The sequence below is a fragment of the Callorhinchus milii genome, unplaced genomic scaffold (assembly GCF_018977255.1).
Source record: "Callorhinchus milii isolate IMCB2004 unplaced genomic scaffold, IMCB_Cmil_1.0 Scaffold2, whole genome shotgun sequence".
Taxonomy (NCBI): Eukaryota; Metazoa; Chordata; class Chondrichthyes; order Chimaeriformes; family Callorhinchidae; genus Callorhinchus; species Callorhinchus milii.
In genome coordinates, this window is record NW_024704743.1 from 57,281,272 (window position 1) to 57,421,620 (window position 140,349).

A 140,349-nucleotide genomic window follows, 5' to 3' on the forward strand; every position below is an offset into this window, starting at 1 on the left:
TTCAGAACAGGAGGTTGAGATGAAAGGTGCCATTTTAAAAAAAATTGGAATCATGTCAACTATAGCAAAAGCTAAACTTTCATCTCATGTGGAAAACATCTTCACAGAATACACAGTCGTTTTTTCTCATTTTAAATGAATTCTGAATCACTAATCTGCAGAATCATGGCATTTGCTCACTGCTGTTATTTGCAAACAGTGATCACCAGCAGAATTTACAGGTGTAACTTTACAGTTTAATGGCTTGCTCTGCACGATCATCCATCATTGTTGATTACTCAGCTGATCATTCAGTTTAAATGACCGAGGCAGAGAACAATAATCAGGTTGCAATGCTCCATGTGGAGGGTAATACATTCAGAATGTGAACTCTGATCCACAAGTGATGGCGCTAGCTTTAGAGATGGCATGTTATGAAGGAATATCACAAGATAGTAAAGATGACACATTTAGTGCTCCCCTAAGTATAGTTTATCTTCAAGCAATTTGGTTTGCTAAATAGCTTTTCTAGTGATTGACAAGAACCAAGATGAAAATGATTACCCCAGGCACAATAGAGCTTGTCACAAGCAAGTTATCAGCTCACTTTCTGTCCAACTTCAAATTAAAATAAAATTCTACGTCCAAAGGTTATTTGGGGAAAATATTTCCAAGAGAGGGAGTTTTACCTGATGTCCTGGGCAACAATCCCTCAGATAAAATTCATTCACTTCATGGCTGTTTGTGAAACATTGCTTTGTGAAAATTGGCTGCCACATTCACCTATAAAATACAGTCGGTACACTTTGCAGTGAATCGTGCGAATCCTTTGAGACGCCCTCCTGATGTGAAAGGTGCTACATCAAATGCAAGGATTATTATTTATTCCTATGATTATGGTGGTTTTAATGTTGAATCGTGAGTTTGACATTTGCGAAGACGGCATTCAAATCATGATACTTTATTTAAAAATACAATGTTAATGACAAGTGAAAGATGCTTTGAATTGCACATAAAAATCATAAAAACAAAACGAAGGAATACAGAGGCATTCTCTTGTAGGTACAGAGAGGATTTCTTCACTCACCTTTCACTCCGCCCCCCACCACCTAGAAGAAAGGAAATAATTACTCTCTATAGAAATTGCATTTTTGACAATTTTGCCTTTTCCCCTGCTGCTATAGCAACTAATAATAAAACGACTAGGAATAAATTAGCATTCTATTTTTAAATGGATTAACATGTAAATCGAATGTTTGATTAAAATACAATCAGATTTGAGTAAAACTTTCAACCTGCACATCTTTCATTTACTAGGTTGTAATGGGAAATTGTGAAGCATTGATAAGTTTCACGTTACTTCTCTAGCTCGGGCCAGCTTGCCCATCAGCACTTTAGCTCACAAGATTGAGAATATATCTCACTCCAAGTTTCATTGGTAATTGAGACAGGCTGTCCAACCATCAACAGTCTGCCTTTGCGAGACATCACTTCAGAGCCACTCCTCGATGTGGAGCTTGAGCCCACAACCTTCTGACCCAAAGAAAAGACAGCTATTAATAGAGCCAAGCTGACAATGAGCTCAGAGCTTTTGGGGTCGAAGACATTGAATAACACAGGAATTTAATGGTTAAATTGCACTCTTCTCATCGCAATACAAGGTATGTTTAATTAAAAAATGGTAACACACTTGTTGATGGTTATTTTTCCTCTTGATATGAGAATTGTATAAAAGAGTTGAAAAATTATTTGAATTGAGGCAAATTCTCAAGATGAATACACACAAAATAATACAAGATACAGCACTGCCTTCGGTAAGCCTCATGTGTAGATGGCATATGCCTACTCTCAGTCTGAGAGCGAAACTCTCAGTCTGGTTCAGATACTTAAACATTGTGGTAGTTTTCCACATATCACACACCAGCTGACTAACAAAATTATCAAATCCCCGAATCTCTTGATGTTTGCTCAGTTGGATTCGGATGTAGGATCACTCATCCTTAAAATATTTTAATTGCAGCCAATTATCAATTGAGACGAAACAAACACTTTTTTATTGAAGTGTGAAAAAATAGAAAATTGAAGAGTGTCTCTCTTGGATAAACTGCAGCTCCAATAATGATTTTGAGAGTATATTTATCTGGTGAAATTTATACAAGTTAAATTCTTCACAGCAATTTGATCCCACAGTGGCTTCATTTTTCGTATTATCAGGAAATCAGATGTTAGCAGAGGCTGGACTATAATGAGTAGTCAGATTACATTGAGCAATAGAACAAAAGATATTTTATTAAAGACCTGGAGGACAAATTTGCAGGGCCATGGGGAGAGAGCGGGGGAGTGGGATTCATTTGGACAGCTCTTTTAAAGAACCGGCACAGACACAATGGGCTGAATGGCCTCCTTCTGTGCTATATGATTCTATGATTCTATGACTTGTTTTGAAATTTTGAAATCATAAATCACAGAACAGAAGTTTCAATTAATGCATCAAATTTGGCTTGCGATTGCTGTACAATAGATTGCCCCCCCCAATACCATCCCCATCACCCATACATTTAACATAGTCACACTTGCTATGAAGACAGTATAGACAAAGGAAGGTGAACAGATAATCTAGAGTTAGTTTCTTTACACAGTGGGTAATGAATATGGAACAGAATCCCTGAGAGCCCACAGAAACTTAAGCAGTCTTGCATATAAATTAGGCATGTTTTATGATATATCAACACAAACATTCTCCAAAAAAAGCTGAGCTTCAGAATACTTCATTGATTATTCTGCTCAACACCCTAATGATTTCCTTTGTTACTTTTATTCCCCATTGTTTTGCAATCCACTGCATAAATTGTGTTTTACTGCTTTGTGTGTTGATTTAGAAAATGAGAAGACACAGTTAATTTCCACTGTAAGGATTCTGACTTTAAATAACCTTTTACTGAATCCCTTTCACTAAGTCTTACTTAAACACAGACTTGTACTCCTCGATGGGTCAGTTGATGAAATCTATGCACAACTGCTCTGTAAGGACCTAGGTTCAATCTGCACGGTCCATGATGGGTTAGCTGATCTCAATTTGGACAGTAGTAGGGACATTACACAATAGCTGGATAAAGCATCCTAGTTCAAGTGAGAGGAAACATGATAAACCAGACTATCTATCCTGTGAACACTGCTTAAAATACCCTCAAGCATGGTGATGGGTTTCTGCACGTGTCAGACACCCAGCTGACCAAAATAAAGGTGTGCATGTGAAGGTTGGGTAATGACAGGATCTGGCTTGACAGTGACTCCCACTCTCCTGCTTAGATACCCTTTGACAGACAGCTCAAACATAAAGAATGATTGTGTGGGTGAGACACCAAATGGTGACAGGCGCCTATGAAACCAACCCCCCGCCTGAGTCAACACCTTCAGTAAAACGGGGGAGGGAGAGGGGAGATAAACTATCTGCATTGGTGCATTAGCATATAGCAGCATTAAACTTTTTTAAAGGGGTGGGTCTTCACAAGTTTTCAAGGCAAATCATTTTAAGGAGTGATACACTTAATTGGAGTCATTTCAAGAGAATATTTAACATCAATTAACCTTAGGGAGCTTACTATTTGGAAGTATAAATGATACTTCAGAATAAGGGTGAAAACACATACGGAAAGCATCAATTATGAACCCTAAATATTTATTCATAAAATTGATAATTGTTGCATCCGCAACAGATAGGATAGCATGAGATTTTGATTGTCGCAGGCGTCTGCCTTTCATTAGCTAAAATAAACAGGGTGCGATGGGTCTTGCTTGACCTATGCTGGAGAAGAAATACTGTGCGTCTCTAATGTCACTTTCACAAAGTGGTGGTTGAGTGCTCTGACTGCCTGAGGCTAACGCTGAATTAGAAAAACATGCTTATGATACACTGTTGAACTGCCTGCTAGAGAGGAGAGACAAGGAAATGTCTGTCCCTGATGAATGATGCCTCTTGAGGTGTTTGATCTTCACAGGCTTCAAGAACCTGGTTTCTGGTCTTTCTAATAGCAGCTGTTCATAATACTATTAGTCCCGTCACAGGAGGAAAAATGGAAGTGATCGTCTTGCCTACGTGACATCCATCTGCCTGTCTGGATACAAACACGAAACTTAACTTAAAAATGTCCCAAGCTGTGACTATTAGCAGTCACAACAACAACAACTTGCATTTATATAACACCCTTCATGATGGACGGCGTCGTGGAGCACTTTACGAGCTCGCTAGCATGCAACAATAATATTTTGTTTTGTCTTCCGTTTAAATGTTACATAGGGAGACTCCTAATGAAATGTTGCAGGCCAGCACTCTTTTTATCTAAAGTTTTAATTTTCCGCAAAAAATTCTCTACAAGTTCTACCCATCACTGAAAACCTACCCACATAATAACCTACAAATGCCTAATGTGATATTAAATAAACATTATAAGAGATCTCTTCTCATCCACTCTGAATCTGTCCCAAACAGAGTTTGATGGACTCTGTGTGTAAGAATCCATAAATAGGGATTCACCAAGTCAAAACATGCTTCATTAAACTTCAACCCGAATTTAGTGACTCCATTCCCATGCTTAGAGTTATTTTCATGGATAGGTATGTTGTGAACTACAGGTGCATAAAATCTACAAACTGTAACTCACCAGCTGGATAATCTTCAAAATGTTTTTCATTCACAAGTGACTGTTCTGGGACTATCTGTGCTTCTAGTTCTAAAATTTGACCTGGGTAACTATATTTATTAAATTAAAATTGCTGTTTTAAGAAATTGATCTGAAATAAGAATGTGATCTTCTTCTAACCTTCAAAACAGAACAGATGGAACTTCTCTTCATAAAGTTATACAGAAATGCTTTCTTTACAATAATGGTTATTAAATGTGTTGATGTGTTCAAGATGAAAGAGGAGCTTCTTAGCACCGTTATCAACCACAAAAAATTAAATGTGTCTGTACTGGTAACCAAATGCATACAATAACGACCTTGGCAACCTCACTGATACAATGGCCAACAGGATTTTTAAAAAATATTGTGACCATTTGTGGAGTCCTGAAGTCTTTCTAAGCTCTCTGAGACGCTACCCTATGTGGAGGGTACTATATAAGTGCAAGTTGTTGTTGTTTCCTCGCAAGGGTTCAAGAGGACGAGAGGACCCGGGTTCGAATCCTGCGGTGGGGCGGGGGGTGGGGGGCGGGTGCAAAACCTTAGGCAAGATTATTCTACAAGCCTCTATTTACCTATCGATCCACTTTACAGTATATTCTGTGAAGCGCTTTGAGACGTCTTGAAGACTTGATAAGGTGCTATATCAAATGCAAGGATTATTATTAAGTAGGAACCCGGTTGATAATCAGTTGGTGGATCACTTTCGGAGGGTAATGATCCCTTCAAAGAAAATAAAAAATTCACTCAATCCATAACTGTTTGCGGGACACTGCTGTTTGCAATTGGCTGTCGCATTTCGGCCACAAAATCTACAGTCAATTCACTATACAGTATATTCTGTGGTGCTCTTTGAAATGTCTCGACACTGTGATAAGGTGCTATTTAAAACGCAAGTATTATTATTATTATTATTTTTCTAATTTTCACCCACTTGCATAAGCCTTTCTCTTCCTGGTCTGGATCCCCCTTTCTGGGGGTGTGGTTGCACAGATGCTGCTTGCTCTCTGGTATCTATTGTTACTGTGTGAGGCTTGGCTCTAGAGAGCAACACAGCCAAGGATGACTTCTCCTCATACAGCTTCACCGCCGCACCCCCCCCCACCTCCCCCCCCCCCCCCCCCCCACACACACACACAGTAAAGCGATCAGGAGCAGAAACCCTATCTAGTCTTCCAAGCCAAATCTCCCCATGCAACCTTGGCTGAGCCCTACAAACTCAGCACGGATTTGAATCAACGAACAACTGGTCTATAAGCTGCAGCTCTATCAAATGCAAGTTGTTTCTGTTGTTATATTTGTTGTTGTGGAATCCTGTAGCTCTGTGGTTAGAGCACTCGCTTTGCAAGCGAGAGACCTGAGTTCAATTCCAGGCAGGGCGAAACCTTGGGCAAGTTTCCTTACTCCACACACCTAATAATAATCCCTCCAAAACAAAACAATAATAAATTGGTCATTTTCAATCTACGACTGTTTGTGGGACATTGCTGTGCGCAATTGGCTGCCGCGTTCGCCCACAAATATACAGTCAATTCACTTTACAGTGTATTCTGTGAAGCGCTTTGGGACGTCCTCCCGACATGTAAAGCGCTATATCAAATGCAAGGATTATTATTGTTATTATTATTATTATTGTTGCACCATCAAGTCTGTCCACTGTTGGAAATTTTTACAGGATACCTTTCGAAGATTTAGATTCTGTAAATTGAATAATATTAAAGTAGTTTGTACTAATAGAGGAAAATAAATAACTACACAGCACTGAAATGGCACTATAAAGCTGTTGGTTTTCCAAAATCCCTGAATCTCATCAATAGCAGTCACAATACAAATTTCACATTAATAGTTTTTTTTAACCAACACACAAGCATAGCTTAACCAGAACTAGAATTTAAACTACCAGAGCTGTTTAAAAAAATTCTTTACTCCCTGATTGATTAACAGAGACCGTCCAATGATTTAAATTCAGGAACACGAGGATAAATAAATAAAGAGCTTGTCACACAGCATACAAGGTGACCTGCTAGTAAATGAACAGATCAGGGTGCAACTGTGCTCTTTAAGTACTAATGTCCACCTTCTTGCAATCCTCATCATTTAAACCTGTCGCTGGGGAATGTGGAAACCAAATATCTCACATATTTTATTCTGTTATGGGCTCCTGTTAAATGCATTGTCAGATCTTCCTGAAGCACACAAAACGTAAGTCTGAAAAATAAAAAGACTGACAAAAACAGATGATCCGGGGCATTATGGTTTTCTGTTTTTATTAATTGGTGCCATTCTTTGCCATAATTCTTTAACTAAACCATAATTGTCCCATTTAATCACTTTCCAGAGGTTGATGCAGTTTTCACCGGGAGCAACTCTTTCAAACAGACAATTATATTGGGGGTGGAATTTCAGGGCCTGTTCTCTTTCACCACTGTTACTTTCCGTAATGATGAATGAGCCTGAGATTACTTGTTTGTTAGCTTTGAAGTGAATATGAAACCTATAAGTGGATGGAAACCCAATCATGGTTTATGTATAGGATTCTAATGCTGATGTAAGGGAAATGGAACAATTGATTACTGACCATTGTAACAATTGTGTTAGCACTCTCGCCTCTACGTCAGACGGTTGGGGGCTTGAAACCTCATGATGGGACTTTAAACTCACATGTCTAGGCTGATACTCCAATGTGTTGCTGGGGTGTGCTGCATTGTTGGAGGTGCTCTCCTTTGGATGAGACATTAAACTGTTGTGCAGTGGACATTGACGATCCCATAGCACTATACAAACAGAGAGGGGAGTTTCTCCTGGTGTCTTGACCACCAAACCCCCAGATAAAATTCATCATTCTACTTCAAGGCTCTCTGTGGGACATTCCTGTGTGCAAAATTACCTGTCATTCAGAACTCTGCAGCTCGTGTAATGTCCCGCACCAGGCTTCGGGACCACATCACTCCCACCCTCGCTCGCCTCCACTGGCTCCCCATCCCCCAGAGGATTGATTTCAAGATCCTCATCCTCACCTACAAGGCCATTCACGGCCTTGCTCCCTCCTACCTCTCTGACCTACTATCCCCCTACCTACCTGCCCGTACCCTCCGTTCCTCTGGCTCCGGTCTGCTCCACGTCCCCCGCCCCAATCGCCCTACCATCGGTGGTCGGGCTTTCAGCCTCTCAGCCCCTAGGCTCTGGAACTCTATCCCCCAGTGGCTTCGCCTTGCCTCCTCCCTTTCCTCCTTCAAGGCCGGTCTCAAAACCTTTCTCTTTGACCGAGCCTTCAGCTCCCCTCTCGACTCTCTTCCCCCTCCTCGCTCCCTCTCTTCCCTCCCCTCACCCTGACCATTTCCCTCCTCCTCGCTCCCTCCCTCCCTTCCCTCCCTTCACCCTGACCATTTCCCCCCCTGCTCGTTCATGACCCAACTGTGCAGCGCCTTGGGACGTCCTCCTGAGGTGAAAGGCGCTTTATAAATGGAATCTTGTTGTTGTTGTTGTTGTTGTCGTGTATGCCTACAAAATATGCAGTCACTATATTTTACAATAAATCCTGTGAAGTGCTGTGAGATGTTCTCCTGACATGAAAAACACTACATCAAATGCAAGGAACATTATTATTATTACTAAGCATTGGAACAATTATAAAGACATGAAAGTGACATTGTTCAGCCTTTGTGAGTTTCGACATTTGTTCAGTGTGAAAATGCGAAAGTACTAAGTAGCACAGTCCAGAATGTGATGAAAAACTTCAAATATGACTTGATGTTCCCTCCCCTAAAATTATAGCTTAAGTTGCGTCTGTCAAATTTCATGCTAAAAATGTAGAATGCGGGGTGAAAAATGTCACTAGTGAAGTAATAATAATAATAATAATCCTTGCATTTGATATAGCGCTTTTCACGTCGGGAGGATGTCCCAAAGTGCTTCACAGAACACACTGTAAAGTGAATTGACTGTATATATTTGTGGGCGAACGCGGCAGCCAATTGCACACAGCAATGTCCCACAAACAGTCGTAGATTGAAAATGACCAATTTATTATTGTTTTGGTTTTGGAGGGATTATTATTAGGAGTGTGGAGTAAGGAAACTTGCCCAAGTTTTCGCCCTCTGCCTGGAATTGAACTTAGGTCTCTCGCTTGCAAAGCGAGTGCTCTAACCACTGAGCTACAGGACTCCGTATATTATCATATTATTGAAAATTGTGGCCATAGTAGTCCAAAGACTGTCTGTGGTTCTGAGCTCTGCTTGATGTCGACACAGTTGTTTCCCTGAAGCAGATTTGAAGCCATTGAGCACCAGTGTTTTTGTTGCCTGGATTTTAGTGCCACTTCACAGGATACTAACTTAGTTATAGGGGACATAGTGTTTTGTTCTCTGGTCTTTTTATTCCACACAAAGCGTTTTTTGCAAATATAACATATCACTGCGAATCACAATGAGCTGCTCCTGTCCCTTTGTGAATATCACAAATTAGACCTGATATTCGCTGTAGTTTGTGCCAGAATTAAAGCAACTCGATGAGACAAAAGGTCTCTGGTGTGCTTAGCATTGACTATCATCCTAAATTGCAAAAAGTGAAAAATCTTACCTGGATCTACAGTTCCGAGAGTGTATGTACCTTACAACCAGTAAATAGCATTAGTCGTTATGTGGAATCAATTGCTACTGGATCACAAAAACTGGTTCCAAGTGTGGAGGCCAATTGTTCCACAACAGAGTCTGAGTTTTCAATTTGAAACACTTCATCTATTTGTAGACATATTGCATTACATTGAAAATGTGCAAAGAAAAGCTTAGATGTATTAGATTAGATGTAGCTTATAGAATTGATTTATTCCTTATAGAGTACCAAATGAATCAGCCAGATGTCTGGCACACACATTATATCACCTACACCTTGGAAAAATTTGCTGCATCTGGAATGGAATGCGTATGCTCTCCCCCTGGAGGGGCGCACTTTGGTTACCTAATTCTTGAGAGTATCTGGTGTGGATTGGCAAGAGCCAAGACTTGGGGACCCCAAAATGTATGTTGGGGGTATTGCTAGATTTATAGAATCACATAGCTCATCAATGAGAGCACTGTCTTGGACTACGCTATCTATTAGAACTTTGGCTTTCAAGGTTAACAGAAACCAAAGGACCCTTGCCCCAATGACTAGTCTATCCCTCCAAGTCCTCCTGGTTGGTATGTCATCAGAATTGCCTGTAGCACTGCAGACCTGCCTGTCTCAGGAACTGGATTACCGAGACCGCCACAGAGGGTTGACTCAATCTTGACATTATGTTGCTAAACATGTCACCTTGGAGGCAGTTCAGCTCCAAGCTGACCCCACAGACTCCATTTTCCCCCTTTCCCCCAAGGAGACTAGTTACTAGTTGACATTGTTAAAAGAGAAGGAAACAATCTAGCGGTTAGAGCACTCGCCTTGCAGGCAAGAGATCTGGGTTCCATTCTCAGCACGGCGAAATGTTGGCATGCTTCCTTATTCCACATGCCTCTGTTTACCTAGGAGTAAGTAGGAACCCAGTTGTTAGTCGATGGGCGGATCACTTTTTCAACAGTAATAATTCCTTCAAAAATATAATAATAATAAAAATTGGTCACTCAATCTACAACTATTTGTGAGACGCTGCTGTGCACAATGGCTGCCGTGTTTCGCCCACAATATAGCCAATTTACCTTACAGTATATTCTGTGAAGCGCTTTGAGAAGTTTAGAAAACGTGATATCAAATGCAAGGATTATTATTATTAAACTCAGGTGGGATAGCAGGAGTAATGCTACAACTGGATTTAGTGCCACAACACTAAGATGGGGAAATATCAGACAACTTCCCCTTTGGATTCCTATTCATTGGCTCTTAACATACACAGTGTGTATGTTAAGAGCCAGTGAATAGTGTGTTGTTGTTGATGCCACAGGTCCAAAATGTATCATGGTTATAGTAATAAGAACATACAATACAATATAAAATTACATTTGTAACGTGCCTTTCACGTTGGGAGGACGTCCCTAGGCATTGGACAGTCAGGGATTTGGCCCCAAAAATGCCTTATGATTTAATATAATGCAAAATTTGGATTTTTTAAATGAATTCCTGGTTTGGAAGCTGAATTTCCAAAGTTCTTTTTAACCTGGTTGACTTTTAAGAATTTTCTGCAGAATGTTATCACTAAGATTATGAGAAAGTTGGAGTCTCACTAGTGGGATTAGATGGTTCAAGTGGATAAACACACTAGTGCAGAGGTCTTGGCTATTGAACATAATACAAAACAGGAGAACATAATAGTAAATATTTTTTTTTGTGTGGTTATCACAGCAATTTTCAATAAATAGTTAGGGTTCAAGTAATAATAATTCTTGCATTTGATATGGTGCCTTATCACATCATCAAAACATTTCAAAGTACCCCAAAGTATTTACTGTAAAGTGTAGTGACTATATTTGGAGGTAAAGACAACTGCCAATTTTAATTATGTAACATAGATATATAAATAGATGCTTCATCCAATCTGCTACTAAACCATGCATATCTGCAGGAAGGTCCCAGTTTCAATCTGTCAGTGTTGTTTTCCCTTCACGCTGTAGCACCTTCCCATCTCTGTGATCTTCTCTTGCCAACTCTTCTGTTTGCACCTCCCCCTTGACAAACTAAATTCTGCTGCATGTTCCCTGTCCTCTATTCTCCAACATTAGCAGCTAAATCTCACCTAAAAAACTACCTCTATCAGCACGCTGATAGACACCTTCCATTCCATTGTTTGGCATCTGACACCATCGCTGTGAAGTCCGGCTCTGAGACATCCTACATGAAGGGTGCTATATAAATGCAATAATAATAATAATAATAATAATCCTTGCATTTGATATAGCGCTTTTCACGTCGGGAGGACGTCCCAAAGCGCTTCACAGAACACACTGTAAAGTGAATTGACTGTATATTTGTGGGCGAACGCGGCAGCCAATTGCGCACAGCAATGTCCCACAAACAGTCGTAGATTGAAAATGACCAATTTAATTATTGTTTTTGGTTTTTTGGAGGGATTATTTTTAGGCGTGTGGAGTAAGGAAACTTGCCCAAGGTTTCTCCCTGCCTGGAATTGAACTCAGGTCTCTCACTTGCAAAGCGAGTGCTCTAACCACTGAGCTACAGGACTCCAAATGCAAGTTCTTGTGGTTGAACCATAGGAGTGTAGGATGTACGGAGGCGAATAAGGCAGGAAGAGACCGAATAAATCGGATAGATGGGGCCTGACCCCAACCGGAGCCGCTCCTATGCTAGCTGCGCTGACATCAGCGCTAAATCCAACAAGCTAGAGTCCCACCCTCCACAGAGGCTGACATCAGTAGTGCTCACCATGTAGAAGAGCGTCCCCGCAAAAAATGCAACGTGTAAGAATAAAATGTCTGTATTGGGATACAGCAAACAGAATGTAACTGAAGATGTTAGTGCAGTTGTGTTTTGTTGGGATTTTTGTTGTACCAAATATTACATTTTCAAATAAGTATATATTTTCAAAATAAGGGGATAAATAGGGAGGGACATGACTATGAAGAGATTTTGAATGTAGTTGTTTTGCTGGGAGCTTATGGAGCTTGGAAGAAGAGCATAACAACAACAACTTGCATTTATATTGCACCCTCCATGCCAGCAGTGTCTCAGAGCATTTGACAATGGTGGAGCTCGAGTCCGAGCCAGGGGGAGGTTGGAAGCTGACTGGAAGCGCAGTCGAAGAGGAAGGTCTTCAGGCGGAACCTGAAAAGGGGAAGGAGTGCGCGAGGCAAAGGGGTTGAGGGAGGAAGTTCCAAGAAGGTATGGCTGCCGATGGTGGAGCGGAGGATTCGGGGGACACGGAGATGGCTGGATCCAGTAGAGCGGAGGCAACGGGTACTGCTGCGTGGTGAGAGGAGGTTAGACAGATAGGGGGGTGTCAAGGAATGGAGGCATTTAAACGCTGAAAGAGAAATGGATGTGTAAAGCCTATTGTGGGAGAGAACATAAGTTGCAGAGTTTTGAATCAATTCACGTGTATGAAGAGTGGATCTAGGGCTGCCAGCAAGAATTGTTGGCAATGGTTATCCTTGAGATGATAAAAGCATGAATGACTTTGCAGGAAACTGGGCACTTTGAGCAACATCATGCTGTCACTAACATTTTTAAAAATTGTAAGGAAAGTGGTGGTAATTATCTTATCACTGGTAGGTCTACCAACCTCTCTGGGAAGAGTACAATGCAGCCTGTTCTTGTTTTGTTACTCGGTCTTCACTTTGTGAGCTTGTCAAGCTCAATAAACATACTGACACTCACCTGCATCATCATCAAAAGAAGACATTATAATAATCCTTAAATTTGATAAAACATTTTTCACATCTGGAGGACATCTTAAAGCACTTCACAGGATTCACTATAATGTGGAGTGATTCTGAATTGTGTAGGCAAAGGGGGCAGTCAATTTGCACACAGCAATGTCCCACAAATAGCCACGAAGTGAATAACAAATTTTATCTGGGGGATTGATATATATTAAAAAAATGCATTTGTAAGTCCGGTTATCAGTCTTAACTCACAAAATACAGTCAATCTATTTTACAACAACAACAAAATTACATTTATCTAGCTCCTTTCACGTCGGGAGGACGTCCCAAGTTATCGACTTTACAGTGTATTGTGTATCTGTCAAATGTTATGAAATTACCGTATATCCTGTGAAATTTTTTTCTTTTGCTACCTCATCTGAACAAAGGTTTCTGCATTAACTGTGTATCAATTAATGCAGTATATCTTAAAAGCTCCGAGACACTGTCCTGCGTGAAGGGCGCTATATAAATGCAAGTGCTTTGAGAGGTCTCGACGAGTGATAAGGTGCTATATCACATGCAAGGATTATTATATTATCCTGATTATTCCTACAAATGAACCACGGCGCTGGGAAAAAAAGATTTCGAGGCGATGCATTTGTGCACTGTTCCCAATCCCCAAGCTGGGGCACTGAGTACTTCATCTCATCTAAAGACATGGGTAAAGTCATCAGAGAAATTCAGGTTTAAACTTGATATGAAAAAAAAATGATCACAGTACCCAAAGCCCACTAGAATTACAAAGCACACAGGAGGCTGGGGGAAAAGCAGTAAGTTTAAAGGGAATAATGGGAGTGGGTGGTGGGGGATTTGCATCACTGATTAAATAGCCAGGCAACCACTGAAGGGCGCCCCCCTCCTGCTACCTTGATACTGTGCTCAGAGCAGCAGCATCAGCCCTCCACAAAGCTGCACTGTCCGCCAGCTCAGCTCACAACACAACACAACACAACCCAGCAGCTCACCCACCCACCCACCCACCCACTCACTCACTCACTCACTCAGCCAGAGTCCTGCAGGAGCCACAGGCACAGCCACAGCACAGCACAGGGGACACTGCGCTGCACACCCAACCAGCTGCCTTCATCCACTGCATTGCTTCCCTGAAGCTAATGCAAGACAAGTCAAACTTTTTGTTTTATTTCTCTCTCTCTCCCTGTGTGTGTGTGTGTGTGTGTGTTTCTGTGTGGGGGTGAGATTGCCCTCTGGACTTGAACAACATAACCTGATCTCAATGGCAATGGCACAGAGAGCACTCAGGGGATGGTACATGTTGTGGACTGTGATGCTGTGTCTCCACGATGCTCCCTGTCAGTTGGGTAAGTTTGTGTTGTTTTTTTTGTGTGTGGGGGGGTCCCTGCCGCATATTACAAGCTACAAATGCAGATGATATGAACCTGTAATGCAGTGCTAGGTTTGGTAATGTTCAGCTGTTTTGTTGCAATTATTGTTCAATTTCTTTTAAGTAAATATTCTTTTAACCAATTGTGTTGCAATGATGGTTAGCTGGACTCTGGGACTTGTTTTATTAGGCAAATAATTTCTAATTTGAGGAAGCTGCCTGTGTTTTAAGAGAGTTCAACACATCGTCATGTCAAGTTTTGCATCAAGTGCAAAGAGTTGTTTGTAGGATGTGTATTTTTTCTGAAACAAATAACCATTTCCTTTCCTTGAACGTGTGAAGGTTTTCTTGAGTTAAACACAAGTCACAGATTGACTGACATGCTTGCTGTTCACTAGCAGGTTCTATTTCAGTCGTGTTCTTTCAAATCGATGCACCATGATAACCACCAGTCTCTGAAATTCATTCAAATTGTGCACAAAGACTGAGATCATCAATTCACTGCTGTGTCACATGAAAGAATGAATATAAAACATCATATTAGAAGCAACGTTTCAGTATTTGTATGCATGCCACTGCTCATTCTGTAGTTTTCTCTCCCTCTGTGGGACACTGTGATTGATCTTGGCGACATCTCCCAATTTCCTGATCTGTTTCACTGTAAGCCCTTAATCAATGAGTGAAAGCCTTTCACTGGGTCCTAGAGCCAGTGTGATCTTCACACACGTTTCCTTCACATAATAATAATAATCCTTGCATTTGATACAGCGCTTTTCACGCCTTCTCGACGTCTCAAAGCGCTTCACAGAATAGACTGTAAAGTGAATTGCCCGTACATTTGTGGGCAAAACGTGGCAGCCAATTGCGCACAGCTGTGTCCCACAAACAGTTGTGGATTGAAAATGACCAATTTATTATTGTTTTGTTTTTTGGAGGGATTATGGAGGGACATGCAGTACTAACCATCGTATTCTCTATGCACAGAACATCTGGATTCATCTGAGGGTGGGAATTGCATTCAAATGGTGGAACTACAGAAAGATGCAGTGTTGAATGCAGCGGATAAAACTGAAGCAAAGGGAATTTGCTTGCCAGTGTTGTATAGTATAATTTGAGGGTAAATTCAGAAAGAAAACAGCAACCTTACTCCCAACAGTTGTAAAGTTGCCTTGCACACCATCAGAGACACTTTAAAGGCAATCTCACACAATTAGTCAGGAGGTGCAGTAGCATTTAATGCTCAAAATTAACAAACAAAACTGCAACTTATATGAGAGGGCTTCTGCTGATAGTTCAAGATTTATAAGTATTTATTGATAAGTGAGCTAAAAACCCAATTTACGGTAGCAAAGAAAACTGGAACATAAGAGATTCAAATGAATTTAAATGTTTGCGGAAAGTATTGCACTTTGGTTCTGTGCACCCAAATTCGCTTTTAATAAACCTGCAGGACATGTTAGGATTTTGGAGCCTCTCCTTTTATGGTGTGACTGATGAGATAATAGTGTAATTGATGTGCCTGCTGCAGTTTTTTTCTTGAAGTCTTACAAAGCACACAATTTTTATGCCTTTTAAGCATTAGCAGCAGTTTTATACAATGTGAGATTTACTACTGGACAGTTGTAGTGCATGTTACATGTCAACAGTTTTCTTCCCAGATGTTACATCTTTGCAAAAACCATTGAAGTTGTTAAAAGACTCAACTTCTGGTTCATGAAACTGACAAGCCTCGAGTAGCCAAGGCAAATCTGTGAGTTTTGGGACTGAGAATTTCTAGGACTTCTGTGGTCATTTATCATCACCCCATCTGGTTTATGTGTAAGCATTCCAATGCTAAACAGAATTTCCCGGCTTTGACTGAAAACAGCCCAATAAAGTTAATTTGCTGTGGGAATCCACAATAGATGGTGCAGGCATTATGTCATTAAAAAAATCATATCAGTGCATTGATCACATTACTTTTGCTTCATAGATAGTCAATATAGTAAACAAAATCTCCCACAAAGAGCATTAAATACAATGTCTTAAGGTGTTGTTTGCAGAGCAAATCTATGTAATGACTTAGGGATACATAACAGTAGTGTAAATGTAAACTGTAAAAATTCGATTAAAGCCAATTATATTATACTCTGCACCTTTAATACTTTCTAATTTCATGTTACTTCTTGAAATGTCTTTGCCAGTTGAAAGATATTGCTGAGATCAACATGCTTTGCGCGCTAAGTGTCTCTTGTTTTCTCATGGGTAAAAGGATCACAAGGCAAAACCAGTAGCACATCTGGCATACTTCTGGATTTATCCTGACTGTTTTACAGGAAAACATATTTATTTTGTCTCATTTCAGTCCACTTTTTCCTTCCTATGACCAGCTTGTTAATTGAGACGTCTCGACCATATGATAAGGTGATTAGTATTATCGTTATAAATCGTGAAAGATTAGAATTCGACAAAACACTTATTGATGAAATATATTAACCTTAGCAACTCCTCAGAAGAACAGAATGGTTGAAAGCAGTTTTTAAAAAAATATCAATTCAAATCATGGCCCAGGGTAAAACCTGGAAGCTTTTGGGCGATGGGGAAGAAAAGTCAATATATTCTAACAACAATAAGTTGCATTTATATAGTGCACTTTACGCAAATAATGTTATGGAGCACTTAACAGCAGCACGGCTTAATGCCCAGCTGGAATGGGGTTGGGTGGGAGGTGGTCCAAAGGCACGATCGAAGAGCAAAGTCTCTTGCTCTTCGATTGGCAAAGAGGGGCAAGACAGACGGATTCAGGCAAGGAGCTCCAGAGATTCTGAACGCACGGTCACCAATTGTGGAGCGGAGAGGATGAGGGAAGTACAGCAGACTTTTGTAGTTGAGCAAAAGCAGTGGGTAAAGGATTGGGGTGTGAGCAGCTTGGAGAGTTAGGGAGGTGCCAGGGCATGAAGAGATTTGAAGGTGAAAGTGAGGATCTTGAAATCAATCCGATCTGCGTCAGGGAGCCAGTGGAGCCTGGCAAGAACTGGGATGATGGGGTGCAGAGCCGTGAAGACACGGAAGGCAGAGTTTTGAATAATTGGAACCATGATAATGGAGCTGGGGGAACTGGCAAGGAGTGTATTAGACGAATTGAGATGGGAGGTGACAATAATTATAATAATAATCATAATCCTTGCATTTGATATAGCACCTTATCACATCTTTGAGACAACAACAATAAAATGACATTTGTATAGCGCCTTTCACATCGGGAGGACGTACCAAGGCGCTGGACAGTCAGTGTTTTGGACCAGAGCTGGGGATTGAGATTGGGGAGGGTTGAGGGCAGGTAGGGGGGATGGAGCGTGATTGAAAGCATGGTCAAAGAGATGTCTCAAAGTGCTTCACAAAATATACTGTAAAGTGAATTGACTGTTTTGTGGGCGAAACGCGGCAAAAGCATTAATCAGAATTTCAGCAGCATTTGAAGTTAGAGTAACAGCAAGACGGTCTCCTACTTATTGCATAATTGACCAAAATCCAAAAAGTACAGTAGAAAGTCTTATAAAAGCCAAGAAGTTGTCTGACTCCCATCAGGAAGGAGATATGTTCGGTCTCCCACTGGGAAAAAGGTGCCCTTTTATAGACTTGCCAGCTCTTCTACAAGTCCTGTGTCAAAGGTGGCTTCCTGCAGAGGGAGGGGAAAGGTAATTCAGAGTTTTCAATGAAAAAAAAGGTAACACTTAGATAACATAGGAAACGAGACCATCTATGAGTAACACAGAAATGTCAGAAAGATGGTGGACCAGAAGGGTACCACGGTATTTGAATGCTAACTTTCAGAACAATCAGTTTACAAATGTAATACTGTAATAATAATCCTTGCATATGGTATAGCAAAGTTCACATTGGGAGGATATCTCAAAGCGCTTCATAGCATTCACTGTGAAGTGGAGTGCCCAACTGTGCACAGCAATGTCCCACAAACAGTGATGAAACACATGACTATTTTTGTATTTGAGGGCATGTTGGCCTCGACACATATTTTCGAGTAGTGCTATGGGATCTTTAATGCCTCGCTTAACATCTCATCAGAAGAAATTAGGTATAAGCTTGCCAAATGATAAACCTATATGTTTCAACCAGAATAAGTTATTTTTAATGAAGAAAGCTATAGCACGTCACATTTGTTGCTGCGTGACATGACCGACAGAATACCTCTATAGCAATGGGAGTTTTATGATTTAATCGCTTTTCAATTTGAACAGATTAAGATTAGACCTGAGGGTTTGCAACCCTGGTCAGAATCATTTGAGTCTTAAGCTTCCTTGTGACTTGTATCTTTATTTCATCCACAATATGATGCAGGAATTAATTTTAATTAATTTTAATGGGGACGGGATTGAGGAGAAGTTAAATCCTGTTTCCAGAACCAAAGTGTCATCCAAAAAAAGTGAGAATTTGGATATATTTGTTCAGATTTTTAATGTAGCATATGTGCTGTGTGAAAAATGTTGTCTATATTTCAATTGATGTACATGCTGAATTATGGGCTCATTAAGGTTACGGATGTTGTTGGGAATAGAACACTTTCCTGTTTTGGCACTTGGTGTTGCCATCGAGCACTTCTATGTCAGGAACAGCACAGTTAGCTTCAGAATAAAGCTCCCTTCACTTTAATAATAAAAGTATTAAAAATCCTTACATTGATACAGCACCTTTCACGTCAGGAGGATGCCTCAAAGCGCTTCATAGTATAAACTGTAGTATTGTGAACGTATTATGTAGGCAAACAATTTGTACACAGCGATGTCCCACAAACAGCCATGAAGTGAATGACCAGTTTTATTTAGGGGATTGGTGGCCAGGACACCGGGAAAAACTCCCTTCTCTTTTTGAATAGTGCCATGAAATTTTTAATGTCCACCTGAACAGGCAGATGGGCACCTAAGTTTAACAGCTCATCTGATCTGCAGTATTCTGCCAGCATTGCACTGGACTGTTCATCTTAGGCTACATGAGCTCAAAATCCTGACGTGGACTTGAGCCCACAACTTTCTCACTCAGAGGCGAGAGTTCTATCAACGGAGCCAGGCTGACTCAGTTTGACCTGAACTTTAACATCCTATCCGTCACTAATTCATAAATGGTCATGACCTCGATGATGCAAATTTACATAAGGATTTTCCTATTAGAATTTGACAATGCCATGTTCAGTAAATATACTGATCTTGAGAGGATCACCCCTATGTCCTTTAGTTCCAGGTTCAGAAGAGCACCTTAAATCAAGCACTGTGATATTTCTATTTTCACACCAGCGCTTTCTGAGTTAAATTATTGGCAGATTAGGAGCAGGCTTGTGCTGCAACTAGGTGGGTAACTAGGTATTCATTTCTTACAGAAACATTGCAGCCACCAGAGAGCAGATCCTGATCCAAGCAACCTGGATTGAATTTGAACCAGTCTCTCGGAAGATCAATAGACAGAGTGCTAACTTGCTTTGTAATCCAGTTGCATTCTCCAATAACATGTACAACAGTATTCAGATCACGCATTTTAGAGGGAGCGATGCTTTACTTTCAGTTTATTTTATTATCAAATCAGTTGAGTATAATAAGTGAGTATAATTGGTTACAAATCAATTGAGTATAATAATATTAGTGATTACATTTGTGGATGAACGCAGCAGCCAATTTGCACACAGCAAAGACCCATTAACAGCCATGATGTAAATAATAATAATAATCCTTGCATTATCGCATCTTCACAATGTCTCAAGGCACTTCACAGAAAATATTGTAAAATTAATTGACAGTGTATTTTGTGGGCGAAATGCTGCAGCCAACAGCGCAGTGACCCACAAACAATCGTGACCAAATTTGTTTTGAAGGATTATTGCCCCTAGAAAGCGATCTGGCAATTGACTAACAACAGGGTTCCTATTTACTACTAGGTAAACAGAGACGTGTGGAGTAAGGAAACTTGCCTAAGCTTTTGTCCCGCACTGGAATCGAACCCGAGTCCTCTTGTTCTCAGCCGAGCGTGCTGATCACGATGCTATGGGACTCCAAATTGAGTCAAGTATTGACTTTGCCAACAGTAGCAACAATTTACTAAAAGAAGACTAACGATGGAATGAGTTTGTTGCAAACATTTGTTTCTCCATCCAAATTGAATGAATATATAAAACAACCAAACATCTGATTCACATTTCATACACACTAGCACTATCTTATTCCATCACCTTCTGAATTATACAATACAACAAGATTGTCCGTACTCCTAAATATGGTGAAGCTTTTTTAATTTACTGAGTGTCAAGAGTTTGCACTGCCTGTTTCTAAACTGTTGGTATCTCAAAGGCCATTGCTCTTGTTCAGTTAATCATGTTGCTTGATTGCATTTCATGTAATCGTTATGTCTTTGATGCCAATCTGGTCAGATTATTTATTTGTTTGCCTCAGAAGTCAGAATGCTCTGATAATTCCAGTTACTTAGAGTGACTAATGCGGAAGTTTGCCACATTTCATCTGTATTCTATCAGCAGATGACATGTTTCATCTGTTCATTTGATCAACAGAGCATTCTAGTTGCTAGTTGTGATTCTTTAACAAGCTTCATTGAACCAACTATTCACACATTGGATTTTATACTGATTGCTAAAAGGAGTGATCTTTTCAAATTGTCTTCAATTCATATTTGCCATTATTACATTGCCAATGTAAAGATTGCTTTACTTAGTGACCAGCTATACTTAGTGATAACTGCCTCCTGCTCACTCACTCCACTCAACCCAGATACTTGTGCATTTGTGCACATCTGCAAACAAGGAGAACTGTGCCATATTTATCCTGCAGTGTACAAGCAGCTCTGCAGTCTCCTGAGATTGCCAATATAATGGATTCTGTTCTGTTTACGCTGCTGTCGTAATCTATAACAATAGCAGCAACATGGAATTAATTCTGTATATGTTGCTCCACTGAAACCCTGTTATTTCCAAAGTCACAAGTTCTGGCTTTATTTTCTGGTTGCTGACCTTGTCTGTTGTGCGGGGACAATGATACATTGCTGGCCTGGCTAAGCTGTTAAGACTGTCTGTGGCTGGAAGATAATGGTAGGTGAGCAAAAGTGAAGGTAACAGCTTTGATGCATTCAGTAAAGCTGCCGCCAGAGGAAGAATAGAAACTCACCTCTGGACACAGTGGGTGTTGCCTCTGGAGGGTAGTTCCGCCTCATTAACATCACAGTACAGCCGCCAAAACCAGAGCTATGTGGGTTGGAAATTAAGTAATGCTTGAGTTCAGAAGAAGTCGAATACCATGAGCAATATTTAGTGAAGAACTATTGAATTGACATGTGAGATACACCAGCAGGAGTGCCAGCATCAGCATGGATACAAATGCTAGTTGGAGTGTTATGGTGCTGGCCACTGGCATCACAATAAAAATGCAAACGTGCTGAGGCTCAGTGGTGATGTTTGTTACTCATGATTCCTGTTACTCATGCTCTTTGTTTCTCATTCGCCTTGTTACTCGTGCTCTTTGTTACTCCTTGTTATTCATGGACTTTGTTCCTCATGCTCATTGTTACTTAAGCTCCTGATACTTTTGCTCTTTATCACTTGTGCTCTTGGTTACTCATGCTCTTTGTTACACGTTATGCCCGCTTTTTGGTACGCATGCTCCTTGTTATTTGTGCTGTTTGTTATTCCTGCTACATGTTACTCCAGTGTTTGGCCTGCTACCATTAAAACCATCAATGAATTCACATAGAGCTTTACACTATCCTATGAAGTACATGTGATCGAGGTCACAATACCACAATGGTTTATCCGTGTTAACCAGGATAGATCAAAACATTCCCTGTGTCTTCTAGTACCTTTTTATCTAGGTCTAGGAGAGCACAGTTAAAAACGACATTAGATCTGATATCTTTATTTACAGAGGTGAAAGTTCAAAGCAAGCCAAATAATTGACACCTAAAATAAAAGAGATAAGTTGGAGAAAGGATGACAGAGGAAATATTTGTGGGCACTTTTTCCTGAATTTTTCAAAGTACTGAGACCTGTTGCCAAGGTAACCTTTAGCTTGATGCTATTATATCTTCACCAGTATGTAAGGTCAGAGTGGCTCACAGTGACTGACAATGAAGAGATGTGAAAATGGGCAGCGAAATTTGCTTCTTTCACAGTTAAAGGTTAAAGTTAATTTAAAAAAAAGGTATTGGAGGATAAGCGGTATTGATGTGATAATTATCACATTACTGCATTTTCACACTTTATGGTAAAACATACCTGCTTCAAAATGAGCAAAACAATATCTCAGTGCTCTAAGTCACTATGAAAGAAATTGTTAGACCTTCACATGAGGGAGAGAGTAAGGAATGGGTGGAGACTCATGTGCAGTATAAACACTGACATGGACTGGTTGTGCCTATTGGGGTCTTTCCGTGCTGTATATTCTTTGTATAACCAAATGTACTGTGGCTCCAAATAAGAGCGAATCTCCAATAAACCTGCTTATAACAATTGTACAGCTAATAGCACTGTATGTAAATTACAGTTATGCCTGCTTTCCTAAGTAATGGTTAAATGAGATACAGTGCATGACTTGGATCATTAATTGCTCATGATTTATTTTACAATCTTTTCAATCCTGGAGGCGACTACAATCTGTGGTATTGTGATATATGTTTTTTTTCCCCCCCCGGGTAACCATCTGGTACTCCTGGTAAAAGTTCACAATGTACAACAGTTTAAAACTGTGCAGCGCCTTGGGACGTCCTCCCGACGTGAAAGGCGCTCAATAAATGTAATCTTGTTGTTGTTGTTGTAAAACTGTTCACAAATAAAAAAATATTCATTTACTCCATGGCTGTTTGTGGGTCGTTGCTGTGCCCAAATTGGCTGCCTCATTTGCTTATTAATTTTACACTAATTTTACACGAACAGCTACCCTCCTTAAACTGTACCAGTTACACTGGGCATCCTTTACAGGAAGTGATAGAAGTGTATCATCCACGTGATACAGCACTTTTTTTAAATGCAAGAATGATCAAATGCAAGGGCAAGCATTATAAGTTATAATGGCTAATATGTTGCAACTCTTAAATTACCTACAAAGAAATCCACAAGGCTATCCTTTGTAATGTTTTGAAAAGACTATTGTGTATATATGAAGATAACAGTCTCTCCTCAAATCGACCTCTGCTGTCGTTTCCTCCCCATGTAGACCACCCTTACAGTTATGTCTTTGCAAAGGCACTAGACATTTATATTTCTGAAAGCTGTCACATGGCTATAGTATCTGCCTCCTCCTTATGGGTTTACCTCCAGTCATGTCTTCAGGTGCATTGGTATGTCAGGACCTCTTAAAGTACTGATAATAATGTTGAAATGTGAGCTTAAAGTCTTTTGGAGATGTACTAAAAATAAATGCCCTTTATTGTCACTTTTAGAGCTGCTCACAGGATATTTTTTTACTGTCCTGAATGTGGGTTAAACAAAACTCACAAATCCGCTCACCCTTTGACTGTTTGTCTGACAAAATTCCCCCTACCCCTTGAAATTAAAGCTAAGTCACTTAAAATCAAAATCAGAAAACATTCCTTCACTGAGAACTGTGAGAATTTAGAAGTCTGGGGAAGCCCCCAGAGGGCTATGGATGCAAAATTGATTTGGGTGCTTTTGAATGAGACTGATAGGTACTTGGAAAATACGGGTATTAAGGGATACAATAAAAGCAGGGAAATGGGAGTAAAGGATTTGGATGTATCCAATAAAATGGCAGAACAGGCTCACATAGTAAATGGCCTAATCCTTTTCCTATGTTACCATGCTCCTAACCACGTTTGATAAGTTATATTTTAAATTATGCAATTTTTCAAGGCTCTGCAGCATGATCCTGTTAAAATCATATGTCAGCTTCATAAGGCTACAATTAATCTGTATTTATGTATCAATGTGGTATTAATGGAAGGATGCAATCAGCCTTCCAGAACCTTGCGCAGTTCATCAGTCTTAGTAATAACAACAACTTGCATTTATATAGCGCCCTTCACGTGGGATAGCGTCCTGGAGCGCTTAGTGATAATGAGTGCTGACAGTCTGTTTGACCACAGGGCTGTAAGCACCAGATCCAAACCCATTCTTATTCTCACCTGAAGTCCTTAAGTAAACATTTTCCAGCAGAGCCCAGAGAATCGTGATCAGCAACACGTACCCTGTCTGATTTCCCACCAAACCTTCTATTTTCCACAGACGTTAAGGTGAATTACAGGATTCCCACTGTTGCCAATATCCAGATAACCCAGCACAAGTCAAATCTTTGACTTTCTGCTCTTCGTGGCTCAGTTCTACATTTGACAGTCCCTTTACCCATGGCACAATTGATGACACTGTGAATCTTAATGTAATTATTTTTCCTTTTCACCGTCTGCACATTATTAGTGAGGTTGGAATACTTAATGCAGATCATATTGCAATACACACACAAATTCCATTGCTGTTAGTAATAGGAAGTGGGTGCCCTGCAAAAGAATTTCTTGCTATTCCTTTGCCGTATATTAAGGACAATTTATTCGCTCTCTTAAAATGGAAAGATGATCAAGAATATCACAGGAAAACCATGTAACATTTGTTACTAAAAAATAATAAATCATTTAGTTATCTAAAAATATATAAGGAGTATATGCAAACCATCCTCACATTACCTTGTGGAGTCCTGTAGCTCAGTGGTTGAGCACTCGCTTTGCAAGCTAGAGACCTGAGTTCAATTCCAGGCAGGGCGAAACCTTGGGCAAGTTTCCTTACTCCACACGCCTAATAATAATCCCTCCAAAACCAAAAACAATAATAAATTGGTCATTTTCAATCCACGACTGTTTGTGGGACATTGCTGTGCGCAATTGGCTGCCGCGTTCGCCCACAAATATACAGTCAATTCACTTTACAGTGTGTTCTGTGAAGCGCTTTGGGACGTCCTCCCGACGTGAAAAGCGCTATATCAAATGCAAGGATTATTATTATTACTTCTCTTGTATGAAACATATATTTCAATAAACCTGCCAGGATGATAGTGCCTTGTAATATGCTTGGTCAGCGAATGTGACACACATTGCTCATCTTGTGCATAACAGTCATTTTGTCTTAGTTGCCTGCGATGTTCCCCAAGGTTTTTCCCTTCAAGGTAAATTGTCATATTCAAATGCATTCTCTGAAGTCAGAAGCTGATGATCTATTGAGCACAATCTCACTGCTACCATTTCAGAAAAAGAAAACAAAACCCTCAAAAATAAGCAGGTAACTAAACTGTCTTTAATGAAAAGAATGTTTTTTTCAAGAAGTGATTCTTGGTTGCAATATCCAACTGGGTTAAGTTCCTGGATTACCTGCAGCATGTCATAATCCAGTGAATCTTGCTGTTTATGGTGTGACAACACATCACGGGACATTTCACTTCTGAGATGTGTCAGTTGATAACTGGCTGTGGGTGAATATCCATCACATTAATTTTATTCAAAGAATTGTGTCCATAGCTGCTTACAGTGGCCATTAAGTTAGCCGGCAGTGCCTTGGAGCAAACAACCTCAGAGAGGATCTTATAGAGATATGTAAGATTTTAAATGGGATTGATAAAGTAAGCTTAGAACAATACTTTTGGATGCACCGAGATAGTAGAACAAGAGGACACGGATTTAGAGTAGCAAAGGGCAATTTTAGCACAGATCCAGGAAGTATTTCTTAATTAGTGACTGGAACAGGTTTGAGGGCAAGATGCTGGATTCATTTAAGACACAGCTTAATGCTGCAATAGAAGGATAGTAAGATGGGTGCTTTGGAAAGATTAGATCAAATAGGCTGAAAGGCATTCTTCATCAGAATCTCTCTTGTGATCCTATGATCACTTGCTCCCATCATTTCAATGGTGGTTGGGAAATACCATCTTTAACTAAACTTTTGAAGTTATACAAGAGAATGGTTAGGCTGCAGTTGAAGTATTGAATCTTCTTTTGGGCATCTCACCATAGAAAGAGCTTCTAGCCATAGTGAGGATACAGTGGAGATTCACTGGGATGACATATGGTTGAGAGGTTATAATATCGTGGATTGGTTTAAAAAATTAGGACTGTTTTCTTTGGAGTGGATAAAGTTAACAAGGGATTTAATGGAGGTTTTAAAAAATTATGAATGTTTTTGATAATATTAAGTTCCTTTTTTTGGTCAGACAGGTGTGCGAAACATGTGAAAACCTATCACCATCAGTGGGTAAAGACTATTCTCACTGATCGGTGAATCAGCAAAAAGAGGGTATAAATCATGGATTATCTTATCACCACATGAGAAAAGGATAAGCTTTTATTTAGACATAGGGTTGTTATTTTGTAACATGAAATGTCTCACCATAGGTCACTGTTGAAGGTGAATCATTGTTAATATTGAAGAGGGAATTGGATAAATTCTTGAGGAAAATAATATTTAGATATGAAGAAAGAGCAGGTACTAAATAATTAGTGAGGGACCTAGCACGAGCAACAACAACTTGCAATTATATAACACTGTTGGGTGGGGGGGTAGTGTCTGTAAACACTGTATAAATCCAAGGGGTAGTGTCTGTAAACACTGTATAAATCCAAGATTTGGAAGAAAGAAATTAAGAATGAGCTGCAATGGGGGAAACCAGTGTGGAAAGGAGAAATAAAGATAAAGCCTAAGGCAAAATTAAAGCCATCCTCCCCACCATCAGTTGTTGAGATTTCAGCCATTCTGCCTCCACTCTCTGCAGCTTCATCTCACCGTCTCTCCACCTCAACCCCTCCTCACCTCAACACCCCCTCACTTTTAAAGCATGCCTTAAGACTAATCTTTTAGGCCCTGCTTTCAGTCATCCTTCCCCCACTCTTCCTCTTCACGTCCTCCTCCCCCCCCTTCCCCCCCCACCCCCAGCTTGGGCATCCAGTTAGCAGTGTAAAGTGCTTTGAGGTGTTCTTTTGCTGTGAAAGGCGCCTTATAACTGTAAATTGTATTGTATTAAAGTCAGAGAAGAGGAAACAAAGAAGCAATAAGAAGTGTTGGTGCGGGGGGTTAGATGTGGTGGGGGGGAGCGGGGGGTTGGGTCAGATGCCTTGGTTATTATTATTGCATGTGTGACACGATGACCCTGAAGTTAGCCAGATGACCCCTTTGTTTATTAAATGACCCCTAAAATTTGTACTTTTGTGTCACTGCAACCAGACATAAAGACCCTGGAAAGTGCATTCCTGAACCAGAAGAAATTGAGAAGGGTGAGGGGGACACGCAACAAAACAAAGAGGAAATGTGAGGAAACAAATTAACAGCAAAATCCAAAACAAGTTAAAATGGATAGGAGGGAAATAAACCTCCTGTCCTATTTAAAGTGAACATCTCTTTGTACAACTGTTCTTTCTTTTGCTGCTTTTATTGCCCTCTCTTTGTTACTTCCTTTCATTGAGTTAGCAGGATTCCCTTTAAGTAGATCAACTCTGCAGGTGGCTGTTAGATAGCTATCCTTGCTGTTTTTACTGTGTTCTTGGATCCTTCCACAACCACTGTGGGGGAGGGGAGCAGGGGAGGGGGGCATGGAGAAATAAATAGATTTCCTGCTGTGAGGTGGGTGTGATGGCAATTCTCTTTCTGTCCATCAACCCCATTGTCATTGTTATTGCATTTTGGAAATTTTACTCTTATAAGCACATTCACAGTTCTGAAGGTGTTTGGGTCTGTGGGTGAGACTTTAAGCTCTAAACCATTGAAGCTTCAAATGGAAAAGTCTATTATTGTTCCAGTTTCAGTAAAAGGGAATAGTGGGTCAGTAGGCCGCAGAAAGACTCTTGTACTGATATCAAAACAGTAGCTCAATGACTGATGAATGAACAAAAGAGTCAGTGGGTCTGTGTAAATAGTAGGAATAACATGTGTTTTACATAGAGAGTAGTTATGGTCTGGAATGCACTGCCTGAAAGAGTGGTGGAAGCATATTCGACAATAGTTTTCAACAAGGAATTCAATATGAACTCAAAAAGAAAGAATTTCCAGGGCTTTGGTGTAAGAATGGGGGAGTGGGACTTGTTGGTAGTTCTTTCAAAGAGCCGACATAGGTAAGGTTGGCTGAATGGCCTTCTTCTGTGCTGAGAATCATAGATGATTCTCGGTAATCAATTAACTGATCAGTTTATAAAATAGCAGTTCAATAACAGAGAGACTGTTGGGTCCAGAATGTAGCAACTTTGTGGGATTTCTTAAAAACTACATGGAGTTGAGAATAGGGACTTCTTCCAATCATCAGACATGTCAACCAGACCCACGTAAGCTCATCTCCGAACATAGATTGTGGCAGCATGGAATTCCAGCAGGTCTGTGTGACATACTTTCCACAACTGGAGTTATTCTGGTTTATTCCTTCTATGCAGCACAAGTGTTGACGTGGACTAAGTGCTCATCCCCTTTAGTGACTGTTTCATATTTAAAGTTATTTTCTTTCAGTGTTAAAATTGCTTTGGAGTTAAAAGGGACAAATTCAGAATAAGTATCCAACAGAGAACAAGGAGCACATGGACCCCTCCCTATATATGTGTGACTGTCGGGGGTGGGGGGTTAAGAGGTTTCCATGGAGCTGAGATGGCTCCAATGTGAAGCAACCCTCTATGGCAGTCTGAGTAGTCCGGTTCCTAACCCAGGCATGTCCATAATACTCCAGGGCATTGCTGATGACAGGGGAGCATCCTGGTTCATCCACAGGAATTGGAGCGGCTGTGGTTATCTCCATTTGGCTCCTCTTAACCCTGAAAGATAAAACCTTAATGGTTGTCAATGGACTAGCAATGGGAAGCTTGCCTGGCAGTGCTCTCGATGGCAAGCTATGCATTGTTACCTGGTTAAACTCCAGCAATACCCCATCGCATACACTGTTAGTAGCTTGTTAGTAATTTTGGAAAGCTAATAGGTTGGAGATTTTCACAACCAAGGGGCTTCAGACCTGAGATATTTTCTCTATCAAGATGTATTTGTATTTTGAGAATGTCCATATACAAAGATATACACAAACATATGCACCCACAGATACAGAGCACACATAAACATACATATACAATTACTACCTAAACTTTGTATTTACACACATACAGATGCAGTACACAGATATACACACATGCACAGGAGCTATTGTCTGCAAATTTACCTTCTTGGGGGTTACAAGATAGAAGGAAAAATCCCATTATAAACATGCACCAACAAGGTCGGTAAGTTTATCACCAGTTGGGGGAATAACAAGCACTTGCTATCAAGATTACAAGTGCAGAATGTCTCTGCTTCAAATGCTATCTCTTAAACTGGCAGATTTACTCAGAATTTCTTTGTTAACTTTAGTGAGCAGAAGACTTCCTGATGGCCAGTACTCGAATAATCGGAATCATTCGCTTGCAACCCTCAAGCAATTCTTTTGAACAATTTGATGTGTATTTTTATTGCTAAAATCGTTGAACGTTGACGGGAACAATTATTGTTGATGAATATCAGAGCTGAAGTAAGCAAGGCAGCGAGAGTATTGGCTGCATTCAGTCATTAGTTATATTTTTCAAATGAAAACTTGGAAGTACTTTAAATATGGGCACAAAACTAGACTGATGAAGAAATATAATAATATGATGATACTGATATACTGTATCTTATTAATGCCCCAGAATGATGCAGACATAATGATAGTAATAATATTGATCCTTACATTTGATGTAGTGTCTTTCAAATAAGGAGGACGTCTCAAAGTAATTCACAGGATTTACTGTAAAGTCTAGTGACTGTGCATTTTGTGGGTGAATACAGTCACTGTGCTGTTTCAAATGCAAAGATTATTATTTAATTGTTATACTGTACATGAACACTCAAAGATTAATGTACATCGGGCATTTGCGCTTATTTTTCAGTGATTTTTCTGGTTTTCACTAAACTTTGAATTCTCTTGGTGTTTCAGTTGCCATTTTGTTAAAATAGTATAAAATTGAATGAAATGCCAAACTCCCACAACCAAATCTGTCAACCGCTTACTGTTGTAAGCAGTGATTGTGACTTTCAGCTGTGCAATTCCATAAAAATGTAAATATCTGAATGTTGAAAATTGTTTTGGAGATAACATAAAACAGACGGTTTTGAAGATTTTAGCAGGAAGCATTCATAACACTCCACCATCCAGCTTCCAACATATGCTGGTTGAGCTTTGAGAATTTGACCTTTGCAATGTAGAGTTTCCTCATAGGCTCAAGAGGCTGAAAGCCAATAAATCCCCCTGGACAGATGAACTGTACCATGGAGAATGTAGAGATATAAGAAAGGAGATTTTTGAAGTATTATCAGGCATTTTGAGGGAATCAATGAAACCTGGAGAAGTTCTCACAGATTGTAAACAAGAAAATGTGGTTCCCATTATTGGTTAAGGAGCCATACCTGGTAACTAAAGACCCATTGACTTGACCTCAATAGCTGGAAAATTAATGGAATCAATCAAAAACTGAATAAAGATTACTTGTATGAAAATAGCTGAGAAATGAAAGGCTTCAAAAAGGGCAGGCCACCCTCATGGACTTTTTGTGGCATGGACCATGAGAAACATATGGATACATTATTCAGCTTTGAAAATTGATGTCTCTGAGGAGACCATAAGATGCTGAACAGGAAATAGAAAGTAAAAACCCAGAAAATGCTCAGGTAGAAAAACAAGGGGCATATGTTCAGGGTTGTTAAGGGCAATTTATTTCAGAAGAGGTTAACAGATGAAAGAGCTTACGAGTAATGCTGGTGAGGTCAGGTTGCTGGATGTCTTTAAGAAAACGCATGATATAGTAACAGGAATATGGTGGGGAAAGTATTCAGGAAGGATGAGATACAATAGGCCAAAAGTATTCTTCATCCTAACCTTTCTTGTCATTTTGTGACTTTTTTTTAAAAAAGTACAAATCAATAGAGTATTTCTTCCAATTGATATGAAGGAACAGCAAACTCCGTTGCAGGTTGCAAGTATCTTCAAGTTTGTTTAAATTGAACTTGTAATCCGACGCATCGCCCGTCTCCTCCAATACCGCTCCCCAAGAGCCGCTGAAACCCTGGTCCATGCCTTTGTCACCTATCGGCTGGACTACGTCAATGCCCTCCTCGCCGGTCTCCCATCCACTACCATCCATAAAATCCAAATCATTCAAAACTCTGCCGCCGCATTCTCACCCGCATGAAACTCCGCTCCCGATTACCCCAGTCCTTGCCAGACTGCACTGGCTGCCTATCCCAGAGAGGATCGATTTCAAGATCATCACACTTGTTTTCAAGTCCCTGCACTCCTCTGCACACCCCTACCTCTTTGATCTGCTCTCTCCTCAAAACAGTACCTGTTGCCTCCGTTCCTCTGGGTCTGGCCTCCTTCTCGTCCCCCGAGTCCTCCACTCCACCATCGGTGGCTGTGCCTTCAGCCACTATGTCCCAAGGCTCTGGAACTGCCTTCCTCACTGCCTTCCCATTTTCAGATCTCTGCTGAAGACCTTTCTTTTCGACTGCGCCTTTGGTCACCTTCCCACCCCCCACTCCCCCTGGCTCGGTACCGGGATCCGTTACTGTAAAGCACTCTGAGACGCCATCCGAGTGGAGGGCGCTATATAAATCCAAGTTGTTGTTGTTGTAATGAGGTGATTCACTGGGCAGTCCACTTTAACTTCTTGTGATCAGTAAAGACTGTAATCTCAGACAATGATCTTTCAATATTGAAACCTGCCACAGGAAAACTACAAAGCCCAAATCTCAGTTTTGACTAAGTCTAAGCCACAAAGATCAAAGCTTCTATGATCCTGAGAACCATGCCAGTTATTCAAAGATGTTCGTAAATTGTTTCTTCTTCTGTGATCACTAATATGTTTCATCCTTCATGGAGACCTGTAACTCAGTGGTTAGAGCACTAGCCTCGCAAGTGGTTCGATTCCCGGCAGGGCGAAACATTGGGCAAGTTTCCTTACTCCACACGCCTCTGTTTACCTTGCGGTAAGTAGGAACCCGATTATTAGTCGATTGGCGGATCGCTTTTCCAGAGGTAAGAATTCCTTCAAAAAAAGAATAATAATTTAGTCATTCAATCCACGACTGTTTGTGGGACACTGCTGTGCGCAATTGGCTGCCGTGTTTCGCCCACAAAATATACAATCAATTCACTTTGCAGTATATTCTGTGAAGTGCTTTGAGACATCTCGAAGACGTGATAAAGCTGTATATCAAATGCAAGGATTATTATCATTATTATTCATTTCATTGTTCACTCAGGCTACTTGTTTAATATCCATCTGAACTGAAATTAAAGTACAGTGTTGTCCATTCAGAATGACTCCAGAATCATCCCAGTTGTAGCCCAAAACTGGTAATGTTCAGTCGTTGAAGCAGTTGACATATTGTTTAGACATTTTGCTCAGTGAAGAAGCAACCAGAAAGAAAGGTGAGCTCCCAAATAACAAATGCTGACAACAACATGGCAAAGAACAAGGTTGCTGTGCTGGAGCTTCTTAGTGAAAATACAGTTCTTATTGTGGAAATAAGAAAGACTGGAATCTGGGAAGATCCATAGGAAACGGTGGGTCAATTTCTCATCATTTAATATGTACATGTTCACAGCCTACCTCCTGAATACCAGGATAAATCAAGCACATCACGTTCATGGCAGGGAGTGTATTAACAACCTCTTGATCTACTGCTAATCTTGCCAGAGTAGCGTAATTCCACATAGTCTTAGTCTGTGAATTTTGGGGGCGAACGAGGTAGCCAATTTGCACACAATAATGTCCCATAAACGGCCATGAAGTGAATGACCATTTTTTTTATTTGGATGATTATTGGCCTGGTCACCAGGAGAAAAAAAATTCTCTCTTCTCAATAGTGCCACAGGATCTCTATCACCCCCCTGAACAGACACTGACGGGGAGCTCACCTTACAAGGTGAACATTGTAGAGCAATTACAAGCTCACTTGTGGCTAAGACAAGGTTGATGATTTGGATTGTTTCTACAATTTAATATCTCATTGCAGTTAATGGATACTGTGAACTATTGATCAGCTTCAATTTAAGTAGTGTAAATTGTTGGATGCATTATTGCGTTCAATGATCTGACACTCAGCTCTGGCAGCACAATAGTAATATTTGCATTTGAATTCCTCGGAGAGACAAAAGAGCCACAAGGACACCTCTGGTTACCTAGCATTAAGTAGGAACCCGGTTGTTAGTTGATTGACGGATTGCTTTACTGGGGTTAATAATCATTTTTAAAGAAAAGAATAATAATTTGGTCATTCAATCCACGACTGTTTGTGAGATACTGCTGTGCGCAATTGGCTGCCACATTTCGCCCACAAAATATACAGTCAATTCGGTTTACAGTATATTCTGTGAAGCATTATGAGACATCTCGAAGGCATGATAAGGTGCTATATCAAATGCAAAGATGATTATTTTTTATTATTTGATGTTATTTTCCCTTCTAGAATCGGGCAAAATTTCTCAAAGATGGATAATTGATTAAAGAAGCAAAAGTTCACTGCCAGCATTTACTTTATTTAAAACTAATAATATTATTAATAATAATAATCTTTGTATTTGATATAGTGCCTTATCACGTCATTGAAACATCTCAAAGTGCTTCACAAAATATATTATAAAGTGCATTGACTGTATTTTATTTATGTGAAAAGAAAAAATCTTGACATTTTGGCTGTTTATTCATTGCTAATTATCCACAAATAGTTCTTTCTGCTATGACAAGAGAAAAGATATTTGATATAAATATAAAAATTGTTTAACATGATGCTCCAAGATATGCTTGCTACCTTGCATGAAGGGCTCAATATAAATGCAAGTTGTTGTAATATTCCATATTTTTGAGTTTCCTTTTAGTACGCACATGGCAAAGTTTATTTCAAAAAATCATCCTCTATTTTTTTCACCTCCTGAAAGTATCGGACTCCTTTTTCTTTCTGGTGTTTGATTCAGGGGATCAGTCACCCTCCAGTACCTCACTCAAGTGGTCACTATTCATGTCAGACCTTTCACAGTAGGTATTGCTAGGTTAGCGGACTGAGGAAATTAGCAGGTCAGAGAGAGAGGGGGAGAGTTACAACCAGTCAACTCCCCACATCCAGGTATGAACAACATTCAGTAGAAATCTGCAGATAATGATCAGGAACAGAAATTCCAGTGTATTTTCCATTTGTAGCATCACCACAACTGCTCGGATGAGATCAGTCAACTGAACATGGAGTTAAGCTTACAGTGGTCTATATGGAGAAGTGCTCACTGCCTCATGCCTTTCCCCTACCTGGTCTTTCAGAGAGTTATCGGATAATCACTGATTCACCAGCAGCGGTACAAAAAGAGACCTGTGGGAGATAAAGACAAGCATTAAATATTAGCTTGATTCATTTGGTAGCACTCTGAATCAGAAGCTTACAGGTTCAAGTCCTATGTTGATATTTAGAACTCATATAATGTAGATTTCAATGTTGGGATGTGTTGCACTGTTTGAGGGCTGTCCTGTAGTTGAGACAATAAACTGAGGTCCTGTCTGCTTATTAAGATGGTTAGAATGATGTGTTAATACAGGATCTGTTAAAGATGCTCAGATGTTAGGGATCTGCCAGAGTTACACCTCATTGTAGGGCAGTCGATTTTTAGTAGGCTAGGTGAGGATTGATGTTTGATTTTACAGACAGACACCATCTTCACTTGTATTTGTTTCATGTCTCTAATAATATTAATAATAACCCCAATGACAGTATCAAAATGATAGAAAAAGATGAAAAAGTAAGACATTTTTCATGAATAAAGAAGCAATTAAGATCAAACAAGAATATGACATCATCAAAAAGAAATAGGAAGTAGCTAATCTGAACCAACAAAAGTGATAAATGGAATGAAAATTGTCCTTGAAAGCAACAACAACAAATTACATTTGTAAAGCGCCTTTCACATCAGGAGGATATCTCAAAGCGCTGGACAGTCAAGGATTTGGACCCGAGATGGGGGTTGGGATCCGGAGGGGTGGAGGGCAGGGGTAGGAGGATGACCAAAGGCACAGTCGAAGAGGAAGGTTTTGAGATGTGCCTTGAAGGAAGCAAGGGAGGGAGTTAGACAAAGGGAATGTGGGATAGAGTTACAGAGGAGTCGTGGAGTCCTGTAGCTCAGTGGTTAGAGCACTCGCTTTGCAAGCGAGAGACCTGAGTTCAATTCCAGGCAGAGGGCGAAACCTTGGGCAAGTTTCCTTACTCCACACAGAGCCTAATAATAATCCCTCCAAAACTAAAAACAATAATAAATTGGTCATTTTCAATCTACGACTGTTTGTGGGACATTGCTGTGCGCAATTGGCTGCCGCGTTCGCCCACAAATATACAGTCAATTCACTTTTCAGTGTATTCTGTGAAGCGCTTTGGGACGTCCTCCTGACGTGAAAAGCGCTATATCAAATGCAAGGATTATTATTATTATTATTAGAGGGTGGGGGCAGAGAAGCCGAAGGTCTGACCGTCGATGGTGCGGCGGCCTGAGCAGAAGCCATGGAGCAGGCCAAAGTCCCATGAGCAGAGGGTGCGCACAGTTCAATATGGAGTTTGCAGATCACAGAGGAGAACCAAGGCTTTGAGGTGAGGTAGAGGATTTTGAACTCTATCCTCTGGGGAATGGGGAGCCTGGTGCAGGGAAGGTCACGAGTTGCAGAGTTCTGAATGATATTCAGCTTGTGGAGGGAAGGGATGGGAATGTCAACAAGCAGGGAGTTAGCATGAGAAAATATCTTGTAGAAAAAAAAATGGAAGAAGAAAATCATGCATAATCAATTTCTCAGAGAAATGAAAGAACTAAGCCTAGATATGACTCAAAGCTACAACTGGTTGACTAACAGGGATCTCAGCCAGAACAGAAGCTCTCATAATATCAGCACAAAGCCAAGCTATTCCTACCTGTGATTATGAAAATAAGATCTTAAAGAGAAACATTCATCCAAAATGCCAAATATGTCATCAAGGACTAGAATCAGTTAACCACATATTGTCATCATGTCCAGCCCTAGTACAATCAGAGTATCTTGATTCGACATAACAATGTAGCTAAATATATTTCACTCGAAAATTTGTAAATACTTTGATATTGATGTAAAGAGCAAAGGGTATGAACATTAACCAACAACAGTGACATCGAAAAATAACATCACAATAATCTGGGTCTCACAAGTACATACAGATAGAACAATAATCTGTAACAAACCAAATGTTAATTAAAAAAAACTAGATTATACATCTAGTGTTATTGATGTAGTTAAACCAAGTGATTACAACGTAAGAAATAAGGAACTAGAGAAGATCAGGAAATATCGATTTACAAATTGAATGCAAACTTATAAAACAAGCATAGTTCCTATAATCATCTGTGCAACTGGGACTGTTAATAAAACTATTCAGCAATGGTTTGACATTATACATGGTGAACAAGAAATCAACCTCAAACATACTAAGAAAAGTACCATCCATTCACATGTAACATTCCACTGTTATTGGTCTGACTGACCATCACTGAAAACCACTTTAAAAATATCCCTCGATGGAGTGATTTAAACTGTCATAACATAAAAAAAACTTACATTTGATATAGTGCCTTTCCCATGTGAGGAGGATGTCTCAAAGTGATTCACAGGATTTATTGTAAATTGTAGTCAGTGTATATTTTTTGTGTAGGCGAACATGGCAGCCAATTTGTGCTTAGCAATCTCCCACAAACAGCTATGAAATTAATTTATTTGGGGGAATGTTGGCCAGGATGCTGGAAGAAACGCTGTTCTCCTTTCAAGTTGTACCATGGGGGGAAAGGCGTGAAAATGGAAGATGGCAGCAGAACAGCAGTGAACTCAGTAGGCTACACTTGATGGATGGGTTTGTTTCCAGTGATGTAAGTTTCTTATAGAAATTTACAATGTTTCCTAACACCTTCTTAGTGATAATTATTCCCCAATATACAATCACAGCACCTTACAGAAAGCTCTGTGAAGCATTTCGAGATGTTGCCACGTGATAGGGCGTTAGAGCAATGCACTAATGATGATGATTTTTATTATTATTATAGTTAGCACAAATATCCTACAGTTCACTTCTTTCAAAGCCTCCATCCCTTTATCTTGATTTCTTTTAAATTTCTATCAATATATATCTATGTGATAAATTACTTCATGAAGCGACTCTGACCCTGCTCTGTGCAGTTTCATCTGGAGTCACTCTGTTTTGCCCCCTCCCTTCCTGCCTTCACAACTGGCCCTTTTGACAAAAAATTGGATCTCTGCCCCCTCTCCCCCCTCCCAACGTGGGCTCCCAATCAGATATGTGAAGCACTTTGAGAAGCCCTCCCGAAGGAGCTGTATAAATGTAAATTGTTGTCATTTATGTTGATTTCATTATGTGTGAGCATATGTTTCCAATAAGAAGAACCTAAATCTGCAAAATGTGTCATGTTGTTCAACATTCGTTAGGTTCATTTGTATGTCAATGAGCTGAAAACACATTATTCACACTTTAAGTTTGCTACTTAGTTGTAAAAAGTAATTGCAAAAGTAAAAACAAAATCTTGGTGCAGATTCATTTGCTGAATTACAATCAACTAAATTTGTGTTTGAAACCTACTTTGGAAATTAAACAGCAAAGCACTTTGAAACAATCTCCTGACATGAAAGGCACTATATAAATCTAAATTGTATTACAGTACAATACAATACAATTTACATTTATATAGAGCCTTTCACATTGGAAGATGTCTCAAAGCACTTGACACTGCTGGGTTGATATCCAAACCTGAGGATGGGAGCCGAAGAGAGGGGGCAGTCAAAGAGGACAGTTTTGAGACATGCCTTGAACAAAGGCAGAGAGGAAGTGAATTTTATTGTGTGCGCAAGCCATCAACATCATACAAACAGAGTTCAGAAAATGTCTGACAGAAAGGGATGACTATCTGTATCTGCAGCCTTGTAACCTACTGTTCTTAATCCCCTTTTTTATTAATCCCAATATTTAGATCATTTCCCAAATCCCTTAAGGTTTGTTCTAATCAGTTGAGTTCAATTCCTCAGAAGTCATCCTCAAGCTGCGTAAAGCCCTCCATGGTCTTGCTCCTCCCTGCCTCCGTGACCCACTAAACGTTTACCAACCTGTCTACTCCCTCCGCTCAGCAGGCACTCTCCTGCTCCACTTCCCCTGCCTTGTCCGCTCCACCATCGACAGTTTGGCTTTCAGCCTCTCTGCCTCCACCCTCCGGAACTCCATCCTGGAGCCTCTCCACCTCGCCTTCACTGTCCAGGACCTTGAGATGTCCTCCCTACGTGAAAGATGCTATATAAATGAAACATTATTGTTATTGTTGTAGTAAAGAGAAATAAAATTTAGTTTAGGCCATGCAACAGTGCAGAGGTGCCATATTTGGAAACAATATCTTTAGATTACACAGAAAAAAGATTTAACTAACACATTGATGAAACATGAGTTAGTCAGTGCTTATTATCAACTGGTCTGTGGATGTGATTCTCCCACAACTCCATGACAATGCCCAACAACCTCCCCATGGAGTGCAGCATTGAGTGCTGGTTAGTGGGATATGAATTATAATTTGTATTATAAATGCTTTACCATGTTCAAATGATTTGTAATTAAAGTGAACAATATATGTAGGCAAATGCAGAAGCTAATTTGTGCCCGCAACATCCTGTGAACAACAATTCTTTTGAACTTGAGGGGGGGCAATATATGATTGGATAACCAGGAGAAAGATTTCACATACCTTGAAATAGCAGTGGTATACATTGAGTTATATGTGTTGTTGAGTTGAACTGGTAACACACTTGCCAACCACCCTATGCTGTGATCTGCCATCTAGCAGTCCAAAGAGTGGCTGGCTAATTTACTTACTCAAGTTACTCAACGTACTCATTATTGTGGAGTGAGGTTGCGGGAGAATTATACCTGCAGACCACTTGATGCATTAAAATAGTGACCAAATTTTAGAAGCATGTGTTAATTGATATTGGCATTTATTAACACAGCACAGGTCACAATTTTCACCCCTCTATTTTCTGTCTGTATTCAGATAAATGCGCTAGATTTCGTATTGCGTTCCTTGCATGAACTGACACATTGTGAACTGTTGCAGATTTCACCCCTATATTACCCACGGATTCAAGCCCTCCATCCTCAGATGATGTTTTTAAGAAGGAGCCATGGCTGAACCCTGCGATTTAATTAATTCAGGAAAATTAAAGATAGATGACAGCATCTGTTCATTATTCAGGCAAGCAGAATAAGCATTTGGGCATGTGTTCAAACAAATTAGCAGTGAACCCTGCAGTGCCACCAGCTCTCCCCAATACGTTTGATTAAAAATAATGAATGGAAAGGCTTAGAAAAATGAGCTGCTGCTGGATTTGAGAGCATTAGTGACGGACTGTTTCACAAGAAAATATTACAAGTCAGAGAATTCACAAGCCAATTTCATTTTCCTGCTGAGGTTTATTTTAATGGTTACAGAAAGTTGCTTGGTGGGTTGGAAGAGGGAGGAGGTTCACACACCTTTTGAAACTGGTGCAGTACCATGTGTAAATGTATTCTGTTTGCAAGAGCGTATCGAGAAAATTTCAACTGAGGTGGCGTTCTTTTGTTAAAAAAATCGTTCCACACCTATATGAAATCACGTGCAATGTGAGGCTGTCATGCTCAGTCCTCAATACTTAATCAGATGCTCTTAGTTATTTTGCTTAAGTGGTGGCTTTTCACAATTGTATCTGCTTATGTATTTTGATTAAAATGCTTTTAGGACCAGGAAGAGATCAATTGGCCCTTCAACCCAACTCAACAACACCTTGCATTTATATAGCACCCTTCACATAGGATAACTGGCTGAGCTGGACACTAAACATAAAGAAAGCGGGGAGGGTGGTACTACAGCATGGTCAAAGAAGTAGAATTTAAGGTGGGATGATTTCAAAACAGATGAGAGATTGTGAGGCAGAGGATAGTGATGAGGTATTCCAGAGGTTAGGGGCATACGAAAGAAGGCTGAGCCACCAATGGTCAGGCGGGGTCGATGATAGATAACAGCACCTGCTGTTTATTAAAGCAAACAGAACAAGCGCTGGGTATGTGCTCAAGCTCTAACATATGGCCACGCAAATTTGAAAGTTAAAGATCCTGCTGAATTATTTGAAAAGAGAAGGGAGTTTCCACCAATCCCCCAGATATAGTTGATCATTTACATCTTGGCTAATTGTGGGGCACCTCTGTGTGCAAATTGACTGCCACATTCATCCACAAATACAGTCACTACACTTGACAGTCTTTAGCTTTGAAGCGGTTTGAGTCCTTTTGATATTATTATAGGCACTATAACGTAAGGATTATTATTATTTTTTATTCTGTGACTAACACACTATGATTTTCTGCTGTGCTCAACTGTACCAAAAAATGTTTTTTTATTCTGAAGACATGACAGACAGATGCTCTGGTCCTCCAATGAGGTGGTACACTGCGTATTCACACACAGAGAGTTTTTGATCATAGAATCATACAGTGATTACAGCTCTGGAAACATCCATTCAATCCACTAGGCTTGTTCTCAAACTGGAGCTTTCTGTCCTAATCCTATACTGTTTCCCCAAGTCCATTAAAATTATTTTAAACAATCATTAATTCATTATTTATATATTAACAGTTTTAAGAACTTTGCTTCTGCAGCCAGTAGTGGTAAATGATTCCACACTCAGGCGACCCACTGTGTGAAACCCTCTGATGTGGACTGTGGCGAGAGGTCTTGCAGGAACAAAGTAAACAAGAGAGGAACAAAAATAAGGGGAAAACTTGCTCCAAGCCACTCTCGTAACTACCAGCTGGCTGTAGAGTGGAATTGGCAGAAATCTGGGAACAGGTTGTTGTTCTCTCAGTATCTCGGCTGGGGATGTTTCATCGAGACAGAGAGGAGAAGAGGAGAAAATATAGGAGAAAATAGCATACTTAACAAAGTATGATTGATAATCCTCACCAATGACCAATACACCAATCAGTGACAAAGTGAGATATATTAAGAACAGCTGATACTTTACCCATCACTTTCAGAATAAGTTTTGAGGAAACACATTGCTCCAGTTAATTACAGAGACTGGCAGCTAAGTCTGCAGTAATCATCCGTTTAAACTAATCACATGCAACTGTTTAATTTGATCTTGAATATAATGTGAACACAGCAGCTCTTTTCTATAAAACAATGAAGTTGCATCCAATTTTAATTGTAGCTGGCATTTTGCTTTTGGTCTGTTTCTTGGTATAGAGCAACCTGGCCAAAACGTGCTTTGGATACAACATTGTAAGATGATACAATACAACTAACATTTATAGAGCGCCTACAGAGCGATCTCCCAAAGCATAAAGAAATGTCACAGCCCTAATTCTGAAGGCAGTTTTCTGTAAACCTTTTTTGAAGAATGACAGAAAACTGGCTTCAAAGCTAATGTCAAATTCAACATTTGGCAGACTCTGGATGCACACGTAAAGGTTATCTATCTAAATGTTATTTGCAATGCTATATAAATCTAGACCCAGGTGGAATTTCTCCCCAGTTATTTACAAGTTTCTCCAATGTACATGTTCTGCAGTTGTACAGTACAGTAACAATAATTCTTTACCTTGCTTTTTTGGGGACTTTCCTAACAGGTTTTCCAAATTACCAATGCTATGCATTCTCTCTACTGCCCAGATTTCAATCTTTATTTGTGTGCAGGGAAGCTGTTCTCCCACCCCAAAGCCTGCTTACCAGACTCCATTCCAATGTTTACTAGGAATTTCTGGGTGTCGTCTGTGAAACAGCCCCTTTCTCTGCTGTCATTGAGGCATTTTTTTTCCAGGAATTCCGCACTCCACAGCTGGATTCTTGGACTTTGCAAGTTTTACAAGGGGTCAAATATCTCGTTAGCTGTTTTGGAAGCGTGAAAAGCTCATTACTACAGATGTCCCATCCTCAGGCTGCTATGTTTGTGTTCCTGCTAATGAAATTGCACTTTCCACACTCAGCACTCAGAAATCCCCAGTGCTCTTGCGATTTCATTAGCGCTTTATTAAACTTGCCTTTTCATGCAAATGACTGGATAGAATTCTTGGCAGCCCTTCAATAATGCCCTGTGAGAAATTAATATTAGAAAGCACACAGTTATCAAATCCTTCACATATGGGTTTAGCGAATGCTTTGCTCTCAAGTTAAACAGGATCTAATCTTAGGTCCTTTTTTGATGATAAAATAAACAGTTTAGAAATATTTCAATTTAACATTTATCTGAAGGATTCATGGCCCTTTTATTGTAATGGAATTGAAGCTCTTCCTTAAACACACGGAAGATCATTTAGAAGGTGTCAGGAGAAACAGAGGGTATTCTTCTATTGCCACTAAATCTGACAGTTTGGTGTTATCCCATTCCAGAAACACAATGTCAAGGCGGGTAAGCCTTGACATTGTGGATAACAAGCAGAGGATAACAACCTCAAAGGATTTCTATTCTGAATGGTCTTCTTTTCATCTTTGGTTTGTCGGGACATTTCATTGCTGGAGCTGACACCATGCCACGTACCCAGTTTCTGCAGGAGAATGGAGTTTCTCCTGGTGTCCTGGCCAACAATCCCCCAAAGAAGTCATTCACTTCTTGGCTGTGTGTGGAATATTGCTGTGTGTAAAATTGGCTGTCGCGTTCGTTCACACAAAAAAATAGTCACTCCACTTTGGAGTATATCTTGTGAAGCACTTTGAGACATTCTCTAGACATGAAATACGCTATATCAAGCATAAGGATTATTATTATTAAGGTGGAGTGCCTTCAGCTGCAAAGTCCAATTTGGAAAGGACTGTAAGCAATGTTTCTAATAATACTCTTTACATTTGATATAGTTCCTTTCATGTCAATATGATGTATCAAAGGATTTACTGTAAAATGAATTGACTCCATAAGCAAACAGTAGACACAAGATATTTTATCAGCATTTTCTAAATGGTGATAAAAATATCAAGGAGCCCTGCTTTCTAACTGTTATAATTAGAAGGACATAAGAAACATCTGCAGCATGTTCAAATTCCATCCGTTTCACTGGCTCCTGTACTCTGAGTGCAAACAGGGAATTTTCTGTCTGTTGGTGTAATGTAAGATGCTGACCAAATCTAAAACCAGACACATCAAGTCTGGCTTCAAGAATGGGGGAGGGGAGCTTTGAGCAAAAATCATTCTGTGCACTTACAGCAGTCCACACATGTTCAATGTAAACAAAGTGAATTGGCAGGAACCAGGTTCATATTGAAGTGACTGGGAACCATAGTGTCAAAAACTGGTGAGAACTCCACACAGGGTAGCGTCTCAGAGCTCTTAACAGTAGCGGAGCCTGACTCCAAGCCGGGGGAGGGGGAAGCTGGCCGTAAGCAGGGTCTAAGAGGATGATGTAACAATTATCACTGGTGTTAATTATCACAATGTGGGATATTCTGCTTCTGGCAATATGCCGGTCAATTCCAGATCAATATTGTCATCATTGATGTTATTTCCTACCAATGTTGAGCATATGCACCATGCGCAGGAAATAATGTCAGATGTGTTTTTTGCACTTTAGCACACATGAATAGGTTGCAGTAAGTGACAATGGTGATGCTCAATGACCAGGTGTTACTGAAAACAGCCAATGTTCAGTAGCTTATTGAGATTTTTGTAATGCAGAAGGTTTTATACAATACAATGCAACTTATCTTCTCTAGCACCGTTCACGCTGAGAGGATCACGTCTCAAAGCGCTTTACTGAGCTGGCTCGGCATCTGATCCTGGGGTGGGGGTGCGGAGAGAGAGGGAAAGATGACAGAAAGTGTGAGATGGAGTTGCAAAGAGCAGGGGTAGAATGCCTGAAAACATGTTCTCCAATGGTAGGTTGCATAGGGCAGGAGGTATGAAGCAAAAACAAAGGAAGTAGTCGTTGGTAGGATTGAAGCAGGTCGCAGGGGTAGGGTGGGGCGATGCCATCTGGGGATTAGAAGGTGAGTAAGAGGATCTTGATTTGAATTCATTGAGATCAATTATTCCATATAAATGCATTAATGTATGGTTGGATTCAAATTAGTGCATAATAATAAAAAAACTTTGCTGGAAAAAACACAGCAATGTGGCTCTTAACGAAATCCATATGTGGTCAGAAAAAAATATTGCAAAGCCTTTCAGTCCTCTGTAACAAGGGAGAATACAGAATTTGGCAAATTATTGAACACAGCAAACAGAGAGGCAACAGATACTTTCAGTTCCAGTAAATGATATATATCATATTAGTTTTCATTTTTAAATTTGCTCATGAATAAGGAATAATGCTACAGCAATTTTCATAAACTCTTATTAGCTTTCTATAATAGACTTATTAATATTTAGGATTTCACAATTCAATGTACATCATTGTTTTCAGAATGATTGGCACTGCTGGGGATAAGTAAATTAACTTTTGTTCACTATCTTGCTTTTTTGGAACTGTCTTAATGTAAGAATTATTTCTGTTTTATAAATATTCTGAAGTAAAACTTGATAACAGAGTCAAATTTGCAGTGTTTCATAACACATTCAGGGAGAGAAATGCCTCCTGACTCTAGATTTATTCTATTTAAGAATTTGGAAGGAAGAATAAAGAAGCCAACTATATCATGGACTGCATAGTAGGAACCTAAGAGGGATCCAAGAATAACAGAATCTGTGGATCCAGGGCCAAGCTTTTTGGTTGGTCCACAAAATAAATGTTCTTGACTGAATATTTCTCAATTTATGCAATAAATCAAGAAGTATTAAATCAAGAAAAATGTGGAAACCCATTATTAATCGAACAAGGATTTACCCAGATCTAAAGTTCACTGATTTAACACCATCGCCCAGGTTCCTGTTTGTCTTGTTTATTGTTGACTCACACTGTTTGATATTTTGAGCATCAGTCAACTAACACCTGAATCTCTTTCAGCTTTCCCCTTGGAAAGTTCTATCTCATCTACGGATCACATGTGTTTTCCTATTCTTGCATCCTATATATAGTGCCTTGCATTTATTTGTATTAAACTCCATTTGCCAGGTCCATCATTCTAACATAAACTACTGTTGCTGGTTATCTGTTCCAAACCTGTCCCACCTAATCTAATCTCGTCCCCCCCCTCCCCCAACTGCTCACAGAGTCCTCCCCCAATTGCTCACTCCCCATATACTCTAATATGACTCAAGCAGAAGGAAATAATAATTGAATATCAATAATTGCAATGATAGCTAAACTCAATAATTTATGGCAAAAAAACAGCATTGCTAATAGCATCGAGGTATAACTGTAAGAAATGTGTTCTCTCGGCAGTATTTTACTGAAATGAATATTGTAAGGGAGAGAATGAGCAATGTTTTCCAGGTGCAAAGACGAGTTGCATCCATTTATTTTTCTTGTCAACAGAAGAGGTGAGATTCAAAATACAGTAATCCTTGAAGATCAAATACGGTATTCACAAAGTGCATTGAAATTCCATTTGAATCCCAGCATCGACCTCTGATCAGAAAATCTTGCATTGGGGCCACAGAAAGTACTGAGTTTGGGTTTCTCCTCAAGATTGTCTCCTAAAAATAGATCTATAACTAAACATTGAAGTTAAAAGCTGTTTTATTAGCTAGAATTTGAAAACCTATCGAGGAGTAAAAAACAAGGCAGTGATCCAGTACTGTCCAGCCTAGCTGTAAACAATCTTCAGAGGTTGGAGGAATGTTATAATAATAATAATCCATGCATTTGATATAGCATCTTATTACAGTGTTGAACCATCTCAAACTCTTCACAGGATAGACTGTAATGTATATTATGCCATAAAGTGGTGTGACTGTTTGTGTATTTTGTGGGTGAAACGTGGCAAGCAATTTTGCACACAGCAATGTCCCACAAACCACCATGGAGTGAGTGACCAACTTTATTTGGGGGATTCTTGACCAGGACACTGGGAAAAACTGTTCTCTTTTCAAATAGTACCGTGGTATCTTTAATATCGACCTGGACAGGCAAATCTCAATGTGGGGCTTGAACCCAGAATGTTTAACTCAGAGGCAAGAGTGCTACCCACTGAGCCATGATGACATATTTTAACTGTACCACTTATATGTTTTGTTGTCTTGTGGCTTGCACTCAATTGGGCAAACAAGACCTCAAAGTATGTACCTTGCTATAATTATAATATGTAACAATAATATTCCTTGCATTTGATATAGCACCTTATCATGTTGATGAGATGTCTCAAAGCGCTTCACAGAATATACTGTGAAGTGTCTGGAAATCGAACCCAGGTCCTCTCGCTTGTGAGGTGAATGCTCTAACCAATACATTACAGGACTCCATATAATAAGTGATAATATGTAATACCAGCTATCCACCTTGATTGATATGCAGAAACGTAATCAGCTGCTGCTCAAGCTCCACACCACCATCTTTCTGGAGAGAGAGTATGCATTCCATTCCAGATACAGGTAAGTTTCCATGTGTAGGTGGAGATTCATGGATACTCTTAAGCATGGTGATGGGTTTCCGCATGTGTCAGACACACTGGCTGACCAAAAAAAAATGTGTAGATGGTATGATTTTTTGGGCAGCCATGTGTCCAAAACATGCAGAAACCCGTCACCATGCTTAAGAGTATCTTAACCAGATTGAGCATTCCAAATATCTCACCTACACATGGAAATTTCATTGTTTGGAATGAAATGAGCACTCTCTCCTGGTCCATCCTGTTTACCGAATTCCAGAGAGTATTAAACATAGATTGTCAAGTACCTAGGCTTGAAAACCCCATTGAAATCCGAGGTTTTCTCAGTTGGTCTATCTGGGAGTTTGAGTCCTAAGTGTCCTAAATGTCCTAAGTGCTGATGCAAGTAGGTCTGTCATCACACACTATGCTGACCCTGTCCTTCTGCTCTCAGGGTGTTTCCTGGATGTGCAATGAGTAAGGGAATGTGAGGCCTGAGCAGAATGCTGCTGCTTTCCAGACATTATCACTTTCACAATAAATACAGCAACAACACTTCACTGTTAATGTCACTGATTTTTAAGGTCACTATCCTTTCGAGTTTGTTTTTTCAGAATTAGCAGGATTTTAGTGAGAATAATACCTTCCACCAGTGCTCTAGTCTCTCCAAGTCCTACTGATGAGCCAGGCTGACTGGTTTGTTATTAGCAGTGCCCTGGAGCATTGCAGACCAAAGTGGCTCAGGAACCAAACTACCGAGACCGTCACAGAGGAATAACTTGATTCCGACATTCTCTTGCCAGTATGTCACTTTGGATCCAGCTCAGGATCCATACTTACCTCTGCACCATACAGATAGTAAGTGTAACTATCACATGACTTCTTGCAACTTTCACCCCTCAACTACTTTTCTATAGTTATATTCCATCAAATGTAATATTTTATGAGTTCCCAAGGTCTGTTTTGATGAAGGGCTGTAAGTATCTGAAACACATCCCTATTACATTTTAATTGTCCTTTGCCAGATCCAATTCCCCTATTACAGTAGTATTTTGTAGCCTAATTTTGAATCCAATTTTCCACTTCCTTACTCCCGCCTATCACCAGAGTTGACAAATCACCCAAGTGGCTACAAATATGATTAGAGATTTTCTGGATGCTGCAGTTCAAGGAGATTCTTCTTTAATGCGCTGTCTCTAATAGCATCTTGCGCATTTCTGTGAAAAATACACCTATAAAGGGATATAAATATATATAAAAGTGTACTGATCCTTTAAGAGTAGTCATGTGTAGAATGCTCATTATGCTGACACAGACTAAATAATTTGAGCGTGTTCTTAAGTAGGTGGGGCAAAAGGCAAGTAGAACTCTGCCTGGATTGTGATAGGAAGTCAAGTATCTGGAGGTCTGTCTTAGCCCAGGAAACCACTCCATCGTGAAATTTGTACTGCACAGAATTGAGGAAGCCCCCCCCCCCCCACACCAACCCCAATTCAGTTTAAATTTAAAAGTCGGTCTGTATTATTTAAATGAATTAAGACCATATCCAAGAATTTTCCACAACCCTGCGCCATCTCAAACCCCAAGATAAAATGATCTATCAGGCTAAAACCACCACAACTTATTTATATAGCTTGGATTAAAGTCTCCTCCAATGCATAACATCACCAATAATACAGCATTCCCATATTTATGTATTAGGAGGGACTGTAGAGTCTGTATTCTGAAAGGATGAGATCAAAGGGCTGAAAGGCCTCCTTCACCCTCTCTGGTGATCTTGTAGTGATCTATACTGGAGTATCAGCCTAAACTTGGAGCTCCAAACCTCAATACAGAGCTTGAATCAGCAACCTTCCAACCCAGAGGACAAGTGCTACCAATTTACCCAGAATGTCCTAAGTGCTGATGCAAGTAGGTCTGTCATCACACACTATGCTGACCCTGTCCTTCTGCTCTCAGGGTGTTTCCTGGATGTGCAATGAGTAACGGAATGTGAGGCCTGAGCAGAATGCTGCTGCTTTCCAGACATGACCACTTTCACAATAAATACAGCAACAACACTTCACTGTTAATGTCACTGATTTTTAAGGTCATCTCTTTGAAGTTTGGACTTGGAAATGGTTTATTTCTATTGGAGTCAAGAGTCTAATTTCCTGTTACTTGAGGTACCAAGTCACAATAACCGCAATTGAAATGAATTTGCTTGAAACCAAAATATCACCGCCAATGAGGTTTCAGGTACTGGGAGCAGTGGCTGGCAATCGAAAGAGTTTTATTGCAGGCAACTAAGCGTAAATCAGTGCTCTTCCATTACAGATGGACCATATCAGCAAGAATGCAATCATTGGCAAATCTCTCAGGTAAAACTGGCACTAGCTTCGCATTCTGATAATAGTGGAGCATCAACATGTAACTTCTGGGCTCTCACCCGTTGATATAGTGGAATGTAAAGCGTGATAGTTCCAGTGGGATCCGGGAGGTGTGTCCATTTGTAAATCAAATTATTAAGGAATCCCATCTGAACTCACTGCATTTTTGACCCCATTGTGTGCCTTTTCATGAATAATTCTTCAGTCAAATGCCTGGAAACCCGGAAACACACCTCGAAAAGGTATCTCACGTAATAATAAGCATCCTTTGAAACAGAGCTTCATCATATTGCCAAAACGTCTCAAAGCACATAACAGGATTTAGTGTAAAGTGTAGTGACTGTGCATTTGTAAGTGAACATGTTACATACATTACCTCACTGCATTGTTACCCACTTGTGTTTGAAAGGGTCCCTTTATACAGTGCTCTTCCATTACAATGGTCTTTCTGTCCTTTGCTCACCCTTGATTCGCACAAAATAGGACTTGTTTTTCAGGTAGATGACAATTTCCTAAATAAAAAAAAGGTTTCCAGTTTCTATTTCATAATGTTACCAGTGTTTGCTTATGGACTTTGTAGACTTTACTTACTTTAATATTAGGTGCTCTCGATTCACATTGAATATTAAAAACCCTTGTGTCAGATCCCATGAGCTGACCCATAATTCACATAGATTACTTTTGAACTTGTTCCATTTTCAACCAATTTATCTGAGATTGTGTACTGGGGTGCTGTAATATGAATTGGCCATCAAAGAGAACATTCTGCTTGTTTTTAAATGTGCTTACAAATGAATCTATATAATATTCCCATTACCATAATTTAAACACTTAAAGTGATACGTGTACTTTTTAGTGTTTCAAAGCTTTACCGTTTGAGCCGTAAATAAAAATGAAACTTAAAACAGCCTGTGGTTAATATATTATAAAAAAACTATCAAATTCTGGGAGAGCCAAATTGAATCATTTGTATTGGTTTCACCACACTAGCTGAAAGACCCACAAGAGAAATTATGTAGGTTTGAGAGCCAGCTGAAACAAGGTTACACGTGCTGTTCATGCTTGTGTTAAAACAGCTCTTCAAGAAATTGTGGTGAAGAAATGGGAAAGCAAAGGTCAACAGGAATTGCAACTAACATATTGAAAATGCAATATGTTGAATCACAATTATTCAACCAATTTATTCAGTGAGCAGTGGAGAAAGTACCAGATTTATTTCTTGATCTGTACTGAGTTAACTGTTCTCAGCCAAAGCCACGTTTAGGATGTTGCAATTGGCCTCACAATCCCAGGTTAGCAAGAGAAAATCAGATGTGGTTCTGACTCTCAGTGACCTCTACTGGAGACTCAAGATGTTTGTACTAAGACTCACTGCCAAGGTGAAGAATGGTCACTCAGGCTAAATCCCAAAGGATGTCCATGAAACTGTACCTCAGTAACAAGAAAGATACTCAAATGTCCTTAGGAGAGAAGGGGAGTTTCATTTTGTGATCTGTTCACTGTATTGCTATATATAGCAAAAATCAATTTAATAAAGTTTCCCATTAGAAGATGTGGAAGCATTTGTGGTTCCCTATTCCAGAATGGATCATCTTAAAGATCCTCACATTTACTTACAAGTCACTTCATACCCTGGAACCTCCTAGTTCTTTGGCTTGCTTACACCCCATTCCATTACCCGCCCCCTTCGCTGAGCTGGCTCTGGCCTTCCACATGTCTCTTGTACCCTCTGCTCCACAATCAGTGGCCGTGCTTTCAGCCACTGCCCAACAACTCTGTAACTCTGCCTCAATCCCTCCACCTTGCCCCCCTCCTTTCCTGCCTTTGGATCGCATCCGAAGATCTTCATCTTTGAGCATGCATCCCCTCCCCTCTCTCCCAGTTCGATGTCAAGCTCCGCCACTATTAAGCACTCGGATATGCTATTTGTGTGAAGGGCATGTATAAATGCAAGTTGTTGTTGTTGGTAATATTTATTTCCTTAGACAAGCTTCCTGGTAACATTATATTTCATTAAAATATTATCATCATCATTACACAGTGATAACTAAATCAGTCACATTTATAGAATATGTCGTAATGTTTGTGACGATTGCAATACTTTGGCTTTTGATTTGGGATTCTTTGAAACAACCTTGAAATGATATTTGAAAAATTGTATTGATTTCTAGACGAATCACATAGAGTAACAAACTGAAGAGCAGTCGAGAGATGATTTTATTCGTTTCTTGGTCTCTGTGAGTTTTGTTTTGCATTATCAAAGGCTATTTTTTATACAGAATTCATTAAAAATGCAGCCTACTTTGAATAGTTTCATGTTATGCAATATTAAATAAATCAATAGGGCTCTGAAAAGCTAGTCAGCTTTATTTTATAATGTTTCCATCAATTTTCTTAACAAATGAACAGAAAATTAGGTGATGCTGACATTATCTGAAACTCCCCAAATTGCTGATCAGCAAAAAGACTAGCACTTGTTTAACCCCGCACTTCTATTTTGTTTCCATTCCTTCTGAATTTTACTTGGATACCTTCGTTTTGCAATGAACAAAATGATCTGTATCTAAATCTTGATTTTGACTAGAAAGCAAATAAGTTAGGGGAAACAAATACAATTTCAAATGAAAATGGAATTATATTATCTATGAGCTGTTGAACTAATGTAGTCAATGTTTTTGGAAAAAGAAACATTGGGCTAATATTTTTGGTATTCCTGAACTTAATTGTGTTCCTTAATTTTCCCCCAATGTGTTTTAAATGATGCTCACCATAGCCATTTCAGCTATTCTGCCCCACTCTGGTTCCCTCACCTTTTTCCAAGGTCCTTCTCAAGAAGTACCTCAGCACTTTTAATCATTTTCCCACCACCCCCGCTTGGTTCACAACCCCAGGCTGGGTGCCGAAAAAAATAAATGTAAAAAAAATATAAACTTATAATGTAACCTAGTTATCTGTGGGATAAACGAAAAACTTGTAAGTTGATCCTTCAAAAGCATTGCAAATAGGGGGACTGAGCAGCGCAGCAACTCAGATTAATGTCCTTTCACTTCTGACATCTAATCCAACTAAAACATCATTTCTCTGATGGCTGCAAGAGTTCTCGATGAAATGAGTTTGACCAGTCTCTCATCAGTTCCCATTCAGAAGAGGGATACAGCGCAAAGCTGCCCATTATTTTTTTACTGAGAACCTAGTTAAAGGATCATGGCCCAGAGTGCACCAACGGAAAAATGTGCAAGTGCATGTGAAGATGGGAACAATAACATCGAATGATGTGAAATAAAATGAGTAACTCAAGCTCAGATAGACTCAGAACCCTCTTTTTTATTATTGAAGCACTGCCATTGCTCAGATTCTTTTTTTCCTTCTTGAGAAGTTAGATGAAAGGCCAAGGCTCACATTATGGTAACCCGCTGAGCTTGAAAAGAACAACAGGAAGACAAGGCAAGAGGTTGCACAAAGTTTGAGTTTTAAAACCTTATAAATTATCTGAAGAAGGCAAATCTGATGCGGATGAGGAGTTTCAGTCTTGAGTCTGCACCTGCTCTCTGGAACTCCATTCACAGGTCCCTCTGACTTGCTCCCTCCCTCATCTCTTTTAAGGGATAGTTCAAAACATACTTCTATGACTGCACTTTTGGTCATCTTTCCACTCCTCATTCCCCTCAGCTCCAGCCAGAATTGTTTAGCGCTTTGGAACGTCCTCCTGACATGAATAATAATAATAATAATAATAATCCTTGCATTTGATATAGCGCTTTTCACGTCAGGAGAACGTCCCAAAGCGCTTCACATAACACACTGTAAAGTGAATTGACTGTATATTTGTGGGCGAACGCGGCAGCCAATTGCGCACAGCAATGTCCCACAAACAGTCGTAGATTGAAAATGAGCAATTTATTATTGTTTAGTTTTTTTGGAGGGATTATTATTAGGCTCTGTGTGGAGTAAGGAAACTTGCCCAAGGTTTCGCCCTGCCTGGAATTGAACTCAGGTCTCTCGCTTGCAAAGCGAGCGCTCTAACAACTGAGCTACAGGACTCCATGAAAGGCATTATATAAGTGTAAACTGTATTGTGTTGAACTGAGTTAGTTTGAGAAACAGTGCAAAGAAATTTGATTAAAATTCAGTCATTGTGGAGGGGGGAAGAAGAGGAAGGACGTGAAAAGCAACATATTGTGGAAACTGAGAATAGCAAGAACATTTAAAGGAGCAATCATGAGAGTTGTATCCATAAAATAGAGACATGCAAACCTTTGCAATGGGTAGAGAAAGAGAATAAAGCAAACACTGCTAATTGTAATGGTCAATGTCTTAACCACTGCTTCTGTTGTCTGACAGCTCCTGAATGTTATCCTGGTGGCCACCAGATCCTTCAGAACCCGTACAGAAGTGTGGACTTTGACTCCCTCCGACTGCAACAGTCTGCAATTCAAGAGCTAATCTGTGACCACTCATTAATCCCAGGATGGTATCGCTTTCAGATCTTTGATAAACCTGCCGAAATGCCAACAGTGTGTGTGGAGGTATATATTATAAAACATCTTGCCAATATATAGTGCTATATCACTTTGTTGAGTCTCAGAGCTTGTTACAACATTTTACAGTAAAGTGTAATGACTGTGTATTTGTACGCAAATGCGCCATCCAATTTGCCCCCAGCAACGTCTCACAAATAGCCAATGAAGTGAAGGATTAATTTTTGGGGGAAATCGTTGGTCAAGACACTGAGAATAACTCCCTTCTCCATGAAGGGAGTTTCTTCCAAAATGGGCAAACTGAGACACTTCTGTCAAAAGAGATTTGAAAATGTTTGTTCATAAGGGCAGTGCAGAAAGTTCGTTTTCATCTTGGTAACTGGGGCCAGCTACACTTAGTCTAAGCCAATAAGACCTTTTTGCGTTACCGATCTAAGTGAGTGGAATTGTGGAAAATTCAATTTAGTTGGAAGATTTTTTCCAGTGTTAATAATAACAATAATATTCTTTGCCATTGCTGCAGTACCTTTCACATATGTTAGGATGTCTGCAAGCACTTCACAGGATTTACTGAGAAGTTGAGTGACTGTGTATTTGAACACAGCAGCCCAATAATACACAGAAAGGTCTCATAAACAGCCACAAAGTGAATGACCAATTTTATTTGGGGATTGTTGGCCAGGACACCGAGAGAAACTCCCTTCTCTTTTTGATCAGTGCCATGCGATCTTTAACGTCCACCTGAGCAGGCAGATGGAAGTTTAAAGTTTCACCCGAACGACTGCACCTCCAGCAATATATTGCTCCACCGGATTTGTACTGGAGTGTCAAGTCTGGGGTACATGACTCAGAGGCAAGGGAACTACCAATTGAACCTGGCTGACATATAAGTTTGTACAAGCCTTCCAATTTAAGACTGAATTTAAGAATTTTCCACAATTTTGCAAGACCTTAAATTTTAAGACAAAATGTCCTTACCTACCTTCAGCTGAGGTTAAAGATTTGAGTGTTTAAGTGTTAGACTTGCTCATTGTAACTAAACATATGCAATATAAGACATTTCCCAGCCTCATTAGCTTCATGCATCTATTTAATTAATTCGACATTTGAGTCTGTTTAATCTGCTCAGCAGGCTCCTTGACTATCCAGTATGCTTCCTCTCCCTGACTGCCTGCTCCATGTGCCCAGCCCCCCTCCCCCACCCCACTCAGGTCCTAATCCCTGACTGTTCAGCGCCTTGGGACGTCACCCCGACGTGAAAGCAGCTTTACAAATGTAATTTTGTATTGTATTCACTTCATAGATGTTTGTACCTGGACATTGGTGTCTGGATATTAGCTGCCACATTGGCCTATAAACAGAGTTGCTGCACTTGACAGTTACTGTTGTATTGTATTTTCACTCCTTGCAAGATCATAATTAAAAGCTGGGTTGGGCACCCAGCAAAAGAAAATTTATTTTAAGAAAGAGCAAAACCAGCTCATCAACAATGTGGAAGTCAGGGAGAGGAAGCATACTGGATAGTTAAGGAGCAATTCTAGATTGGTGACATTTCACAGTGCATTCAATAATGATGAATATCATACGGAACATATCATAAAACATTGACATTTTCACCTCTATTTGTAAAACTATTTAAAGTTTTAAACTATATAAAACTATTTACACATAGTCTGCCTATTTGTCTGTGACTATCTGATTTCAAACGAGCCCACAAGAGATGTGCCAGAGAGCCAGTGCTCTTCAGAAAGCATCCTAAGCAAGTATCAAATGGTATAAAGTATGAAGAACTGTTATCAGCTTACCACAGGACCTGCTGAAGTGACAGTTCTTTCAGTGCAGGAGAATGACAAATTGGGCTTTATATATATATCCCATATGGAGTGCTGGAAAACAAATTTTAAACGGCAGGATATTTGGTGAGAAATAGAAATAGATCCCCTGTTGATTGAGCAAGGAAAGTGACTGCACTTATCAGTGACAGATGCTACAGGTGAAGCCTGAGAGACAAATGAAATAATTATTCATGTTTTAACAGCAGGATGGAGATGACTCCTAACTGCATGAAACCCAAAATATTCCAGATGCAGGAATTTTTTGAAGTAGTTATGACCATTAGCGTGATAGGAAAGTGTTTGGCAGACCACCGAATGTTAAACAAACTTTATATCTTTGTTCAGATGAACCACTGTGGAACTCAAGCCCCTGTCTGGTTGTCTCTCAGAGAGACTGAATCCCTACCCCGACCTGGGGAGGTTAAACACTTGACTGCATGTGCAACGTGGCAGTTTTTCTTCAGCACAACCAAGGACTGTTGTCTTTTCCGAATTCCGGTCAGCGTACGGAACTGTGGCGACTTCTTTCTGTATTTGCTGCAGCCCACCCAAGGATGTATGGGATATTGCGCAGAAGGTATGTTTGTATCAAAAACAGCAGTGATTCCCCAAATGTCTCTTGGTCTTCGCCGTAAAGCCTTTAGATTTAATAATGTGCAGAGTTTGGGTTTTTTTAATTCAGGGTTTTTACGGCTACCTGGGTGTCTGAACACATGGGGAAGCTCATCAGAATGCTTTAAAAGTATCCAAACAAGACTGACAGTTTCACACATGTAAGTGATCCACACATGGAAATCTCTCCCTGCAAATGGAATGTGCACTCTCCCTGGGGGACCACCTTGCTTACCTAATTCTAGAAAGTATTAGGTGCTAGTTGGCGAGTGCACTGGAGTGTCTGTTGGGGGTACTCAGGAATTTTAATTAGCTAAAATTACAGAGTTTGCCATTGCAAGCATTGCCTGGCAAGCTTCCAGCTGCTTGTCCAGCTGGGAACACTCTACCCATTAGAGCTTTGGTTTTAACCCTGAAGCAGGTTTACCACAAATTTTTGAAAATCAACTTACCAATTAACACTGAATATAAACATCCAAAATTCTGCATGATCTTGCAATCGAAACAATGGTCTTAAAGTTAAGGGTTACAAAATATTAGACCTTGCACCCTGTTTAAGTGAATTACTGGACTTCTGCACTAGCATATTCGTTACTTTCTTCAGTTTGGGCAGACGTTACTCAAGGTATTTTGACTGAGTTTGCAATTGCTGGTTTCAGGATCAAGTCTCTGGAACTTTGAATCAATTGATTTTTAATGTTGCTGCAGAACCAAGTGGATAACCAAGGTACATATGCATCAAATTAAAAAATCGATGCAATGTACAGCTGAAAGTATAAATTTGGTTGCCCACATTGTTGCCCACAATGGGTTTGATAGAAACATTGTAAACTCTGCCTGAAATTTTATTTATGCAGTAAAACTCACATAAGTCGTATCAGTTGGGACCAAAACATTTAATATGACTTTCATGAGGTCCGAGTTGCAAACAAACTGTTGAAGTCGTAGAAAATCCAATTTAATCAATAATTTACACTGAGCATGGGTTATTTAATGTAGCCAATAAGTGTGCATGCGGAGTTTGTCACTGCAGCTGGTAAGTGGACATGAGATGTTGGGTTAAGACTACATTTCCCGCAATTCAGTCATCTTCACCCATCGTCGCATGCATACTTACTGCAAGCGTTGGAATCACATTGAGTCACGGGAAATTAAGTTCTTCTGCGCAGGCGGTGAGAAATTCAGAACAGCGGGGCATAACCTTAAAATTAGAGCTAAGCCATTTAGGAGTGAAATCAGGAGGCAGTTTTTCAACAACAATAACAACAATAGATTACATTTGTAAAGAACCTTCTACGTTAGGAGTCCCCGCAAGGTGCTGGGACCTGACGTGAAAGGCTCTATCCTTTTCACCCAAAGATAGGGGAAATCTGGAACTGTCTCCCCCAACAGTCTGTGAATGCTGGATCCATTCAAATTTTCAAGACTGAGGTAGATAGATATTTGTTAGGTCAGGAGATTAAGGGATACAGGGCAAGGGCGGGTAATCGGAGTTGAGGTACAAATCAGTCATGATCTTATATATACGATTTATAAAGATAAGACTTATGTAAGTTTTACTGTAGTAATAATAATCATTACATTTACTTTTCATATCAGAAGGATGTTTCAAAACCTCTGAAGAGATTTACTGAAACTTATAGTGACTGTAAGCAAACATGCCAGCCAATTTTAAGCACAATAATACTCCAAACAGCCAATGAAGTCAATGAACAATTTTATCTGGGAGATTGTTGACCATGATACCAGGATAAATTCACTTTTCAAATTAACTTCCACCTGAAAAGGCAAATGGGGACTCGGTTTAACATCTCATCCAAAAGATGCCACTTCTGACACTGCAGAGCTTCCCATCATTGAGTGTCAGCCTTTTCTGAGTTCAAAGTCATGACATGAGGCTTGAACCATCAACCTTCTGACTCAGAGGCAAGAGGGCTACCAGTTGAGCCAGACTGACACGACACCTGAGAACAGAATTTTGAGGACTGTGAAAAACTGACTTCCAAATAAAATGAAATTTAAAGAACTTCCAAAATTCTGTATATTTTTAAATTTTAAGAGTGATGTTGTAAACACAGGGTATTTCAGACCTCTGATTCCTAAATGCTCTGAGACACTACTCTGCGTGGAGGGCACTATATAAGTACAAGTTGTTGTTGTTCTCAGTCATTAGACTTCTCAATTGTGCATGGCTTGGAATCCACTTCCATTTTTTCCTTTTTTCGACTTCTTTTCTATTGCACATAAATAAACACATAACAAACAAGTGGTTTTCCTGGTAAAATAATCCTTGCATTTGGTAAGATTTGTGGTGTCACTTGGTCTTAAAGTACACCTTTTGGAGGAGCAAAATATAAAGGCATTTTGTTCCTGAGTGCTCTTGAGCACTGTGTTTTAGAGTTTTGAACACTGATAAAAATTTGTGGCAAATTCAATTTAATACCAATAACAATGGATGAAAGTTTGCATTAGGTGTCAGTAATTATGATTGGAATGCAATGTAAGAAGAGCAATCCAGCTATTCCTAGAGTAGAGCATAGTCAGGTTTATCATTGTAATGTATTCCTGTCAACCAAGGTTGTAAAGTACTTTTTACAGTGCATAGGTTCTCTAAATAGGATATAAAGATAAAAGCAGCCCGGAAATTAGGGAGCAAAAAATCTGCGTCTGAATACTCTTAAGTTAAATCATTTGCTCATTTCTCAAAACAAAATGTTTAGGCATTAAATGGGACACGTGAATAAAATTATTATTGCAACTGAGTGACTTTGACACAAAAGCCCATTGATAATAGCTGAAAGCAGTCCCCAGTTCAAACCCTCAGAATTAAAAAAAGGCCTTAAATTAATAGATAAGCATTTTATAGCAAAATACGCTCTAACAAGAAAGGAAGGAGGATTAGCCCTCAATGTATCCTTGCAAGAGAGAAAATGACCTGCTACAGGATCGTATTATTTACATGTGTCTCAGACCCAGCTTAGTCAGGCAGATATAAATAAAACTTTCTATCACAAGCCCAATCTGTTCAAAAGTAATATTGGACCCGCTGTTCAGTAGCATGATTTTAAGCTATTAATCAAACTGGCATTAGGTATCTCGAGGATAGATTGACCACTCTCAGCTCTGAAAGACAAGCAGAGAAGCTATAAATTCCTCGCCAGGCTACCTCCAATCCTGCAGATGATGAAAGAGCTGACTGGCATTAGGCTGAAGAGTTGATTTGGTTCAGAGGACTTATGATGCATTTCCTAAAGCAGGATGTGAAAGCATATAGAACAGCAACAACATTGACTGACTGCTATTTTCACCATTACGTTAGCCACAATAATAATTTATTGTTAAATCTCTCCTAGTTTTGCCTAAAACAAAAAAGGAAAAGAATTGTGGCCCAGAGGAAATGGAAATTGGGGACATGTGCAGAGGTAAGCACCTATTTGTTATCACGACAATAATCTTTGTTTTATGGGCTACTTCAGCATTTAGGGTCACAGCCTGGAGCCGATCACACAGCTGGTGCTGGTTTAGTGCTGAGTGATCACCTTAGAGTCAGCATTGCTTTCAGGGATCAAAAGAAGAAATAAAACCATATCAATCAAATTAACTGGTAGCTGAGCGAGCAGTGGAAATGTTGCCTTCCTGACTGTAAGATACATTTACCCACTTTGTCTTACCAATGCAACACTCTTGATGTGTTTTTTTACCAGTGTTTTACACTCAGTGCATTTCAGCCTATGAAATGTGTACAATATATAAATAGATTTATCCTTCAGTCTGGATCTGGATTTTGAAAATCTCTTGAATTGATCAATTGTTAAGCTTCATAGGAACATCGAAAATAGGAGCAAGAAGAGGCCATTAGCCCATTGAGCCTGCTCCACAAATTTATTCGGCTAAATTTTAGCAGATCTTTTAATCCCAAAGTCTCACCATTCCAACATACCCCTTAATACCATGACTACCCAATACACAGGGTGTTCACAAAGACCTGCCACCCCATTTCTTGCTACAATGCACTGACCAACAGCTGAAACATGTGGAAGAATGATGATACTTGTATATAGAAGAACTTAATTGTATTCAGTATAAGTTCTAAATGTATATAGACGTCCAGAGGATTGATGTCACCTCCATCATTTTCATGGCAAAAAATGATCCATGTCCAATGCAACATTTTCTGTAACATGGATGGAGTTGGCAAGGAAGTTACTGCTATTAGACATTGTTACATGACTCATCTGCAACAGAAAATTAAAATTCATTGTAAGAAAAACATGGGGTGGAGGAGGGGGGCAAAAGGACTTTGTGACCCTGTCAGTGTCCTTCAGATTCTGCATCTGATAATATATTTTGCTCAGGGCAGTGTATCCATCATTACATTGTCTGATGCTAATGACACATGTTTGTTTTCTGGCAGCTAAGCAACCACCACCACCAGCTGGTCTGGAGGTTGTGGCTGAATTGGATAATGGAAGCATTTACCTGAAGTGTTCCCTCGAGAGCCCAGTGGCCAATAGCTCAGTTGGCTTTACTATCACTTGGTCTCGTCTCTCACCTGATGGAAGCAAAGAGGAGCTGCGGCAAGAAACCACCGTGCAGACGTTTTCATTCTAGAACTGGACGGAATAAATCTCCAACTTGGGGATAGGGTATGTTGTGAGATATTATAATAAGGACTTGAATGGCTTCAGAACAATGAATAACGGATAGCGTGTTGAAGCACTTTGTTTTTTATAGCTTACTTGTCAAATATGGTGTTTCTTTTATTCTACTCTAATGGGATTTTCTATAATATAAAGTCACAGCAAAACAATGTTTAGGGATCAGATTCATTGTTTTTTATTCAATTAAATGAGTATTTCATCTTGAACTATAAATGCAATTCAGAGTTGCAAATCCAGCCAAGTTGGTGCTAACTTTTTTGAGGCAGTTGAAATGGTTAACTGCATGCTGAGATGAACTGATGTGTGAGACTGGATGTCTTCTCTGATGAGTTATGTGTGCAAATTCAATCCTGAGAAAGTTCTGATAATTTACACCTGATGTGGGCTCTGTGAAGCATTTTTGTGGTTGATGGAAATGAAGTCAAAACAGATAACAGTCAGCATGGTGAGAAAAAGGTTCATGTGACATGGCATATCAATGGATCAGTTCAGTTTCAATTTAAAATTAAATTAATATTTTTATAGTAACTTAATTTTAAATGCTGGGTTAATGATATATAAACAGAATACCTTACGCTTGTTGCATTTAGCTATTACGTTAGCCCATATAAATAGTGTCTCACGACTCCTTATTCATATATTCTTGATTTCCCTTTCGCCACTAAGGATGAGAAGTGAAATGAGTTCCTCACAATTTGAGTGTCTTTTTAAGAGCATATAATGCTCTATTATACCTAAATAGCAGGATATATCGTGTGCAGAATATGAAAATGTTAATGGCCAGGACACTCCTCCCAATCTTCATTTTTTTCACTGTGCCTTGGTCTCAGCCACCCTTTCTGGTTACCTGTTCTAGTTATTAATTACCTCTGGGTAAGATGATTCAAATGTTCAAGCCTAACAGTCTCCACCCCAAACCCCTACTTTAACCAAACGATTAAACCACTATTGTTCCTTATACCTGAAATATAAATGTAAATAAGAATTCAGGAAGAAAATATTCCATAAAACCTTGAGTACTGTATCTAATTTTGAGAACTACAGTATAACAATAACAACTTGCGTTTATATAGCACCCTTCACGCAGAGCATTGATTCAGAGCACTTAAAAGTGGTGGAGCCCTATGCCGAGTCATTGTTAGGGAGGAGGTGACCGTAAGGACGATCGAAGAGGAAAGTCTTCAGTCATGATCTAAAAGAGGGGAAGAAGGGGGCCAGGTGAAGGGAGTGGGGGAGAGCTCCAAATGTACAGGACATCATAGCCACCAAAAGGGTGTAGTGAAGCTTCACTAGGACAACATCAGGAATAACTCGTTATAGTTACGTGGAGAATTTAATTTTTTTCACTGGAGCAGAGAACGATGAAGGAAATTTTATATACTGATATTATTGTCTGATAAAATAGATAAAGAAAGATAATTTACATTGAGTTAGTAACCAGAAGGCATAAATTGAGGATTGCCACAAGAAAAAAGGCAAGGTTAGAAGATTATTTTAACACAAAAGCTTGCATTTACATGGGGTAATGTCTCGGAGAACTTATTATACCTATAGTGTGTCCAATTTTTTTAAAATTAATTATCTCCTCGCTGGCCTATGCCTTCCTGGTCTGGCCTCCATTTTCCTGGGGGCTGGTTCCACAGGCTTGTTGTCCTCCAGTTCCCCTCCCAATTGGCTGTTGTTCATGCCTTAGCTGTGAGTATTGGCAGGACATTTGACTGTAGACACCGGCCCAACTAAGCCTGAGCACAACCAAACTGTCTGCCACACATGCTCAACCACTAGAGGGCACTGTAAAGGGACCAGGAACAGGATCTCTGAATGGCTTTGCCCTCCGTAACCCTGGGAAGGCCAGGACCAATTTGTCCTCCCCGTGCAGGCCTAACTGAGACTAGCAATTTTGTCACGGACTAGTGTTTGATCCAATGACTTGCCAGTCCATAAGCTGCAGTCCTTTCTACCACATGATTGGAACTGCCAGGAGAATTTACTCAGTGCCATGGGTCAAAGGAATGTGAAATGCCTCAACTCAAATGTCTATTGAAGCAGTGTCCATCAAGAGCATTTAAATGCAAATTGGACCAATATTTTCAGCAAAATAATAAAGGGTTTGGGAAAAGAGCAGGAGAATGGGAATTGAGGAATGCGGAATGACACCAGCAGAGACATGGTGCAGAGAATGGTATTGTTGTGTGTCGTAAACGTCTGAGATTTAAAACCCACCCTCACCACATAAAATCTTTATTAGGTTATCAATGGGTGTGTTTATATAGTGCTGAGGTCAAGGCAGGATCGTTTTACGTCTGCTTTTTAATGCTAGATCATTCAACCTTCGGACTGATAGGTTTCTACAATAGTTTATATCCCTTTGTGTCTGGATCATAACTCATTTGTTCCTTTGTTTTCTATTTGTAGGTTTACTGCAGAAGTTCAACTTTCTATTTGGACAGTCCAGATATTCAAGGACCCTCTGCTGAAAGTGAAGAATTCTTTGCTGGGATTAAGGTATAAATTAAGAAAGAAATTTCTCTAAAGCCCAGGCAAACAAACCTGAATTATATCCAGGTTTATCCAATAAAATCCTGTCCCACAACATTATTAGTTCCAGCTCGACTCATCCAAAGGTGCATTTTAAGTGATTTAACAGAGCAAATAATGTGCAGCTCCTGACAATGTAAGAATGTCACTCAATATGAAAACAGGCAAAACAAAGGCAAAAATAACTCGTGGGTTAAGTACTGCAGGTGACAGGGTTCTCGGAATTAAACAAAGGCATTGAAAGAGAGGTTTTTCTATATGCGTTTTTAAAAAAAATCATTTCAAATTGCAAGTGGTTTAAATTTGCTGGTGATTGAAAGCTGGAACTAATTGTTGACTACGACAATACATCTGTGTGGACTGAGGCCTCAAAACGCATGTTTTATTTTGTAGCATTTTAGTGTTTATAATAAACACAAAGTTAGTAGATGGCTATGCTGGGTGTCAGCTTGGCTCGGTTGGGAGCACTCTCACCTCTGAGTCAGGTTGTGGGTTCAAACCCAACATCAGGATTTAAAACTCACTGTCCAAGCTGATTCTAGTGCACTGCTGGGAGAATGCTGAATTGTTGGAGATGCTGTTCTTCAAATGAGGCAATAAGTCAAGGCTTCAGGTGTTTGGTAAACATCCATAGCTATTCCAAAAGGGTTTCTGCTGGTCTCCCAGCCAACAATCCTCCAGATAATTTGGTAATTCGCCTTGCTTGTCAGCCTTCCTAACTCTTCCTTCCACAAGCTGCAGATCATCCAGAACTCTGCAGCTTGTGTCCTTTCATACATCAGGCTCCATGACCCCATCACATCCACTCCTTGCCGGGCTCCATTGGCTCCCCATCCCTCAGAGGATCGAGTTAAAAATTTTCATTCTACCTTCAAGGCCCTCCATGGCCTTGCCCCCTCCTGCCTCTCCAACCCCTTATCAACCTGTCCGCTCCCTCCACTCAGCAGGCTCTGGCCTGCTCCATGTCCCCCACCTGGCCTGCCCCACCATCGGCGGTTGGACCTTCAGCCTCTCTACCCCCACCGTATGGAATGTCATCCCGCATTCCCTTCGCCTCGCTCCTTCCCTTGCTTCCTTCAAGGCATGCCTCAAGACCCTCTTCGATGATGCCTACGGCCACTCTCTTACCCTCTCTGACCTCCACCTCCCTGATTTCCCACCCTCTCCCAGGTCCTAATCCCTGACTGTTCAGCACCTTGGAACGTCCTCCTGACGTGAAAGCCACTTTACAAATGTAATTTTGTATTGTACAGTATTCACTTCATAGATATTTATACCTGGACATTGGTGCCTGGAAATTGGGACACTGCTGTGTGCAATTGGCTGCCGCGTTTCGCCCACAAATATACGGTCAATTGACTTTACAGTCTATTCTGTGAAGCACTTTGAGACGTTGAAAATATTTGAAAAGCGCTATATCAAATGCAAGGATTATTATTATTATAAACAGAGTTGCTGTGTTTGACAGCAATTCTCTGTGAAGAGCTTTTAAACATTTTGACATTGTAATAATAAATAATAATCCTTACAATTGATATAATGCTTTTCACATTAGGGAGACATCTCAAAGCGCTTCACATGATGTACAAAAAATGTAGTTACAATTTTGTAGGCAAGCCTGGCAGCCAATTTGTATACAGCCGTGTCAGTATTGTAGGCACAATAAAAAAAACAAGGATTATTAGCAGTAGATGTATGACAAATTGACAGATTAAAAGATAAAATAATTAACACGCAATTCTTTGTTCAGTGACTTCCAGCAATTAGTAATACAGTAGAAGCCAATATAGGGAAACATTTTCCATATATCTATCCTATTGTTCCTATTGAAAACATTCTTTTTTTAATGAATAATATTGATTTTTTTAAAAATTCATAATCTGCACATGAAGGACAATAAACAGTCAATAATGCAGTGTACTAGGAAGCAGCACTTGCAGATGCAACATCAAGATCAACTGATGTGTGAGTTATTTAATTTGGCAGATTCACCCAGAGGCTTTGACCATAGCAGAGGATGGAAAGGAGCACAGACTGATGGTTGAAAGTACTGTGCCAATCCCTTGCTCCGAGTTCACCCAGAATGAAGATGAATGTAAATTGAGACTCATGGTTAACACAGTCAGTCAAGGTAAACCACTTTGATCAATTTTTCAACACTTTTTTCCATCTGTCTATATATATATAATATATATCTATACATAGATAAAATCACGTTTGTTCTCTTTCCTTGTTGTGGACCATTCCAGTATCGAGCTCTACTTTAAAATAATCTGGTATGCTGTCCTCACTACGCTTTCCCGATAACCAATTTCAACTGTTGATTACCTTCTGTAACAAGAAATACTTCCTGGTGTCTGACCTAAAATAGCCTTTATAACTCTTAACCCATGCTTTCTTGTCCTGTTGCTTCGACATGTCTGAAAATATTATCCTGGGTTTACTATCTCTTTCCTTTTAATAATCAAATGCAATTCATAAAACCCACTCAGTGACATCTCTTTTTCAAGGCTAAAGAACCCATATCACATCAAGGCATTCTTCATAGCTCATTCATCCAACACTGGAGATCAACATTATTGCTTATCCTCTAGTGTTTCTAGGGCCCTTATGTCATGTTGACCTGAGAGCAAGTGTTAGCCCTGTTTGCCTAAAGCATGAAGCTGCATGCTAGAACTACCCATAATATAGAGTAGCAACACTGATTATGTTGGGAAGGTGAACACGTTAGGAGTACGTGGTTACCAACATAGTTTTGAGTGGAAGGGAGGGAGGTGCTGCTTGAAGGAAAGAGGGAAATTCTGAAGGAGAACCTTCAACAGGTCAACTATTATACAACTCTCAGTAGCTGGCTCAAGTATGTCATACAATACAAAATTACATTTGTATGGTGCCTTTCAGGTCGGGAAGATGTCCCAAGATCTGGTTAGTCAAGGATTTGGACCCGCGCAGGGTGGGGGAGTTTGGGTGATATAGGCCAAGGTCTGGGAACAGATCACTTTCCTGCTTTTCCATCTGTGATTGGTATGAAGCCAAGAAAGCCGTGGAAAGGGAGGAGAAAATTACCACCTGACACACAAAAGAAATGTTCATAATTTGGTGCCGATTGGTACTAAAATAACACAGAAATGGTTAATGTGGAAAATAAATTGATCGCAAGGTGATGGGGCTCTTCTGAGAGTTCAGGTTGCTAAGATGTAAAGAAAACATTTACCTTGCAACTGACCTGGGAGCACTTACATAAAGTGGACTGGGAATCAAATATGGAAATGTATCTTCCCTTACACTGATTCTCTCCTGGGTGAGAGCCAAATCGACCGGACTACTTGTGTTGAACAAATATAATTAGCTAGATATTTATAATATAAAACAATGCTGTAGGAGGACATAAACTTGGAAATCGTTCTTCATTGCACAGTTTTATAACATACACCAAATCCAGATAGTCTCAATTTAGCTCAGATTTTGATTTCATTTTGAATTTCCAGTTTGCGAGCTATTTCAACCCACTTTTGATTCGTTTTCTAATTTTTTATTCTATTCACGGATGTTACGCTTGACTGGTGAGTAAACCAGAGGGAAGTAAGCTCCTACCTCAGTCATTCTTGGAGATGTGTACTGAAGCTCTGTCCAGAGCAGTGTAAGATTGGTCCAAAAGTAATAGCACTGTAAAATGCATATGATTTCCATTCTAATTTAGCTGCTCAATCTCCATCAGCAGTTGTAAATGCATTAGCATTCTCTTGTCATGTTGTCTTCTGTTGAACTGGTTTATATGCTGTAGTAGGCATTAAATTGGGAAAATGATTTCATGTCTTGCGACTATCAAGCTTTGATCACTCTGATGTGAACTGATAGATTCGAATGACAGTACTGAGAATCAGGTCCCATTAGTTTTCGTGAAAGCTCCATGAACCTTCACTAACAATTTATGGACTTGTTAGTTTAGCTCAGTTGTACATGCATGTGGATAAACAGAGTGATCTGGTGTATCCCCGTAATGTTTTCAATTTATGATTTAATTTCATCCAGATGTTCCAGGTACACGATATTCGGGATCAGACCTTGTTCTCTCAACCTGTCATGTGGACCTGCTCCAAACACCTTGCAATCGAGGCATATGTTCCCGGTCGACCATTTACTATTCAGCAGTCATGGATTTTGCGCAGGATGGTGACAGAGTGACTGAAATCATGGCGTGGCCCTTTACTAATGAAAATTTCTTGTGGAATAACTATGTCCTGGAACCTGTGCAGGTCGTAAACCGTGTATTTATATTTCAATTTCCATTCAGTTTAGAACTGTAAAATTATATAAAACAGAAGAAGCGCAATTCATTCAGACCCACCTACCCGATTTGAAGTGTATATACTGCATGTTTTGAATACAAAAAGTAAAATAGCAACCCTTGATTTGGTCCAACTAAAAAATTAAAGTGCATATAGCATCTGTTTTGTGTACTAAGAACTATGGTAGAGGTAATGTGCATGTGATATTATCATCCATGATATTATCACAGGCCAAAAATCCATCTATTCATATTCTATATCTCATAACGGACTAATATTTCTCTTTGTTTAAGTGACCAGATTTATTCAAATGTCATTAATTGTGCCGAACAGATATAAATATAAAACAAAGAATTCACTTAAAAAGAACAAGTAAATGAAATTGGCAGCTATTGTTCTAAAATATGTTGGTGCAGTCATCAAAGAGATCTTTGACTGGTACTTTAAGTTTCCAAGTCTTTGCCTGTTACCTTGATCTACATTGATAGTGGAGAATTTTGTTGTACTCATCAATGTGAATGTTTTTCTTCTGACCTTGTTAAAGGTTTTATTGCTATCTTTTGTTTATTTTTTAGATAATAGTAAAGGACGTCCCCATTGCCTATTGTTACTCATTTACTGATCCACACCTGATTACATTTGATGGCAGGTAACTACATACCGTGTTGTCTCTTTTCATCTGATTTGTCTCTGTTATAAAATTAATTACATGACGTCTGTGCTTCCCAGGAGTAATTACTGTTGCACATGTGAGAGGGCTGTCAGGTGACGTGCTGCCAGGCCCTTCCTGATGTCCTTTTCTATCAAGCCCCACAAAAAATTGAGATCGATACATGTTGATTTGCCTTCAGATATAAAGCATTACATCTCAAGACTCTCGATAGCCTAATGATGTGGTCATACACGGTAGCTCATCAGTGTCATTGCAAACTAAGGAGACATCACCTCCCACACTGCTTCATCAGCCACATCACACAGTGCTGAAAAGGAACTGTAGCTTCCAAGCTGCTGGGTGTCCCAGTGTTAGCGTAAACCACAAGGTGGTGCCAATATTGTTCTTTCGGTTTCGACAGCATTGGCTGCTTGTACAATACAATTTACGCCTCCCAAAGTGAAAGGTGCTTTATAAATCTAAATTGATTTGTATTGTGCTCAAAGGTGTTTAATTATTGGTACTAAATCCAAGTCCTCATCCTCTTCAACCTCAATCATTTCCCACAACAGTGGCAGAGACACAAGACAATCAATGCAATCAATGTACAGACAAAGGAATCAGCACTCGCACTTCAAATGGAAAGGCCAGTTCAGGGTAACATATTGTGTGCAAGCAATCTCCAAGTAATGTAAATAAATACGATATTGGACAGATTATAATTTGTTCTGTGCTTTTAATGTTAGTTTCACCAGCTCACAATCAGAAAGGAATCATGATCAATCGGGAACAACTACTTATAGACAATTATTAGCATGGCTAATATAGACAAAAAATGGGAAAAGTTGTTTAAATTCCTAATGAGGTTGCAGACGCCTACTTTGGCACTGCCGCATATTGAAGCATCTATCATGTGACTAGAGCTGCAGGTAATGAAATGCTTGTGATGTGTGTTGCCTAAAACAGATTACTTTTATCCACTAGCAACATTACCAACTTTCAAATAAGAGGATAAATGGTGTGTTATCAGTCTCAGGCTTGCATGTATCATCCAGAGCGTAATTAGGTGCCAACAAGAATCCATCTGCTGCATTTCGAAGACAAGGGGGGGGAATGAGAAAGCTTCCAAAGGTGTCCATCATCATTAATGGATTTTCTGTTGTGATTCACAGGTGGTGGAAAAATATAGCCTTTACCTTGGCTGAGATTGCTACGTTAAAGATTTATATTGCCTCTGGCCAATGTTACTTATTGAATCAAGCGCCAATCAAGTGTTGACACACCACTAACAACCTCAGGCATTACTTGAGTTTTGGGTCCTGGGTATCCTGGAGCAAGAAATGTCCAGCTCAGGATTTCTTCCATATTTATGTGTTTATAGCCCCCCTGACTTCCCTGTATTAATGGTAGGCAACATGAGATATTATGCGCAGAGCATTGAAGCCAGCAGATTACCTGAGATTGCTGAACATTGCTTTAAACACTGCCCTTGTTGTGGTAAGCTCACCAAACGGAAAGGGTGTGTGGGCGGGGGTGCGGTGGGGAGAGTCGGTCAACCACTTCTCAGATAGATTCAGGTATGAGAGCTGGGGGCAATACCTGTCCTGTAAGATATCTGAATTAATAGATAGACCAGCTGCAAGGATGAACTTGATCCTTGTTAATTAAATCATCTTACTTATGGATCAGTGTAACTCAGGTCTGCGTTCCCTATAGCTGTTAAAAGCCTTAACTTGCAGCTTCTGCACCAGTAATGTAGGGTCAAGTGTCTGTACAAGGCCCTGTATGTACATCCAATCCCACAAATACAATTACAAATGCCCATCAGCTTTTTCCATCCTTAGGCTAGATAAACTCTGCAAGTTTCATGCTTAGATCAACATGCCAATGCACCTTGTTGACTACCTCGCAACATTGTAGTATTCCTATTTGCTTCCTTCATTACTTCAACCTAAACACATTTAAGCATAGGTTGGAGTTCACAGGACATTGGTCGTTGCTCAGAAAATAGACATTGCTAAGTAGACCTGCTTGTTTCCTGCATTTCTAATATGCAACAGGACACCTTTGCTAATTAGTTCTGATTCCAATTTGGGATACATAGCAGTGCTCTATACCTGTGTAATTCATATCACGTTTGTGCTATACATTAAAGTAACTACATCTTGACACTCTAATTCATAGTTTTGTAATTCTCTGCAATAGTTTAATTACTAATTGTGCTTTTAATTTCAATTGTGTGAAATTTTGCAGTGATGTTATTAAACCTGACAATCCTAACACACTAAAACACCCATCACTTGATGTTCATTGAAGCATTCATTATTCTGAATGAACTGTGCAAAATACACCACAATGCTATAAAAGCATCTGCCTGTAAAGGTGACCAGGTTCCCATGACACGATTCAAAAAGAGAAGGGAGTTTCTCCTGATGTCCTAGTCAATAATCAGAAAAAANTAGTTATTCACCTCATTGCTGTTGTTGGGCCAAGTTGTGCCCAAAATTGTTGCTGTATTATCTAAAAAACAGTCCCTACATTGACAGTAATAACTGCAGTACTCTTGAGACATTTTGACACGTTGTGGTGCTCTAAAGATGTATGATATTTCACTACGCAATGGGATGGCATTTGATTCAATCTTAAAACATTTGCAATGTTTCCATATAACATGATAGGATTTTTGGATATTACAACATGTTTTGTTCTCAATTCCAGGCGGTATGACAATTACAAGACTGGGACTTTCATGCTATATAAGAGTGTTGCTCGTGACTTTGAAGTGCACGTGCGCCAGTGGGACTGTGGGAGCTCTCATTATCCAGCTTCTTGTAACTGTGGATTCGTGGCTAAAGAAGGAGGAGATGTCATTGCTTTTGACATGTGCAATGGGCAGCTGCATGAAACCAGGCCACACTTATCTGTGAAGAGTCAAGACATAGCGGGTAACAGTGTCAAGATTACTGAATCTTACCAAGGAAAGAAAGTAACAGTAAGTTAATAATATTTTTTTCTTATTCCAATACTGGAATTAAAGGTAAAAAGGGAAATTACAGTCCAGTGATTTAATTGATAGGAAGATTTCTGTTTCAATCAAATTGTGCTGTTAAATTTTGTAAAACAATTCTAGTAAATATTTCTGTCATGTTATTTAAGATCCCAAAATAAATAAAAACACTGTGAATTTAGTTTTTGTAAGATCCAAGCAAAATGAATACTGAATATTGTTTTTGAGATTGTTTGAATATTGTTTGTTATAAGTGATTCTTGGTATAGGTTTGAAGTCTGATAATATACAAATATACAGAGTATCATAAATGGGGCAGGTATGTGAAAAGTCACCAATAATGGTATACTAATTCAGACACTGCACTATATAGAAAAGTGCAAAGATACTCCACATGTTGGTGCCTTAAAATATAAGGATTATTAATAGTACAAGTAGAAATATTTTGAATGAGCACAATTGAAAATAAGCAATTGTTTGCAATAACCTAACCCCCAAAATGATGCGGAATTCCAACCAGTTTATATTGAAAAGCTATCATTTGAAATGTTTCTAATTCAATAAAAAGGATATTATCACCTACATTGTTCATATCTGTCCCATTGACAACAATACTTAATAATAATTACAATCCTTGCATTCGATATAATGCCTTTCATGTCAGGAGTACATTCTAAAGCACTTCACAGGATGTAGTGTAAAGTGGAGCGACTGTATTTTGTATGCAAACGTATATATAAAAACAGCACCTTGGTGTAAGGAACCCAACCAAACAGGCAACAATATTGCTTATATATATTTCTGGGGGCTGAAACATGAGTTAATACATTTTAAATAATATTCTGCTTGAAAAGTCACTAGAACTTGCTATAAAGTAGGATACATTGATGTTTTGTTGACCAAGTTAAATTGAGCGTGGAGCAACTAAAAAATCAATTATAACTGCGCACATGAGGTTTCAGAGGTCAGGTACTGGCTCTGTGGTCAGACCAACTGTGTCCAGGTTTTCTAAGAGGCAAATAAATCAAATCCTGCACCCTATTAGAGTGAGTCACTTCAATGCACACTCAGCAAATGTCATTAGTTTGCTTTGTGTAAATTTCCTCAAAAGAAAAATTGTTAAATCTTTATGGCACCTAACTTGTCTTTATATTGGAGGGCACTTATAGAATCATAGAATCCATTCGTCCCATTGTGCCTGTGCCGGCTCCCTGAAAGAGCTATCCAGTTAGATCCACACCCCCGCTCCTTCCACATAGACCTGCAAATTTTTCATTTTCAAGTAAATATTCAATTCTCTTTTGAAAGTTTATTATTGGATCTTCCACCACCCTTTCAGGCAGTGTATTCTACATCGAAACAACTCTGGGTAAAAATATTCCTCCTTGTCTCCCCTCTGGTTCTTTTGTCAATTATTCTTAAATCTGTGTCCTCTGGTTACCGACCAACCTGCCAGTGGATACAGTTTCTCCTCAATATACTCTATCAAAGCCCCTGATAATGTTGAACACCTCTATTAAATATCCCCTTAACCTCCTCTGCTCTAAGGAGAACAATCCCAGATTCTTTAGTCTCTCTACATAATTAAAGTCCCTCATCCCTTGTATCATTCTGGTAAATTTCCTTTGCATCCTCTCCAAGATCTTGATATCCTTCCTAAAGTGTGATGCCCAGAATTGGACTCAATACTCCAGCTGAATCCTAACCAGTAACTTCTAAAGGTTTAGAAGAACTTCCTTGCTTTTGTACTCTGCCTCTGTTTATAAAGCTAGGGATCCCAAACGCTTTTTTCATTGCTTTATCAACTTCTGTCATAATTTTGTATATTTGTCTGGTTTCAGCTTTATTAAATATTCTCTGTCGCCTGCAACTTTCAAAGGGACCATTTCAACTGCACTCAATGTCGTCCTGTGCAGTGTGCACTTACTTACCACAGTTGCAAATGATAAGCTCACACTGGCCCAGAAACTACAATAGGAAACTGGGTTTTGTTTCACCATTTCGTCTTTAGGAGGCGAAAATATCAAGAATCTCTCAGGCTGAACATTTTACAACTTTTACCATAATTTAATACATTGCTAAAAATAAAATACTCTACACAGCACAGAATGTAAAGGATTAAGTAAAAGATGGAAATGAAAATAAAAGCAGTCTAAAGAAATACTACCACTTCAAAAAATGTTTCAGAATGAAGCACAGCTTGTGTTCTTTCTTTCTTTTTCTCACGTTCTCTTTCTGACATACTGTTCCATCTCTGCTGTTTATCCCTCCTTACCAATTAACCGCTTCCCTCAGACAATTTTCACACTTGCAAACTATCATTGTTCTTTGAACTTTAGAGAAATACTCGATTTGATGGGAGGCATTTTGCAGCAATCAAATTAGCTTTGTTCACATCTTACATTTAGACAGGATCCCTCTATGACTCCAAATTGCCTATTTCAGAACCAGCTTGTCAGCTCTTTGTTCAATCAACTTTTAAGAAAATAGTGCATGACGCCATTTTCAAATAATCACATTCGCCTACAAAACACTAGTTTTTTACAGTATGCTTTTTACAATTTTTATGCTCATTTGTAAAGTCCACTTGACAGTAAATCTTGCGAAGTTCTTTGAGATGACCTGATGTGAAAGATGCTACATCAAATGCAAGATTATTGTTTGTATTTTTATATGCACACAGCATATTTCATTAAATATGCTTTGTGTAAATTTGTCTAAATCCTCATAACACCTTACTTGACTTCATGCTAGAGAGGGCTGCTCTGCTTACTGAAAATTCAAAGTTGATGTGGAAGTGTACTTTCTGAAATCAGGTTACCGACCCATGTTTATGTTTTAATATTTTGCAAAAACAATTACTTCTTCCTATGAACATGGTAAATATAAAAAAAGTATAATCCTATTATGCTGAGATAATAATGGATTATCATGGAGGATATTTGCAACTAACTTTTTTTTGTCAGTTTCACCTGCTTGGACTGGACTTTATACCATAGGGCTTCAGTATAACTGAGGCATGGCAGAAGGTCGCTTCATATTGTGAAGCCCTGGCATTTTTAGAAATGATCCTGAGACCTATGGGCTGCTTCCCATTAATCATCCAGTGGTCATAAAATAAAAGTTAAGTCAGCATAGACTTGAAACCTCCCAGACTGTATGATTGCACTCAGCAAGGCCTTTAACCACTGGGAGATGGAGAGAAGCTGGGTTACACTTACTTGTTCAAATCTATGCTGAATAATGTATCCTGGTTTGGCACACACTGAACTATGGTAACAGTAAGGGTGCTACAATTGCCCTCAGTATCCTTGAGTGGGAAGCAGGAAATCAGCTAGATTTTTCGCTCCTCCTTATTGCTTTCCAAAACGTTTGTTGGAAATTATCTTTATGAGGAGATCAGGCATAAAACTACCACACAAAATACCAATGTACTAAGCATTGCATAGAATTTTGTATCTAGCATTTCAGTATAAAATGCTGATTGAACCATAACATACTGGCATGTTATCCAAAAATTAATGCTAAGCCCACAAAATATTTGTGTTAAAATTGAACTAAAGACAGCAAGATATTTCAGGAGTTTGTAGTGAAATATGTTTTCATTAGAACTTTTCTGCCTTATTTGTTTGGATCGAATTGCTGAATGGATAGGCTTTGCTACAAAGATCTACCAGTTGTTATGTTTATGCCCATACACCTTGCAGAAGTCATGATTCAAGGCATAACATTTCTTGGCAAGCTAATAATGTATTTATGAGTATTGAACTTCAGCAGGATTGCAACATCTGGGCATCGTCTGACCTTGCAGCAGCTGTCAATGTGATTCTTTGCTTTCCGTCCGCTATTTAGCTTCTGCACAATTTGTCCCAGCTGGCTTGACAATTTTCAGTCATAGATTGAATTACAAACATAAACCTATACATTCTGTGAAGTGTAAAAATAATTGAAGTAATAAGCAAACTTTACAGCCTGGCTCAGTTGGTAGTCCTCTCGCCTCTTTGAGTCAGCAGGTTGTGGGACCGGGAACTTATGGTCTAGGTCAGGATGGTTCAACCTTTTGGCTGCTGAGGGACAGATTCCCTATTTGAGAAGCGTCTGCGGACAGCATAAGCAATATTTTTGTGCTTCCTTTCCCAGAAATATAACACAACATTTACTGGTTACAGAGGAAGCGGATGAAATGGAGGGAGGGGGGAGTACCGGATGAAATTGGCCCGCGGGCCACAAGTTGGACCTCTCTGGTCAGGTGAACCCCCAAAACCAGGGTGCACTGCATTGTTGATGTGCTGTCATTCAGATGAGACGATAAACTGAGGTCCTGTCTGGATGTTAAAAATCCCATTTCGCTGTTCGAAAAGAGAAGGATGTTCTGGCGAACAATCCCCCAGATAAAATTGGTCATTAACTCCATGGCTGTTTGTGGGACATAACTGCGCAAATTGGCTGCTCACTACACTTTACAGTAAATAAGATGAAATGCTTTGAGATGTCCTCTCAACATGCAAGGCATTGTATTATATGTAAGAATTATTATTATGGCGGCTCAATGATTGCAGAGAGAGATCCAATCCCTATTAATTACGTGTTTTCAAAACACTTTACCATTTGTGTCATTGAATTCATATAGAAGCAGCAAATGCATCAATTACATAAATAAAGATTGGAAATGATTTTTAACATTTTGTTTCTTAATATAGGTCACATTTTCTTCTGGAGCATTTGTCCGCGCTGATGTGAGTGACTGGGGAATGAGTTTAACACTCAGAGCACCGGGCATAGACTTCCAGAACACTAGAGGTCTATGTGGCACATTTGATGGAGATATGAATAATGACTTTCATAATCCAGATGATCTTCTCGATCGAGAAATCCCTGCCAGTCTGGATGCTTTCATTGAAGATTGGAGGTAATATTAATGCATATGTTTAATCTAAATATTATATATATATTATTTTATTCATTGAAAATCGACATTGATGAATTATGTTCAAATGAGACTATTACTTCAGTGGTTTTCTATGCTATGCGGTAGCTACCAACCGTGTTATGAACAAATTGAGATCCCAATGAAGAGACAGCAAGAAAATCAAGTGCAGCTATTCATCCATGAAATAGAATTATTCAAGAGTTGAAACTGGTTTAAGAGTACCTTAAAATACGCTCAGGTCTATATCTAGTTACTGATCTCTAACTTAAATCCCATGTGCGAACCAAATTTTTCCATCATTTTCTGAGTGACTGTGATTAAAACCATGAAGCAGCCAACAGGAAAAAATCATTCAGCTCATCAATTCGTTACTTTCCACAAGCTATATACAGGATGACTCTGGTTGAACACAGTCGCTTACGTCCAATGTCTCGGGTCCTTTGTTATGATAAAGTGCGTAAAAAATGGTCAGTGTGTGGGTTGTCAGGTCACCTGCCAATGTCACTTTCTCCATGTTGGAGGAATGTTTACCACTAATAATAATGATAATAATCCTTGGTTTTGATATAATAGCTTTTGTGTTGGGAGGATGTCTCAAAGTGCTTCAAAGAATATACTTTAAAGTATAGAGATTGTACTTTTGCAGAGAAAATTGGTGTCATTTCTTGCACTTAAAAATGGCCTACTTCCAGTTCCTGTCACTTATTGCATGCTATGCATGCACGCTATGTGACAAAACTCCACTGTTGTCATTTTCTTCATGAAATAATGTCAGTGGTGCTTCCTACCTATATCATACATGTGCAAATGCCTCCCACAGGAGGTGAGATTGGCAATGACTCATAAGTCGGCTACATTTTAGCAAGTGACAACCAACTGGTCTGTGTGCTAAAACCAAACAAGGTTCCACAGAGCACCCATCTTACAAGTGAATCAGCCTTATGAAGGGATTGCCCTGCACAAACCTATCATAAAGTGGATACCACTCCACCTATTTCATGGGGAATGTCACTGGTTATGGAGTGAGAAATACTGCCTGCTTTTTCTCCTTCCTAAGCCAAAGTGTGCTGAGACCAATGGTAACATCCCAATTGCTGCCGATCTGAGACCACCTTAGATCATTATTTGATCTTGTAACCTATTGTCTGTGTGAATCCCCGACTTTATCTATTAGGCCATCGGGGAAGCCCAAAAGTAATAGTTGCTAATAATCTCTTTTAACGTGTTAATATTTGTTATTGCCTACAATATAATATGAATATCACACAGAATATAGCATTATGTATGACACTACATACATTGTTATCTTTTTACAGAATTATGCCTGGCAAGAGTCTGTTTGATAAAACGTCATCTTCACCAATTACTTTCAAAAAAAGACAATATTGCAGTTGTAGTACAAACTTGCCCGTGTTGCAAGAGTCTTCTAATAAACTAGATGCTGCTCCTCAACCTGGGGTCGCTTCAACTTGTTCAAGCAGTGAACATGTGAGACTTTCCACTTTGATACCTGTCTTAGATGTTACAGCAGAATACATTAGCAGTATTGAGTTAATTAGAGGAATTAGCAGACGTCAAGCTGAAAATAAATCCACAACAACATTAACACATAGACATCATACGAATCTGAGCAAGTTCCACGAAGCCACACACTTTACCAAAGCCTTGCATATTCATCCCAGAGGACACATAAGGACAATAGAAAGAAGATTATCAAAGGGAAACACTAGAAGGAACAAACGCCATCATACAAGGCATCTTAGCAGCAGAAGATGGAAACGCCAGAACTATTATGAATTCTTACCAACATTCCCATTCCAGAGTCTCACTCAGACTGATCTGGAAGGGTTCAGCTATTTTTTTCCTGAGGACCACGCCGCTGATTTTCATCAGGAAGCTTTACCTTCATGGCCTACACCTTCTGGATTGACAGAAGCGAATGCCTTTGACTTGTGCCAGCAAACAGTAGCCAATTCCAGTATAGGCAGAGCCTGTGGAGAATTGCTCGGTGGACGAATAGTAGATGTGATAGATATTTGTATCTTGGATCTGCAGCGTAAGGATAATGTCAGCTGGGCGGCAGGAGGCCTGAGTTTGTTAGAGAATGAATGCGAAAGGAAACTATTGGAAAATGGGATGTACCATGGAAGGGACTTTGGGGATTTATCTGATGTGCCTCAGGAAATCTTGTCAGCATTGAGGTGCCCCAATGTTTGCAGCGACAATGGCGAGTGTGCTGAGTGGGGCTGTGCCTGCTTTTCAGGTTTCAGTTCTTATGACTGCAGTGTATTAGTTGGTAAGTAGCACTTCATATAATAACTAAGCTGTTAAACTCCTCAAATCGTCTTAGAATCATAAAAGTTGCAGTCACAGCCTCACAGGCCATCATCCAACTGAGGTATTGTTGGAGCACCTCCAATAAAATTAACACCTCTAATTCCTATTCCTTGCTCATCCTCTGTATCTTTTTACAGTGTAGTATTCTTTTTCAAATTCTAGTTGTCTTTTAAGTGTTGCTACGGATTAAGCTTCAATATACACTTTGAGAAAAGCATTCCGTAATAATCTCCTTGAAAAAAAATCTATTCAGTGATAATTCGGATGTTATATCCCTTGGTACCAATTTATCAGCGAGGAGCAATGTTCATTCATTCACTATTTCGGTAGGACTTGCAGTCCCAGGATGTCTATTGAGGCTTTGTAGAACTACACTTCTTGTATAGGGTAAGCTTTTCAGTAAGCACATTTTTGATCCACTCTGATTTAATGTTTGGTGGCAAATAAAGAGAAGGTGCCATCAGCAAGGACGGGCGAGAGAAATCGGTGCCTGCTTCTCACTGGGCTACTTTTGAATAGTTTCTTAGCTGCTGCTATGAAACATCACAAAAAAATATATATATATTTTGGTCAGCCGGATGTCTGACACATGCAAAAACTCATCACCGTGCTTAAGAGTATTCAAACCAAGCTGAGAATCCTATACATCCCACCTACACATGGAAATTCCAAAGATAGATTGGGGACCTTCCTGGCTCAGGAACCAGACTGTTGAGACTGCCACACAAGGCTGGCTCAGTTCCAATTGCCATTGCAATTCCATTGCCAAGTATGTCACCTTGGAGCCAGAACACCGTGCTTCCCGCCTCCCACCCTCTCAGGAGGATAGAATAAAATATATAGGGAAAGAAAAGTAATGCGATCACAAATTATGAGAATAATCAATTTGGGATGAGTGAAAGATATAAGATGTCTTGTCTGTTTGAAAACTGTAGTGTGTGCCAATTAATTCACTTTCTATGATATTAATATCGAAGATCAGCTTCCTGAGATCAGAGAGTTGGAGAATTCTGGATTGTGCGATATCCGTCGGTATGACTGCACCTCTGTGAGGGTCTTCGGCCAGGGATTTATGGAGTCTGAAAGCTTAAAGTGTGAAATCGTCAAGCTGCAAGTAAGCCAAGTTATAGGATACACCACTAAATCTACATCAAATAGTGATCTAGAAAACTGGACAATTTTCTAACCGGATACTTTGAATTGTACCTATTAATTCACAGTCTGGCTCAGTCAGTAGCACTCTCACTTCTGAATCAGAAGGTTGTGAGTTCAAGCCTCACATCGGGTCTTGGAATTCATATAGTCTAAACTGACACTCCAACGCAGTCCTGGAGTGTGTTGCATTGCTGGAGGTGCTGTCCTTCAGATGAGATGTTAAACCAAGGCCCCTTCTGCCTTTTCAGGTCAACATTAAAGATCCCATTGGCACTATTCGAAAAGAGAAGGGAGTTTCTCTTGGTGTCCTGGTCAACATTGACCCCCCAAAAATTGGTCATTCACTTAATGACTGTTTGTGGGACATTGTTGTGAATAAATTGGCACATGTTGATTCATGAAAACACACAATCACTACACTTTACAGCATATTCTGTGAAGCATTGTATGGCATCTTCCTGACATGAAAGGTGCTATACCAAATCTAAGGATTTCTTTTTATTATTATTTCAGGCTTTGAAATGGGCAAATGTTTGCACAAGTTTATGTAACGTTTTAAAGTAGAGCCTATGAAATATACAGAATATGATGCGTGATTAATTTCTGTGTTGCAGTTGAGATTTGGAATGCTTTTGATAAGCAGAATCTTTTAATTCAGCTGAACGTCAATGTATACTGAAGCGAAGGCCAATACCCATTGAGGCGAACATCAGTGTGCATTTAGGAGAAAATCAATATACAATGAGGCAAATATCAATGTACTTTCAGATGAAGACATAAAGATTTATGGACATTGAAACAAAGATCAATGGACCGTGAGATAAATGTCAGTTTACAGACAAAGTACATTCATATGAATGTCAATGTGCATTTGAGACAAAGATCAGTGTACAGTGAAATGAATATCCATGCACATTGAGACAAAGATCCAAGCGCAATGAGGCAAAGATTAGTGTACATTGAAGCGAAAATTAATATATATTGAGGTAAAGATTAATGTAAATTGAGATGAATGTCAATGCATATTGAAACAAAGATAAATGTATATTGAAGCTAAGATCAAAGTGCATTAAGATGAAGATCGATGCTTTTTGAGGCATCTGTCAATGTACCTTTAGGTAAATGTTAATATGCATTGATCCAAATGGCAATGTAGATTGAGGCGGAATTCAATTGACAATTGAAAAGAGAAGATTGAGAGGTGACATGATTGCTGCCTATAAGGTTCTAAAGGGGCAAGACAATATAGACCATGATAGGTTGTTTCAACTTGTCCAAAATAAAACCAGAGGACACGGCCTGCGATTGAAGAGTAAATTCAGAGCGAATCTACCAAACACCATTTCAGTGAGCGAATAGTGAACCTGTGGAACAGGCTCCCTAGGGAGAAGCAGGAAGTGTTGATTCTTTCAAACACAGATTAGGAAATAACATTATGGGATATAGTGCACAGTTTGGGACATATGGGCATGCGACCACCAGGAATGTGAAGGACAAACTAGATGCACCTTGGTCTTTTTTTGTCTAGCATTTTTTATGTTATACATTCTTATGACATTTACTCCAATGTTTGCTATTGTTCCTTATTTCAAAATATCTATAAGTGTCAACTCAACATTTTCCTTTTCTTATTCAAGTAGAAATTTGTGATTTTTATTGTGACATTCATTCAAGGATCTATTTAAATGATTATAGAGTGAAATATCCAGTCGCCATATTGTGTTCTGACCTCAACTAAATTGGAATAGTCAACTGAAGAGAATGTAATTATTAATTTGGAGGCCAGTGCTCTGTCACTTTTGAGAATTGTGGTAAAAGAATTTCCAAAATGATTAAAGTTTACAAAATGCTGCTCGACCTGAAGGTTTCAAACAGTGGTCGTCAATCAGGTCTGAGGACTCTGCATTTGACACTGCCTTATATACTGATGCAAATAATGTAAGAAGCTTTTATTAAAACCAAATGATGATCAAGTGAGTCTAAATTCTCCAATGAGTCCTGCTGCACAATGTATATATGGACATTGGGTGAGGAGGATTAGATTCAGCTGGAATGCCTCACGCATGTGCATAAACTGCTGGAAAATTGTGATCTGGGCCATAAAATCAGAAATTTAGGTGAAGAATGGGAGGATGCTCTACTATGGAGCGCACCATAGGGCCCAACCATTGAGCTCCATCATCCAGCCCCAACACAGACCACCATGAATACCATCACAGTGTGATTCAGCACTTTAAGGAGAAAACAGCCAAAATCGGAAGGAGAAAGGGAGAAAATGTTATCTCAGGTTGATAGTAATAATAATAATCCTTGCATTTGATATATAATTATAATATTCCTTGCATTTCATATATAATAATAATAATCCTTGCATTTGATATTGCACCTTATCATGTCTTCGAGAAGTCTCAAAGCATTTCACAGAATATACTGTAAAGTGTAGTGACTGTATATGTTGTGGACGAAACACCCACAAAATATACTTGATATCCAAGAATAGAAAGGAAAATTTGGACCTACAGAAATAACAACTGAATGTTGTATTCATATGAGAATTGTGTACAGTGTTTTTTTCTTATGTTAAAAGAATTAATGTTATTTCTTTTGATTTCCTTTATCTATTGAGCATAGCATGCCAATGGTGAATGGGTTGTAACTGTGCCACAACTGACGAAGGCTACTTTTTTGAGTAATAAAGCTGTGGACTGCCAGATTCCTGCTGAGGATGGTCAACCATCTGAAAGCATAGACTTGGTTGTTGACGACAAGCCAATTGCAAGGTGGCAAGTTAAGGTATGATATTTTAACCTTCCAATTGGGTCTAATATAATGATTTACAAAAGCATTTCTAAATTTCGAATCCCACTTGTTCCTTGATATGTTCTTGTGCTGACCTGCTGGAACTCTGTTTGGAGACTGATCTGATTACCGATTCTGCGAAATCGGATTATGGTGAAAGAAAGGGTAAAAGGACAGGCTGATCTTGTGATGAGGGGCAATTGTCACGTCAGAGTGGCCGACGCCTATTATGCTACAAGTGGTTGTGCCAAAGTCTCAGCCATATGAAGAATATTGGTGTACAGATCTGCAACCCTGCAGTTAGCATGGATTTGATAACAAATGTAGCCATGCCTTTCTTGCTTCTGCAACCATGGTTGTAAGCAAACTGAAGCTAAGGCCTGCAATCTGCTCATCCACAAAGCACTTTTAAGGTAACTGCAGAGGGAAAGAGAGCAGTAGGCAAAACAGAGGGCTTTTAAAGTTGTCATAGAAGCCTCTTTGTAGCAAACTAGGACTGCTGCAAAAGAAGCTTATCACCAAGGCTAAGAAGCTAAGAAGCTTCATTAAGGAAATGAAGCGGGATCAGTGGGTGGCATAAATCTATAAGCATTTCCACATGAAGGATTTCAAAATCAAGTGTTCACACAGGATGTTGACACCTCCAGGGAAGGTCTGTTTACTGTCTCGTGCGGTGTTCCTCAGGGCTCTGTACTCGGTCCCCTCCTTTTTACCCTCTACACGCTACAACAACAAGATTCCATTTATAGAGCGCCTTTCACGTCGGGAGGACATTCCAAAGCGCTGGATAGCTGGGTCAGGACCCGAGCAGGGGGGAAATGGTCAGGGGGAGGGAAGGGAGGGAGCGAAGAGGTAGGAAATGGTGAGGGGAGGGAAGGGAGGGGGCGAGGAGGGGGTAGAGAGTCGAGAGGGGAGCTGAAGGCACGGTCAAAGAGAAAGGTCTTGAGACCGGCCTTGAAGGAGGAAAGGGAGGAGGCGGCGAAGGCACTGGGGGATAGAGTTCCAGAGCCTAAGGGCTGAGAGGCTGAAGGCTCGGCCACCGATAGTAGGGCGGTTGGGGCGGGGGTTGTGGAGCAGACCGGAGCCAGAGGAACGGAGGGTACGGGCAGGTAGATAGGGGGATAGTAGGTCGGAGAGGTAGGAGGGTAAGGGTGCTCTCCCTTGGTGACATCATCCGCAGACATGGTGTAAATTTCCACATGTACGCGGATGACACCCAACTCTACCTCTCTGCCTCCATCCTCAACTCCAGACCTACTGGCGTCCTGACTGACTGACTGTCCGACATCAAGTCCTGGATGAGGGACAACTTTCTCCAACTCAACATCAGCAAGACCGAGGTCCTCCTGATTGGCTCACGCCAGCGCCTCCGCACCTCAGGCGCTGGCAGCATCAGCCTCCACGGCTGCACACTCAACCTCACTAAGCCAGTCAGGAACCTGGGTGCCTTGTTTGAACTGTCCTTTCTCCCCCACATCCATGCCATGACCAGCACTACCTCCGCAATATTGCCAGACTCCGCCACTACCTCACCCCTCAGGCTGCCGAAACCCTCACCCGTGCATTCGTCACCTCAAGGCTCGATTACAGGAATTCCCTCCTCATCGGGCTTCCCAACTCTTCCCTTCACAAGCTGCAGATCATCCAAAACTCTGCAGCTCGTGTACTCTCGCGCACCAGGCTCTGTGACCCAATCACTCCCACCCTCGCCCGACTCCACTGGCTCCCCATCCCCCAGAGGATCAAGTTCATGATCCTCGTCCTCACCGTTAAGGCCATCCATGGCCTTGTCCCCTCCTACCTCTCTGACCAGCTGACTCCATACCAACCTGCCCGTTCGCCTCTGGCCTGCTCCATGTCTCCTGCCCGACTCGCCCTACCATCGGTGGCCGGGCTTTCAGCCTCTCTGCCCCCACACTCTGGAACTCCATTCCACGGTCCCTTCGCCTCGCTTGCTCCCTTGTCTCCTTTAAGGCCGGTCTCAAGACCCTTCTCTTCGACAGTGCCTTTGGTCTCCCTCCCACCTCTTTGCCTTCCCTCACCCCCACACCACCCCTCCCCCATGCTCAGGCCCCAACACCTGACTGTTCAGCGCTTTGGGACGTCCTCCCGACATGAAAGGCGCTCTATAAATGTAATTTTGTTGTTGTTGTTGAGCAAAATAATCAAACTATGTTCACATGTTGCTGTTAACAAAACGGCTGAAACCTCGCACACAAAGCCATGTAATGGATGCTCTGCTGTTCTCTCTCTCTTTTGCTTTGTAAGCAAATTATTGCATGAAAATGTTTAAATTGTCACAAGATGTAACAGAAAGCAGAGAGATCAATTAGATAATTTGATGAGACAAAGCTGAATTAACTTCAGCGATGACTTCAGGGCAAAATGTATAAATTGATGTTTTTCTCCTGCAGATTTCAAATGATGGTTATATATACAGCAACACCGAGATCTTAACGTTATTCGATGGAGCTTGTCAGACTTGTGAGCCAGGATCTGAAGGCTTTTGCACTTTAAAGGTAGGTTCAGAAATAAATGGTAGCATTTATGAAAGCCCATACCTTTCAGGAGAGACTCCTGGACAACAGAGATTGGAAGTTTGTTTCTGTTAAGAGATCGATTGATATTCTTTGTGCAGTTTACATTATTGTCTTTTGCTGGGCAGATTCTGCTTGCTCCATTTGTCAAGTTGGTTGAACCCTGAGCTTTTGGAATTTAATAGCAATTTGATTGTTCACTCCTAGTACATGTATCTCCCTGAGTTTGGGAATGTCAATTTGTCTTGGTTAGTAGCACTCCAGCTTACAGGTTGTAGGCTCAAGCCCCGTATTGAAATCATAATCTCAACTGATAGTGTTGAAGGAGCCGGCATTGTCAGAGATGCTATTCCTTTAGATAAAAGGTTAAACCAAGGTCATGTCTGCCTGTTCTCATGAATTTTGAGGATTCTATGAATAATATTTAAACATAGAAGGGAGTTTTTAGTTTTGGCCAACATACCCTTAATTTGGTGATTCAACGTCCGATGCGTCACCCTTTGGACAAAATGTTAAAACAAAGTCCTGTCTATTTTTCAGTTGGATTTAAAAATCCTCTCGTTAAGTGGCCATTAACCTCATGTCTATTTGTGGGTCCTTTGCTTGCACAAAATGACTGCTCCGTTTGTCCAAAGTCACTGCATTTTACAGATATAACTTGTGTAGTGCTTTGAGATGATTCACTGTGTTAAAATGCTATAAAAATGAAAGTTTTTTTNCTTCCTGAATGAAATTAGGGAATGAAACATTTGCCTAAAATTTTATTAATTTTTGCCCACAAAATATAGTCAATTTACTTTATAGTATATTCTATGAAGTGCTTTGAGATGAGTCGAAGATAAAGATAAGGATAAAGCGCTATAATCAAATGCAAGGATTATTAATTACTTATTATTCATTATTATTAATTACTTATAACTGCTCTAAACACAGCAGTGATAGACACGAAACAATCTGTGAGTCTGGAATCTTACACGACAATCTTATAAACCAATTCAAGTGCACAGTTTATGTTAATGGAGACATTGGAAGAGTGGAGGATCTGAAGAGAGTGAAACAGGATCACACCAGAACAAGTTTGAAAGCTGTTTAATGGACCATACTTGTTGATGGCATCAAAAAACTGACACTCCTTCACACTTTTTAACAACATTAAAACATTAACTAGCAATCAGGTGCTGGTTAGCAAAGTATTGCACACAAGCATAGCATTCACATTGATATGCTTTAATAGAAACCCATGATGATCTGGTTATATAATTCCATGCTGCCAACTCTACCACAGGCACCAATTTGACTCAGGCCTTTGAATATAACTTATCAATTAGTGACTGGAATGAAGCCAAAGAAAAGCAATGATCAAAGTTACCAAAGTGGTGTGACTGCGCAATTGACTGCCGTGCTTCACCTACAAAACATAGTTAATTAACTTTACAGTATATTCTGTGAAGCGCTTTGAGACATCTCGAAGACGGGATTAGGCTCTATATCAAATGCAAGGATTATTATTGTTATTAATTCTACACCTGCATTTTACTGTTACAGTAAAACTCACATAAATTTTTTAAATTTATATAATCGCCTAAGTCGTACATGCACCCAAGTCCTATTCAGTTTCCTATCAAAACCACATAGATTTCTTTCCACTGGTCGTATTAACCATTTCCTGACTTGTAACATCTCTCCCTTCTCTGCCACACATTTACTGGCAGCATTAAATAGTGGGAAATGATGTCCTGACCTATTGAAACATTGCGCTTAACTGCTGGCTCCACCGAAGCGCAGGAAACGTAGTCTTGATCCGTTGCCACATGCACAGAAGAACTTCATTTCCCGTGATTCAATGTGATTCCAATGCTTGTTGGTAAGTGTGCATGCGGCAATGGATCAAAACTACATTTCTCGTGATTCAATGCAGCTCATGCGCACTTACCAGCTGCAGTGACTGATATTCCAATGCACACTTACCGAATGCATGGAATTATGCAAACTCAGTGCAGATTGATTAAATTGGATTTTATACTACTTATGCAAATTTGCCTGTAACTCAGACTTGACAAAGTCATATTAAATGTTATGGTCCCAACTGATATGCATCATGTGAGTTTTGCTGTAACAGGTAGTGACTGCTTACTGACAAGACACCTCAAAAAATTAGTATTGTCCTCCTGTGAGCTGTGTGTCAATAACAAGCATCTGATACAAGTAAAAGAGATGAACTGGAGAATCTTGGATGGATTCATTGATTATCATATTCCTTGCATTTGATGTAATGCCTCATCATGTCTGCAAAACACCTCAAAGCCTCTCACAGCATTTAGTGTGAAGTGCAGTGACTGTATTTTCCCTGTGGCCTGAGATCAACGGGCTCAACACACATGGGAACCTGAACTTGCCAACCGAGTCAGTGCAACAGCACCTTACCCACTAGGCCATCAATGGTTACTTAGCCTTAGTGTTACCTAGCCTGAGTAAATGCTCTCTTATTTGTTTTATGTAACACAGCCTCATAGGAAATCATGTAAATCTTCTGTATTGGTGCTGCTGCTGACTAAATGTGTGTAATGTTGCAAAAGTTCATTTCAAAGGTGATAGAGAATCACAGGTAAATAATTTTAGTTATTACTGCTCTTGGGAGAGTATTTTTATATGATACAATATTATTTACTGTGAATTCCAATGTGAAATGGGACTCCAAGGAAAAGATAGAAATCGCTCTTACTATATGCCTAAATTGGCCAATAAAACCTGAAATAAATAACATTGAGAATAACAATTTAAGACCATATACTGTATTGTATAGTATTTGATAATAGACTGTAACAACTACAACAAAGATTGCTAGATTTAGATGAGAAAATTACAATATAATAATAATAAAGTAATCATTGCATTTCGCTTAGCACCTTTAACATTACAAAGCTGTTTACGGTATATACTGTAATAAAGACTGTGCATTTTGAATGCGGTGAAGACGCACATTGGGAAAACGGCAGTGCAAAGGGTGTTGCTCACTTTCAGGTCAGAGCCGAGCTCTCGTGGGGTTATGTGACATACATGGATTCCTTGCAGGAGATGCTGTGTGTAGTCTGTGTTACGTTTTCCAGTACAAGTCACCATTTACTCAGCTGTTTACATGACAAGAGCTTTTCCAACCTCACTGATGTCTTAATCTACCCTCACATTATGAATCAATCAGTTAATCAATCAGTCAGACAGACCTACCTTGGTTGCAAGATACTCTTTACCACACAGGGGAAATGTCAATACTGATGACTCTCAATAATTTACAACTGCTCACGTTGGTCACCACCTGGTGGAAGGATGTGGCAGCTACAGATTTGCAATGTTGCATCAATCATATCATTACCAAAAAGATTATGTTTTGTTTAATTTAACATTTAATTATGTAACAAAATTGAACTCTTTAAAACTCAAACCATTATTGTTGCAAACGTTTATTCTTGATGTTATCCATTCTGGGCTTTATTTGCCAATTCACAGTAAATTCCTATGAAGTGCTGGGAGATGCCTCGTGATTTCAAATGCAAATTAAATCAAATTCAAATGGAGAGAGAGAAAGTGTATATTCCATTCCAGACACAGGCATTTCCATATGTAGGTGGCATATCTGGAATTCTCAGTCTAGTTTGGTGATGGATTTCTGCATGTGTCAGACACCCGGCTGACCCAAAAAAAAATTCAAATACAAGGATTATGATATTGTAATGTTTTCATAAGAATGATTCCAGTCTTTTTCCTTGCAGTCCCATTTCACAATGGGATTAACTGCAAAGTTGGCTATAATAACTATAGGAGCGATAGACCTCTTAGTCTCTGACATTCCTATTTTTTATTCAAAAGAGAGAAAAATCTGTTTAATCAATGTTCTAATACAATATGAAAGAAATACAGGAGCTGTGAGTAATGTTAATCTAGGAGCTTTAACAAAAGGTTTTTGCCATTGGAGAAGTAATTGAATATCGTCGTTTATAGTTAATTCATTTTTATTAAAAAAAAGAGAAGTCTCCAAGCACAGCTGTGGAATGGCTGGCTGAGGAATTGAGAAATGCTGATGTTCAGATCAGATTTCTGACATTTTACTTAATCTTAGTCTGTAAAACCATTTTGTCTTAAAATTTAAGATTGCACAGAATTGGGGAAATTTTTAAATTCAGTCTTAATTTGGAAGTTGGTTTTGCACAGTTCTTCAAAAGATTTAAAATTTTGCACAATCAAAGGCAAATGGTCTTCTGGCTTAAGGCTTGATGGAAGTTCTCTTACAACAACAACTACAATAACTTGCATGTCTAGACTAAGACTCGGTGGAAGTTTGAGTCACAGACCCCTATAAAGATTTAGCACTGGAACTTTAATGGTACAGGAGGACCATAAGGCAACAAGAAAAAAAGTCATCAAGTGTGAAACCGTTTGATAGGCAGTATCAAAGTTGTCAGTGCATTATAATAATAATCATATAATAATAATCCTTGCATTTCATATAGCGCTTTTTATGTCTTCTAGATAACTCAGAGCGCTTCACAGAATAGACTGTAAAGTGAATTGACTGTATATTTGTGGGCAAAACGCAGCAGCCAATTGTCTACAGCAGTGTCCCACAAACAGTCGTGGATTGAAAATGACCAATTTATTATTGTTTTGTTTTGGAGGGATTATTATCAGGTGTGTGGAGTAAGGAAACTTGCCCACGGTTTTGCCCTGCATGGAATTGAACCCAGGTGTCTCGCTTGATTCAGCTTGACTAGGAGAGGGATAGCTTGGACAGCCAGAATATGGTGAACTTTGGTATAGTAGAATGCATATTATATATATATATATATAAGACTGTGTGTGTGTCTATATGTGGCCAATTCTAGACTTGTAATACGTGCAATATATATTACTCCATTTTTCTAGTCTTTTTTTTATTGAGTGTAGTAGGACAAATAGCTTCCCTAGCTTTTACTTGCTGTGTTATTATAGAACATAGAAACAGGAGTAGGCCATTCAGCCCCTCGAGACTGTTTCACCATTCTATAAGATCATGGCTGATCTGTACCTCAACTCTAATTACCCACCCTTGCCCCGTATCCATTAATACCCTGACCTAACAAATATTTATCCACCTCAGTCTTGAAAATATGAATGGATCCAGCATCCACAGCTCTTTGGGGGAGGCAGTTCCAGAATTCCACTATTCTTTGCGTGAAGAACTGCCTCCAAATTTCACTCCTTAAATGGCCTAGCTCTAATTTTAAAATATTGACCCCTTGTTCTGGATTCTCCCACCAGAGAATATTGAGATCAGAGATCTTTTTCTGTGATTTTTTTTTGTGAAAATTAAAAGTTAAAGGCCACCACATCTCCAAAGGCCCAGAATACTCATCAATGTCTGCCACAAACCTTTCTATTTCTGCAAGGTCAACCACATAACCATTCTATCGTTATATCTGATAGGATATAGCAGAAGTCCATAGCAACCAGCTCGAGGAGTAGAATCAATGTGTTATACACATACAATAGGTGTATCAATAGTATGCCCTTACAATTGTTCATGCTACAAACATAAAACATAAAGCAGCACATTTAATTCCTACCTTAATATTAGTAAAGATGTGAGAGTTCCCCCACTTTGGTGTTGCTATCCATTTTTATGTGTGTTATACAGGAAATCACACTTCTGTAAATAGAATTTGGTGGTGTAGATTGAATAAAAAGCTGAGTTTATCCAGTAAACCTGCACTGATCATTCATTCAAACCATGTATTGCCCTCCCAATTCACTTGCCATTGAACCGGTTTATGAATAATAACAGGATTTATTTTTAATCGAGAATTGTGAAGCCAGAACTTTGAAGGAAATGAGCCTGCAGGCAATGGCAGAATCTGTATGAAATGGACATATAAATTACATTTTGGCTGTTAAAGCAGATGCCAAAAATGTACTGTAGTTAATAGAGCAATGAAACCAAACCTCAGAAGAATCTTCTCAGAGGAATTTGGTTTTGGAATAAAGCTATTCAAGTTGTTTAGCCTAATTCAAAAGCCAATGTGCAGTGTGATTTATTTTTGTGCAAAGAATAGGTAATTTTGATTTTGATGACAGGAACAGATTGCCATTTGCTATAATGGTATGGGATTTCATAGATCACTACAGACAAGGTCAGAATTAGTGATTTATTTCATTCACAATTTGGCTAATTTAGGCCAGCACTTCCAGGTCATGATTATACTCTGCCTTGACATTAGTGGTGGGAATTCAGGTGATAGTAAGTTTGGTGTCCTCTTGCCAACAACTAGAGACAGCAATGCAACTTACATCATCAGCATTATTCAAGGATCGGGGACGGGGAATAGTGCAAAATTTGCTGCTGCATTCACCTACAAAATACACAGTCACTGCACTTTGCAGTAAATCCTACAAAGCACTTTGAGCTGTTTTTCCGACATGAGAGACCTGATATCAAATGCAAAGAATATTACAAGTAGTTGTATGGGAAAGGGGAGTGGAGGTCTTGCCTTTCCCGCAAATTCTCTTTTATTAAATAAAAGGAATCTTTGATTTTAGACCATACATTATTGTCTAATGTTGAGCAAATAGTTATAATGAGTATTGTAGGCTATTCTGTTCATTGTGCTCCATGTAAAGTTGTAAAATGAACATTTAAATGTTCTTCACAGCAAATCGATGCAAATCAATGTACGTTACTTAATATTTAAGAAGTTTAAAGTAATCATATTGATACTGTGCCACAGATCTGATCATTAGAAGTGTGTCCCTTGCGTTTTTGTGTTTATACATTCTTACACGTGTTCATCTAGGCTCGACTACGCCAACTCTCTGCTTGTCGGTCTTCCCAACTCTTCCCACCACAAGCTGCAGATTATTCAGAACTCTGCAGCTTATGTCCACTCCCCCACCAGATCCTGACCCTATCACCCCCACCCTCATCTGGCTCCCCATCTCCCAGAGGATAGGGTTCAAAATCCTTGTCATCGCCTTCAAAGCCTGCCACATTCTTGCTCTTTCCTACCTCCACTCCCTCCACTCAGCTCAGCCTGCTCCACGTCCCCCGACCGGCCCACCCCACCATCAGCGGCCGGGCTTCAGCTTCTCTGCCCCCACCCTTTGGAACTTCAACCCACAGTCCCTTTGCCTCGCTCCCTCACTTGCCCACTTTAAGGAGCGTCTTAAGACCCTCCTCTCGACTGTGCCTTTGGCCACCTCCACTCCAATTCCCCCACTCCTCTGCACCCCCCTCTCTCTCCTCACAACAGTGCCCGTTGCCTTCGCTCCACTGGGTCTGGCCTCCTCCTTGTCCCCCGAATCCTTCAGCCACTATGCCCCGAGGCCCTGGAACTCCCTTCCTAGTCCACTCTCCTATTTTCAGGTCTTGGCTGAAGGCCTTTCTTTTCCACCGCACCTTCCTTCCCCTCTTCCTGGCTCGGCCCAGGGATCCACTACTGTGAAGTGCTCTGAGATACACACACTCTGGTGTGGAGGGTGCTATATAATTCCAAGTTGTTGTTGTTATTGTTGTTCCCAACATGAAAGGCACTATACAAATGTAATTTGTTGTTATTGTGCATAACAGACCAAAAATCCACTTGAGACGACATGCATGTCTATAATTTGCCTAGAAACAATTGTTTTGTCTTGAATTTGTGGATGCAATGTTATATATTATATTTTACTGTGGCTGTGGTTGATATGTTCTCAATTATCACAAGGAATGATTTATGAAAAGCAACAAAATCTTGCAGTTCTTTTACCACCAGGGTGCACTTACCTGTCCCATCAACGTGTCTCCATCCTGAATCCTAATGCTGCCAATATTTTGATTTTGATCCACCAAATACAGATCTAATCTACCGTCAAAAGAGTGGATGAAACTGAATTTAGGTCTATGGCCTTAAATGCTGCTGTTAGACATCAAAGTAGAGTTAAGTTAGTGAAGGAATTCCCTGCAGATAGTTATTCTCCTACAAAGTACACTTTACACTGAAGTGCTTTGAGATAGTCTCCTGAAGTGAAAGGTGCTATATTAAACGCAAGGATAATTATTTTCTTAATAGTATTTTCAGGGTAAGATTTCATACAATATATACATGTGTGTTAGTATTTTCACATCCTTCCTTTGTCTTTTTTCACAGGAGAATACATGCAGTATTGATGGGCTCTGTTATGGTGCAGGGGACCTAAATCCAACCAGCCCTTGTCTTTTGTGCAGACCTGACACTTCCAAATTTGAGTGGTCCATTAATGAAAGTAAGATAGTTCACATTCTCTCATCTTACTATTATTATGTTACTGGTTTTGAGTTAGATGCTTTCCAGATGTTTGCATTAGGGGCAGTGCTGCAGTGGATAAAGTTGCTGCATATTGACTGGGAGCTCATTGGCTTAAATCCTGGTATTACTGAGTTTGCTGCTCTCAGCCAGCACTGTATGGGAAGCTTGAATTGGCCTCAGCCTTCTTGAGGTTAGAGAGGAGGAAACCAACCAAGGTTCCAGCTCCTGGTGCCTTAACAGTCCCCTTTACTGTTTATTCCACATGTGCCAGTTGGGTGGGGAGAGGTCAGGCTCGGCTATGATATCCCCTACATTAAGTAGCTGCCACCACTCATTGCTATGTCTCACACATGAACAACGGTCACTTGGACGGGGTAATGCCCCGTTCCCCCCCACCCATGTCGGGTCAATGTCGTGTCCCTACCAGCATTTGCCCCTCACTCCTGCCCATGCAAAGCTCAATGTCGTTCCCTACCAGTGTTGCCAGCAGCTCCTCAGTTACTGGAAAACCAGCAGCGAGTCCCCAGGCAACTGAACCGCGGCTATTGGAGGGAGGCTGGTGTAGGCCTGGAGCAGCTGTGGCAAGGTGTCCATTATGCCGACCACATGCCCCAACACCCAGGAGGTTAAGTTGATGGGAAGGAAATTTCACTGGGTTTTCAGAACGTGTGAGCCACAAGTAAATGAGTCACGATGGCAGGGGCCCACTCGCTACCTCAGGGCCCCATGTAACTGTATGGGTTACTTGTGCATAACAGCCCCAGTGTGCAACCAGCGCCAAGGGCATTACACCCAGCAAAAGAAGGCCAGAGCAGGAACAGAATCCCAGTGGAGAGAAAATTAGAAAAAAATAATTGAATGCCCTGCATTTTAAAACAAAATTGCCTGAATTTTGCAAAGCAGAACATCATTGAAAACCAGTCGCTCGATGTGAACCTGTAACTCCAATGTCACTTTTTAAACTGTACAACATTATCATAACTTTGACTTCATTCATTCATGTGAGGTGCTGCTATCTTTTCTTATATAAAAATCCACCTGAATCACCAGGGAATAGAATGACATTCTGTAGAAGGTTAACTTGTTTTGCATTTCAGAAAACTTAATTTCCCCCCCAAACTGAACGACATTTTATAGTCCAGAAAGAAAAGCTTTGCACTAAAGCATAACCTCAATTAGTTACTAGAGTTAAGAGGACCACGGGAGACTAATTGAAATTTCATAGCTTATTTGAAACTATAATTAAATACAGTGAAAAAATATAGCTTATTGCTATAGTCATCTTTAGTGCTCCAACTAATTAAATCCATGGTAAAGAGCTAATGCGTAACACTGTTGTATGGATTTGAACTTTGACCATTTTTCAATAAATGGAGCAAAGACTCGGTTTTCAACCTTCATTCTGCTCACTTCCCAGTCCCAGCTTCCCGGAGCTGAGAATAATCAGAAAACTAGATAATTTAATTGTGAATCATCATATTTCCACTGTAACTGTACTTCGTATAAAGAGCATTAAATATTAGGGTAAAGATTGTGTGATGTGATCACTGTCACTCGTCTGGGCTTGAACCCACCACTGGAAATGCTAACTGTGGAGTTACTGAATGCTGATTCCCAAGATACCGTCTTAATGCAGCGAAGCATTCTGACAATCAAATGCTGCATACGTTAGCCCTGGCAGGACAGCCAGTGGTGGCTTCAAACTCAACCATTGTGCCAAAATTATTGGGGTGGAATCACACCTACACCAGTTGATAATTACCAATTGGGCTTTGACCCTGAAATTCACCAGTGATAATTATCACATCACACCTAGTAATGTTCACCCTTTGCTCTCTTGCTGACTTTCAATGGAAAAGCCTGGATTGTCAAGGTTTAAAGGTACTGTACTCAAGCTCAAGCCTTGTCTGACATTCGCTCTCCCAGGGCAGAAGAGGGAGGCAGGGAAGGACAAAAGGGATTCATCTTTGCTGAGGCATCTTTGCTGCACCACAAGGAGGAGGAAGAAAGGCCAAGTGGGTCAGGGTTATGGGTCAATTCCTGCAATGTTCAGGTGATGCCTCCTGTAAAGTCAATCAAGGAATAAACATAACAGTTTGATTATTCCAGATTCTTAAAATATGAGAACTTATGGGGATGGAGTCAGGTATGGGAGAAATACAATATTTGTCTGTTTTGCAGATGAAGCAATATTTATTTTATTCCTTTTATTTCAGACAACCAGCCCCCAGTCTTTCAAGCTTCACAAGACAGACTGCGAACGTTTTCTGGTGAAAATTTTGTGTACCAATTCCTAGCGTCTGATCCTGAAGGTTCTGCAGTTGTTTTTAACATTGATTCTGGGCCTCAGGACGCCATGCTGTCTCCTGCCGGGCTGCTGATATGGAAAGTGGATTTGCAGGAATCCCAGCAGTTCACGTTTTCCATCACAGATGATTGTAATGCAGAGACCAAAGTAACAGTGGAGGTAAGGTCTGCTATGACTATACATTTGTGGTCCTGTAATAAAAATGAGGAAAAAAATACAATAAAATTTATACTTAGACAGCACCTTTCACATCAGGAGGTTGTCCCAAGATACTTGACAATTCTGGCTGTGTACCAAAGCTGAGGAGATGAGGAGGGGAAAGGTGACTAAAAGCATGGTCAGTGAGATACGTTTTGAGATTTGCCTTGAAAGAGAGGAAGGAGCAACTTGGAAAGACCTGGGATTGGAGTTCCAGAGAGCAGGAACCAGTGGCTAAAAACCCACCTGCCAATGGTGGGGTGGATAGAGAGGGGACTTAGAGTAGGCTAGTCTTGGTCAAGCAAAGGGAACGGGTGAAGGAAAAATATTTTTAGTTCTCTATTTGTTCGGTGAAAATATTTATCCCACTTGATCCCTCAGCTATTTCAAGCTTGTTGCACATTCCCCACCCTCTCAGCCCATCCCCCATCATTTTAAAGAGCTCTTAACACATTATTCTACATAAAGGGCACTATATAAGTGCAAGTTGTGTTATGAGCATCAGATTGAAAAATGTCAGGTTTAGGATATTTTTCATATTTTCTAACTTTATACCTCAAAATACTCCTCCTGCCATTAAACTTGTCATACTGTCCAAGCAAGAAACTGAGAGGAATACTGCGGCCTTTTATGCATTAAATAACATCAATGATAAACCCCCCTGCCCCCAAATTTCACCACAATAATAATCCTTGCATTTGGATAACAATGGTTGGATCCAAAGCCGACAAAGATTAGAAGGATACCAGCTCAAGCTCTGATTTGTTTTGTTGGTTACAATAGGCAACCCAATGCATTGCACTGCTGGCTTCTGACTCAACTATTGTGATAGAGGAGAGGAAACATGCAATCACAAACGAATTGTTAATCGAGACATTAACTGGTCACATTTTTGCTAATTAACACATCACAAGTCACAATTTTCATCCAAGTGATTTAAGGACTTACAGGACATCACAAGACTGTTAACTATCCAGCTTTAAGCAATCTACTTTAGGCACTGTGGGGAACACATTGTCGCTTTTGTTTTCTGGACAGGTCTTTGTGAAGCCGTGCAATTGCTTGAATGGAGGGTCATGTGTTATAAACATACACTTTCCTCCTGGCAGTGGGGAGTACCTCTGCGTGTGCCCTCTTGGTTTTGAAGGAAAGTATTGTGAAGTGAACATTGATGACTGCCAATCCAAACCTTGTGGGTTTGGTCTCTGTCTGGACGGAATCAATGGTTATTCATGTCAGTGCCCAGCGGGCCTTACAGGTAAATGTTTTCTTTTTATCTAATCGATCAGCCATAGAAAGCATTTTTTAAAAATGAGATTTCCGTAGGATCATTATTTCTATTTGCCCCCTCTTTGCCCATCTTCAGATCGCACCTGAAGACTTTCCTCTTCGACCGTGCCTACAGTCACATCCCTTTCTCCCCGGCTCAGCATCAAACTACGCCATTCTTATGTGCTCTGAGACACTGCCCCATGTGAAGAGTGTTATATAAATACAAGTTGTTGTTGTTGAAATGCTAAGAAAATGGTGTAAATCGAGACCAAGGTGGAATTTCTGCTCAACAGGCTATAATAGTTACCCTATCATACAATACAAAGTTACATTTGTATAGTGCCTTTCACGTCGGGAGGACCTGCCAAGGTGCTGGACAGTCAGGAATTTGGACCCGAGCTGGGGGTTGGGATCGGGGAGGGTGCAGGGCAGCAAGGGTAGGAGGGTGGCTGAACGCTCGGTCAAGGATGAGGGTTTTGAGACGCACCTTGAAGGACACAAGGGAGAGAACAATGTGTAGGAATGTGGGATGGAGCTTCAAAGGGTGGGGCCAGAAAGGCTAAAGGGCTGCCAGTGGAGCCGAGCGAGGGTGGGAGTGATGGGGTCACGGAGCCTGGTGAGCTGCAGAGTTTTGGATGATTGCAGCTAGTGGACGGAATTGTTGGAAAGGTTGACAGGCAGGGGAGTTGGCATAGTTGAGCCTAGATGTGATCAATGCGTGGATGAGGGTTTCGGCAGCCTGACAGGTGAGGCAGTGGCCGAGCCGGGACATGTTGCAGAGGTGGGGGAAGGCAGAGCGGGTCAAGGCACGGATGTGGGGTAGAAAGGACAGTTGAGGGTCAAACAAGATGCCAAGGTTGCAGAGTGGCTCAGTGAGGTGAAGTTTGCATCCATGGATGGTGATGCTGTCAGTCTGAGGTGAGGAGGTGCCGACGGGAGCCAATCAGGAGGGCATTCAGCTGGAGAAAGTTAGCTCTCATCCAGGACTTGATGTCTGACAGACATTCTGTCAGGACAGCAGTGGTCCTGGAGTCAAGGGTGGAGGCAGAGAGGTAGGGTGTCACCCACATGTGGAAGTTGACCCCATGTCTGCAGATGATGTCACCAAGAGGAAGCATATAGATATTGAAGAGGAGGGGAGCAAGGACAGAGCCCTGAGGATCACCGCACAAGACGGTGTAGGGGCTAGAGGTGAAGCCATTTGAGCAGGTGAAGTGAGGATGGTGTGAGAGGTGGGATCTGAACCACTCAAGGACAAAACCATGAATGTTGAGGTGACAGAAGAGGCGGTGGAGGAGGATAGAGTGCTCAATGGAACTTATCCCCATCCACTTTAGAGCTGCTACCTGTTCTGAAGGTGTAACATTGATATATTGAGAAAAACCACAACCTCTGTAATACATTGGTGCCATAATTAATCCATCCACTGCATTTACTTGAAGTGTTAGGGACTCTTTATCACTGTGAAACATTAAGTGTGGGTTATCGATTCTTTACAGGTACTGACTGTCACCAGGATGTGGACGAGTGTGAAATTGGTGCTTGTTTCCCAGGAGTCACTTGCTACAATACATTTGGCACCTACAGGTGTGGTGTATGCCCCCCAGGATTGCAAGGAGATGGCAATGTTTGTGAAGCAAAAGGTAATATACTGTTTTAAATTTGCGCTGCCTTTCACATTAACCATCATGCACTGATCTCTAAATATTTTCTGTTACACAACTACAGCAGTTATGACTCATAGAATCAAATAAAGCAGAAGGCGAATTGACCCCTTGTGTTTGCACTGACCCTTCGAGAGAGCAACTCATTCAATCCCATTTACTTGCCTTTTCCCCGTAGCCACGCCAATCACTCCTCCGTAGACCAAACCGGAAACATAACCAGAAGGATATTGTAGCATTAGAGATGTTACCAGGGCTGTGGTTTGTTACCAGGGCTGAGTGGATACAGCTATCAAGAAAAATTGGATAGTTTGGAGTTTTTCTATCTGGCGATTGAGAGGGGATGTGGTAGAATCGTTTAAAATTATACAGTGGATATTAATAGGTTGTTTCCATTTCTTGGTGAGCCTAAGCAACCATTAATAGAAGACGGCCAATTGAAGATCTGTAATTAGTAAATGAGGATTTTGAGAATATAGAACTGACTGCTCAAAGCTGTGGCTGATGTAAAAAGCATCAACAACAAGATTTCATTTATAGAGCGCCTATCACATCGGGAGGACGTCCCAAGGCGCTGGACAGTTGGGTCAGGACAGATTTAAGAGGAAATGATGCATACGTAAGGAGGAAGGGAATAGAGGAGTTTAAGTGGGAGTGTTAGGAGACTCATGTGAAGTATAAACACCCATTCATTTGGACCAAATGGCGTATTTCCGTGCTATAACATTCTATGTAATTTCAGATAAACCCAGACTTCAATGATACCATATCAGTATCTAAATCTTCAGTTATTAGTGCTGAAGATTTTTTCAAATAGTAATCATTTATAGATTAATTGTAAAACTCCAGAATTCCAGAAAAAAACTTTATAAATCACTTTTGAAATTAATTATTGCAAATACTTTATTTCCTGTTAGATAATTTTATTGACTTGAATAGCATGAAGGAAAAACAAAGTCTTGTTTACATCTATTTAACTTAGTTTTATTGAAGTCTGTAAAATAATCACTCTGCTGCCTTTTCGTAGTGTTGCATATACATGAAAGAGTATGTTTAATGCAATCACAACCTTTTTAAAAGTTACAAAATCCAACTCAGGAGAGGGTATAGTTACTTTATACAGGATAGTTACTTTATGCAGAGCTTGGTAAATGTGTGGAATGGTCAACCCAGGGAGGTGGTGGAGACAGACTGTGTCAATGCATTCAATAATAATAATCCTTGCAGGTGATGAAGTGCCTATTACTTTGAAAACAACTTAAAGTACTTCATATAGTTTCCTTAAAGTGCAGTAACTGTTTTTAGGTGAATTCAAAAGGGAATTTGATGCCTACAGGTGAGTCCTTTATAGCCCCCTTCACTGTAACACTAACTCTGAACCCATTCTAACTAGAAGTGCGGTCCACATGGCTTCCAGCACTGACTAATTGGCTTCCAGCACTAAAGTGACTGACTTCCAAGTCATAAGACCACTGATGTCATGTTCTGCACTTTGAGCACATGCACACTAAAGCCTGGAAACATTGCTGAAGTAACTTCCTGCGTGCTGCCCAGGAAATGCTGCTCAGATCAAGTGATGTCAGCAGCACACCAGACCTAATATTAGGGGCAATCTGAAATGTGTCCATTTTTTAGTGCTTACCTTTAATTATAAGGCTGAGCTATTGAGCCAAGCCCACCTTGCTATAACAAGTTGCCACAATATTTGGTGGAGAAATTAAATGAGCGATGTGAGAGATATTTAAGTGAGGCTTATTTTCTGTAGGATTTTTAAGTCCAAAACATTCTTATGCTCCTGTAAAAAGACAGTAAAGTGTGCCACTCGTTGGCTGTGTCAGTAAAGCTCATAGTTCATGCACTATCTATTACAATAACTCTAATGACCATTGATCTTGGTCTTGCATTTAGCTGAAGGTAAGACTACAGCAGTAGGTCTGCCAACCAGGGTGATTCCTGAGGTCTTCAATGAGGATTATAATTCTCAGAATGAAGAGCAGGAGGAAGATGCATACAAGACAGAAGAGGAAGATGGTGAAGATTATATTAGTGAAGTGAATGACATTACGGAATCAGTGAAGCTGACAAATGAAGATAGATGGGGTTTGTTCATCCCCAGCTCTAGCTCTTGTAAGTAATAATCAGGATTCTGTTTATTTATGGAAAGAAATGTCAGGATGTGAACATCACCTGTGATAATTATCAAGGAGTATACAATTTGTGCTAAATTTTATCAAGCAACTTATGACTGGTTTGGGCCAGACTCTCTCTCCCCTTCCCCCCACCCCGCAGACCCAACACAAAGGACACAGTCCCGATTGAACACTTTATATCAGCTTTTTAACAATCCAAAAAAGGAAACAGACTGAATTGAGTCCATTTGTCAAACTTCTGCAGCTACAATCTGCCTCTAGAATATCAGTTTTGAACAGGGAAGAAGGAGGGAGCGTCAAGGATAGAGGTGGGGTTTGAGTTGCGAGGCCACACTAAACAGTGGATGAGTGACTGCAGTCTAACATGAGTTGAGAAATGGCAACAAGTTAGCGATGTTTCATCATATTTGTGGCATTTCCTGACATTTCCTTACTCCACATGCCTGATAATAATCCCTCAAAAAAAACAATAATAAATTGGTCATTTCAATCCACGACTGTTTGTGGGACACTGGCTGCGCAACTGGCTGCCGCATTTCACCTACAAATATACAGTCAATTCACTTTACGGTCTATTCTGTGAAGCGCTTTGAGACATCTAGAAGACGTGAAAAGCGCTATATCAAATGCAAGGATTATTATTATTATTACACATTAGGAAATGCCACAAACTTGTTCAATATCTTTCTATTTTCGCGCACACATAGGAATACAACCCTTTGCACGTTGCCACATAATGTTGCTGCTTGAGGGTGTTAACCTGTGGCACACGTGTTACCTGTGGAGTCCTGTAGCTCAGTGGTTAGAGCACTCGCTTTGCAAGCGAGAGACCTGAGTTCAATTCCAGGCAGAGGGCGAAACCTTGGGCAAGTTTCCTAACTCCACACACCTAATAATAATCCCTCCAAAACCAAACAATAATAAATTGATCATTTTCAATCCATGACTGTTTGTGGGACATTGCTGTGTGCAATTAGCTGCCGCGTTCGCCCACAAATATACAGTCAATTCACTTTACAGTATATTCTGTGAAGTGCTTTGGGACGTCTAGAAGATGTGAAAAGAGCTATATCAAATGCAAGGATTATTATTATTTTTAAATATGTTTAGATTGATTTGCGATTTGGAATCTTCCTTTCAGGTGTAAAAGGGTGGAAAAATAGAAATTCACAATGAGAAACTGCAGACCATCCAAAATTCTGCTCCCCCGCACCAGTTTCCACAAGCCTATTACTATCACAGAGTACCTACATCTCTCCTCCTCCGACCTCTATTTTAAAGCCCACTTTAAAACCTACCATTTTGATCAACTTTCAGTCACCTAACTGCTCCCCGGCTCGGGCTCCCAGTTAGCTTTGAGACATCCTCCCGATGTGAAAGGCCCTATATTAACATTTTTTGTTATAATTATCACAGCTCACACTGCATTTTTCACTCTAGAGTCTGCAATTTTCACGGTTGCAATCACCTAAATATTAACTGTTAATTATCATTGAATTGAAATACCCTGTTCTTGTACTCATTTAATAATTAAAAGCAGTATATCTAATGACCTGCGGGCTGTAAGCTCTCTCTGTAGTGTTATTCTCCATGGCTTTTGCACAGAGAATAGATAGTACAAGAAGTTGTAAAATTGAATGCATTACAAAAAGCAATTAATTACCAATCTTGCATAACTATGACAGAGAGCCACATGGGAATGTCACTACAGTCAATTAACACTAGTTATAATAATTGAATAGCCCTACTAGTTACAGATCATCCCAAACTCTGAAGCATTTCCTTTCCTGTGCAAGGTTCTGCAAGGCCATCACCCCCATTCTCATGAACCTACACTTCATTACGCAGCGGATTGACTTAATAATATAATAATCCTTGCATTTGGCCATGAATTTGGTAGACCAACGGTTAGCAAAGGAGCTTACTAATGGCAATTCTACAAGATCAATATTTACAGTCCTGAATTTGAAATTAGTAAGCTTCATTTATTTAAAAAAAATTTACTTTGGTTTGCCAATAGTAATTGCTCCCATATTGAAGTTTCAGTCGATATCGTGCAGCCTTGTGCAACTCTCATCCTCTTCATTTCAGATATTTGTCCTCAGGGCTTTTAATGGTTAAGCTAATTGTAATGTTCTTGTTTCTCTCCTCAGTTCACACTCCTTCCTTCAGAATCGGTTGTGCCAGCAAGCCTTGTTTTGCTGGAGTGCAGTGTTTTGAACCCAAACTGCCAGAGGTGGATTTTATGTGTGGCCGATGTCCCCAAGGATTTTCTGGAAATGGGCACACATGTACCAGAGTTATTCTGTCTGGTAAGATTATTTCCGAAAGAGATAACGTGACTAATGGCATAAGTATCAGCTATTTATTAATACTCATTTAGTCAGAATGATTTCCTGTTATTTCTTATTGCTACTAATAATGATGTGATAGTCTGGCTTAGCTGATATCACTCTCACTCAGTCAAACACATGTGGGTTCAAGGCCCACATCAGGATTTTGAGTTCCCAGTCCAAGCTGACATTCCAATACAGTGTTAGGTGTGCTGCATTGTTGTAAGTGCCTTACTTCAGATGAGACATTAAACCGAGGTGATATCTGCCTGTTCAGGTGAATTTTAAAGATGCCATGGCACTCCTCAAAGAGAGGAGTGAGTTTCTCCCGGCATCCTGGCCAATAATCCACTAAATAAAATCGGGCATTCACTGTGTGGCTGTTTATGGAACACTACTATTGACTGCTGTATTTGCCTACAATATACAGTCACTATAATTTGCAGTAAAGTGTTTCCTGTTATGCACTTCGAGACATCCTTCTGATGTGAAAGATGCCATATCAAAAGTAAGGATTATTATTTATTATTTTTACTAGTTGCTGAGTCATTAATTTTTCTTCTGCCAATATTTTGTCCTCACATCCTCACCTGGAGGCACTTTACTGTTCTTTCTACAGGGGTTGAGATTCTTTTGGTGATGAGCATCCTTACCTTGCCCCAGTAAACATCATTTATATGGGAAAAGTCACAAAAAGCATCAGCAGGCTATTCAACATCATAGCTTAGCTCAATTCTGTTCTCAACTGATGAGCTTCCATTAATAAATGTTGGCCCTATCAGTGCTGCCCACATCTCAAGATGAGTAATAAAAAGAGCACATGCTTAGCAAAGGTTACCAAATACAGCTCAGAGCAGGAACAGGAGAAAAAGGCAACTCTGGTACAGGCTATACAACCCCTGAGAAAATGTTGCTGCTGTGTGTCAAATCCCTCCAGTGTTTTTAGGATAATCTCGCTTCTCACAAGGTTAGTTGAGAAGGCTCTTCAGCCCATCCAATCATATCCCTCCAGAACACACACTCTATCGCCCTCCTATTACAGCATCAACTTGCTTTTGAATGAGTCCAGGGTCCAACCACACTTCCTGGCAACCTGTTCCAGTTGTTTACAACCCTCTGAGTAAAGAAAAACTTCCTTGTATCAATAATAATATTATCATATCTGTCCTGAAGTTGTCCCTTATTACTCTTAATCTATGTCCTCTTGTTCTAGTGTCTTGTATCCTGAAGTATTGTTCTGGGTTTACTTTTTAAATCCCATTTACAATTTTATACACCTCTATGAGATCCATATGAGTAATTTTCGGTCAGGGTTGAAGAGCTTGTCTAATCGTTGCTTGTAGCTCATTCCTCCATCAATGGGGATCATCTTTGTTGCTCTCCTCTGCATAGCCTCCTTATTTCGCAGTGACCAGAACTGTATTTAATATTCAAGGTGCAATCTAACCAGAGCACTGTAAAGCTTGAGGAACTCAACTGATTTAGTAATATAACCCAGCATCCTGCTTGCCTTCTTTATCGCTGCCCCAAACTGTTTTGACATAGTCTCAAATCTCTCAGCTTTTCCCTTGATAAGTTCTCTCCCATCCATGGAGCACATATGTTTGCTCTTCTGGTCACAATATGATGTCCGCCGGATTGAATGTAGAATGGTACAAGATCATTTTGCTGAACTTTAGCCTTGCTAAGTGCTCAAAGGTGTTAGAATATAATAATACATTGGTCTCAAACCTCAGATGCAGTCGTGCACATGCTCTTCAGCTAATGGCCAGAGGAGGGCAGCTTCAGACAGTAAAGTGATTTTTTTCATGAAAACCACTTTCTACCCAAAACAGCTATTCTGGGTAATTTCATGACATTATTTGGCACCTAAATTCTCCAAGGAGTAGATGAGCAGATGCCTCCATCTAGGGTGAGAGTGTGCGCTCCGTATTAAACAAATAATACATATACATAACTCCCAGCAGTCTAGTTCAGTTAGCCAGTCGACTGCTGGCTAGTCCATCACAGGTTTTTGCACAAAATATTGAGAGGAAGTCCTGCTAACTGGTAGTCAAAAGCAATGATCCAAGAGCTTCAAATCAAATCCAAACAATCAAATGTTCCATCTGGCTTTACAGATAATAATATTCCTAGCATTTGATAGGGCACCTTTAACATTAGGAAGACATAATCTCAGAGCATTACAGATTTACTATAACATGTAGTGACTGTATTTTGAAGGCAAAAACAGCAATCAATTTGCATATAGCAATGTCTCACAAATAGCCATGAAGTCAATGACTAATTTTATCTGAAACATTGTTGGCCAAGACATCAGGAGAAACTCTGTTCCTTTCTCTTTTCAAATCATGCCATAGGATCTTTAATGTTCACCTGGATAGGCAAACAGGGATGCTGGCAGGGAGAGCAGTGTCAAAGCATTCATATCCAGCATATCTGTGTACATTCCCATCCACACATGGTGAATTTGCACATTTAAAGTATATGTTGAGACTCCCATTATTTATCAGAATGTTTTGTTTACCTGAAATGTTCAAGTTCAAATTAACCCCTGATGTTTTGTGATATTCTGTAGGTGGTCCACAACCTGAGGTAGACAGACCAAAGGGAAGAGTCAGCACTGCAGCTACTGTAGCATCCATGACAAAAGCAATCCAGAAACCACACCTTCCTCAATGGACCTCAGTACACCAGCCAAACAACAACAGATCCATAGGCCAACAACCTATCCTGCATATCAGGCCACTTGTACCAGGGAGGACTCGAACTGAACAGAACAGAGTTGTTACATCCCCAGAAAATCAAAAGGATGCAAGAGTGAGTAACACAGATGGAATAGCAAGAGATAACGGAGCAAGTTTTAGCAACACCAGGGAAAGAGGCTTTCCGAAAAAACATGATCCATCAATGACACATAGGAAACCCTCAGCAAATTCACATTCTTCCACTATCCCAGAACCTTCATGGAGCTCTGACACAGAAGATGAATTGACACATGAACCAAAGATAGTTACCTGTGCTGACTCACCTTGTTTCTCAGGAGTTTTTTGTGAGCCAACTGAACACGGAGGCTTCAAGTGTGGACGATGTCCTTTTGGCTATTTTGGTGATGGAGTCACATGCAAAGGTATTATTGCTACCGCTGACAGAACAAACTTAACAATCTACTGCTTACATATTTGGTGAAAATCTAAGAGAGGAAACCACACTCAGCAGAGATTAATTATGTAACGAAACAGTTTTTTTATTAAAAAGAAAGTCTGCTTTGATGTCAAATGCATTTATTATCATGTACTATTTATTATTATTTGTGACCACAGTTACTGATGCTGTAAATTTGTTTAACTTAATCTTTCCTTAGGATTTGAGTGGGTAAAGATGGGAGTTTGTAATTCATTCTATCAGATTTTATTACTGTGAAGAGTGCATAGTTCTCAACAACATTGCAGTCATTATGTCAAACTAGCAGAAGTATATGGATCAATTAATTCAAAGATTAGTACAGTTATAAATTAGATATAAAGTTCTCTCTAGTCAACCGCCAAAATGCAACCTACCAGCAACCACAAAAGCACTGCATATGTACCAGTGCCTTTTCCCATTTTCCACACTAGCTGTGCTTGTTCTCTCTGGGTGAGTTTACCAAATTTAAGGCTAGCTATTGCTAAGCTTGGGCAGTTTTTTGCTGTGGACTTGCACCCATTAGGATCTGGCTTGAGGATGCAAACACAATTCATGTAGGACCTGTGCAACCGTCAGAGCAAGATTTGAACACAGGTGATAGTGTTAAGTGTGGTTACTTAACTATGCCTTCCTATCTGGTGTATACTGTTGGATAATTCTCTGCCCAGCAGTAACCAGGTTTGTGTAAGGTCAGTAAAATTATGGCGAATTATGTTTCTAATTATGCTCGCGCAATTCAAGGTCATCAAAAATATTGCACTCTGTTAACATATATTCTTCTCATCCCTCCACAGCAATGTGCCGATACCCCTGTGGAAGGAACATGCAATGTTCAGCACCAAATACTTGTCGCTGTAAGCCTGGCTACACTGGATACAACTGTCAAACTGGTAAATAAGCAGTGAGCATTTGGTGATGTGAACCAATGTTTTAGGATTACTTGTGGTTGAGAACTGACTTTTCGAATTAGTGAATAATTTTGCTAAACCCTTTATTGAATTACATCTGCCCCACCCATCCCTCGTTTAGGAGCATCAGACAGACGGAAAGTATGTTGAATGATCAAAAGCGGTAAGATAGCAGCAAAGATATAAATATATTCCATCTTCATTCTCATGAGGTGCTGTATAGAAATGTAAAGCACTTTGAGCCGATGGCCTACATGAAAGGTCCTATATAGTGGAATAATGACGGAGCTTTGGTGAAACTATTGAGAAATTTGTAAACAACCGAAAAACACTAAGCTTTTGGAAAGCTCTTGTTCCACAGCCTTTTTCCCATATATATTAATATGCTTAATTCCCAAGTATTGATTTAGAGCACTTTTAAATACCCGCAATTAATTCTGTATCTGCAGCTTCTGGACATGATTTAATTCCACATCCTCACAGCTTTTTTTAATGAAGGAATGTTTCTAAATTCACTTTTGACCAGTTGAGCTCCAGTTCCAAGATTACACCATCTTGTGTTGTTCACCCTCCGGCAAAAATGGGGTGCAAAGCGATGCAACTCGTCTACCTTGTTAATTCCCTTTATCACTATAAATCCTCAATCAGATCACCTCTTATCCTCCTCATTTATAGGGAATATAACCAATCACCATAGATAAGTCCCTTCACCGAACATGGCATCTTGGTGAATATTGCTGGACAGTCACCAAAGCCATTGTTTCCTTCTTGAGGTGAGACACCCAACACTAAGCACAGTGCTCCAGATGAGTTCTGATCAGTGTTCTGTATATTTCCAGCAGTGCTTCCTTTGAGCTTTTAGGCCATACATTTTGTGATTTAATTTTGATATTTTGCTAATTGTTTTTATTGTTTCACTTCTGCACAGCCATATGTCGTCCTGACTGTAAAAACCGGGGGAAGTGTGTGACGCCCAATGTTTGTGAATGCCTACTTGGATATGGAGGACCAACGTGTGATGAAGGTAACTTAGGTCTCACACCACAGAGGTGGGAAAGTTACTGGATGGTGGCACATTTCATTTTGTACCTGTAAACATTTAATTACCTGAGTTTAGCTGATTCAAATTCTACCAAGCAGGAGCTTTTTGAGAATTAAGGATCAATTATTGATTCTCTATCCCCCAGCAGATCGAATTCAAGATCCTTTTTATTACCTTCAAATCCCTCAATGCTCTCACCCTGTTTACCTCCACGACTTGCTTCAACCCTACCAACCCGGCTGCTCAATTCATTTAGCAAACCCCAGCCTATCCTCCCACCATTGGTGACCAGGCCTTCAGCCATTCTGTCCCCATTCTCTGGAACATCATCCTAGAATCCCCCTGATTTGCCCAGATAAAATTGCCTGTTCACTTCAAGGGTATTTGTGGGACATTGCTGTAAATTGGCGTCACTCTCAGCTACAAATACAGTCACTACACTTCATAATAAATCCTGTGAAATGCTTTGAGATGTTTCGACGATGAAATATCAATTACAAAAATTACCTACACCCAGCTTGGGTGTATACCCAGCCAGTATTGTTAAGTGCTTTAGGATGTCCTGCCGACTTGAAAGGCGCTATCTGATTGTACTGTCTTCTATTAGTAATAGTACATGTAAAAGAGGTTCTTCTGTTGCAGCTCACTGTGAACCAGAGTGTCAACATGGAGGAACCTGCTTGGCTAGAAATCTCTGCACCTGTCCATATGGGTTTGTGGGCCCACGATGTGAAACAAGTAAGAAAATCCTATTATAATGCGTGAAACATTCAAATGATTTATTATAATACACACATGGTGGCAACTATCTGCGTAAATTTATGGGTGAGCAAGACTGATTTTCTGATTAGTGTGAGACAAGTTCCCTTTTAAAAGGTCAGTACATTCTCTGACCAGTAGGCAATAAGATATATGTGTCTTTAGGATTTGTATATTTTCCACAGAGAATTACCCACATCACGTTTTCATGGAGGAAACACAAGCCAGTAAATTGTGGGTTTGCTCATGTATGAGATAAAACTCCACTTGGGTTTAGATTTACTCTATTCCTGTAACATTTTAGAGTGCCCAGAGTTTGGTAATTCTTAAATATAGCCTTAATTTTCAAGCTGGTTCTCTTTTTTAAAAAAATTACGGAAACCTAATTTGAAGGTTAAGACTGAATCAACACTTTGCCAAACATTTTGGAAGCTCAAAAATGCTTCATTAATAGGAGTAAATCTCGACACAGGGGGAATTACTCCCATTGATTTCCTGATATAACCTTCTGAAAGAGAGCCACTGAACACAGTGAGGTCAGTCCTCACAGACGGAAGGGAAAATGGAGACTGAATCAACACATGATTGAGTTGATTCATCAACAAATGTTGTGCGCAATTGTTTTTTTCCACAAAACACACAGTCACTACACTTTACAGTGTATCCTTTGAAGCACTTTGAGACGTATTAAAGACTTGATAAGGTGCAATATCAAATGAAAGTATTATTATTATGACATGGCCACAACATATACGGTCACTACACGTTACAGTATATCCTGTGAGATGCTTTGAGATGTCCTCCTGAAGTGAAAGACATTACATCAAATCCAAGGATTAATTTTTAATCTCCAAACCCATTCCTACCCTTGGAAATTGACTGCATCAATCAATGTACTTGTAAGAGTTCAATTAAACAGTAATGTGAGCATATCTATGCCAAATTGTTCTTTTGTATGAATTGTTGTCAATCCGGATTTAACCTCCATTAGATATAAATACATGTAGAGGTTTTTTTGAGCAAAATAAATGAGATCCAAACTTTGTTTTAAAATAAATAATCTGTCAATATATGAAATGCAAAACCAGGTAAGAATGCCTGCTGTAATATTAACTGTTAACTTAATTTGTCTTTAAATCTCAACTAAAACCATACCTCTTTCTCCCGCTCCCACACATCTTTTGCTGGGCATCCAACCGTGTATTTCTGAAGCACTCCCAAGTTATTATCCTATGCCATATACCGTAAATGCAACTTATTGTTGAAACCCCATCTGATCAATGTTACAAGTGAAACAAAACAAGACAGTGAAGCTGCACATTTGATTTATTGCCACTCTGGGACACTACCAAAGTGCTCTGAGGCACTACCTTGCGTGAGGGGGCGCTATATAAATGCAAGTTGTTGTTGTCGTCGTTGACTCATCTTTCATTTACCTCCATACCCCTGCAGTGGTCTGCAATAGGCACTGTGAAAATGGAGGAGAATGTGTCTCTCCCGATGTCTGTAAGTGCAGATCTGGCTGGTACGGCCCGACGTGCAACACAGGTAAATAGGATTTTTCTTATTCATAAAATCCCACATCAAAACATCAGACTCAATTGTTCTGTTTTCTTGTCAAGTCTCTCTTTTCTTTAAACATCCCCATGTAGTTTGTGATTTACTGAAAGCTGCCTCCAGAACGGACTGGAGATCGATGAATTCAAAACCAAGATAACACCCACCGCACCTGTTTCCCTGATGAAAATAATGATATCATTGATAATAATGATCATATGAGCCAACAATGAGATGTAAAGTAGTCAATAGCCACTATCAGGCTTGGGAGTGAACTTTCCCCTCCCTTTTCATCCTGACCTTCCTCCCATCTTACCCACCCATCTTCCCCATTTGACTTTTCCACAACTATCACTGGAGATATTATTACGTGCCAAGATTTGGACGCCACTTTGTGGAACCAACTACAGATAGATATTAATTTTCAAGAGTATTTACTTTATTTGAAAATGATAAATATAATTTATTTCCATAAAGCAATAATTTACCTCCATACCCCTGTAGTGCTCTGCAATAGGCCCTGTGAAAAACAAGGAGAATGAGTCTCTCCAGATGTCTGTAAGTGCAGATCTGGCAAGTAAGGCTTTCTTTCACTAAGGCTTGTATAAACATTGCATTCCCTGCCAAAGTCCTGGAACGCATTGTTGCAGGTCAACTTCGGTCACACCTCACCCTCCACTCCCGCCTCAAGCACCTGCAGTCTGGTTTTTGCCCTGCCCACAGCACCGAGACAGCGCTTATCAAAGTCACAAACAACATTCTCGCTATCTGTGACCAGGCCTCCCTCTGCCTCCTCGGCCTCCTGGATTGCTCTGCTGTGCTTAACACAGTTGACCATGCCATCCTCCTTCATCAGCTCTCCTCCCTCATCTACCTTAGCGAGACCGCACTAGCATGGTTCAAGTCCTACTTAACCAACTGCCCCCATTTAATCTCTGCAAATGGTTTCTCCTCCCGCCCCTGTCCAGTCACATGCGGGGTACCCCAGGGCTCCATCCTTGGCCCTCTTCGTTTCCTTATCTATATGCTCGCTCTGGGCGATGTCATCTGCAGACACGGGGTAAATTTCCATTTATATACAGATGACACAGAAAGCTACTTTGCCTTCTCCAGTACCAAGTCCGCCAATATCCTATCAGCTTGTCTGGCAGAGATCAAGGCCTGGATGAGTGTACACTTCCTGCAGCTGAATATGGACAAGACGGAAGCCCTACTCCTTGGCTCCCATCAATGTCTTCACTCCTGCGGATCTAAACTCCTCAATTTCCCCTGGGCTCTCCCTCAGACTCAGTGAACCAGTGCGCAATCCAGGCGTCCAGTTCAACCCCCAATGGTCCTTCCTCCCCCACATCCGATCACTGATCAAAACCGCTTTCTTCCACCTCCGCCACATTGCCCGCCTCCGACCGTACCTTACCCCAAATGCACCCGAAACTCTCGTGCACCCGTTTGTCACCTCCCGTTTGGATTACTCCAACACACTTCTCGCCGGTCTCCCCAGCTCCACCATTCACAAGATTCAGCTCATTCAAAACTCTGCTGCCACATACTGACCCAGACTAAACTCCGTACCCTCATCTCACCAGTTCTGGCCAGGCTCCACTGGCTCCCTGTCACCAAACAGATTGACTTCCAGATCCTCACATCCATTCATTCCCTGGCACCTTCCTCCCTCTCCAACCTTCTCACTCCCCAATCCAGCATCTGGCACCTCCGCTCGACTGGCACTGGCCTCCTGCTCGTCCCTCGCACCCTGCGCCCAACCATCAGAGATCGTGCTTTCAGCCACTACCCCCCCAAAATTCTGGAACACTCTTCCTCCATCCCACCACCTTGCACTGTATCTCCCCTCTTTCTATATAAGTGCAAGTTGTTGTTGTATTCCTTCTTCTTTCTTCCCACCCTTCAAACCCTTCTTCTTTCTTCCCACCCTTCAAACCTTAGCTAAACTATGTGTCCATCCATTTTTCAAGTTGCTTTCAAATCATCTGCATATGTTCTTACTGCTCAGATTTTTCATTCTATCATTTTCTTGTGTCTGAAAATACACAGCTGTGTGCAGCCCAGTGTGCCTAAATGGTGGAACGTGTATCAGACCCAATATCTGCCTGTGTCCTAATGGATTTTTTGGATCACAATGCCAGAACGGTAAGATTTTATTTAACTATTTCTAACTGAAGCCAAGTTGCCAAGAACACAAAAATGTTTGTGATACAAAACATCTAAAAATTAACAGCTATAAGGACAGTTACGTATACATTAGTTCTCATAACTAAACTCTGAGGGCATCCCACCATGCTACCTGAATCTAGATTTATTCAATTAACGTAGCACTTTGGAGAATCCAGAAATGGCAAATTCTTAACTTCAGGCTTCATTTCTGTAAATTCTTGTATGAACAATAAAAGGCCAATTTCAAAGATAAGACTGAATTTAACAATTTGATATTCTTGAACGATCATCAGAAAAAGCATCTTGCAATATAGACTCCATTTTCAGTATAGAATCTCCTGTATGTCTTGCCGACTTGCAAGTAAGTCCTTGGCTCTGACTCTTCAAGATGATCTTGCAGGCAAAGTGTCAGCAGTGGCATGAGGCGTTACTTGTAGAGATTTCCCTGCTGAAAGCTGAGCATTTTTAACCTTGTAATAATTACATAAAACAAAGATATAAGTTGTTTCACAAAATGTGTGGGTCATTACTTTATTGTACCCACTTCACCAATAAATCCAGTTATTGATTCATCTCCTGAAATAACAAAACCCTCGATAGACATTGTTTTAGTCAGATTGTTGGCCTGCACACCAGCAAAAACTAATTTCTCTTTTCGAATAAAGCACACGATTTTTAACCTGAACAAGAAGATGGGAACTTATTTCAATGTCCTTCCAAAGATGGCACCTCCGACAATGCAGAACTCCTCCAGCACTGTAATGGAGTGTCAGCCTGGACTGTGAATTCAAAGTCGAGATATTGGCCTTGAACCCACAATCTTCTGACTCAGAGGTGAAAATGTGACTGAATGAGCCAATGAGCTTGACACCTGAACTGAACAATAGATATGAGAGTTGGGTCAGTCTGCAGGTTGACCAGTCAATAGAAAGGAAGGGGAACAAAAGGTCAGTTGTTTCCTTTAGGATCTAACCTAGACATCAGGTCCTGATTAGAATGTATGCAGTGGCATGTGCCTTTGGCCACACTTTTGGCAGTGTTTAACTTTCAGGATGAGGCACATTTTTCAGGGCTTGTGGAAGTGGAGGTGTACTTAGCTAAATCACAAATCAACCATGAAGTCAGCTTCAAAATTAAATAAACCGTTTTGTTTTTTTTAGCAATTTGCAGTCCTCCTTGCAAGAATGGCGGTCACTGTATGAGGAACAACGTCTGCTCCTGTCCAGATGGTTACATCGGGAAAAGATGCCAGAAAAGTAAAGCTCTTGTTAAAGTATCAATCCATTCAGTTGATTAACCTTGCCTCTGACCTCATTTATTTTAATCTGCACTATAATAGCACTAAGGCTTTTAAAATAAGTCCATATCCAAAATGGGTTTGTGTCAGTGCGGTTGCAAAATTTAAACAGAGAACATCTGGAGTGAAGCAAAAAGCTAAAGTCACTCGTTGCAAACCAGTTCTGTAACTAAAGCAAATACAAGTAGTAAAAAAATGTTTCAGTCTATTCAGAATTAAATTATGTATTTTAAAATATTAGTACAGTTCCCTAATTTTCTAACAAAATTGCAGATTATATTTTATTCAGTTATTTTACCTCGTGATTTATTGTAATTGTCAACATAGAGCCCGTTTTTTAGCAATAATAATAATCCTTGCATTTGATATAGCGCTTTTCACGTCAGGAGGACGTCCCAAAGCGCTTCGCAGAACACACTGTAAAGTGAATTGACTGTATATTTGTGGGCGAACGCGGCAGCCAATTGCACACAGCAATGTCCCACAAACAGTCGTAGATTGAAAATGACCAATTTATTATTGTTTTGTTTTGGAGGGATTATTATTAGGCTCTGTGTGGAGTAAGGAAACTTGCCCAAGGTTTCTCCCTCTGCCTGGAATTGAACTCAGGTCTCTCACTTGCAAAGCGAGTACTCTAACCACTGAGCTACAGGACTCCACAGTAGATATGCAAAGTATATACATTATATACATATGCAAAGTAGATACATTAAGATAAGATGTATGAAGGTAACTTCAGGTTAAAATCATCTTTTAAGAAGGGGAGATCTGAAAAAGAGAAATACTCAAGGGTATGGGAAAAGGCAGGGGAGTGGAACTAGATTGCTTTTCAAATAGCCAGTGCAGGCACAGTGGGCTAAATGGCCTCCATCAGTGCTGTAAATTTCCACATGTTAAATGGAAAGATATCAAACAATATCAATGCAAACTTTACTTACACTTGCAAAAAAATTGATTTATTGCTAATAGTGGTCAGTGGTATAAAAGCTCTTTGTCGAGGGAGGAAATGAAGTCTCTGTAAACCCGCTGGTTTATTTGATGTTGAGCAAGATCATAAGATTTATCCAGATGAAGAAGGCCCTTTGGCCTATCTGATCTCAACACTTCAGAACACCCACAGAACCGTCCCTCCATCACTGCGTCAAACTGCTTTTTAAATGAAAGCGTATAAAAATCCTATTTAAAAGGGATGTTTAATGGCTAATTTATAAATAAAACACGGTTAGGAGTCAATTGAGTCAAACATAAGGTGATAATACTTGTTGATTAACAGTGCATTATTTACCCCACCTGCCGAGAAGGTCCCAGGTTCAGTCCTCAGTTTGTGCTGTAGGAGTTGTTTGAATAGAATCCCCAAATAAGATCATAGAATTCCCTAATAAGAAAATTAGGAATGTGTGGTGCAGAACCAAGGTCTGCACTTCCAGAGTTGAGATCCCATGGGTCAACATGACATGCCTCTGGTTAGTGTAAGGAGCCCCCAATCAGTTTCCTTATTAAAGAATCCCATTAGAAATTGCTGCATATTAGACCCCAGAGTGTGAGTTGTACCAAACTGCACAGCATTTCCTCTATTAGTGAAATAACTGAAACCGCAGAACTGAGCTCTAAAATCCAACATTCCTGATGAAATGCTGCAGTTGATGTAATTGCAAATTCAGTATATGTGCAACATTTGTGCAACATTCCCCTGGGCAGGAACTTATAGTAATTGAGCCTTTGGGCTAAATAAGCTATTGTATATTACAAAAAAAGAGAAAATGGTTACTGGGAAACTTTGTAATAACGTGGTTGGCTAGGTCCGGTATCTCACGGACACGATATGTGAGCCCCCAAAATGGCCAACTTCTGGGTCATCAGGTCACTGCCTGTACATTGCACCCATGCATAGAACGTGCTATTGAAGTTACATCCTTAATGAAGTGACACAACAATAAGGATTTTACAGGTGAGGAAATGCATTATTCTCTGGTAGTAGATTTATAGTTCTAAGATCCGTACATTAATGAAACATGGAAAATCTTTTGTCTTGTCCTCCAAATTCCTGGAGAAGTTTCTGCCACTGGGCTGATATGTTAGACTGTGACAAATATTGAGGTCCTGCAATCAAATGGCACAGTTTCCTTACTCCACACGCCTAATAATAATCCCTCCAAAACAAAAAACAATAATAAATTGGTCATTTTCAATCTACGACTGTTTGTGGGACATTGCTGTGCACACTTGGCTGCCGCGTTTGCCCACAAATATACAGTCAATTCATTTTACAGTGTGTTCTGTGAAGCGCTTTGGGACGTCCTCCTGACGTGAAAAGCACTATATCAAATGCAAGGATTATTATTATTATTATGGTTTGAACTGACACACTTCTGTGTCACAGCAATGGAAATGAGTCTTATTTATCTGCATTTCACATGGACATGCAGAGATATTCAGCAGCACGTCAAAACACGATAAGCCTGAAATTCCACTGTAATTTCCACTGTAAGACCTTAATCTCATAAACTTTAAAATCATGTAGAATTGTGCAAAAAAAAAACTTTTAATGTGAAAATCTGAGCGATTAAAAAAAAAATGGTTTTGCAAATTGATGTTATATTTACAATTTCTCCAAAATTCTACCCAAGCTTAAATGTTCAGGCAAAAAAGGTTCTTACAGATGAAGGCTGGGTGAAATTTCAGGCCTCAGATTTGTAACAAGAAGGTGTGAATAATTGCCACTCTTTACAGTAATTGCCCCTTACCTCAACCATGGGAACTCCTGCACCATTAAGGTTTGATCAGTGGGGAGCAACTATGTGATGCACATCCAGTTACTATTTGCATCTTCATGTTATGGATATGGCATACTCTCCCCAACGATGCTATTTAACCTTTTACATCAAAACTTGTGGTGTTCAACTGTGACTCCTGGATGATAGTGTCTTTTCTCTTGTTAAAGGCATCTGTGATCCAATGTGTATGAATGGAGGAAAGTGTGTGGGTCCCAATATCTGTTCATGCCTGTCAGGATGGAGAGGGAAAAGATGCCACATACGTAAGTATCTTTCATGTAGTTTGTATTTTTGTTGTGTATTTTGGTTGATTATTTGGTGGAATGCAGGCAGCACCAATGGAACAAAGGATGTGGCTTGTTTTAAATGTTGCACATCTTATTGTACTTCTTATTAGAATTTGATGGAAATCAAATTGAAGCATGTAGTGATAAAGTCCAAGCTGACCCTTCATTGTAGTGGTGGGAACGTGCTGCGTGGTTGGAGGTGCCATCATTTGGATGAGACATTAAACCGAGATCCTGTCTGACTGTTCAGGTGGACGTTAAAGATCCAATTGCACTACACGAAAAGAGAAGGGAGTTTCTCCTGTTATCCTGGCCACCAGCCCCCAAATAAAATTGGTCATTCACTTCATAACTGCTTGTGGATCAATGCTATATGCAAATTGGCTGCCCCGGATTCACCTGGAAAAAGATATATTCACAACACCTGACAGTATATTCTATGAAGCGCTTTCTGACGTTTTCCCGACTTGAAAAGCCAATCTCAAATGTAAGCGTTATTATTAAATGTCTCTTTGTGTTGTATCAACTTAGCTGTTTGTCTGGAGAAGTGCAAGAATGGGGGAGAATGTATAGGACCCAGCACTTGTCATTGTGCTCCAGGCTGGGAAGGATTACAGTGTCAAATCTGTAAGTTTTTTTTTACATACACAGTGTATTTCTAAACTCATAGCATTTCTTCTGATTATCTACTGGTAAATTGGGATTCGATTGATAAAATAAATGTGCTGTTTAAACTGTCCCTTTCTTGCTTTCCGTTCCTCGAGTCCAATTGTAAGATAGAATTTAAAATCTTGGGCTAAAAGATCATGTGTATAATATTTTTTCTTCCTGCTACTGTATCAGCATTGCAGAATGGGGATTGTCTCCCCATGGCAATAGCCAATGTTTTAATCCATTTTGGGGCACTCATTTGGGGGCTGTGATTTGCCCTGAAATCTGAAAATCCATCCAGGCTATCCTGCAAGACTATTTTGTTGTAAGATTGTTCAGGATAATGGAAAATTCTTAAATTTAGTTTCAATTTAGAAGCCTTTTATTGTAAAAAATAACAGATTCCATTTTAAGACTGAAATTAAAATAGTTTTACAAAATAAGACCAGGTGGAATTTCAGGTTGTAATATTCAGAGGAGACACTATGAAAGTTGGCAATGGTCAGTTACAATGGAGAGACTTTCGGGAGATTTCATTGAAACATTCAAGTTCATAAGGGTATAGATAAATTGAATAACCTCAATATAGTGGAACACCTTTGATCAGCCTGCCAATTAACTGCATGTCTGTTTAACTGCGCCCATGTGGAACTTGGCTATAAGGTTGCAAGGTACTGTGTGTGAGGTTGCAAGCTTGGTTTCCAAGTATGGATGATCTAACATTGCGAGCCTAACAAACTTGCACGCAACTTCTGATTTCTACAGCAACAATATTTTTTCGTGTAAGGAAAGTAAGCGTTTAGAATTATTTTTAGTCCATAGTTTAGAAATATAAAGAGGGAGGAGGGAGAAAGGAAGTTAGCGAGACACTCAGGTAGGTGAGAGATGCACAGACAGCAAGAAATTCAAAGTAAGAGAGAAGCAGACAGGTAGAGAGACACACAGAGATAAAGAGAGAAACAATAAAAGCAAGATAAAAGGGAAACAGTGAGATAGAGAGTAACAACATTTCAGTGTTTAGGATTTTTGAATGGATGTACTAATTGGATGTCCAATGTGCTTCTGTTATGTCCACAGCTGTATGCCGACAGAAATGCCTGTATGGTGGCAAATGTATTCTTCCAAATGTCTGTTCCTGTCGTCCAGGATATTCTGGCTTTATTTGTGGCAAAAAGGTGAGATCCTGTTTTTCTAACATCTCATTAATTTTTATTGTGGACTCTTGATTCCCTTAAATCTAACCACTTATTTTATCTGAAAATCTAACCCCTTATTAAATCTTCACACTCCCCATAATTCATATTGTGCAGTGAAAATCTCATCAAATAGTCTCCTACTTCCCTTTCTACGTGCAAATGTCAGGATGGTTTTCATTTTGTGTGGCTATGTATAACAATTTGTACACAGCAATATAATCATCTATAAACCCCTTGATTTTTATTTTTATGACTGAGCTTCCAGCCACCATGCCCTTATTCTCTTGAACTCTTCCAAAACCACCTTCCCTCACTACTTCACTCTCCTCTTTCACAATTTCCCAGGAACACGTCTCTACTCCTGTGCCTTTCATCAGCATCTTTAAATCTCTCATTTGCCTGCTCAGTGTGTACCACATAATATAACACTGTCTCACAGCATTTGGTTGCAGTAGAGGGGGAAACACTTTGGGACACATCTGAATAGGTGTAAGTTGTACATAAATATAAATTGTTGTTGTTCACCAGGCTTTGTTGTGGCTGTTCGTGCTAAAGCCTAGATGGTGCCCAGAAACGCATTAAAAAGTAATAATTTCTTCCTCCCCCCCTTCCCCTACATCTCCCCAATACAGGTATCAATTAGACTGGGCTAATGCAGTATCACTAACAAGGAGGAGTGGTGCAATGCTGAAGTTGGTTGTAAGAGAGCCAGAATTGGTTTTGCTCAATTAAAAANGACTGCAAACATCAAAGAGTGGACTGCATTAAACTAAAGAATTAAAACCATGGGGTTTTGATCAAAACCACATCCAGACTTTCAATTGAGTATCACAAAATGGTGTTCTTCAGTTGTTATAGTAATGTAACGTGCTTGCAGTTTCAACAGAATTATACAAAGTACTGTGAAGATTAAGAATGTAATGTTTTTGTCTCTTTCTGTAGTTTTACTTCACAGTGAAATGGGCCTCACAGGCCGCAATGTACAGTCACTCATGGTCCAATTAAATTAGAAAAACACCTTTTGTTGATGAAATGTTCTCGTAATGTTCACCTGCTGCAGAACTGCCAACTTTATTTCAATTTCTCTTATGGTGTCTCTTTAGTTTTGCAATTGCATTTAATCCAAAATCGGAATTCTGCATCAATAATTATTTCCAGGTTCAAATTGATTCACTGAAATCTGCCCTAATGATTTTGCAGCCAAATGCACATGTGCTCAAAAAAGATTTTGTCTGTCACTAAGACTGTAAATTGGACTGATTTGTATGGATTAGGATTAACTCAACTTGATACTGGTTGAGGTGATACATTTGACCTCAGTATTCCTGGACTGTGGAGGGTACATGCCCATCTAGTTTGTGATTTGAAATTTTAATCCCAATGCCTCCCCTTTCACCTTACCCTTCAATACCTTTGCTGCGAATTCTTTCTCTCTTTTAAACATCCCTATTGATTCTGCCTCTAAAGCTTTCTGGGGCAGAGAATTCCACATCTTCACATCCCTGTGTGTGAAGAAAAGTGTTATCTACTGTCTTATTAATTTTTAATAACCGAACCACAACCCCTTTCACATCACTAAAAAGATCCTTTATACTTTAAATTATATTTTGCTATGGAAGGATTGTACTAGCATTTCCCCTTAACAAACTCCAAATCACTGTCATTTTGGCTAATTATAGAGCATGACTTACTGGACATGTATTACAACAGGATGCATATAGCTGTGCCTGGGGTATATTGGTATAACCATAACCTTGCTACACTGCAGTGTACAGTCTACACAGCAAAACTTGGTGCATGAGATTTAAAGAAGTGAATAAGGCAAGATAACTACTATTATCCATTGTATATCCAAACCATTTACTCCCGAAGCTATCAAAATAAATACATGCAGAATACTAACATTAAGGAATACCATAGAGATTGCAAAATAAATTTTAAATAAAAAATAATGTCCAGTTAGACATTATTTTCTTAAAAATGTTGTGAGATATTATGCATCATATGGCAGTATAGCAAGAGTGAGCTGGGAAATTAGTAGGAGACAATGTTTACAAACAACTGCATGAGATCCATGTATATTAAGTCAAATACATTGCTGTGTTTGTTTTCTTTTGGCTCCAAGGGATATAATCAGTAATTGAAGTTTGTTGTTTTTCACAGTTAAATATGATTAATATCTGCCCTGACAGTATTCTTGTTAACTCACTGTTAAATTAACGGTATAAACTCCTTGCTCACAGTCCTGGTTTAAAGTGAATATTTTATATAAAATTGATAACCAAATTGAGTATATTTAGTGAAATTATTTACTGCTTTAAACTACTTTTATATGTAAAACAAAAGCATTAATATTCAAATCTTATCAGCAATAATGGTTGCTGTACTTCTTCACCCCTTCTCAAAATTCTGTGGGATTTGGGATTTTTATCCAAATTAAATTATTGAAATTTGGCATGAAAATATTGAAATTCCTTGTGTATATAGCAAGAAAACACCAGTTTATTGTCATATAAAGGAGCAATAACTTGATTTTGAATTATTTTAAATATCAAACTCTGTGTATATAAACATCACTTATGTGAACATTGAGGTTTTCACGTGACGAATATTTGAACTTTATTTTTAATTGCCGCGTTGTAAATCCTGTACATTCAGAATAAACACATGAAACCTTGGTATTGAGTTTGTGTTTGTTTATGTAAGCAGTTTATAGCCTGAGTTATTTTCCCTTTTACAATGGTGTTTATAAAAGTACTAGATGTGTTAGCAATACCTGTGCATGAGATCTGAGGAATTGAATGAACAGGTGCATGTTAAAGATGGAACTACAGTATCTGAAAAGAGCAGGAATTTTCTGTTTCACTATGGTGGTTATTAAAGAACGAGATGTGTCAGCCTGCTGAGTTGGTACCATTCTCATTTCATGAGTTGGTAGCACTGTTGTCTCTGAGTTTCAAGCCAAACTCCACGTCTGGACTTCAATATATAGTCCTGGGACTCTGAAGCGCTACATTGTTGGAGGTGTCAACCGTTGGATGAGATGTTAAACTGAGGTCCATTCTGCTAGTTCAAATGGATGTTAAAAATGGAACTATTTGAAAAGAGCATCAACAACAAAATTGCATTTGTATAGCGCCTTTCATGCTGGGAGTACGTCCTCAGCGCTGGACAATCAGTGTTTCAGACTCGAGCTGGGGGTAGGGCTGTGTGTGGAACATTGATGTGCCCAAATTGGTTGGCGCTTCACCTACAAACAACAATAACTTGTATTTGTAGAGTACCTTTCACGGGGGTAGTGTTTCAGAGCGCTTAACAGTGGCGGAGTCTGACACCGAACTGGAGGGAGCGAGGAGGTGACATAGGCACGATCGAAGAGGAAGGTTTTCAGGTGTAATCTGAAAATGGGAAAGGAGGGGCAAGGTGGAGGGATTGAGGCAGAGAGTTCCAAGGTTTCTGGGCATAGTGGCTGAAACCACAGCTGCCAATGGTGATGCGGAGGGAACGAGGGACAAGCAGGAGACGAGAGCGGGGTGGGGGGGGGCGGGTAGTTGAGTGGGGAGTAAGTGGATCAAAGAGATAGGGAGGTTCCAGGGCGTGAAGGGATTTTGAGCCGAGTGTAAGGATCTTGAAGTCAATCCGTTCTGTGATTGGGAGACAGTGGAACCTGACCAGGACTTGTGTGATTGGTTAAGGAGTTTAGTGCAGGTGAGTATATGGATGTTGGGAGTTTTGACTTAGTTGGATTTTGTGTAGAGCGCAGCTGGGGAGACCAGCGAGGAGGGCTTTGGCATAATCAAGACAGGAGGTGACGAAAGCGTGGATGAAGGTTTCTGCTGTGTTGAGTCTGAGGTAAAGTACAGATGGAAGTGAACAATGTGACAGAAGTGGAGGAAAGCAGTACACAGTCACTACACTTGATAATAAATACTACAAAGCAATTTGTCACATCCTCCCGATGTGAAAGGCAGTATACCAAATGTAAGGATTTTTATACTGCTATATATTCCGACCTATATTTTCTTTAGATAAAATATTCAATGCTGTCATACAGATTACATTTTAATTATTATCCCATCTCTGAATCTCAAACCTCAGTTAAGTTTAGTCTATTTTTACTCTACTTCTGTTCCCCGGTCCTGTGATCACAGATTTGTTACCTGCATTTAAAATTTTAATTAAATGACCTACAGCACTTTCAAAAATTTCAACTGTTGAATTGTCTTCCATTCACTGACGTTTTTTTGAAATTAAATTCAATGCAATGAAATGCTTCATATCTTAAGACCCTTAAGTCTTAGAATCATTCTTTTTTCTTTCAAACCCTTGACATATTAATAATAAAGAAATATTACTGATTTCTAGAAATAATCGTGTGTATCTAACAAATATTGTTATTTTAAGAGAAAACAGAGGGCATGAATGTCCCTCTGAAGGTAAGATTCCCATAATTTATTTATTGAGCATTCTGATCAATTGAAATAACATCCAATACTTTTTTCCAACCAAAAAGATATATCCCAGAACTTGATTAGCCTGGCTAATAACCATATTAGTGTGACTGACTGCCTTGATTGAATTCTTAGTAATCTCTTTTTCCATTTCAACTGTTAGCAATGGACAAGGCATTCATGGTTTCTGCACAAATATACGTTACCTTTCATTAAATTCATTATCATTCCTTCACCCACTGATTCAATTTCTCCAGATCCCCTCGAATGCTATTAATCTCATTTAAAGCTTATTACCTACCTTGTTTTTTTTCCCCCCAAAGGCATCATTGGGGGTATTTTTGTCATAATATCAAACCATCATAAACTTGAGTGCAGCCTGGATTGGGAATAGTGTCTGGACTCAATATCACACTTATTTTATGCTTTAAAACTGATGATCGCAGGCAATGTTCTATCCCTCTTCAGCAGCATGAGAGGGAATAGAGAGCACATCAGCATCTTTGGGGCAGGCCAGAGTGAGTTTTTAAAAAAGAGGAATAAAATAATAATCTTATTCTTCAAATAACATAACAATAAAGACGCATGAAAAAACAAAGAAAACAGCTAAAGTAACTAATGATAACATCCAATATAAATCTGAAGAGTTTATCGCTCCACTGACTCCCCATCCCCCATGTTCAAAATTCTCACGTTCAGATCCCTCTACAGTCTCCTCCCATCTTATGTCTGCAACTTCCTCCTATGAAACTGCCCCAGCTGCTCCTTTCACTCAGCGAACACTGGCCTGCTTCATGTCCCCCACACTATCCACCTCATCAGCAGCGGGGGAAGTGGGGGGAGGGTTCAACCGTTCTGCTCTGACTCTCTGGAATTCCAGCCCAGACTACCTCCAACTCCTTCCCTCCCTTTTTCAAGGCAAGTCTCAAAACACCTCTTTGACCATGCTTTCAGTCATCTCTCTCTCTCGACTCTCACTCTCATCTTGGGTGAGCAGCCAGCACTGCAAAACACTTTGAGACATCTTCCCGATGTGAAAGGTGCAATAAAAATGTAAATTGAATACATATGGGATTTCCAAGAGGTGAGAGCACTTCTGTAAACTAGGTTCAGCATACTAGAAAGTGATTATGATTTCCCACGGAAATGTACGTCATAATTAGAGGCCACTTGACCCTTATTTTCCTCATGTGTCACTTCATAAAGAATTCTTAATATTTCTTGAAACTATCCTTTTTTTGTTCACCTACAAAACAGCTATTCGCTTTACAGTAAATTGTGTCAAGCTCTTTCAGAGCTTCTGCTGTGAAAGACGTTATATCAAACGTAAAGATCATCATTTATTTATAAGAAAACACGTACATGGGTTTACAAATAGTACACTGACATTACCATTGTAAAATTTTACTGTAATATTAAGGTTTGTTAAAACTTAAGGCGTTAAAAACTTAAGTTTTGAAAACTGCTGTGTTTGATTAAAAAAAGGATTGTACACAAGAATTTAAAATCTTAAAAGTAATATACCAGCACCAACCTTTCATTACATTTAATAGGAATGTGTATACACAGAAAGTGAACAGTACATTAGAAGAAAGCGTATAGAGGCTACTCCCCTAACTCTTTTCCCCCTACCCCACCCCAATATACAAAACACACACTGATTGCTTTTAGTTGCTATAAGAAGGTAAATACCTACTTTATTTTAAATTCCATTCATTTCCCAGTTTTGGGCACTGTAACTCCATCGTCATTGCAGAGATCAAACCAGTAAGATTTTACCAATCTCATGTGAAAATGAAGACAAGCATATGGTCTTCTCTCTAGGAAATGTCTCCTTATTCACTTTGCTTTCGCTTGCACTGTGCACCGGTGTAGAATCCACGACATCGACACACATTTGGAGCTATGCACTTTCCTCCGTGCAGGCAAGGGAGTTTACAGACCGCTGGGGGAAAATGCCATGGTTACCATTTTTACCATGTTTTTAGAAAAGCAACAGTAATTCTAGGACTTTAACAATACTCACATGGGAGGTTAGGAGTTAGGATATGAAATGCCCTGCCGGGGAGGGGTGGTGAAGGCAGAATCCATATTAGCTTTCAAAAGGGAACTAGATCAAGACCTAAAAACAGTCAGCTGCAGGAATCCTGCACACGTACAGACCACAGAAAGTGACATCAGCAATGACCCAATGACCAAGAAATCATCTATCTTTCAGTACACAGTGTGAGGCAATATAAGGAAGCCAAAATATCTGCCTTCTAATGCACTATGCCACTGCAGATGTGAGCTGCAGAGCTGGCAGCTTCGCAATACACAACCTAACCTATTCACACGTGCAGGTTGTGTACTCCCAATTCCTGTATTGAAGCTGCTCAGTAGCACAGGCACTTTATAAGCAAAGCCACATTATGATGAAGCATGCTTTAATGAGATCTAATGCGGCAAGTTGCTTCAAGTCTCTATTTCCTTCGGCGCCTACCCAATAAAGTTCCCTTCTTCATCATTTGGTTATTTTCACAAAAACATTCTATTCTCTCCCTTGACTGGAACTGCTAGATAACATCTTTGTGACTTACCTTCTTAAATTCAAATTTAAAAAGAATTGGCTTCAACAGAATTCAAGAATTTTCCACCGTTCTGAGCAATATTATATTTCAAGATAAAAAAGATGTAATGGCTAAGAGCAGGGGAAAAATATGGCCTTGAGCAGATGTTTAACATGGAGAATTGATCTGAGAGACAATTTAAGTTTTGCAACATAAAGTACATCAGCAGTTACCTGCCTTTAGAAACCATATCATGCCCCTATTATGTAGTACTATATAGTGCTATATCTCTGCTGTAAATGGCACTGGTTCTATTTCTACTATAGCTGTGTGCTAGTTTCATAGCAGTAAAAGGCAGCAATTCTCTGGGAAATAATTCCACCTGGTTCTAGATTTACTCTATTAGTGCAGCATTTTTGGCTACAAACGACCCAATCACTACCCTTTACAGTATATACAGTGCAACACTTTGATTCAGCCGCTCAACAAGAAGATACTAAATCATATTTAAAGATTATTGTTTTACAGCATCCAGAATTTGGCAAATTGTTCAGCTTTAAATTTGAAGCCAATTTTCTGAAGTTTTTGTTTCAAAGAACTCATAGAAAACATACTAAGATGGTATTTAAGAATGTGCCAAATCCTGGATGCTCTTAAATAATACTTTAATAGAATAAACCTAGAACTGGGTGGAATTTCTCCCAACTCATCGATAGGTTCTGACTTACCTAAGTGGCAGGCTCCACCAATCCATCCATCTGGACAACTGCAAATACCTGGTGCCACACAATTCCCACCATTACGACACCCTTGAGGACAAATTGCTGAGGTAGGAAGAAGAGATATGAGATAGATGTTTAAAGGATCCCTAATGCTCACAACGTACTGATGAAGTATCTGAGGATTGCACAAACATAATTTTACCTTAAGCAAATTGAAGCAATGCAAGAATTTCATTTTGCACTTCATTTAAAACAAAATATAATCAGAAATGTTTGTTACCTTCTTGACATCTTGGCCCTGTCCAGCCAGAGGAGCACAGGCACTTCACAACACTGTTGATAGAAATGCATTCCCCACCATTTAAACAACCACCCTCACAAGTAGCTGCAGAGACAATAAGAGGGATAAATTAACCTTGGACGAACTTGGATGTTGATCAAAAGTGCATAAACAAATGATTGATTGGGATAGAAAAATAATGGTAACCATGCTAACTAAGTACCACATTTGTGATGCTTGATAATGCACAATTGCCCATAAATACACAGTCACTGCATATCGTGTGAAGCGTTTTGAGACATCCCCTTGACATAAAATCGAATGTAAGGATTATTTTTATCTTAATAAATCAATTTATAAGTCATTCATTTATTAGGAATACTTTAAGAAACATTACAAACCTGCAGGTTGAAATGACACTATTAGGCCACAAAATGGAGTTTTAAATTAGTGCTTCCTAGGGACTCAACTAATGTGCCTGGGGAAGGGGGTGGGGATTTTCTTCCCTGGCAGAGTTCATTTCCCTTCTGCGCTCTTCCAACCAGCAGAAGGGAAAAGTCTTCTGTTCCATTAGTTTAGGCACACTCCAAACCCATAACCTAGAGGTGAAAGGGCAATGTGCTATCCCACTGTGATACTTAGTCCCTGCTGTTCATGTCTCCAACAATGCTATAGTATCTTTGTTGGTGCAAACGGCTCTTTAACAATATAAAAAAATCACTCCTTGTGCAGTGGTTAAGATGACCATTGTTAATAATAATAAAAGGCAAAATTTTGACGAAAGATCATCGACTTGGAATGTTAACTAACTTTCCTCTCTCCATAGATGCTGAGTGTTCCCAGCGACTTCTGTTAATAATAATCCTTACATTTGATGTAGCGCCTTATCCCGTCTCCGAGATGTCTCAAAGCGCTTCACAGAATATACTGTAAAGTCAATTGACTATATTTTGTGGGAGAAATATGGTAGCTTCACTTTGGAGACCAATTGCAAAGTTTGTGTCCCAAATAATCAGTTGTATGAACCAATGGGAAATAAATTGGGAGTTCTGACCCCAGTTATTGATGGAGGTCCCTTTATAAACAAGGTTATATTCTGCCAGCCCTTGCGTACTGTTTATAAAGAGTGCATGACATATTCAGATGAACAGATTGGCTTTAAATTCATAATTTGCCAAGAACCAAAGCGTAGGTGATCAGAGCTTTAGGATTTCAATGGGAGAATTTCCCAGTCTGACTAGGTACAAAACACAGCAACCGGATTAAATTCCCAACACAACAAATTGTTTCAAAGGGCTTTAAAAACAACTCCCCACCATTATTACAGCAACAATGACAGGATTCAAACTATCCACACTGGTTTTCTGACCCTCTGTTCATTTATTTTCACTCATGTAGATCAAGACTTGAAAAGTAAGTCAGAAGTGCTTTTGAATTCAGAAGCAAAGCCGAGAAGGTTTGTAGAAGGCAATTAGTCAGTTCACAACCTTTCGTTCATGCTCTCTCTCTCTCTCTCTCTCGCCCCTTGTTGTACCTTTGTGACAGTATCTTCCTCCAACTCCAGGAGGACAGCGGCATTTTCCGGGACGGAGACACTCTCCACCGTTTTTACACTTCGGGTAACAAGTCACTGAAATCATATTCAATACATAATTAGATTTTAAGTATATATATATAAATACACAGTATATATAAACAATAAAACATGTCAAACACATTTTAAAAATCAATATATATTTTAAATATTTCACCCACAAAATACAGACAGTCCCCTTACTGTATATTCTGTGAAGCTCTTTGAGACACCTCGATGAAGCGATAAGGTGCTGTATCAAATCGAAGGATTATTTTACTACTATTAATTTAAACAACTGCTAATCTCAAGCGAGCTTTGCTTTGAGGTACACTCGAGTTTAGAAACGCAGAAGTTAACTTTATCCAAATTTCCAGCTGTGGCGAAGCAATAAATTTGAAATCAATACCGCATTTTAAATGCGACTGAATGGCTTCCCACAGCTGCCTCCCCCTTGCTGTGCATCTAGAGCTTTATTGCCCAGCATCTTCTGTTCTCTTCAATAAACCAACTCAGACATCGCCCTGAACTGAACTGGGTCAGTCAGCAACTTACCAACAACGTTAACTTGCCTGGATCTGTACAGTATTTCCCTTGGACTCACTGACCTCCCAAATGTACTGTTTGCTGACTGAATCTGTCTGCAATTTACAGTGCAATCTGACTAGTAACAGTTCCCCAGTTACCAATATAACCCCCTCTCAGTCAAACAGTACCTGGCGATTAGAAGACAGTTTCCATTAATAATACAACAGATTCTCTGTTGTCTATCATTGATGGATGCTGATCGCAGAGGAAGCTTCACAATCACTTGGCTTCCTTAACATACAGTCACAGCAGAGAAGCCTCAACATAGGGTGCAGTAGAACTGTTCCTTTTTTAACCCTTAATTTTCCTTAAAAACTCAATTCACTCCAAAACCCTTGAGATGCAGAGAATGGGGGGGGGGGGGGGAGAAAAAGACTCAGAGAGAGAGAGAGAGAGAGAGGGAGGGAGAGAGAGAGGGAGAGGAAGAGAGAATTGAATTGCAATAAAGAATGAAACCAGAGAGGAGATGGCCAAGGGGTGCAGGGTGGGTGCTGGGTGGGTGCAGGGTGGGTGCTGGTGTGGGTGGGTGCAGGGTGGGTGCTGGTGTGGGTGGGTGCTGGGTGGGTGCAGGGTGGGTGCTGGTGTGGGTGGGTGCTGGGTGGGTGGGTGGGTGCTGGGGGTGGGTGCAGGGTGGGTGCTGGTGTGGGTGGGTGCTGGTGTGGGTGGGTGCAGGGTGGGTGCTGGTGTGGGTGGGTGCTGGGTGGGTGCTGGTGTGGGTGGGTGCTGGGTGGGTGCTGGTGCGGGTGGGTGCAGGGTGGGTGCTGGTGTGGGTGGGTGCTGGGTGCACGCTGCAGCAGTGTGGGTGCTTATTTACCATACTGGCAAAGCTCTCCCTCGTATCCCTTGGAGCAGAAGCAGCTGTTGTTCCTGATGCACAAGCCCCCGTGCTGACAGGGAGGGTCGCACTTCGCCTCGGGATCAAACACGAAAGGAACGACCACTCCACGCGTTGCCTTGGACCGGGCTTGGCACAGGGTGGCCAGGAACAGCACACCCTGCACAGCCCACAGGAGAGAGCCGAGTCCGAGTCCTGAGCCCTGAGCCCTCATTGCGGTTGGTGTGATGCTGATGGTGATGGTGATGCGTTCAGCACATGGGAGGGAGACTGTGACCCCCAGACACTGACTCACTGACTGACTGCCTGACTCCAAGCCAAGTGTCTCTGGCTGCTCTCGATCCCCCCACAGCTTTTTACCCTCAGCCTCCCCCACACGCCAATTGGTCGCATGCAGTGATTTCCATCTGCTCAGAGCCACTAACTCACCAGAGCGAGGATGTCTCTGGGAATCAGTCACCCCTGAACGCTGACCCAACAGGCTCTCTACCCGGTTTTCTGACCATCTGTCCCGTTTTCCTGCCTGATGTTGATGTTCTGCAAACTTGTGGTCGAGCACTTTCGGGTTTTATTCTGTTTCTGCATCGAAATCTGGTTTTTCTTTTCCGCACGCTTACAATTCGCATTGTAAGCAGCGCTTTTTCACATCTGGAAGACGTCTGAAGACGTCGAAAGGTTAGGTCTGGATAAGGACCTTGAACGAGAGAAGAGAGCGGAGCAAGTTAGAGGGACTCAAAGATGGGGTTTCAGAGGGCGGAGGAAGAGGGGATGAAAACCACCCGTCTGCCCACTGATGTTGGGAGCAGTTAGGGTGAGGGGCATGTAGTATTATGAGGGCCATGAAGCAAGCCAGGGTTCACTGACATTCTACACGTCTCTTCCACAGAATGCTGGTGGTGGAAAGGTTTGCACAAATGTGCCTTAGAGTTTTGCATCCAACATCGTGTCCTTTGATAACTTGGAGAAACTGAATGCCCCAACCTGGTGGAGTCCTGTAGCTCAGTGGTTAGAGCACTCGCTTTGCAAGCGAGAGACCTGAGTTCAATTCCAGGCACAGGGCGAAACCTTGGGCAAGTTTCCTTACTCCACACAGAGCCTAATAATAATCCCTCCAAAATCAACAACAATAATAAATTGGTCATTTTCAATCTACGACTGTTTGTGGGACATTGCTGTGCGCAATTGGCTGCCGCGTTCGCCCACAAATATACAGTCAATTCACTTTACAGTGTGTTCTGTGAAGCGCTTTGGGACGTCCTCCCGACGTGAAAAGCGCTATATCAAATGCAAGGATTATTATTATTAATTGTTAAACGCCCAACAACATAAAACGTTAGCAATTGTATATTTTGGTTTATCACATTTCTTTATTAAAGCGTATAATCCATTCTTAATGCATTTCAGAAATATGAATATATTATCATTCCATGAGTTTGTTTTTAAAACGTTGCCTGTCACTTGCTAACATAATCATTTCGCCATTTAATGCATTTGTAGCACTATAACTGTACCATGCTATAATCAAAGGTGATCTCAATGATATTTTCCAAACCTATGCATTACTATATATGCCTCGTTCACCCCATTATTGGCAGGCGGACCTTCTACCACTCTGCCCCCACCCTCTGGAGCTCCATCCCGCAGTCCTTCCGCCTCACTCCTCCCTTGCCTCCTTCAACACCCATCTCAGGATCCTCCTTTTTGACTGTGCTTTCGATCTCCCTGCTTCCCCCCCTGCCCTCTACCCTCCCCAACCCTGATCCCCAGCTCGGGTCCGAAACTCTGTCTGTCCAACGCCTTGGGACGTCCTTCCGATGTGAAAGTCTCTAGCGTTACCCCAGTTAAGAGCAGCCAACTCAGCACATACTGGGGAATTAAACTGGGATGATGCCTTCCTGGTCTCCATGGTTCATCTACTCACTGAATAAACCTCCTGAGCCAGCATTCAAGCTGGAATCCATATTTATATCTTAAACAGAAATCAATTCCAACTTTTTTCCGATGAGTAAGAATTGTTATGGGTTGTTCATATAAATCAGCTTCGACAGCTGTAGTTTATCTCAACTCAGTTACTATATCAGTCAACACTCGAAGAAACCATTGTAAAACAATCCATCTTGATAGCTGAGACTGAACCAAAACCAGAGCTAATTCATACTTTAAGCATATGGTTTTAATTCTATTTGTGTTGATTGTTTCACTGGTACTGGATACCACTGTGACTTACTACAGGATGTGTTGGCATGATTCAGAGCTGGTTATCATTCCACGTGACCAGCATGAAACATTTCTCTCATATTTGTTAGTGTAACAACAACAACAACAAAATTACATTTGTATATCGCCTTTCACGTCAGGAGGACATCCCAAGGTGCTGGACAGACAGAGTTACGGACCCGAGTAGGAAGGTCGGGGTGAGGGAGGGGGCAGGGTAGGGGGTGAAGCAAGGAGATCAAAAGCACAGTCGAAGAGGAGGGTCTTGAGGTGGCGAGGGAAGGGGCAAGATGGAGGGACTGCGGGATGGAGTTCCAGAGGGTGGGTGCAGAGTGGCGGAAGACCCGTTCGCCGATAGTGGGGCGAGCAAGGCGGGGGACGTGAAGCAGGCCGGAGCCCGCTGAGCGGAGGGAGCGAACAGGGTGATAGGGGGTTTGGAGGTCAGAGAGGTAGAGGGGAGCATGAGCGTGGAGGGCTTTGAAGGTGAGGACCAGGATCTTGAACTGTATCCTCTGTGTGATGGGAAGCCAGTGGAGTTGGGCGAGGATGGGGATGATAGGGTCGCGGAGCCTGGTCGGGAGAGGACACGGGCTGCATAGTTCTGGATGATCTGCAACCTGTGGATGGAGGAGTTGGAGAGTCTGACATGCAGTGAGTTTGCATAGTCGAGCCTCGATGTTATGAAGGTCTGTATGAGAGTTTCGGGGGCCTGCGGTGTGAGACAGTGATGGAGCTGGGCAACATTGCGGAGGTGGGGGAAGGCAGAGTGGGTCATGGCGTAGATGTGGGGTAGAAAGGATAGTTGAGGGTCAAGCAAGACCCCAAGGTTCCGGACTGGCTTAGTGAGGTGGAGTGTGCAACCATGGATGGTTATTATTATTATTATTATTATGGATGGTGATGCTGTCAGCACCTGAGTTGTGGAGGTGCTGACGGGAGCCAATCAGGAGAGCCTCGGTCTTGTTGACGTTCAACTGAAGAAAGTTAGCTCTCATCCAGGACTTGATGTCTGACAGACATTGTGTCAGGACAGCAGTGGTCCTGGAGTCAAGGGTGGAGGCAGAGAGGTAGAGGTGGGTGTCAACCGCATACATTTGGAAGTTGATCCCGTGTCTATGGAAGATGTCACCAAGAGGGAGCATGTAGAAATTGAAGGACGGAGCCCTGAGGAATGCAGCATGAGATGGTTCTGGGGCTAGAGGAGAAATATTTTGTGGAAATGAAGTGGAGATGGTGTGAGAGGTAGGATCAGAACCATTCAAGGACAGAACCATGAAGGTTGAGGTGAGAGGAGGTGGATTTAGTGGTCAAGGTTATCAAAAGCAGTGATAAAAGATATAAGATAAAGGCTTGATGTGTTAAAGGGATATGGCATGACAGTGTGACTGAGAGCAAAGGGCAGACTCGATGGGACAAATGGCCTTCTTCTATGCTGTAAATTTCTATATCTCTATCCTTTACAAGCTTTTGTGTGGCTGTCTATGGTATAGGCTTAATAGGCTGATTTACTTTTTCACATTTATGTTTCCTCCATTTGTATTAAGTCACTCTGCAGGATGTTGTAAGCACTATCACATCCATAACCTTAAACCATCTTTATCTTTTAACTTCAGTTGATCTGCATTGAATATATCAGCACTGGGATGAGAAGGGTTCAGGGAGGGTTTATTAAAGATAGGAATGATGACAGCGTTTTTTTAAAGGGGTGGGAACAGTACCAGAGAACAGGAAGAGGTTAACAATGTCAGTGAGTAGAGGGGCAAGGAGGTGGAGATGGGAGGTAAGGAGTGAGGTGGGGATGGGGTCGAAGGAGCAGGTGGTGGGTTCCATACAGGTTATGGTGGTGATGAGCGAGGAGGGAGAGACAGGTTCAAAGGTGTGGAGGGAGGGGTGGGAGGAGGAGATGGGGAACGGATAGCAGATGCAGTGGCAGCTGAGCGGATGCCCTCGACTTTGGATTCGAGGAAGTCCAGCATCGCCTCGCAGATTCAGATCAAGTGGAAAATGCTGTATGATTCAGGCAGGGATCAGTAGAATGGAAGATATACATTTAGGAGGTAAAACCAGGAGATGCATGAATACCATGAATGAGGAGGAAATCGAATGAGAACTAAAGGTGTTAATTCACTTGTCTCTCGCCATGTCGAAACTGTGAGGCAGCACTAAACAAGGCAAACAGAATGCTGGGCTGCATTGCAAATCAATTAAGTTTGTAACCACAGAAGTTATTCTCAAACCGTAGAGTGCTCTGATCAGGGCATACCTTGAGAACTGGATAAGGTTTACTGGTTGCCATGATATAAGGTCATCCACCTAGGAAGCAGAGAATTATTCCAGAGCTATTGTCAGATTAAACCGTCCCTAAAGCAAATCTTAACCACCGCCAACAACTTGCAATAAGCGCTCTGGGACGCTATCCTGCGTTAAGGGGGCTATATAACTGTAAATTGTTGTTGTTGCATTTATGTAGCGCCCTTCATGTGGTGTGGCCTCCTGGAGCACTTGACAATGGCAGCGTTTGACAACGAGCAAAGGGAAGAGGGAGGTGACTGTAAGCACTTTCAAAAAGTAAAAACTTTAGGCAGGTTTTGAAAGTGGGGGAAGGATGGGGCAAGGCGGAGGGTTTGAGGGAGAGAGTTCCAGAGTTTTGAGGCTTAGTGGCTGAAGCCACAGCCACTGATGGTCGAACGGAGGAGACAAGGGACAAGCAGGAAGCCGGAGCCAGCCGAGCGGAGGTAGCGGGTGGCAGAGTAGGGAATAAGTAGTTTGTTTAGGTAGGGAGGTGCCAGGGCATGAAGGGGTTTGAAAGCGAGTGAGAGGATCTTAAAATCAATCTGTTCTGTAATTGGGAGCAGTGGAGCCTGGCAAGCACTGGTGTGATGGGGGTACGGAGTTTTGTCTGGGTGCATATCCTGCTTACCTAATTCTGGAAAGTAGTGGGCACAGGGTGGAAAGAGCCAAGACTTGGGGACCCCAGAATACGTGTTGGGGTACTGCTGGAGTATAACCTCCTATAACCTCATAGCTTGCCATTGATATTGCTTTCTGGCAAGCATTGCTGCTGCTTGTCCAGCGAGGACCAGCCTACCTATTAAGGCTTTGGCTTGCAGAGTTAACAGGAGCTGAATGGGGTGATTCCCTGCCCACAGTGACTGGTCTGCCCTTCCAAATCCTGCTCACGAGCCAGGCTGGCTATGCTGTCATCAGTAATGCCCTGGAATACTGCGGACCATGTTTTTTTCTAGAGTGTACTGAACAACAACTGAAACGTGGAAGAATGATGATAATTGTATTTAGAAGTACTTTGTATTTGTATTCAGTACAAATGTTTAACTGCATTTAGACATCCAGATATCCAGAGGATCAGTGAATTATTTTTTGGGCAAACTCACTACGCCTGAAATTCCACTTAATCTTAGCCTGTAAGAACATTTTGTCTTAAACATTAAGATTGGGCAGAATTGTGAAACAATTCTTAAATTCAGTCATAATTTTGGAAACTGGTTCTTTTTAAGAGTAGCAGAAAACCTGCTCCAAATTAAGGCAGGATTTAAGAATTTTCCACAATTCTGCAAACATCTTACATTTTAAGAAAATGTGGGCTTTGAGGGAGGTGGAATTCTGGACTTTTTGATCATAAATCTGAATCCACGCCAGTATATCAATGTTGAACCATAAAGTGCATAACAATATATTATTTAAAAACAGACTTTGTGTTTGTGAAACCAGCCACATGAGCAATCGGTCACTCACCTCCTGGAGTACAGATGATGAATTGTGGTGTTGAAACAGAACAAGCATCTGTATATTTACATACTTTTCATTGTTTGGCTAATGTGGTAACATACACTCTTCCAGGTCAAAATATATTGAGGGAACAGCACAATGTTGAAGGTAAACCACCTGTCTGCTCCAATGTTTTAGGTAAATATTAAAGATAATAAATAGTAATAAATAATAATAATCCTTGCATTTGATATAGCACTTTTCACATCTTCTAGACGTCTCAAAGCACTTCACAGAATAGACTATAAAGTGAATTGACTGTATATTTGTGGGAAAAATAAATAATAATCATCATTCATGCATTTAATATAGCGCACTTCACAATTGGAAGGCATTCTCAAAGCAATTCAAATAATTAATTATAAAGTGTTGTGACCATGTATTTTGTAGGCGAACCAAGCTACCGAATTAGTGAACCCTGAGAGAAAACTCCATTCTCATTTTGAATAGGCTCATGAACAGGCAAATGGGACCTTGGTTTAACATTTCTTCTGAAGGATGGTACCTTCAACAATGAAGTACCCCCTCAGCATCACATTGGGTTGTCAGCCTAGACTATAAGTTCAAAATCCTGATGTAGGGCTTGAATCCATAACCTTCTGCATCAAGAATGCTACCAAGTGAGCCAGGCTGACACCAGGACCTCCTGACTTAGGAACTAAACTACCGAGACAAATACATAGGGTTGACTTGATTCCAACATTCTGTTGCCAAGCACATCACCTTGGAACAAGCTCAGCTTTAAGGAACCCCCGATTACCTCCCTGAAGGACGATAGTATCATCCATATACATTACCTCTGATCCAGAGTCTTCGTTGACATTTTCTACAGATCAAATTCATCCAGTTCCACAACTTCTCATGTTTTCGTATTCTTCAGCACACATGATTTTTTAAAAGAATTTATAACTTAAACATTAAGTAATAAGAAATATGTTAAGAAATACCACAAATGAGAACCTTTAGTGCTTAGTAGATATGCACTATGTAAATATAATTGGGAATCAAACAAAGAATCTTTAATGGGGACAATTACAGTCATAGTTCAAGATATTACTGGAATGTCAATGCAATTAAACCCATGCAACTGCCTTGGCATTCCCAGATAAACTTGCCTTTCCACATTTAATGAGATCCCGATTGTACTGAGACATGACACATTTATCTTGTATATTACAAGCAACCTAATATTTAACATTTCATGCCTCTGAATTTGGTCACAGTCTTTTCTCCATGCCGCCTCAGATCTTGACCATATCCAATACTCCCATGTGTATGTTTATTGCAAGTCTAGATGGAGACACAGACAGACTACAACTTTATATAGTGTCCTTCCTGTGGGCAGCATGTAGGAGTGCTTAACAATATCAGAGCTTGATGATGAGCTGGGGAGAGAGTGGAGTTGACCGTAGAGATAGTTTAAGAGACAGGAAAAGTAAATCAGAGAAATAGTGAATAGAAGCAGAGAAAATTAATGTATTTGATATAGCGCCTTTCACCTCAGCAGAGCATCTCAAGGCACTTCATGGGATTTAGTATTTTGTAGGCTATGTATTTTGTAGGAAAACATGGCACACAACAATAATAATCATAATAATAATAAAAATAATCTTCAAGATGTCTCAAAGCGCTTCACAGAATTTATTGTAAAATGAATTGACTGTATATTTTGTAGGCAATACGTGGCAGCCAATTGCACACAGTTGTGGATTGAGTGACCAATTTTTGTTATAATTTTTTTAAGGGATTTTTACCCCTGGAAAAGTGATTCGCCAATCGACTAACAACCGGGTTCCTACTTATGCTAGGTAACCAGAGGTGTGTGGAGTAAGGAAACTTGCCCAATGTTTCATCCTGCCTAGTAATCAAACCCAGGTCCTCTCGCTTGTGAGGCGAGTGGTCTAAGAAACACTAATTGTCCAGCACCTTTGAAAGGCGCTTTACAAATGTAATGTTGTTGTACTAACCACTAAGCTTCAGGACTCCACAATGACCATCAACAATCATGAAATGATTGAAATTCCCTTCTCTTTTCAAATAATCCCATGTAATCTTTAACATCCATTTGAACATGAAGTTGAGACCTCAGTTTAATGTCTCATCCGAAAACAGTATCTCCAACAGTGTGGCAACCCCCCCAGCACTGTATTGTAGTGTTAGCCTAAACTGTGAGATCAGTGATGTGAAGTTGGGTTTAAACCCACAACCTCCTGAGTCAAAGGTGAGAGCATTACCAACTGAACCATGCTGACACATGAAAGCTCAAGAAAGAGAGAGAGAGATTTAGCAAGAGATTAGAACAGGAAAGAGATTGACAAAAAAAGGAATATTTTTGCTGCTTCTTTACAATTGGAAACCCCATAAATTCTATTACATTGTTATACACTATACCACATATAAGTAATTCAATCTCTGCATTTGTTTTGGTCAGTCTGACACATGTGGAAACCAATCACTAGGCATAAGAGTATCCAAACTAAACTGACTTCTATGCATTCCACCTATACATAGAAATTCCAGTGTATTTAGAATGGAATGTGCATTCTCTCCCAGGAGGGACACATCCTGCTTACCTCCTTCCGGAGACTATTAGGCACTGGCTAGGAATCTCTGCATAAGTACAACAGTAATCAGGACTTTTGAACATTCAACAGATGAAACTGTGGCATGTATTTCTACCCATGAATCCTATTACTGTTTAACTGCCCAATTATTATACAATTATACATTGTGCGATTGTTATAATTCTGAAGCAGATGACTAAATGCTGACAAAGGCACAAGGTGATAAATGATTCCTTTAATCAGCTCAAAATACCTTAATTCAGTGTAAAGTTTTGACCATTAATCATTGAATCATGATCTGCCACTGCCCCATGTGGAGGGTTCTAAATAAATGCAGTTGTTCTTGTTGTTGTCACATCTCTGTGTATTCCCTCAGTATCACAGAAGGTAGCAGATTCAATTCTGGTTTGTCCTGTTCTCATCAGGGGCAACAAATAGCTTTAGCAGCCCTGGGCAAGAGAACACTTCAAATTGCTTTGAATGGTCCTGCTGTAAATTTTACATATGGATGTCAAGTGAAAACAGCTTTAGTTTATACGACAATACCTTCTACAGAAGAATGTGATAGTTATCACTGGTGATAATGATTAACAATTCACAAGACTCATGTTTCACTGCATTAACTACTTGCTTTCAAGGCATTTTTAACATTCCCTTGACAATGACTGGTGTCCTGGCCAAATAGCCTGTCTAGATAAATTGCGCATTCACCTACCAGTTCGGTATCTAGTGATTGATTCCCTGATAAATCATTATTATTATCCTTCTGTTCCTGGTTTCAAAACACTATTAAAACTTATCTCTTTGACAATGTTTTTGGTCAACATCCTCAAACACCTCTTCCTTGCTTTCCTGCTCAGTAATCCTTATCGTCTTTCTAAACTGCTTCAAGAGGTTCACTCTACGTTAAAAAAGTACTGCACTATAAGAGTCCAAGTTGTTGTTGCCTCTGTCTGTCCCCAACCATGAAAATACAACAAATTACATCAAACACTACAGCACGGAAACAGGCGATTCAGTCCAACTAGTCCAAAACAGCTTTAACGACCCTCAACCCTCCTGTATTGTATAAATTGTATTGTACTCCCTTTGCCAGACTCCACTTTTCCCTCTCCATAATGTATGCAACAAATTTCCTTATACGTGTTGATGCCTTTTGCTTCAACCATATCTTCTAACAGCAAGTTCCATATTTTCACCACCTGCTTTGGTTTTTGAGGACGACAAAATAGCTGGGTAACAAAAGGCACTTTATTTTGAAAGGTGCAACTGTAAAGAATAGGCGGTAGATGTTCAAGGCAGTTGTGTGTGGAATTATTGTGAATACAATAAAGAAAATAATAATAATAATAATTCTGACATTTGGAACAGCACCTTTAATGTCTGAAGGACATCCCAATGCATTTCACAGGATAAGTAGTAAAACTCATGTAAGTCATATTACTCGGGACCATATGACTTACAAGAAGTCCGAGTTGCAGGCTAATTGTATAAATCATATAAAATCCAATTTAATTAATAATCTACACTGCATAATTCAAAGCAGACAGTAAGTGCCACATGCACACTTCCCGACAAGCATTGGAATCACATCGAATCACAGGAAATTAAGTTCGTACATGAGTCACCGGATCAAGATG

The 140,349-nt window shown here is 40.2% G+C and overlaps 2 protein-coding genes across 2 annotated transcripts; one reads left to right on the forward strand and one right to left on the reverse strand.

Moving 5' to 3' along the window:
• Window positions 1–14,199: 14,199 nt before the first annotated feature.
• Window positions 14,200–119,952, forward strand: vwdel (von Willebrand factor D and EGF domains-like). The gene is given in 33 exon segments (XM_042346975.1): window positions 14,200–14,328; window positions 53,614–53,798; window positions 55,931–56,162; window positions 59,551–59,619; window positions 60,612–60,803; window positions 60,806–60,843; window positions 63,274–63,363; window positions 65,383–65,527; window positions 67,438–67,652; window positions 68,261–68,334; window positions 71,056–71,329; window positions 76,045–76,253; window positions 77,591–78,570; window positions 79,589–79,725; window positions 82,398–82,559; window positions 84,980–85,084; window positions 93,256–93,370; window positions 95,610–95,860; window positions 96,938–97,157; window positions 98,671–98,814; window positions 100,744–100,962; window positions 103,139–103,297; window positions 105,897–106,448; window positions 107,299–107,394; window positions 108,341–108,436; window positions 109,097–109,192; window positions 110,666–110,761; window positions 112,823–112,918; window positions 114,103–114,198; window positions 117,181–117,276; window positions 117,832–117,927; window positions 119,029–119,126; window positions 119,780–119,952. Coding segments are annotated over 33 exon segments (5,733 nt in total). The 5' UTR covers window positions 14,200–14,249; the 3' UTR covers window positions 119,801–119,952.
• A 4,966-nt stretch (window positions 119,953–124,918) lies between these two features.
• vwde (von Willebrand factor D and EGF domains) lies at window positions 124,919–130,565 on the reverse strand. Its single transcript, XM_007899719.2, has 5 exons — window positions 130,125–130,565; window positions 128,684–128,779; window positions 127,150–127,254; window positions 126,876–126,971; window positions 124,919–125,543 (listed from the first exon to the last, which is right to left on the reverse strand). Exons 1-5 carry the CDS (start codon window positions 130,357–130,359, stop codon window positions 125,434–125,436), a joined length of 642 nt encoding a protein of 213 aa, XP_007897910.2. The 5' UTR covers window positions 130,360–130,565; the 3' UTR covers window positions 124,919–125,433.
• Between the last annotated feature and the right edge of the window lie 9,784 nt (window positions 130,566–140,349).

Coding starts and splice junctions, on each gene's coding strand:
- vwde (XM_007899719.2), bottom strand. CDS start 130,359: ATGAGGGCTCAGGGCTCAGGACTCGGACTCGGCTCTCTCCTGTGGGCT. Junction 127,255..128,683: donor AGGAAGATACTGTCACAAAG/GTACAACAAGGG, acceptor TTGTCTCTGCAG/CTACTTGTGAGGGTGGTTGT. Junction 125,544..126,875: donor TGGTGGAGCCTGCCACTTAG/GTAAGTCAGAAC, acceptor ATTTTCCCCCAG/CGGTCTGTAAACTCCCTTGC.